This window comes from Corella eumyota, chromosome 7 (assembly GCF_963082875.1).
Source record: "Corella eumyota chromosome 7, kaCorEumy4.1, whole genome shotgun sequence".
Classification (NCBI taxonomy): Eukaryota; Metazoa; Chordata; class Ascidiacea; order Phlebobranchia; family Corellidae; genus Corella; species Corella eumyota.
The window spans coordinates 8807169-8951347 of NC_137496.1; the positions used below are offsets into that span (position 1 = coordinate 8807169).

Here is a 144179-nt window from a genome sequence, read left to right on the forward strand (position 1 = left end):
AAATGGAAAAAAGTTAGAATTTACTAGAACCATAACGACATGCCGTTTATATATTTGCATAATATTGTAATGGAGTGTCAGCATGCAAAAGATCGAAATAAAGCCAAAAATCAAAAAAGATACTTTATCAATCCCCAGGTACTAAAAAAAGTATATATATATTTTATGTATATATATATTTTAGGGCTTTGTGCATTGAAAATTATTATTTTTTAAATCTGATCATTTTTCAGTTGGCTGATCACTTTGTGAAAAAAACCTACATGTGCTTGCAGGGAACCAAAAAAACTAACTGTCCTGCTAAACTCTACATAAGTAAAGTTATGCACTTTCCAGAGTTTAAGGTTAACAGACATAGCGTTAAAAATATTTTTACATATATTAGGTTTTTACTAATTTTAAATACATTTAGATTGGTCCAGATGAAAAGGAAAATGAGCTAAAACTTTCAACGGACCAACTTAAATATAAAAGAAGACTTGCTAGCACAGAAATAAAAAAAAAATTAAACTCACAATCACAAATTAAAAGCATAGTGCTTTTTAAAATAGAGTTTCCCTCAAATGATGAGCACGTTGGGCATCTTGTTGGGAAGGTAGTTTTTCTGGCTATGTTTAGGTTTAGATAATTAAAATAATTTTAAGGATTTTATTTTATATAAATACAATATTTTTGATTGTTTTCAAGGAATCTGGACATCAGCAAATGGTAGATGAATTGTTGCTAAAATTGGCAATCTTGTTGATGACGGTGTCAGTAACATAAAAGAGCAATTCAATTGTATGTAAAGCATGACCTTCATGCAGGAATTGCCAGATTTAACAAATCGAAGGTTTTTCCCAACAACTAAAGATTTAACAAATCATTTTTATAATGCTTTTGTTAACAGAAAACTTTCAAAATTTGACCAAACTAATGTGCAGTGTTTAATTGATAAGTGGAAAAAATCTTATAAGACCAATGACAATATATTTTATCGACCGTATGTTGCCTGTGAAAAGAAATGTCCTAAAGTGCAGGATACCAACTGTGACAAAACCACGCCTTCTATCAGGTGTAGGCAATCTCTTTTGTTTGTGCATCAATTTTCGTGGCAAAAGCGATTGCTTGAACGATATGGTCAGAAAATCTGCCTTCTAGATGCTACCTATAAAACATCAAAATATGCCCTTCCTTTGTTTTTTCTTTGTGTGAAGACTAACGTCAACTACCAGGTTGTTGGGTCATTTATAATCCAAAACGAAGCAGCGGATGACATCGAAGAAGCTTTAAAGGTTTTGCAAAAATGGTGTCCCAATTGGCGGCCTTCATTTTTTATGACAGACAAGTGTGATGCTGAAATCAATGCAATAGAAAATGTCTTTAAAGGTATGTAATGTAAGCATTGCGATTATTGAATAAATTAACAATATTTACAACTAACAATAAGATTGCCGCGTCCTTATTTGTGACTTTCATCGAGAACAAGCCTGGGGACGGTGGGTTAAAAAACATGAAAACAGCGTTGGTGATAAAGAAGGTCAACAAGCTATATTGACTCTCTTACGCTCAATTGCTTCAGCAGATACAGAAATTATGCTTATTGCTGCCATAAACAATTTACATTGTAGTGAAGTATGGGAGAAAAATCAAAGGCTTCAAAATTACTTCAACAATACTTGGGAGCCGGCTAAAGAGGTTTTTATTTTTTATTGTTTATTAAATTTCTCCTGGTAACAAAATTTTGACAGCAATGTATTTTTCTAATTATATATTTTAAAATTAAAAAAGCGGTGGGTAAAGCTATACCGGGTAGGAAAGTTGTATATTCCTCTTAACACGAACAATGGTGTTGAAAGGCAAAATAGAACCTTGAAAGATGGTTATGTACGATTTCGCACAGATAAGTCTTTATCTGGCGTTATTACAATTTTGCATCAATCATTTTTGCCGGCAAACTATGAAAGGTTGGTTACTGTTTTGTGTTGATGTTTTTTACATGTCTACTTAACCTTGTTAGTTGATAAGATTGCAAAGAGTTTTGTTGTCCTATTGGTCACAAAAAATTTTTTGTTTAGGTACAGACATGAAAATCTCACAGCTTCAAATAGTTATAGACAGTACAATGATTTTGTTCCAAACTATTTGCGGAACAGACCACACAAAATTATAAAACAATGTATGCGTAACATAACCTCAGCTGCAGATGTTGTAAAGGAATCAGTTACTAACATAGGAGACACTTATTTTGTTAAAAGCATGTCTTCAAATACTGTCTATGAAATAATATTTCATTCTGTTCCTAGATGTACTTGTATGGACTTTAAAAAACACTTTTTACCATGCAAACATATGTTTGCTGTGTTTAAAAAATAAACAACAGTGTCCTGGGACAGTCTTCCTTTGTGGTATTTGAATTCAGCGTTTATGGTTTTGGATCCTCACATTGTTGATTCTGATACCTCACAAAAGAAAAATGAAGCATTGCCGTGTAAAACAAACTTTGAGAAACCCGATTTAGATTTATCAATTACACAACCACAACAAAATAGCATAATAGAAAACCCAAAACGATCAACTATAACAAGAATTTCTAAAGCATTAACAACTATGCGAGATTTATCGTTTGATGTAAATTCAGAAAAAACGTTGTTACAGGCTGAAAAGACACTGAATGAGGTTATTGAGAATTTAAAAAATAATTGTCAACATGATTGCGGATTGCGATTGTTAGGTGTAGAAAAAAAGGTGCTATCGCAACAAAAAAAAGGGTTAATCAGTTTGAAACTGCGGCTGATGATGAAATTCCCAGAAAGTACCCTAAAACTAACAAATTTCTGTCAAGACATGGCAAACATGCAGATTCAATGCGCAATCTGTACCGAGTAACTTCGTTGTTACCGAAAGGATCCCAGTTTCACGATAATGGAACTGATTTTCAAATTCCGCCTCCTAAAAAACCTTGTTTTAAAAACAAAATAATAAAATGTCATATAAGCAAGTCAGTAGATAAAGAGAATAAAATTACTCCTTCAATCAAAACACTGAAACAATATGGCTTGTTAAAAAACACTTTAAAAAATGGTCCTCATAATATTTCACTAGTAAATATTAAGTCTTTAGAACCCCTTCTTTCTACAGAAGAATTGCATGTTTTAAAGAATTATGACTTGGGCTTTACCTAAGGTTGGCTGTATGATGAAATAATAAATAGTTACCTTTGGTGGTTAAGCAAAGAGTATAGTCACGTATTGTTTGTTGACTCCTCAGTAGCTATGACCTTGGGGAAAAGGCCATCTATAAAAAGGCTGTTGACCGACATACCTTTGGTTGGTAAAAAATACATTTTTATTCCCTGGAATAGATCTGGAGCTCACTGGGTGTTGCTTGCTGTAAACATCGAACAAAAAGTTTTATATTACCTTGATCCTATGCAGAAAACAACAATGGAGGTTACCACTGCTTTAAACATGATAAATTATTTAACTGAACAAAAAATGGGGTTTTCGATTGTAAAAGTAGTGAGTGATATGCCACGAACATTGCAACCAGATAGCACAAGTTGTGGTGTTTTTGTTTGCATGTACAGCAAGTGGCTAACTTTAAATCAAGATCTTGAACAACAACACCAGCAACCATCGTTTAACTACCGCCAGGAAGTTTACAATGCTATTGTTGGCAACTGCCTTAAAGGCAGATATAACAAAGGTAAATGTAGACGGTGTGACAACAGTGATGACAGTAAATGTGACTGGGTTGAGTGTATAAGATGCCAACAATGGTACCACACTCAGTGCGTCGGCTTATCGCCAACAGAAGCGACAGAGAAACATTTTTTGTGCCCTTGAAATACTCGCTTTAGTCGAGTTTTCTTTTAAGTTATTGTGACTCGCTCTAGTCGAGTTTTTTTTTAAGTTATTGTGACTCGCATTAGTCGAGTTTTTTTTTATGTTATTGTGACTCGCCCTAGTCGAGTTTTTCTTAAAGTTATTGTGACTTGCTCTAGTCGAGTTTTTCTTAAAGTTATTGTGACTCGCCTTAGTCGAGTTTTTCTTAAAGTTATTGTGACTCGCCTTAGTCGAGTTTTTCTTAAAGTTATTGTGACTCGCCTTAGTCGAGTTTTTCTTAAAGTTATTGTGACTCGCCCTAGTCGAGTTTTTCTCAAAGTTATTGTGACTCGCCCTAGTCGAGTTTTTCTCAAAGTTATTGTGACTCGCCGTAGTCGAGTTTTTCTTAAAGTTATTGTGACTCGCCTTAGTCGAGTTTTTCTTAAAGTTATTGTGACTCGCCCTAGTCGAGTTTTTTTTTAAGTTATTGTGACTCGCATTAGTCGAGTTTTTTTTTATGTTATTGTGACTCGCCTTAGTCGAGTATTTCCTTTAAAGTTATTATAACTTACTTTTTATTTTGGGCACAAAAATGTTTTTAAAATGTTGATATTATTGGCTGTGTTTTATCATGTTTTTTTTGATTGTCTATCTGTTTTGATATTTATACCATCATTCTTCACATAATTTTTTAGTGTTAAAAGATGTAAACTATGCCGTTTTTTGTTCATAAAGTCAAAGGTTTATTGTTAACTTCGGGTTTTTGTTTTGCAGATTTATTTATTATAATATTAAAAAAAAAATAACAATCAACACAGGTGGGGGGGGGAATCACAAATAGTTACTACAGCGGGTAAGTAAACATTCATATTTACTGAGATGTAAAATTGCTTGCTAAGTTTTATTAACAATGTTAGTATTTAACCTATGTACAATATTTTGTTAATTTATTCACTTTAAATTAAATACAATTTAAGCAGAAACACAAACCCCCCCCAAAAAAACAACAACAACAGCAACAACAAAAAAATAATTAAAGGTGGTGTCCGAAAGGGAAATGGGGCGAAAATAAGAAGGCGCGCCCAAAAAGTGGATGCCCGCAGCATTATCTCTGCCGCAAAGTATATTTTAGGCAATATTATATAAACAACTATGAATAAAGATAATCATGATCATTTTTTTGCTTTACCATTAAAATATAATGCAAGTAATTTGTATATTTTACAGAAAACAAAAAAGTCTAATATAGATATTTTACAGAGAACAAAAAAGTGCTAGCCTGGAGCCACCAAGCAGCTCCATCCTCTCAATGAGATCATAGAGGTTCCAGGCTAGTCAACCTCTTAGGCCAGTCTCAAGGGTCTCTCTTTGTCGTGGTCTTCTTCTGTTCTAGGTAAATTACGTAGTAAAATTTACCAAAATTACGTGTTTATAACGTCATAATAGTAATTAAGGAAAATTACGTGTTTATAACGTCATAATAGTATTTGTAAATTCCTATCGCATAACAGTAACCACCATTGTTGACGTAATTCCAATCAGACCCACGACATTCAGAGTATAGGTCAAAGTATTTACCAATTTTTCGATTTTTAGTTTTGCGAAAAATTTTACGAAATTGCACGAAATAATAAAACCAGTTTAAAAAGTTGTAATTAAGTTATATATTTGGTCGTGGTTGGTGTAGTTGAAAGGTAACCATGTCGTACATGCTTCCCCATTTTACAAACGGCTGGCAAGTCGATCAATCGATCTTAAACGAGCAAGAAAAAGTTGTCGTGATTCAGTTCGGTCACGATTGGGACCCGGCCTGCATGAAAATGGACGAGGTATTTAATGATTTTAAATACAAATAAGTTCAATAATGTTTAAGTTTTGTTACGGCGCCGAATTTTAATATTTTCACGTATTAAGAAACGATATTTTAGACAAAATTTTAGGTAAACTAGGCATAAGTTTAATATTTTTGCTGAAAAAGTGGATTTGTGTTATTTTCTTTACTAGACTTATTTTCTGCGTTTAAAGAAAGTTTAATTAAGTCTTAAATATTAAAGAAAATTAAGTTTCTACTAAATAATATGCTGTGTAGTGTTAAGGTCCCATAATTTTAAAACAAAACTAAAAAAGAAAATGTTTTATTATAAAATTAAGTTTTTTTTGATCATTCTACGAAATATTTAATTTTGACGTTTATACAACACAAATATTTTGCTTTAGAATTCTGTATGTGACATTTTAATAAATCAACAATTTTTAATGTTTAGACCTTGTATAGCATAGCTGACAAAGTGAAGAACTTTGCTGTTGTTTACCTGGTTGACATTACTGAGGTGCCAGACTTCAACAAAATGTACGATTTATACGACCCCTGCACAACTATGTTCTTCTACAGGTTGTTCACATTAAGTTTGTAATTTTGATGTTTTTGTTTCAGTATTAGGTATATTGTTAAGCATTAGTATGACTAACTTCTGGCTTGGGGTTCAATTCCCATTGGTTCTGTGAACCGACAACATGGGTAGTGGTCAAAACACTTGGCTTCCCTACATGAGGTCCTAGGTTCAATTGATACTCACGCTGTAGTGCTCTTGAGTAAGGAGCTATAAATGATATAAACTTCTGCTGAACCAACGAAATTTAATCAAATCACATAAACTTTAATAATTTAACTTTATGCAAAGTATTTATATTCGGTATTTTCTATTAAAATTTGTAATTATCTTTTTTTTTGTATAAATAGTAAAAAATATTTTGTTTATTTTTTTAGATGCCAACATGAAAGTTTAATGGATTAAGTGTGATGTCATAGATCATAGTAGTCTTATGTCAGTCGTACAATGATGTCATGTGGTTTTCCATAAGGCCAGTGTTGTCATTTACAAGGAATTAGTTCCTTGCCAAAAATTATGGAAAATAAATGTTGGAGGTAGGCATTTTGATGTCATAAGTGATGGGATTGTTATATTAAAATTCAACAACATAGTTTTTTTTATTCTAGAACTAAATTGGTGTAAATTACTACAGCCTGTTGTTTAATATATTATGACGTCATATAGGAACAATGAACGTGCTGGAGGCTTGTTGTGCAAATAGTGTCGGTTATTGTCTCTACACGAGCTCAATCGAAGCTTTCGGACCAAATTGAACCATGGAACCACCAGTGGGTGCTAGTGAAGACACTATTTACTGTTACTTTTCTGTGACGTCATACAGAAGTACAAAGAAACCGCGAAGGAGCTTGTGCTGGAGTGGAACGAAAAAAAATATGAAAAATGGAAACATTTTAGATAAAGTCACATTATTTTTATTTTTTTTTATGTTTTTATCCTCGATGCGGGAAAGTCGAACAAGTGTCCCAAACATAGAGTAACAATAGTTAGTTTAACCCAGTCTCAAGTTGCCTGTGGTAGTTTGAGATATTATAAATAATAATTGTCCGATAATTATGCTGCTGATTAAATGCTGGCTCAGCAGAAATTTATATTGTTTATAACACCTTACTCAAGGGCGCTACAGCATGAGAGTAAGGGGGATTGAATCCACGACCTTATGGTGGTGTACCAAGTGTTCTTACTACTACACCACGCTGTCGGTCTACTCGGCATATAATTGTCTGCTTTTGTTCTTTTTATTATTGACAGCATTTTGTAGAAACTGGTCATATGCAAAAACACTATTTTACCATAAACATCGACCTAAATTTTGGTTAAATGTCATGGTCTAAAACTTATCTCTTTGAAATAAACCTCATACCTATTTGAATAATACTTTGGTAACGAGGGTCAGTATGTTGAGTTATTGCAAGTGTTAAACATTTATTTCATGTATAACACTTTTAATGGAAAACCTCTTTGTGATTTTTAGCCCAATATTACACCAAACATGGCCAAGTTGTCCTGCACAAGATTCACCGTCTCCAATCAAAAGTTTGTGGAACATTTTGGCTACAAACCGAAGTATAGTTGGCCTGAATCGTTGAATATAATAAAGGAATATGTGAACAAGATTGTAAATGAAGTAGAATATAATAATTTGAAAAAAATAGATTAAAAAAAACAAAATGTTTTCTTGATAAAATTAAGTTTTTTTTGATCATTCTGAGAAATATTTAATTTGGACATTTATACAACACAAAAATTTTGCTTTAGAATTCTGTATGTGCCATTTTAATAAATCAACAATTTTTAATGTTTAGACCTTGTATAGTATAGCTGACAAAGTGAAGAACTTTGCTGTTGTTTACTTGGTTGACATTACTGAGGTGCCAGACTTCAACAAAATGTACGAATTATACGACCCCTGCACTACTATGTTCTTCTACAGGTTGTTGTTCACATTAAGAATGTAATTTTGTCGGCACAATAATTAAGCATTAGAAAGACTAACCCGCAGTTTGCGGTTTGATTCTTATTGGTTCAGTGAGCTAGCAATAAGGAATAATGGTCAGAACACTTGGCTACACTACATAAGGTTCTGGGTTCAGTCCCCCTTACTCTCATGCTGTAGCGCCCTTGAGTAAGGCGCTATAAACGGTATAAACTCCTGCTGAGCCAGCACTTAATTAGCAGCATAATTATCAGGCAATTATAATCTATAATATCTCAAACTGCCACAGGCAACTCGAGACTAGGTCGGCGTAACTGATGTTACTCTATGTTTAAGTTGTGCTTTAGACTTTCCCACATCGAGAATAAAGATATATACAAAAAAAAATATCTCGAACTACCAAAGGCAACTAAAGACTGGGTCGGGGTAACTGATGTTGCTCATAGTTTAGGTCATAAAGTCAATCTTCCCATATCAAGAACGAATAAATACATGAAAGTTTAACAAATCAAATATTAAAATTAGGTTTAAAATATTTACAAATTATTAACTGAATAAAATTGTTTTCAGGAACAAGCACATAATGATCGATCTTGGGACGGGAAACAACAATTAGATTAACTGGCCGATGGAGGATAAACAAGAAATGATCGACATTCTAGAGACAATATTTAGGGGGCAAGAAAAGGGAAGGGTTGGTGGTTTCCCCGAAGGATTACTCAACAAAATATCAATATTAACGAGGCAAAAATATTTTAAAGAGGTTTGTTTTTAGTTTAAAAAAATAAAGTTTATTTAAAACACATAAACTTTAATAATTTAATTTTATGCTTGGTATTAAGTATTTATATTCGATATTTTTTATAAAATTTTAATTTTTTTTTTCAATTTCTAATTGATTTATTTTTTTAGATGCCAATATGAAAGTTTAATGGATTAAGTGTGACGTCATAGATTGTAGTAGTCTCATGTCAGTCATACAAGGATGTCATGTCGTTTTGCATATGGCCAGTGTCATCGATTACAAGAAATTAGTTCCTTGCCAAATATTATGGAAAATAAATGTTGGAGGTAGGCATTGTGATGTCATAAATTACGTTGTTGTTATATTAGAATTCGACAACATAGTTTATTTATTCTAGAACTTAAATGGTGCAGATTACTACAGCCTATTCTTTAATATATTATGACGTCATATAAGAACAATGAACGTGCTGGAGGCTTGTGCAAACAATGTCGGTTATTGTCTCTACACGAGCTCAATCGAGGCTTTCGAACCAAATTGAACCATGGAACCACTAGTGGGTGCTAGTGAAGACACTATTTACTGTTACTCTTCTGTGACGTCATACAGAAGTACAAAGAAACCGCGAAGGAGCTTGTGCTGGAGTGGAACAAAAAAAAATATGTAAAATGGAAACATTTTAGGTAAAGTCACATTATTTTTTTTGTTTTTTTTATGTCTTTATCCTCAATGCGGAAAAGTCGAACAAGTGTCCCAAACATAGAGTAACAATAGTTAGTTCAACCCAGTCTCAAGTTGCCTGTGGTAGTTTGAGATATTATAAATAATAATTGTTCGATAGTTATGCTGCTGATTAAGTGCTGGCTCAACAGAAATTTATATTGTTTATAACACCTTACTCAGAGGCGCTAAAGCATGAGAGTAAGGGGGATTGAATCCCCAACTTATGGTAATGTAGCAAGTGTTCTTACTACTTTTTTATTATTATTGACATCATAATACTTTGTAGAAACTGGTCACATGTGCACTTAGAGGTTCTCGTATTTATGGTGAAGATGACAACTTTACCAAATCGATTCTTTTGCGCCATCTTGCGACTAAAGTGATCAAGTCTCTTATTCCACCAGAGGCGCTACAAACTCGAATGTACGTTGGAAACGTGGCTTGGTGTCACGTGATCGCAGCCACGAAAATTCAGGTAAACAAAACTTAGTTGTTCACTGCTTTAATATTAAGTTAGTGTGCAAAATTTTTCTGGTTTGAGCACCACCACAGTCATATATAGCTCCGGTTGTAACTAATATGTCTCAGCATGATCTTACTGAAAGATTAGGTTTTAAGTTTAGTGAAAAATATGGTTTATATTTTGGTTATATTAAAAAATTTTAATAAATTAACTTGTACTCTGACTATAACTTATATTGTACAGGAGTCCCCTTCTTTGGTTGGGGGAAACACCTACTTTCTGTGTGACGAAACCCCAGAATTATCTTACCTGAGATTAAACTTGAAATTCTAGAAGTATTTGGGTTTCACCATCCACAAGAGGGAACCATTGTTGCCGTTTTGGTTGTTTATTCTCATTTCAACATTGGTTGTTTGGTATTGTCAGGTGCTGGGTTGGTTTGGGGTAAAAAAAGAGTTGTTTCCCATCCCAAGATCGTGTGACGTCATACACTCTTCTGTGACGTCATACAGAAGTACAAAGAAACCGCAAAGGAGCTCGTTCTGGAGTAGAACGGGAAAAGATGAAAAATGGAAACATTTTAGGTGAAGTCACGTTATTTTCATTTATTTTTTTTATTATATTTTTTTAAATATATCTTTATCTTTGATGCGGGAAAGTCGAAAAAGTGTCTCAAACATAGAGTAACAATACGTACTCCAACCAGTCTCAAGTTGCCTGTGGCAGTTTGAGCTATTATAAATAATTGTCTGATAATTATGCTGCCGATTAAGTGCTGGCTTGGCAGAAATTTATATTGTTTATAACACCTTACTCAAGAGCTTTACAGCATGAGAGTAGTGGGGATCAAACTCACGTCCTTATGGTGGTGTACCAAGTGTTCTTACTACTACACCGCTGCCGGTCTACTCAGCATATAATTGTTTGCTTTTGTTCTTTTTTATTATTGACGTCATTATATTTTGTAGAAAGTGGTCATGTGTGTACTTAAGAGGTTCTAGTATTTATGGCAAAAATGACAACAGCACCAAATCGATTCTTTTGCCCCACCTTGCGACTAAAGTGATCTAGTCTTCAATTCTACCAGAGGCGCTACAAACTCGATTGTATGTTGAAAACGTGGCTTGGTGTCACGTGATCGCGGCCACGAAAATGCAGGTAAACAAAACTTAGTTGTTTACTGCTTTAATATTGGGTTGGTGTGCAAAAGGTTCCTGGTTTGAGCACCACCACAGTCATATATAGCTCCGGTTGTAACTAATATGTCTCAGCATGTTTTTACTGAAAAATTAGCTTTAAAGTTTATGGAAAAATATTGGTTTATGTTTAATTTAGTTTTATTAATTTTAAAGAAATAAACTTGTACACTGACTATAACTTATATTGTACAGGAGTCTTCTTTTTTGGTTGGGGGAAACACCTACTTTCTGTGTGATGAAACCCCAGAATTATCCTACCTGAGATTAAACTTGAAATTTTTCAAACATTCGGGGTTTATTATCCACAAGAGGGAGCCAGTGTTGCTGTTTTGATTGTTTATCCTCGTTTCAACGTTGGTTGTTTGGTGTTGTCAGGTGCTAGGTTGGTTTGGGGTCAAAAAAGAGGTAATTATTTAGTTTATTGAGTAGATTTTAGCTGGGTTACTGTCATAAAGGTTTTACTTAAAAACATATTTGCAAAAACGCCATTTTACCATAAACTTCGACCTAAATTTTGGTTAAATGTCGTGGTCTAAAACTTATTCCTTTGAAATAAACCTTATACCTATTTGAATAATACTTTGGTAACGAGGGTCAGTATGTTAAGTTATTGCAAGGGTTAAACATTTATTTCATGTATAATACTTTTAATGACAACTATTTTGTGATTTTCAGTCCAATATTACACCAAACATGGCCAAGTTGTCCTGCACAAGATTCACCGTCTTCAATCGAAAGTTTGTGAAACATTTTGGCTACAAACCAAAGTATAGTTGGCCTGAATCGTTGAATATAATGAAGGAATATGTGAACAAGATTGTAAATTAAGTAGAAAATAATAACTTGAATAAAATAGATTAATTTATATTTTTGTGATTCAATTTTGTTGGAATGTTTGTATTAGAATTTTTATTGTGAATTAAAATAAAGACAACGTGCAATAAACTTGAAGTTTTAAGTCGAGGATAAATTATAAAAATATGTTTTGCCAGTTATGACGTCGGAAGATTGTTTGTGTGTAAGTTCGTGGCTAGTGACTTTAAATTGGTAAATTGAAATTTAATTTTAAAAGACAGCTTTTTTTAATAGGGGATTAGCGTATGGCTGTTATATTTATTAAACGAATTAGCTTCAATTTTTTTGCATGCACGAGTTCTTGTCACAAATTAGCGTCAATTTGTTTGCATGCACTGGTTCTTGTCAAAAACTGCCCTATTTTGCACTGGTTCTTGTCAAAACTAATGACAAAATTGTTATTTAATATTCCATTGGGTAAAGTTGGTTAATATTTCATTTTGTCAAAAAAGATACAACTTAGTATTATAACTATGCTGGCAGAGCAGTGGTTAAGTGAGGTGCTTTAAATAATATGAACTTATCATGAGCCAAAACCAATGAGCGGTTTAATAACCCAGCATTTTTATCAATAATATTTTAAACTATCAAAGTTAACTTGAGACTGGGTCAGGGTAAATAATGTTACTCTATGTTTAGGCTATAAATCGTTCTTTCTATAGCCAAATTAAATAAATAATAAAAAAATATTTTTGTGAACAAAAAAAATTTAATCTATATAATTTTAAACTTGTGTATTCCAAATACTTTTTGTTTACCTTTTAGGTGATCTACTTTAAATTCTCTTTAAGCATCTGCTTGTTTTAGTAAAATGATTTTCTGTGTTTTCAAACTTTTATCATGGAAAAAACAGATGAATCAAAATATCCAGGGTTGCTAGGCAATAGTAATTCAGAGGTTTTAAACATTGACGAAACACCAAATCTAAGTGATCCATTGCCAATCAATATTGATCCAGAGTTGCCAATCGATAATGATCCAGTGTTGCCAATCAATAATGATCCAGAGTTGCCAGATGTAAATGTTCCAGAGTTGCCAGATGTTAATGATCCAGATTAAGGTTTCAATTCCCAGGTATTTTAGAGCATCTTAAAAAAAAATATTTTTTAGTTTAAAACTTGAAATTTAGTAAGTGGGTTTAAAACTTAAATACCTCTTAAAAATGTTTGACCTTTGTACATAAAACTTTTAAATAAACATTGATCTTGTGGTGATCACTATGTGCCAGAAGTTTTGGCCTGTGAATCTCATGGAAAGTTTGCGTCGTAAAGTCCAAGTGTAATGTCGGCATTTGTCTAAGTTATATTTTGATCTATATATGCTGGTTTTAGGAATATATATATTTAGTTTGATTTTGCCACAAAAAATAATTTAAAATAAATTAAAAAAGAATGCTTTTGGCATGCAATAATTTTTGACTATTCCTTTTGTGTGTCAGTATAAACTGTATTTTATTTTTTTACCATAAAGTGCTTGTTTTTAATTCTTTTTAAGTTTGGATTTCAAGGCATAAATAAAACTTAGTCTCTCTTTATCTTACCAAAGGATTAAACTTTTTAAAATTTTATATTCTTTGCAAATTATATTTTTGTTAGGTGAAAAAACTTGCAAGCTTAAAATGTCGGACTTTATGTTGTTCTAAATTTTCTCACATTTTTTATGACCGAAACTTATGGCCTTTTAAACTTAAATAATACTATTGCATAAATAACTAACACACTGTTTGTAAAACCTATCTTATACGTTTTTATTCGTGAGCGGTTATCTAAAAATAACTAAAATTTAGTTGGTTTACTTTAAGTTACGTATGACTGATTTTACAGTTGTCAAACATCTTTTATTATAGTATTATTTTGGTATGGTTTTTAGTTTATAATTAATTGGTCGTTTTAATCTAAATATTAAAGACACAAACTAGATTGTTCTGTAATGGTGGGCATTTCTTATGTTTTGTGTTTTAATTAAAACATTAACAGTAATTCCCTGTAAATTAATATTTTTTTTTATTTAGTTTTTTTCACAGAGTAAATAAAAAGATAAAGAATTTATAATATATTGATGCGATGGGATAAAATGACAAAATCATTTAATAATTTAGAACATGCCATAATTATTAATGTTAACATAAGAATTTTGAAAATGTTATTGCATGGTCACCAAACCCGATACAGAATAAATTAATATTAATTACAATGGAATAAAATACATTTTAAAGAAATACACTCAAGAAAACTAAAATAATATAAATTCAAGAAGTAAATGAAATAACACAACAAAATCAACGGCGTGAAGTTGAACTCGAGTTCCCGGTTTATTATTCAGCACCAGATTTAAAATCCAGTTTATTATTCAGCACCATCTTTTAAATAAACATTGAACTTGTGGTGATCACTATGTGCCAGAAGTTTTGGCCTGTAAAACTCATGGAAAGTTTGCGTTGTAAAGTCCAAGTGTAATGTCGGCATTTGTATGTCTGACTTATATTTTGATCTATATATGCTGGTTTTAGAAATATATAAATTTAGTTTGATTTTGCCACAAAAAATAATTTAAAATAAATTAAAGAGGAATGCTTTTGGCCTGCAATAATTTTCGACTATTTCTTTTGTGTGTCAGTGTAAACTGTATTTTATTTTTTTTACCATAAAGTGCTTATTTTTTAATTCTTTCTAAGTTTGGATTTTAAGGCATAAATAAAACTTAGTCTCTCTTTATCTTACCGAAGGATTAAACTTTTTTAAATTTTGTATTCTTTGCAAATTATATTTTTACAAAAAATCATTGCTATACAAAAAATCATTGCTTTAAAAGAGGTGTATATATAAATATGAAAAGTATCATCTTTTTATTATAAAATTAAAAGATTGTAAAAAATGTTGTTTAATTTATATTGTTATATCAGTGAGAATACTTGCTTCCTTGAGTTTGTTATTTTTACATGAGATATTTGGGGTATTTTTTCAAAAAAAAATGGAAAGAACCTGTTAAGATAGAACCGCGCTTAATTGAATTAACATTTTTTTTGTAGTTATTAACCCACCTGCTGAATTATATTCTTTTTAACTGGTCTATGTGATCATAAATACAGTAAATTTTAGTGCAAAAAAAAAATTACTGATTTACTTATTTTTAAACGTTATATTTATTAAATGTTCTCCTTATATTTATTTTACAGCACTTGCAAGCAGGACCAGTTAGTTTAAATATTTCTGGCGGCGATTTTGCTGAAATTTCAAGAAATTTGCCTCCAAGTAAGTTGTTTTTAATTTCATATGACTGGGGTTGGCTAAATTTGTTAAGCAACTGAACTTTTTTTATTATAGACGCTGTGGTACATATACATAACCCACAAGTAAACATAATTCGTGATTTTCATCAAAACGAGGTCACTCAAAACATCACTCACCATAAGCAATATGGCGGAGCATTCATGCCTGGGGCTTCAATATACGATTCTACATTTCCACAAACAGGTTTATTTATTTTATCATAAATTTTATTTTTATTTGTTAAGTGTTATGGCTAGGGTACCTGAATGTTATGTATATTACCTAATCTGTGGTATTTTTTGTTTATGTTTATTTTGATGTTTTATAATAATAAATGTTAAGAATATATTTTGTATGTTTATTTTGTGTTATCTTTTGTAGATTGAAAGTTTTTCTTGTAGTAACTTAATGTTAAGTTATGCTTTTGTTTATGTATGCTATTGTAGTTCTCTTCTATTTGGTTCAGTGATTTTTTCCCTTTCTCTATTAGGTTCTCTTTTGTGTTTTGTGTTTAACAATTAGTTGATTATAGTTTGTGCTTGCTAGGGGTTAGACCTATTTTTATTAGTGCATGCAACCTTATATGTTTTGTTATTTAATTAATGCATGTTATTTATATTTTATTTGAATAAGTAATAAGAAATAAATAATCTGGTTTTTCAATGGTAGCAGAGGATAGTTACTGAAATATAGAAATGTCATCAGTATCCAGAAAATCTCCTCCCAAGTTTGGGGAGGAAACCAGCTATAGTGCATGGAGGAAAAAGATTGACATGTGGCAGCTAATTACTCCAGTAGATAAAAAAGAACAAGGAATAGTAGTTCTTTTGGAAGCCTTAGAGGGTAATCAAAAGGCTGAAAAAGCTGTGGAAGAACTTAGTACTATACAGTTACATGCAACCGATGGTCTAGAAAAAATTCTTGTTAAATTAGATTCTGCTTTCAAAAGTGAAAAAGTAGATGATGCGGTTCTTATCGGGCATTTAATGATTACGTAAAACCTGAACATTTATCTATGAGTGATTACATTTTGGAATTCGAACATTTGTACCATAAAATGTCTTCAAATGAAATGGTTTTACCTGATTCTGTATTAGGATTTAAATTAATTGATGGAGCCAATTTAAATGACAATGAACGAAGGTTGGTTCTAACAATGGCTAGCGATCTCAAATTTGTTAGTATTAAGTCTGCACTAAAACGAATATTTGAAAATTCATATCAATCTACTTCTACTATGACAATAAAGCAAGAAGCCTTTTACTCTAAAGAAAGATTTCGAAATCGAGATTATAAAAAGTCGAAATATTTTGATCCAAAAAAGAATTTTAATAAATTAGATAAATTTGGAAACATAACAAGGTGTGTTATCTGCGATTCTATTATGCATTGGGCAGCCAAGTGTCCTCATAACACAAGACCTTATAAAGAAAAATTTCCTGCTTCAATTAAGGAAGTTGAAGATGTCAGTGTTGTCCTCTTCAGTAAAATTTCGAGTGCAAGCGAAATATTTATGTGTGAAACAATGGGATCTGCTGCCCTAGATACAGCATGTACTAAAACAGTTTGTGGTATCAAGTGGTACACAAATTATATTGATCACTTAAGTAAAGAGATGAGAAACAAGATTTTAAGTGCTGCAAGTTGTACTAGTTTTCGTTTTGGTGATGGAAGACAAGTAGTTTCATTTAAAAAATCATGCATTCCTGCAAGTATTGGTGAAAAATTTTGCTTCATTGATGTAGAAATTATAAAAGAAGATTTGCCTCTACTTCTCAGCAAATCCTCTTTAAAGAAAGCTAATTCAAAGATTGACCTTAAAAATGATAAAATAGAGATGTTCGGTAAAAATATTAATGTGTTTTTTTCCACCAATGGCCATTATTGTATAGATATTACTCCTAAGAACAAGGTATTGACAAAACCAAGAGAAGAAATTCTGTTGTCCAAAGATATGTCGCCTCCTGAACAAAAGAAAGTTGTTCAAAAGCTTCACAAACAATTTGGCCATGCTTCAGCCACAAACTTGGAACGACTACTTGAAAATGCAAATGCATTAACCAAAGAGCTTTCGATTGTTATTACAGAAGAAATTTCAAAATGTGATATTTGTTTAAGACACAAGAAAAATGTTCCGAGACCTGTTGTGGGGTTACCATGAGCTCAACAGTTTAACGAAACAGTAGCAATGGACTTACATGAGCTAGAACCAAATTTATGGTTTTTCCATATGATAGATATGTTTACACGTTATAGTAATGCTGTAATTATACGCAACAAGACTTCCACTGTTATTGCTAACAACTTTCTGAAACATTGGATTAGTTTGTTTGGTGCTCCCCGTAATGTTTTAAGTGATAATGGAAGAGAATTTAATAATGAAGAGTTTCATGATTTGTGTGGAAATTTTAATATTTCTGTTCTTACAACCCTGTCTTATTCTCCTTGGAGTAATGGACTTTGTGAAAGACACAATGCAGTTTTGACTGAAACCTTACTAAAGACCAAAAGTGATGTTAAATGTAATTGGGATATAGCTTTGGCGTGGTCATTAAGCGCTAAAAATGCAATGATTAATAGTTATGGATTTAGTGCGAATCAATTGGTTTTTGGACAAAATAGTAATTTACCCTCCACTATTGACGACAAGCTTCCAGCTTTAGAGGGTAAAACACAAAGTATGACAGTAGGTGCACACATATCAGCGTTACATAGTGCCAGAAGGGCATTTATTGAAACAGAATCTTCAGAGAAGATTAGAAGGGCATTAAGAAAACAAACAAGAAGAAATGGAGAAACTTTTCTTATTGGAGAGAAAGTGTACTACAAGCGGGAGGATGTTAATGTTTGGAAAGGTCCTGCAAATGTTTTGGGTCAAGATGGCCCTATTGTTTTCATAAGACATGGTGGGCAATACATAAAAGCACACACCTGTAGGGTTCAGCGCGTAAATGAAAATCAAAGTGATTTAGATGATCAAGAAGAAATAACTCCTTTAAGAATTCAACCCAAGACTCAAAATGATAATGATATTATTACAAAGCCTTGTTCTAAAAAACAAATTCCAATCGAGGAATCGTCATCCGAAAAATAATTAGAAAAGCCTAACCAAGTAGAATTCCTTCTCATTTAGCAATTCAACCTCTAAAATTAAAGCTATTTACCGGCCAAACAGTTCAATTTAATAATGAACATGGAATAGAATGTACAGCTTTAATTCTAAATAGAGCAGGAAAAGCAACTGGACGATACAAAAATGCCTATTATGTAAAATTTATTGAACCTGAAGATCTAAGAAACACAAATACATGGATAAATTTTGACAAGGTCCAAAATTTTAAAGAAATGAGGTCTGAAACACAAACTGAAGAGATCCAAGAAGTATCCAGTGACTTATTTTATGATGCAAAAATAGCTGAATTGAATAGCTGGAAAGCAAATGGTGTTTATAAAGAAGTAAAACAGGCCAACACTGTATATCAGTGCGTTGGATTTGTTTAATAAAAGAAAAAGACGATCAAAAGATTGCAAAAGCTCGCCTTGTGGCTAGAGGCTTTGAAGAATTAAATAAGGAAAAACTAATAAAGGAATCTCCTACTTGCTCTAAAGATGCTCTAAGAATGATTATTTTCCTGTCATTACAAAAGAATTGGCAAGTAAAAAGCATTGATATAAAAACAGCATTTTTACAAGGTGATTTAGTTGAACGAGAGATTTTACTGAAACCACCGATAGAGTCAAACTGTCCCAAAGACATTGTTTGGAAGCTTCAAAAATGTGTTTACGGTTTAGCTGATGCATCGAAGGCTTGGTACAATAAGGTCCGTAACTTTTTGTTTGAAGCAGGTGCCAAAATATCGAAAATGGATTCTGCTTTATTTTATTGGCACAATGGAGAACAGTTATATGGAATGATTTCTGTTTATGTTGATGATTTTCTGTGGTCAGGAACAGAAAATTTTGAAAAAACTGTAATAAAAAATTTACGACAAACTGTACGCGAATTTGTTAGCTATACGTTATGATGCGGTCATAAACTGTTAGTAAGTCGTACCAGTTTTGTATAAAAATTAAATTATTATTGAAACGTTTATAAGCCTACCCAAAAATAGATTTGCATTGCAAAAGTGTTTTTATTTGTTTAGATGCGGCAGTTTAAAAAAACTTTTTTTTTTTGTTTGGTCAATAATTTATTTTTATAAATATGTTTCGATGTGTTCATATTTAAGTTACGTCCGTTATCTCAATCATGCGTTCGAATTACTGCGAGACCAATTAAAGTCGGCGTTTTTTTCCAAAACAAAAAGACCTAGCAGCTTTTTAAAGTCAAGTGGTAATTTTATATTTTTTGTGCAATTTTTGCTTCTCGTTAAAAAAACACGGTTAAATTAGGATTAATTTTAATTTTTTTCTGTTAATTTGTCACCTTTTAAAGTATAGGGAATTTAGTTCAGTTGCCAATGTAGTTGATTTTGTATGTAGCTTATTTTAAATAAATCCACATAAGCTTACTTTAATTTTTATAAAAAAATGATGTTGATTTTATATAGAATTGTTTTTTATTTTATACGGAATTGCTGACAAGCTTAAAGGTAGTTTGTCTATATTAAAAGTAAATCGATTGCTTTTAACTATAACTTGTTTAATAAATTTGCGGTTTATATTGAACAACTCTTATAGCGTGGAAACTATACCTCGTTTTTTGTTGGTATTAATTTTATTTAATCTATTTATTTCCGCTGCATAGCTGTATACATTCAGTTACACCATACATGTGCTTTCAGGCCGCAATCTAATGGTATGGTTGAGCGATTACATCGCCACCTTGAAAGTTCGTTGATGGCGCGGTTGACTGGACCTAACTGGGTCCCAACTTCCGTGGGTGCTTCTAGGTATAAGAACCGTTCCTAAAGAAGATTTAAAGGTGTCGTCGGCGAAGCTAGTATACGGCGCTCCAATTACTGTCCCAGGGGATTTTATTTTTAATGACCCTGACAAAACAAACAGCGAACAAAAATTAAAGCTTATACGCGAAAAAATCAGCCAGGATTATGCCACAACCCATGTCACGCTACGCAAATCAAACTACATATGCCCCTTAAACTTTACAAACTTGTTAATATGTTTTTATTCGAAAAGATGCTCATCGCCCTCCACTGACAGCACCTTATGAAGGACCATATTATGTAATAAAACGTGAAATAAAAACTTTTATTTTGGATATTGGTGGTACCAAACAAACTTTGTCCGCTTATCGTTTAAAACCAGCCAACGTTGATTTGACGCAGCCTGTTTAAGTGGCAATACCAAATAAACGTGGAAGATCAAAAACGAAACAAAATTAACTGTTAATTTTTAATTTTCTTGTAATCTTTACTACGCTTCTGGGGGGGAATTGTGTAGCCCACTACTTTATTTACATACGAAGCGTAGTATGTGTGTGTACATTATATGCATGTTGTTATTACCTTTTTCCAAATTACTTTAGCGTCCGGCTGTTATCTTTTTTTCATTCATTCTGTAATTTACAGTTAAACTAGTAAGACGCTTGCTCACTTCTATTTAACTGCTATAGTGCAAATATTTAATTTAAAGCTGGCAATTTCGTTTTGCTGAATGGACGCCACCAAACAAACATGGATTTACTCGAAAAACTATTGAAATCCCGTTGACTTTACATTCCGCTTTTAAAGAACGAACTTGTTCGTATCCGATAATGCTCAAAGTTTTGTTGGAAATTGCTACCATTTTAGAATATAATTTGAAATCATTTTTAAAGTTTTTTTTATGTATGATATTGTCAGGAAAGGATAACGGTATACTTCTTTGACCTGCCCCAAAAATATAACATTGCATTCATTGTGTTCTATTATGATTTTAAAATAGTGGTTTAGATTTACAGTTTAAGAAGTAAAGAACTATAGATAAATATTGTAGTATTCTGCTGCTTATGCCTTTACCTATTTTGTAAACTACTGATCTCGCAACAAATTTAGTATATCACAGATTATTTACACGACTATTATTAACACAATCGAGCAACCAAACACAGCTATTCACCAGGCCGTTCACTATGCGACTCCTTAAACAATTCATTTCTCACAAGTGTCTTAGGTCAGATAACAAGTTACAGTAAACATGAAAATGGCAGATTTGTTGCGGTATTCCATTGATAAATCAAAAAGGCATTGTTGCTGTCAGAAATTGAAATTTTGAAAAAAAAGTTGAGAACTTTAGGCGGAAAGTGGGGGAATTACTATAACCACAATTTAGGAGGTCGAACAAAATTTAGCTGTTGCGTAACATTGGCAACTGTTTTGTAAACAAGAAAATGGGGTTATTGTGGCCGAAATAATTTTAAAGGATTTTTCAGGTGGTGTCCGAATGGGCCTTGGGGTGGAAGTGGAAGTGCCTTTCTGGTGAATGCCCGCCTCTCCGGCCAGAGGCTCCTCTTCGTCACGGGTAAATGTTATTTGGGATCCGCCGCGACAAGGGGAAACCCTTGATACTGACCAAAGAAGTTGGCTAGCCTGGAACCTCTCTCATCTCATAGAGGGGATGGAGCTGTTTGGTGGCTCCAGGCTAGCACTTTTTTGTTCTCTGTAAAATATCTACATTAGAAGTTCAAATTACTTGCATTAGATTTTAACGGTAAAGCAAAAAATGATCGTGATTATCTTTAGTCATAGTTAATTGTATAATATTGACTAAATTATACTTGCGGCAGAGATAATGCTGCGGGCATCCACTTTTTGGGCGTGCATTCTACTTTTCGCCCCATTTCCCTTTCGGACACCACCTTTAAATGTTTTTTGTTGCTGTTGGCATTTTTTTTCGGGGGGGTTGTGTTTTTGCATAAATTGTTTTTAATTTAATGAAAGAAATATATTATGCACCATATACTGCTATTTATTAAATTCGAAATTTTTTTAAGAAGGAAGACGCCGAAAAAAGTTAAAAAACGATTCAATTTTATGCAAGATATAGGCTACAATAGAAGATAATAAAATAATATACAAGATCGTGTTTTTTTAAAAGTGTTATTTAAAATTGTTGTATGCTCTTAGGCCCCGTTGACTAATAATGTAACAGGTTTTGCTATATAATTACTCAGTTTTATAATGTAATCCTAGACACAGTTTTATTAAGTCCTTATTTAAATAGAATCAGATTAAATACTTATAAATATATACAATAAAATAATGCAATATGAAATAATACTTGTTACTCCAAAATTAACCAAAATATTACATAAAACTATCAGATTAAAAGTACCATACACTAAAAGTACCAACATTTAATAATAAGAAAACAAAATAATAAGAAAAGTTGCTCTGGTCATAGTTAAAAAAGGTAAGTTAGAGCCCACGAGGAAGTTGTTAGCGTCAAAACTAGCACAAAGTTCGCTACAATAACTCACAACACGTAAAAATTTTCTTTTCTTAGGTAATATAAAAAAGACCGTTTTGTATCTAAAATAGCCGATTAACGGCCATCAATATCAAAACAATTTTTGGGACCCCCCTAGTCGTGCTGTGATTTTCTAAAATTAGCCCCCAATTCTAGTTTGCCCACGAGCCGCTACTTCCTTTAATTTTTTACTTCTTCAATTGTAAAACTAAACCACTATTTTAAAATTAAAATAAAACACATTGAATGCAATGTTATATGTTTGAGGCAGGTCAAAAAAATATTTGTTCTTTAAAAGCGCTAAAAAGGAAATATCAAATTTGCACAAGTTGATTAGTTTTTAACCTATCAAACTGTCGACGAAAAAAAATAAAACATATTTAATTTAAAAAATGTTGATATTACTTTCTATATTTTATTGTGCATCTAATACACTTTTTTTTCGCAAAAAAAATGTTGATCTTCTTTTTTATGTTTTATTGCACATCTAATACACTTCTTTTCGCGAAAGGCGTTATGGCTTAGTGGAAAAGCGCCTGTTTTGTAAACAGGAGATCCTGGATTCGATCCCCAGTAACCTCTATTCACATTTTAAACTACGCAAAAATTTTATTAAAAAGGTAAAATTAAGACACGCGTCATCCCGTTAAAAAAGTTTTGCAAACATAATAACTAAGTTTATATTGATTTTATTTATGCATGCTAACTTGCTAATACGGCTTAAACCAGGACAGGTAAAGTTTTTCAATTAACTCTCCAACAAAAATCAACTGCCAGAATTAAGTCACCCAAGTGGAGGTTGTTTATTCCTAAGTATTATAAACCGCTTTTTCACAAGCGACAATCCGAATATTTTTTGCGCGTTCTACCACGTGAGTTAGTGCCCTCTTTAGACATTTACAGTTATGATTCCGATAAATTTTCTATTGATTTAGTGTAGAATATCGTTATTAAATACAGTTGTTTACGTTTGTTTTGTTCAATTTTTCAATTTTCATGTAATGATTCATATTTGTTGCCCCCCTTCCCCCTTACTAATAACGTCATAATTGCTTTTTTATCTCATTACTTATTAGCGTGTCCATTTGATAACAGTTGTCGCTAGTTCGACTTTATTAACTTATATATTAAACTTGAATTTATAGCTCCAGTGTCATTTTCTTTAGGTTTAAATTCCCTATCCTTCTCATTTTCTTTGTGCATTTTTCTTTTTTATGTTTCGCTTCTAAAACAGTTTTTATTTAACATTGATAATATATATTTGGCTATTATATTTGCAATTACTATCCACCCGACCTTCTCCTTTTCTCCCAGCACTTAAACCCCTATTCCCTCTCCTCCGCCATACCCATTTTCCCCTCACACTACCTCTGCCCCTATTTTCACCTCTGCCACTTTTTCCCATACTTTGACCAATTTAATTTTTAGTGAAACACAAAACTTATATGTTTTTTTATAAATTTTATATTCTTTTTTAACCTAAAAATACATTCCAGTTACTATTTGTAATTGAGGATAAAGTTCTTCGATTTACCGCTGTTGCCAGGCGCTACTTTTGCCTCGACAAAAACATCATAGGGAATAACTTGCGAATCAGTAAAAACCTGGTGATCTTTAGTTTCAAACCAGTTTTTTCTACTTCGGTTATATTATGAAACTTTATAATGTTTCTAATTCAGTTTTCTCGGACTTTAAATGAGAATTTGAAATTTAATTGACTAAGTAATATTATTTTATCAACTTATTTAAAGTTTCATAAAAAAATATAAAATATTAACAAATCTTTGTGTTTAACTATTTTTAAATAGTTTAAAAAAAAGAATGTAAAAATTTGATTGCTATATTCGTCAGATAAGCTACACAAATATTAACTATATTCATGTAACAAAGCACACATTTATTAAAGCGTGCCCTGTTAGCTCAGTCGTTAGAGCGTTGGAGTTTTAATCAAACGGTCGAGAGTTCAAATCCCTTATTGCGCGATTTTGTTTCTTAGCGTGGTTTAGAATTTTTCTCTCAAAATTTAAAAATCAATGCAAAATTTCACGTCAAGTTTTTTCTATTTAACCCTTTAGTGCCCCTTGATTCATATATGATCTCAATTTTGTTTCTATTCTAGAATTTACTTAAGTAGAGTTTTTCAACAATTTTGTAATTAAAGAATATATTTATACAATATACTTCCACCTAGTGGCTAAAAAAAATTTGGAAACACTTTATAACCGGGAATTCCCCCTTGAAATTTTCAATTTTTTTAAAAAAATTGTACAAATTTTGTCAGAGTTGTTTTTAGGTTTTAAACACTCATTTTTTTAAGGTTTTCGAATAAAATAGGTAGCAAGATGCTAAAAATGTGTGTTCAATTCATTTTTGTCATATTTTTCGAAAACGTTATTGCAGAATCTGACCTTTAACCTGTTTGTGCATATATGCACCTGTGGGCATTTAGGAGATTTTTTGTTTATTTGAATAAAATTTGAGTAAGTAATAAAATATACTAAATACTTTAAATTGTACAGCTAGAAATAATAATGAAAATTTTGGTAATGATGAAGACTGTGTATTTAGTAATAATGATGATGAAAACAACGAAATTGTGGGAACATTTGTTCAACCTGTACTTATATGCAATTGGATAAAATGTTTATTTGATAAACCTAATGTATTCTTTCAATTTCCAGTGTTATCCGATACTTTAAAAGATATAACTCCCTATCGATATTTTAAAAAATTTGTCACCAATGAAATGCTAGAAATGGTAAGTTACCAATCTAATTTGTATAGTGTACAAAATAACGGAAAGTCAATAGAAACAGATCTCAATGAAATAAAAAAATTTGTTGGTGTTTACTTCAGGATGGGTCTTGTAAAAATGCCGAATATTCGAATGTATTGGGAAAGGGAAATGAGATACCCACCAGTTTGTATTGATACCCACCAGTTTGTATTGGGAAAGGGAAATGAGATACCCACCAAATTTTTCTAGAAATCGATTTGAAATATGGATGAGAAATATTCACTTTTGTGATAATTATTCTATAACAGATGAATTGAAAAAAGATCGCATATGGAAAATTAGACCCTGGATGAAAAAATTAAGACTTCAATTTTTAACAGTTCCTCCGGAAAAATTCAACTCAATAGACGAAATAATGGTGCCATTCAAAGGACGTTCATTGTTGCGGCAATACATGCCTGGAAAACCACATAAATGGGGCTTTAAAATGTGGGGGTGTTGTGGCATATCTGGGTTTTTGTACGACTTCGATGTTTACCAGGGGGGAAAATACATGTGTAATCTGCTTTGGGTGTTGGGGGTGATGTTGTTATGCAACTTGTATCTTTATTGCCTCAAGACTTGAATTTTAAAATTGTTTCCAATAATTTTTTCACAAGTATTTCACTTATTAATGAAATAAAAAAAACTAGGATTTGAATATACTGGGACAATTAGAAGCAATAGAATGAAGGGATGTCCACTTTTATCTGAAAAAGAATTAAAGAAAAAAGGCCGCGGCTCTTATGATGAAAGAATCAAAAAAAATTTAAACATAATAGCTGTAAGATGGTATGATAATAAAGCCGTAAATCTTGTATCCTCCTATGCTGGAATTGAGCCAATTGAAAGTGTTCAACGGTATGACAGAAGTAAAAAAAAATTATGTTTCAGTACAAAGACCTAACATAGTATAAGTATTCAATAAGTTGATGGGTGGAGTCTTTAGCCATTTCACTGGTAAATTCATAGTTGCATTATAAAAGGGAACAAAAGGAACTAGGCAACAAAAAAATTTTGCAGCTAAGAGATTTCCAGGCTGAAGTTGCATCTGGATTAATAAATGCAAACCAGAGACTCACTTCTCGTCGTTCGTATGTGTCGTCATTAACACCAAGCAAACGATTACGACTTAGTCTGTCAGATGTTAGATATGACGGGTTAGACCATATTCCGGAATGGATGTCAAATTGAGTACGATGTGAGCTTTGTAAGCAATCATTAAAATCTATAATGTCTTTTTGTAAATGCAAAACATGCAAAGTTGCTCTTTGCTTCAACAAGACAAGAGATTGTTTTGAGGATTTTCACACAAATTAAGAAACAAAACTGTGTTTTTGTCGTGATGTTGTATCAAAAAAATTTTGTTTTGTTAAAAGTCCAGATTTTTTGGAGATGTTGTTTCAAAATATTTATTTTTTTTGAAACAGAATTTTTTATGTGTGTTTATTTGGTATGCCTAATCTAACTGTGGTCCTGTATCAAAATATTTTTTTTATAACAGATATTTTATGTGTGTTTTTAATTGGTATGCAAAATCTAACTGTGGTCCTGTATCAAAATGTTTATTCTTTTATAGTGTTTAACCTAACTCTAATTAAATAAGAACGATGAAGGTAAAACTGTGATTGCAACATAAAACTAGGTAAAAAACTTTCCCTGTTTTGGATGACGTTTTTTTGCTCAAGGTTATTTTTTTTTCATAAAATATATCTATTTTTTTTATGAATGTTTTTTCAATGTTAAAAAAAATTGCAATAGGTAAATGAAAAAATGAAGAATTACGCCTTTCTCTTCTTCAAAAGAAAAAGATAAATTTAGAAAAAAACAACAAAAATGGAAAGAAAGAGAAGAAGGGTGGAAAGAAAGGAAACAAAAGTGGAAAGAAAGGAACATTAATGGAAAAAAGTTGATCATCAAATGAAAAACTACGCCTTAAAGACGAAATTATTTGTTATATATACACAAAAATTATTTGTTATATATACACAAATATATGTAAAAAAGGAAACACAAAAAAAGTTCTTGAAGTAAAAAATTGTGATATAATGTGTTGTCGAAAATAATTGTCACCACGAGCAGCTGAAATAGATTCAATAGAAGGTTCTTCAAAATAAGGAACAGAAGTTAATATGATGTCGTTAAGTTTGATTGCAAAATTATGGATAGAAGCAACAGCAAAGACAAGAAAATTTTGCATTTTAGTTTGAAGCGGGATTCGAAGGCAGCGAAATCTTTGTTTTATTACAACAAAACATCGCTCTATTGAGCTTCGAGTTTTGATGTGAGAGCGGTTGTATTTTTGCTCAGCTGCTGTGATTGAGTTAGCAAGTGAAGTTAAAAGATATTTTCGGCATAGATATCCCCCATTACCAAGTGAAATTTCTTCTATCATATTGGTGTCAAACATTACAGAAAGTCTGCTATTATGGGTTGAACCAGGCCAATTTTCTACAATGTTAGTTAGGGGGAACTGCATATGCTCCGACTTGCACCATCAAAAAAAAATGATAGAAAAAAGATTATGTACTTCTACTTTCGAAAATCGATATCTTGCTTTAAATTGAGCTCTATCTAAAACAGTAAACAGGTTATTTTTAATTGGAATTGGACACATTATCGAAATATAAATACACCCATCACTCATACTTCAGTCACCACGAAAGGTAAGTTACAGTCAAATTTTCAATTCGTAAAGCTGGTAATTCACTTATAATTAAATACTGGTTTCTTTATGACGGTTAAGTTTAAAATAAAAAGTAAAATTTTTTTTCGAATAAATTTAGTTACGTGTTATATCCGATCTTAATTTTTAACCTGACGTTATGCCAACACTAGTGAAATCGAAAAGTTGTTTATTTAATTCAAAAATCGTGTTTTAATCATATAAAAATATTGTCAGAAGTGGGATTCGAACCCACGCCTCCATTCGGAGACCAGAACACCCATCGCCGCACAACGGCGAAGATTTTATCTTGAGTCTGGCGCCTTAGACCACTCGGCCATCCTGACACATTTTGCATTACGAAACTCATTAAATTAAAGATATCGTGTGGCGAAATTTCTAATTATAATTGGTATTATGGGTTAGTTGATACAAAACCTTAACTTACTCCTCCTTAAAAAAACGCTAAGCTTACATTATGTAAAAATTTATTTTTTAACTAACATTTGCACATCACAAAGGAAACATAATTTTTCTAGAATATATAGATATACCTTAAAAACAAAGTTAAAGCACCATTATAAAAATATTTGCAAATATATTTCATTTAAAATTTAAAAAAATATGGCATTAAATGGGTATTTCCGTTCAACCAGGTGCTGCATTACGAAACTCAATAAACTAAAAATATCGTGTTGTGAAATTTCTAATTATAATTGCTATTATGGGATAGTTGATACAAAACTTTGACTTACTTTTTTCAAAAATAAACGCTTAATTTACATTATGTCAAAATTCATTTTTACTAACCAACATATGCACATCACAAGAGGAAAATAATTTTTTGGAATATATAGATTTACCGAGAAAACAAATTTAAAGTTTCATTAAAAAGATTTGCAAATATAAACCGCAAATTTTATTTATTTTTAAATCAGAAAAGGTAGAATACTTTTTAGAAATTAATAAATTTCACAACAATAGTTTAAAAACATGAATAGGCGTTACTAGGGATCAAACCCAGGATCTCCTGTTTACAAGACAGGCGCTTTACCACTAAGCCATAACGCCCTTGCTGCTTATTAACGTACTAAATTAATATCAAAGTAAAATGTAATAAGGAAAATCAAAATTTTTATTGTTTATATATTTTCGCTTATTCTCGTTTACTCTTTTATAGGTTAAAAGCTAAACAACTTATAAAAAATATAAATTTTATTTTTTTGCACTTTAAATGACTTAACTTTTTCGTAATAAATAAAACTCAAACTTTTGTTAGAGAGTCCCAAATTAAGTTCACTTATTCCCATTTTTGCAACCAATTTTATGTATTATGTTAGCTTATCTGGACATTGTTAATTATATAATTTATTATATTTTAACTATTTTCATTTTAAAGCACAAAATTTTATTTTAAAAGAAAATGTTGTCTTTAATTTTTTTTAATGTTTAATAACACATTAAATTATTTTTTAATTGTTCACGTTTAATTAACGAATTTTGAAAAACAGAGTCGGGTAAAATTACCAGTCGGATAATGTGGGGTTGTATACATTAAATTTTAGCTTTATTGCTACATAAGTTAAAAAAATTATTTAATATCAAACTATGTATATTTTATTATATAATTTTAACACTATTTTTGTATTAAAAAACATGCGTCGACCGGTAGTCGAACCCGGAACTAGTGCTTGGAAGGCACCAATGCTAACCGTTACACCATCGACGCGTACAAAAACAGTTATTTAATGAAGCTCTTTAATATAACATAGGATCAATAAAGATAATTCATGGCCTTATAAACTAATCAACTTACGCAAATTTGGAATTTCCATTTTAGCGCATTTAAAGAACGAACTTATTCGGATTCGATAATGTTCAAAGTTTTGTTGGAAATTGCTACCATTTTAGAGTATAAATTAATATCATTTTTAAAGTTTTTTTTATGTACGATACTGTCAGGAAAGGACAACGGTATACTTCTTTGACCTGCCTCAAAAATATAACATTGCATTTATTGTGTTTCATTATGTTCATAAAATAGTAGTTTAAATTCACAATTTATGAAGTAAAGAATTTTAGATAAATATTGTAAAATATTCTGCCGCTTATGCGTTTACCTATTTTGTTAACTACTGATCTCGCACCAAATTCTGTATATCACAGATTTATTTACAAGATGATTATCAACACAATCGAGCAACCAAACACAACCATTTTTCAGGCTGTTCACTATGTACCTCCTTAAACAACTCATTTCTTACAGTTTAACTTACAAGTCACGTAATACAGCCCACAGCGGATAAAGTGGGCCCAAGTGACTAATGGGATGGGGCAAGTGACTTAGGACAGATAACACGTTACAATAAACATGAAAATGGCAGATTTGTTATGGTATTCCATTGATAAATGTTTGCTACGTTACATTTATTGTTTGGTATTGGCTAATTACTTTACCACTAATACATAATTTGGATTCAGACTTGACCTATATTGGTAAGAAGAATATTAGCAATAAATACTTATTTTATTAAATTAGTTAACTAGTACATACCTGTTACATAAAAGTTTTTTTAAATAATCGGACGGGGGAACTTATTTTTACTCTTTAACTTGGTTACTTTGAAAAGGTAAGTTACAGTTAAATTTGCAATTCGTAAAGCTGGTAATTCACTTATAATTAAATACTGGTTTCTTTATGACGGTTAAGTTTAAAATAAAAAGTAAAATTTTTTTTGAATAAATTTAGTTACGTGTTATATCCGTGAACTTCTGAATAAACCTATCTTTATTTTTAACCTGACGTTATGCCAACACTAGTGAAATTAAAAAGTTGTTTATTTAATTCAAAAATCGTGTTTTAATCATATAAAAATATTGTCAGAAGTGGGATTCGAACCCACGCCTCCATTCGGAGACCAGAACACCCATTGCCGTACAACGGCGAAGATTGTATCTTGAGTCTGGCGCCTTAGACCACTCGGTCATCCTGACACATTTTGCATTACGAAACTCATTAAATTAAAGATATCGTGTGGCGAAATTTCTAATTATAATTGCTATTATGGGTTAGTTGATACAAAACCTTAACTTACTTCCTCCTTAAAAAAACGCTAAGCTTACATTATGTAAATATTTATTTTTTAACTAACATTTGCACATCACAAAGGAAACATAATTTTTCTAGAATATATAGATATACCATAAAAACAAAGTTAAAGCACCATTATAAAAATATTTGCAAATATATTTCATTTAAAATTTACAAAAAATATTGCATTAAATGGGCATTTCCGTTCAACCAGGTGCTGCATTACGAAACTCAATAAACTAAAAATATCGTGTTGTGAAATTTCTAATTATAATTGCTATTATGGGATAGTTGATACAAAACTTTGACTTACTTTTTTCAAAAATAAACGCTTAATTTACATTATGTCAAAATTCATTTTTACTAACCAACATATGCACATAACAAGAGGAAAATAATTTTTGTAGAATATATAGATTTACCGAAAAAACAAATTTAAAGTTTCATTAAAAAGATTTACAAATATAAACCGCAAATTTCATTTATTTTTAAATCAGAAAAGGTAGAATACTTTTTAGAAAATAATAAATTTCTCAACAATAGTTTAAAAACATGAATAGGCGTTACTGGGGATCGAAGCCAGGATCTCCTGTTTACAAGACAGGCGCTTTACCACTAAGCCATAACGCCCTTTCTGCTTATTAACGTACTAAATTAATATCAAAGTAAAATGTAATAAGGAAAATCAAAATTTTTATTGTTTATATATTTTCGCTTATTCTCCTTTACTCTTTTATAGGTTAAAAGCTAAACAACTTATAAAAAATATAAATTTTATTTTTTTGCACTTTAAATGACTAAATTTATTCGTAATAAATAAAGCTCAAATTTTTGTTAGAGAGTCCCAAATTAAGTTAACTTATTCCCATTTTTGCAACCAATTTTATGTATTATGTTGGCTTATCTAGACATTGTTAATTATATAATTTATTATATTTTAACTATTTTCATTTTAAAGCACAAAATTTTGTTCTATAAGAAAATGTTGTCTTTAATTTTTTTTAATGTTTAATAACACATATTAAATTATTTTTTAATTGTTCACGTTTAATTAACGAATTTTGAAAAACAGAGTCGGGTAAAATTACCAGTCGAATAATGTGGGGTTATATACATTAAATTTTAGCTTTATTGCTACATAAGTTAAAAAAAATATTTAATATCAAACAATGTATATTTTATTATATAATTTTAACACTATTTTTGTATTAAAAATCTTGCGTCGACCGGGAGTCGAACCCGGAACTAGTTCTTGGAAGGCACCAATGCTAACCGTTACACCATCGAGGCGTACAATAACAGTTATCTAATGAAGCTCTTTAATATGACATAGGATCAATAAAGATAATTCATGGCCTTATAAACTAATCAACTTACGCAAATTTGGAATTTCCATTTTAGCGCATTTAAAGAACGAACTTATTCGGATCCGATAATATTCAAAGTTTTGTTGGAAATTGCTACCATTTTAGAGTATGAATTAATATCATTTTTAAAATTTTTTTTATGTACGATATTGTCAGGAAAGGACAACGGTATACTTCTTTGACCTGCCTCAAATATATAACATTGCATTTATTGTGTTTCATTATGATCATAAAATAGTAGTTTAAATTCACAATTTATGAAGTAAAGAATTATAGATAAATATTGTAAAATATTCTGCCGCTTATGCGTTTACCTATTTTGTTAACTACTGATCTCGCACCAAATTCTGTATATCACAGATTTATTTACAAAATGATTATCAACACAATCGAGCAACCAAACACAACCATTTTTCAGGGTGTTCACTATGTACCTCCTTAAACAACTCATTTCTTACAGTTTAACTTACAAGTCACGTAATACAGCCCACAGCGGATAAAGTGGGCCCAAGTGACTAATGGGAGGGAGCAAGTGACTTAGGACAGATAACACGTTACAATAAACATGAAAATGGCAGATTTGTTATGGTATTCCATTGATAAATGTTTGCTACGTTACATTTATTGTTTGCTATTGGCTAATGACTTTACCACTAATACATAATTTGGATTCAGATTTGACCTATATTGGTGAGAAGAATATTAGCAATAAATACTTATTTTATTAAATTAGTTTACTAGTACATACCTGTTACATAAATTTTTTTTTTTTAAATCGGACGAGGGAACTTATTTTTACCCTTTAACTTGGTTACTTTGGAAAGGTAAGTTACAGTCAAATTTGCAATTCGTAAAGCTGGTAATTCACTTATAATTAAATACTGATTTCTTTATGACGGTTAAGTTTAAAATAAAAAGTTAAATTTTTTTTCGAATAAATTTAGTTACGTGTTATATCTGTGAACTTCTAAATAAACCTATCTTTATTTTTAACCTGACATTATGCCAACACTAGTGAAATTAAAAAGTTGTTTATTTAATTCAAAAATCGTGTTTTAATCATATAAAAATATTGTCAGAAGTGGGATTCGAACCCACGCCTCCATTCGGAGACCAGAACACCCATTGCCGTACAACGGCGAAGATTGTATCTTGAGTCTGGCGCCTTAGACCACTCGGCCATCCTGACACATTTTGCATTACGAAACTCATTAAATTAAAGATATCGTGTGGCGAAATTTCTAATTATAATTGCTATTATGGGTTAGTTGATACAAAACCTTAACTTACTTCCTCCTTAAAAAAACGCTAAGCTTACATTATGTAAATATTTATTTTTTAACTAACATTTGCACATCACAAAGGAAACATAATTTTTCTAGAATATATAGATATACCATAAAAACAAAGTTAAAGCACCATTATAAAAATATTTGCAAATATATTTCATTTAAAATTTACAAAAAATATTGCATTAAATGGGTATTTCCGTTCAACCAGGTGCTGCATTACGAAACTCAATAAACTAAAAATATCGTGTTGTGAAATTTCTAATTATAATTGCTATTATGGGATAGTTGATACAAAACTTTGACTTACTTTTTTCAAAAATAAACGCTTAATTTACATTATGTCAAAATTCATTTTTACTAACCAACATATGCACATCACAAGAGGAAAATAATTTTTGTAGAATATATAGATTTACCGAAAAAACAAATTTAAAGTTTCATTAAAAAGATTTACAAATATAAACCGCAAATTTTATTTATTTTTAAATCAGAAAAGGTAGAATACTTTTTAGAAAATAATAAATTTCTCAACAATAGTTTAAAAACATGAATAGGCGTTACTGGGGATCGAACCCAGGATCTCCTGTTTACAAGACAGGCGCTTTACCACTAAGCCATAACGCCCTTTCTGCTTATTAACGTACTAAATTAATATCAAAGTAAAATGTAATAAGGAAAATCAAAATTTTTATTGTTTATATATATTTTCGCTTATTCTCCTTTACTCTTTTATAGGTTAAAAGCTAAACAACTTATAAAAAATATAAATTTTATTTTTTTGCACTTTAAATGACTAAATTTATTCGTAATAAATAAAGCTCAAACTTTTGTTAGAGAGTCCCAAATTAAGTTAACTTATTCCCATTTTTGCAACCAATTTTATGTATTATGTTGGCTTATCTAGACATTGTTAATTATATAATTTATTATATTTTAACTATTTTCATTTTAAAGCACAAAATTTTGTTCTATAAGAAAATGTTGTCTTTAATTTTTTTTAATGTTTAATAACACATATTAAATTATTTTTTAATTGTTCACGTTTAATTAACGAATTTTGAAAAACAGAGTCGGGTAAAATTACCAGTCGAATAATGTGGGGTTATATACATTAAATTTTAGCTTTATTGCTACATAAGTTAAAAAAAATATTTAATATCAAGCAATGTATATTTTATTATATAATTTTAACACTATTTTTGTATTAAAAATCTTGCGTCGACCGGGAGTCGAACCCGGAACTAGTGCTTGGAAGGCACCAATGCTAACCGTTACACCATCGACGCGTACAATAACAGTTATCTAATGAAGCTCTTTAATATGACATAGGATCAATAAAGATAATTCATGGCCTTATAAACTAATCAACTTACGCAAATTTGGAATTTCCATTTTAGCGCATTTAAAGAACGAACTTATTCGGATCCGATAATATTCAAAGTTTTGTTGGAAATTGCTACCATTTTAGAGTATGAATTAATATCATTTTTAAAATTTTTTTTATGTACGATATTGTCAGGAAAGGACAACGGTATATTTCTTTGACCTGCCTCAAATATATAACATTGCATTTATTGTGTTTCATTATGATCATAAAATAGTAGTTTAAATTCACAATTTATGAAGTAAAGAATTATAGATAAATATTGTAAAATATTCTGCCGCTTATGCGTTTACCTATTTTGTTAACTACTGATCTCGCACCAAATTCTGTATATCACAGATTTATTTACAAAATGATTATCAACACAATCGAGCAACCAAACACAACCATTTTTCAGGGTGTTCACTATGTACCCCCTTAAACAACTCATTTCTTACAGTTTAACTTACAAGTCACGTAATGCAGCCCACAGCGGATAAAGTGGGCCCAAGTGACTAATGGGAGGGGGCAAGTGACTTAGGACAGATAACACGTTACAATAGACATGAAAATGGCAGATTTGTTATGATATTTTATTGATAAATGTTTGCTACGTTACATTTATTGTTTGCTATTGGCTAATGACTTTACTACTAATACATAATTTGGATTCAGATTTGACCTATATTGGTGAGAAGAATATTAGCAATAAATACTTATTTTATTAAATTAGTTAACTAATACATACCTGTTACATAAATTTTTTTTTTTAAATCGGACGAGGGAACTTATTTTTACCCTTTAACTTGGTTACTTTGGAAAGGTAAGTTACAGTCAAATTTGCAATTCGTAAAGCTGGTAATTCACTTATAATTAAATACTGGTTTCTTTATGACGGTTAAGTTTAAAATAAAAAGTTAAATTTTTTTTCGAATAAATTTAGTTACGTGTTATATCTGTGAACTTCTAAATAAACCTATCTTTATTTTTAACCTGACATTATGCCAACACTAGTGAAATTAAAAAGTTGTTTATTTAATTCAAAAATCGTGTTTTAATCATATAAAAATATTGTCAGAAGTGGGATTCGAACCCACGCCTCCATTCGGAGACCAGAACACCCATTGCCGTACAACGGCGAAGATTGTATCTTGAGTCTGGCGCCTTAGACCACTCGGCCATCCTGACACATTTTGCATTACGAAACTCATTAAATTAAAGATATCGTGTGGCGAAATTTCTAATTATAATTGCTATTATGGGTTAGTTGATACAAAACCTTAACTTACTTCCTCCTTAAAAAAACGCTAAGCTTACATTATGTAAATATTTATTTTTTAACTAACATTTGCACATCACAAAGGAAACATAATTTTTCTAGAATATATAGATATACCATAAAAACAAAGTTAAAGCACCATTATAAAAATATTTGCAAATATATTTCATTTAAAATTTACAAAAAATATTGCATTAAATGGGTATTTCCGTTCAACCAGGTGCTGCATTACGAAACTCAATAAACTAAAAATATCGTGTTGTGAAATTTCTAATTATAATTGCTATTATGGGATAGTTGATACAAAACTTTGACTTACTTTTTTCAAAAATAAACGCTTAATTTACATTATGTCAAAATTCATTTTTACTAACCAACATATGCACATCACAAGAGGAAAATAATTTTTGTAGAATATATAGATTTACCGAAAAAACAAATTTAAAGTTTCATTAAAAAGATTTACAAATATAAACCGCAAATTTTATTTATTTTTAAATCAGAAAAGGTAGAATACTTTTTAGAAAATAATAAATTTCTCAACAATAGTTTAAAAACATGAATAGGCGTTACTGGGGATCGAACCCAGGATCTCCTGTTTACAAGACAGGCGCTTTACCACTAAGTCATAACCCCTTTCTGCTTATTAACGTACTAAATTAATATCAAAGTAAAATGTAATAAGAAAAATCAAAATTTTTATTGTTTATATATTTTCGCTTATTCTCCTTTACTCTTTTATAGGTTAAAAGCTAAACAACTTATAAAAAATATAAATTTTATTTTTTTGCACTTTAAATGACTAAATTTATTCGTAATAAATAAAGCTCAAACTTTTGTTAGAGAGTCCCAAATTAAGTTAACTTATTCCCATTTTTGCAACCAATTTTATGTATTATGTTGGCTTATCTAGACATTGTTAATTATATAATTTATTATATTTTAACTATTTTCATTTTAAAGCACAAAATTTTGTTCTATAAGAAAATGTTGTCTTTAATTTTTTTTAATGTTTAATAACACATATTAAATTATTTTTTAATTGTTCACGTTTAATTAACGAATTTTGAAAAACAGAGTCGGGTAAAATTACCAGTCGAATAATGTGGGGTTATATACATTAAATTTTAGCTTTATTGCTACATAAGTTAAAAAAAATATTTAATATCAAACAATGTATATTTTATTATATAATTTTAACACTATTTTTGTATTAAAAATCTTGCGTCGACCGGGAGTCGAACCCGGAACTAGTGCTTGGAAGGCACCAATGCTAACCGTTACACCATCGACGCGTACAATAACAGTTATCTAATGAAGCTCTTTAATATGACATAGGATCAATAAAGATAATTCATGGCCTTATAAACTAATCAACTTACGCAAATTTGGAATTTCCATTTTAGCGCATTTAAAGAACGAACTTATTCGGATCCGATAATATTCAAAGTTTTGTTGGAAATTGCTACCATTTTAGAGTATGAATTAATATCATTTTTAAAATTTTTTTTATGTACGATATTGTCAGGAAAGGACAACGGTATACTTCTTTGACCTGCCTCAAATATATAACATTGCATTTATTGTGTTTCATTATGATCATAAAATAGTAGTTTAAATTCACAATTTATGAAGTAAAGAATTATAGATAAATATTGTAAAATATTCTGCCGCTTATGCGTTTACCTATTTTGTTAACTACTGATCTCGCACCAAATTCTGTATATCACAGATTTATTTACAAAATGATTATCAACACAATCGAGCAACCAAACACAACCATTTTTCAGGGTGTTCACTATGTACCCCCTTAAACAACTCATTTCTTACAGTTTAACTTACAAGTCACGTAATACAGCCCACAGCGGATAAAGTGGGCCCAAGTGACTAATGGGAGGGGGCAAGTGACTTAGGACAGATAACACGTTACAATAGACATGAAAATGGCAGATTTGTTATGATATTTCATTGATAAATGTTTGCTACGTTACATTTATTGTTTGCTATTGGCTAATGACTTTACCACTAATACATAATTTGGATTCAGATTTGACCTATATTGGTGAGAAGAATATTAGCAATAAATACTTATTTTATTAAATTAGTTAACTAGTACATACCTGTTACATAAATTTTTTTTTTTTAAATCGGACGAGGGAACTTATTTTTACCCTTTAACTTGGTTACTTTGGAAAGGTAAGTTACAGTCAAATTTGCAATTCGTAAAGCTGGTAATTCACTTATAATTAAATACTGGTTTCTTTATGACGGTTAAGTTTAAAATAAAAAGTTAAATTTTTTTTCGAATAAATTTAGTTACGTGTTATATCTGTGAACTTCTAAATAAACCTATCTTTATTTTTAACCTGACATTATGCCAACACTAGTGAAATTAAAAAGTTGTTTATTTAATTCAAAAATCGTGTTTTAATCATATAAAAATATTGTCAGAAGTGGGATTCGAACCCACGCCTCCATTCGGAGACCAGAACACCCATTGCCGTACAACGGCGAAGATTGTATCTTGAGTCTGGCGCCTTAGACCACTCGGCCATCCTGACACATTTTGCATTACGAAACTCATTAAATTAAAGATATCGTGTGGCGAAATTTCTAATTATAATTGCTATTATGGGTTAGTTGATACAAAACCTTAACTTACTTCCTCCTTAAAAAAACGCTAAGCTTACATTATGTAAATATTTATTTTTTAACTAACATTTGCACATCACAAAGGAAACATAATTTTTCTAGAATATATAGATATACCATAAAAACAAAGTTAAAGCACCATTATAAAAATATTTGCAAATATATTTCATTTAAAATTTACAAAAAATATTGCATTAAATGGGTATTTCCGTTCAACCAGGTGCTGCATTACGAAACTCAATAAACTAAAAATATCGTGTTGTGAAATTTCTAATTATAATTGCTATTATGGGATAGTTGATACAAAACTTTGACTTACTTTTTTCAAAAATAAACGCTTAATTTACATTATGTCAAAATTCATTTTTACTAACCAACATATGCACATCACAAGAGGAAAATAATTTTTGTAGAATATATAGATTTACCGAAAAAACAAATTTAAAGTTTCATTAAAAAGATTTACAAATATAAACCGCAAATTTTATTTATTTTTAAATCAGAAAAGGTAGAATACTTTTTAGAAAATAATAAATTTCTCAACAATAGTTTAAAAACATGAATAGGCGTTACTGGGGATCGAACCCAGGATCTCCTGTTTACAAGACAGGCGCTTTACCACTAAGTCATAACCCCTTTCTGCTTATTAACGTACTAAATTAATATCAAAGTAAAATGTAATAAGGAAAATCAAAATTTTTATTGTTTATATATTTTCGCTTATTCTCGTTTACTCTTTTATAGGTTAAAAGCTAAACAACTTATAAAAAATATAAATTTTATTTTTTTGCACTTTAAATGACTTAATTTATTCGTAATAAATAAAGCTCAAACTTTTGTTAGAGAGTCCCAAATTAAGTTAACTTATTCCCATTTTTGCAACCAATTTTATGTATTATGTTGGCTTATCTAGACATTGTTAATTATATAATTTATTATATTTTAACTATTTTCATTTTAAAGCACAAAATTTTGTTCTATAAGAAAATGTTGTCTTTAATTTTTTTTAATGTTTAATAACACATATTAAATTATTTTTTAATTGTTCACGTTTAATTAACGAATTTTGAAAAACAGAGTCGGGTAAAATTACCAGTCGAATAATGTGGGGTTATATACATTAAATTTTAGCTTTATTGCTACATAAGTTAAAAAAAATATTTAATATCAAACAATGTATATTTTATTATATAATTTTAACACTATTTTTGTATTAAAAATCTTGCGTCGACCGGGAGTCGAACCCGGAACTAGTGCTTGGAAGGCACCAATGCTAACCGTTACACCATCGACGCGTACAATAACAGTTATCTAATGAAGCTCTTTAATATGACATAGGATCAATAAAGATAATTCATGGCCTTATAAACTAATCAACTTACGCAAATTTGGAATTTCCATTTTAGCGCATTTAAAGAACGAACTTATTCGGATCCGATAATATTCAAAGTTTTGTTGGAAATTGCTACCATTTTAGAGTATGAATTAATATCATTTTTAAAATTTTTTTTATGTACGATATTGTCAGGAAAGGACAACGGTATACTTCTTTGACCTGCCTCAAATATATAACATTGCATTTATTGTGTTTCATTATGATCATAAAATAGTAGTTTAAATTCACAATTTATGAAGTAAAGAATTATAGATAAATATTGTAAAATATTCTGCCGCTTATGCGTTTACCTATTTTGTTAACTACTGATCTCGCACCAAATTCTGTATATCACAGATTTATTTACAAAATGATTATCAACACAATCGAGCAACCAAACACAACCATTTTTCAGGGTGTTCACTATGTACCCCCTTAAACAACTCATTTCTTACAGTTTAACTTACAAGTCACGTAATACAGCCCACAGCGAATAAAGTGGGCCCAAGTGACTAATGGGAGGGGGCAAGTGACTTAGGACAGATAACACGTTACAATAGACATGAAAATGGCAGATTTGTTATGATATTTCATTGATAAATGTTTGCTACGTTACATTTATTGTTTGCTATTGGCTAATGACTTTACCACTAATACATAATTTGGATTCAGATTTGACCTATATTGGTGAGAAGAATATTAGCAATAAATACTTATTTTATTAAATTAGTTAACTAATACATACCTGTTACATAAATTTTTTTTTTTAAATCGGACGAGGGAACTTATTTTTACCCTTTAACTTGGTTACTTTGGAAAGGTAAGTTACAGTCAAATTTGCAATTCGTAAAGCTGGTAATTCACTTATAATTAAATACTGGTTTCTTTATGACGGTTAAGTTTAAAATAAAAAGTTAAATTTTTTTTCGAATAAATTTAGTTACGTGTTATATCTGTGAACTTCTAAATAAACCTATCTTTATTTTTAACCTGACATTATGCCAACACTAGTGAAATTAAAAAGTTGTTTATTTAATTCAAAAATCGTGTTTTAATCATATAAAAATATTGTCAGAAGTGGGATTCGAACCCACGCCTCCATTCGGAGACCAGAACACCCATTGCCGTACAACGGCGAAGATTGTATCTTGAGTCTGGCGCCTTAGACCACTCGGCCATCCTGACACATTTTGCATTACGAAACTCATTAAATTAAAGATATCGTGTGGCGAAATTTCTAATTATAATTGCTATTATGGGTTAGTTGATACAAAACCTTAACTTACTTCCTCCTTAAAAAAACGCTAAGCTTACATTATGTAAATATTTATTTTTTAACTAACATTTGCACATCACAAAGGAAACATAATTTTTCTAGAATATATAGATATACCATAAAAACAAAGTTAAAGCACCATTATAAAAATATTTGCAAATATATTTCATTTAAAATTTACAAAAAATATTGCATTAAATGGGTATTTCCGTTCAACCAGGTGCTGCATTACGAAACTCAATAAACTAAAAATATCGTGTTGTGAAATTTCTAATTATAATTGCTATTATGGGATAGTTGATACAAAACTTTGACTTACTTTTTTCAAAAATAAACGCTTAATTTACATTATGTCAAAATTCATTTTTACTAACCAACATATGCACATCACAAGAGGAAAATAATTTTTGTAGAATATATAGATTTACCGAAAAAACAAATTTAAAGTTTCATTAAAAAGATTTACAAATATAAACCGCAAATTTTATTTATTTTTAAATCAGAAAAGGTAGAATACTTTTTAGAAAATAATAAATTTCTCAACAATAGTTTAAAAACATGAATAGGCGTTACTGGGGATCGAACCCAGGATCTCCTGTTTACAAGACAGGCGCTTTACCACTAAGTCATAACCCCTTTCTGCTTATTAACGTACTAAATTAATATCAAAGTAAAATGTAATAAGGAAAATCAAAATTTTTATTGTTTATATATTTTCGCTTATTCTCGTTTACTCTTTTATAGGTTAAAAGCTAAACAACTTATAAAAAATATAAATTTTATTTTTTTGCACTTTAAATGACTTAATTTATTCGTAATAAATAAAGCTCAAACTTTTGTTAGAGAGTCCCAAATTAAGTTAACTTATTCCCATTTTTGCAACCAATTTTATGTATTATGTTGGCTTATCTAGACATTGTTAATTATATAATTTATTATATTTTAACTATTTTCATTTTAAAGCACAAAATTTTGTTCTATAAGAAAATGTTGTCTTTAATTTTTTTTAATGTTTAATAACACATATTAAATTATTTTTTAATTGTTCACGTTTAATTAACGAATTTTGAAAAACAGAGTCGGGTAAAATTACCAGTCGAATAATGTGGGGTTATATACATTAAATTTTAGCTTTATTGCTACATAAGTTAAAAAAAATATTTAATATCAAACAATGTATATTTTATTATATAATTTTAACACTATTTTTGTATTAAAAATCTTGCGTCGACCGGGAGTCGAACCCGGAACTAGTGCTTGGAAGGCACCAATGCTAACCGTTACACCATCGACGCGTACAATAACAGTTATCTAATGAAGCTCTTTAATATGACATAGGATCAATAAAGATAATTCATGGCCTTATAAACTAATCAACTTACGCAAATTTGGAATTTCCATTTTAGCGCATTTAAAGAACGAACTTATTCGGATCCGATAATATTCAAAGTTTTGTTGGAAATTGCTACCATTTTAGAGTATGAATTAATATCATTTTTAAAATTTTTTTTATGTACGATATTGTCAGGAAAGGACAACGGTATACTTCTTTGACCTGCCTCAAATATATAACATTGCATTTATTGTGTTTCATTATGATCATAAAATAGTAGTTTAAATTCACAATTTATGAAGTAAAGAATTATAGATAAATATTGTAAAATATTCTGCCGCTTATGCGTTTACCTATTTTGTTAACTACTGATCTCGCACCAAATTCTGTATATCACAGATTTATTTACAAAATGATTATCAACACAATCGAGCAACCAAACACAACCATTTTTCAGGGTGTTCACTATGTACCCCCTTAAACAACTCATTTCTTACAGTTTAACTTACAAGTCACGTAATACAGCCCACAGCGGATAAAGTGGGCCCAAGTGACTAATGGGAGGAGGCAAGTGACTTAGGACAGATAACACGTTACAATAGACATGAAAATGGCAGATTTGTTATGATATTTCATTGATAAATGTTTGCTACGTTACATTTATTGTTTGCTATTGGCTAATGACTTTACCACTAATACATAATTTGGATTCAGATTTGACCTATATTGGTGAGAAGAATATTAGCAATAAATACTTATTTTATTAAATTAGTTAACTAGTACATACCTGTTACATAAATTTTTTTTTTTTAAATCGGACGAGGGAACTTATTTTTACCCTTTAACTTGGTTACTTTGGAAAGGTAAGTTACAGTCAAATTTGCAATTCGTAAAGCTGGTAATTCACTTATAATTAAATACTGGTTTCTTTATGACGGTTAGGTTTAAAATAAAAAGTTAAATTTTTTTTCGAATAAATTTAGTTACGTGTTATATCCGTGAACTTCTAAATAAACCTATCTTTATTTTTAACCTGACATTATGCCAACACTAGTGAAATTAAAAAGTTGTTTATTTAATTCAAAAATCGTGTTTTAATCATATAAAAATACTGTCAGAAGTGGGATTCGAACCCACGCCTCCATTCGGAGACCAGAACACCCATCGCCGCACAACGGCGAAGATTTTATCTTGAGTCTGGGGCCTTAGTCCACTCGGCCATCCTGACACATTTTGCATTACGAAACTCATTAAATTAAAGATATCGTGTGGCAAAATTTCTAATTATAATTGCTATTATGGGTTAGTTGATACAAAACCTTAACTTACTTCCTCCTTAAAAAAACGCTAAGCTTACATTATGTAAATATTTATTTTTTAACTAACATTTGCACATCACAAAGGAAACATAATTTTTCTAGAATATATAGATATACCATAAAAACAAAGTTAAAGCACCATTATAAAAATATTTGCAAATATATTTCATTTAAAATTTACAAAAAATATTGCATTAAATGGGTATTTCCGTTCAACCAGGTGCTGCATTACGAAACTCAATAAACTAAAAATATCGTGTTGTGAAATTTCTAATTATAATTGCTATTATAGGATAGTTGATACAAAACTTTGACTTACTTTTTTCAAAAATAAACGCTTAATTTACATTATGTCAAAATTCATTTTTACTAACCAACATATGCACATCACAAGAGGAAAATAATTTTTGTAGAATATATAGATTTACCGAAAAAACAAATTTAAAGTTTCATTAAAAAGATTTACCAATATAAACCCCAAATTTTATTTATTTTTAAATCAGAAAAGGTAGAAAACTTTTTAGAAAATAATAAATTTCTCAACAATAGTTTAAAAACATGAATAGGCGTTACTGGTGATAGAACACAGGATCTCCTGTTTACAAGACAGGCGCTTTACCACTAAGTCATAACGCCCTTTCTGCTTATTAACGTACTAAATTAATATCAAAGTAAAATGTAATAAGGAAAATCAAAATTTTTATTGTTTATATATTTTCGCTTATTCTCCTTTACTCTTTTATAGGTTAAAAGCTAAACAACTTATAAAAAATATAAATTTTATTTTTTTGCACTTTAAATGACTTAATTTATTCGTAATAAATAAAGCTCAAACTTTTGTTAGAGAGTCCCAAATTAAGTTAACTTATTCCCATTTTTGCAACCAATTTTATGTACTATGTTGGCTTATCTAGACATTGTTAGTTATATAATTTATTATATTTTAACTATTTTCATTTTAAAGCACAAAATTTTGTTCTATAAGAAAATGTTGTCTTTAATTTTTTTTAATGTTTAATAACACATATTAAATTATTTTTTAATTGTTCACGTTTAATTAACGAATTTTGAAAAACAGAGTCGGGTAAAATTACCAGTCGGATAATGTGGGGTTATATACATTAAATTTTAGCTTTATTGCTACATAAGTTAAAAAAAATATTTAATATCAAACAATGTATATTTTATTATATAATTTTAACACTATTTTTGTATTAAAAATCTTGCGTCGACCGGGAGTCGAACCCGGAACTAGTGCTTGGAAGGCACCAATGCTAACCGTTACACCATTGACGCGTACAATAACAGTTATCTAATGAAGCTCTTTAATATGACATAGGATCAATAAAGATAATTCATGGCCTTATAAACTAATCAACTTACGCAAATTTGGAATTTCCATTTTAGCGCATTTAAAGAACGAACTTATTCGGATCCGATAATATTCAAAGTTTTGTTGGAAATTGCTACCATTTTAGAGTATAAATTAATATCATTTTTAAAGTTTTTTTTATGTACGATATTGTCAGGAAAGGACAACGGTATACTTCTTTGACCTGCCTCAAATATATAACATTGCATTTATTGTGTTTCATTATGATCATAAAATAGTAGTTTAAATTCACAATTTATGAAGTAAAGAATTATAGATAAATATTGTAAAATATTCTGCCGCTTATGCGTTTACCTATTTTGTTAACTACTGATCTCGCACCAAATTCTGTATATCACAGATTTATTTACAAAATGATTATCAACACAATCGAGCAACCAAACACAACCATTTTTCAGGGTGTTCACTATGTACCTCCTTAAACAACTCATTTCTTACAGTTTAACTTACAAGTCACGTAATACAGCCCACAGCGGATAAAGTGGGCCCAAGTGACTAATGGGAGGGAGCAAGTGACTTAGGACAGATAACACGTTACAATAAACATGAAAATGGCAGATTTGTTATGGTATTCCATTGATAAATGTTTGCTACGTTACATTTATTGTTTGCTATTGGCTAATGACTTTACCACTAATACATAATTTGGATTCAGATTTGACCTATATTGGTGAGAAGAATATTAGCAATAAATACTTATTTTATTAAATTAGTTTACTAGTACATACCTGTTACATAAATTTTTTTTTTTTAAATCGGACGAGGGAACTTATTTTTACCCTTTAACTTGGTTACTTTGGAAAGGTAAGTTACAGTCAAATTTGCAATTCGTAAAGCTGGTAATTCACTTATAATTAAATACTGATTTCTTTATGACGGTTAAGTTTAAAATAAAAAGTTAAATTTTTTTTCGAATAAATTTAGTTACGTGTTATATCTGTGAACTTCTAAATAAACCTATCTTTATTTTTAACCTGACATTATGCCAACACTAGTGAAATTAAAAAGTTGTTTATTTAATTCAAAAATCGTGTTTTAATCATATAAAAATATTGTCAGAAGTGGGATTCGAACCCACGCCTCCATTCGGAGACCAGAACACCCATTGCCGTACAACGGCGAAGATTGTATCTTGAGTCTGGCGCCTTAGACCACTCGGCCATCCTGACACATTTTGCATTACGAAACTCATTAAATTAAAGATATCGTGTGGCGAAATTTCTAATTATAATTGCTATTATGGGTTAGTTGATACAAAACCTTAACTTACTTCCTCCTTAAAAAAACGCTAAGCTTACATTATGTAAATATTTATTTTTTAACTAACATTTGCACATCACAAAGGAAACATAATTTTTCTAGAATATATAGATATACCATAAAAACAAAGTTAAAGCACCATTATAAAAATATTTGCAAATATATTTCATTTAAAATTTACAAAAAATATTGCATTAAATGGGTATTTCCGTTCAACCAGGTGCTGCATTACGAAACTCAATAAACTAAAAATATCGTGTTGTGAAATTTCTAATTATAATTGCTATTATGGGATAGTTGATACAAAACTTTGACTTACTTTTTTCAAAAATAAACGCTTAATTTACATTATGTCAAAATTCATTTTTACTAACCAACATATGCACATCACAAGAGGAAAATAATTTTTGTAGAATATATAGATTTACCGAAAAAACAAATTTAAAGTTTCATTAAAAAGATTTACAAATATAAACCGCAAATTTTATTTATTTTTAAATCAGAAAAGGTAGAATACTTTTTAGAAAATAATAAATTTCTCAACAATAGTTTAAAAACATGAATAGGCGTTACTGGGGATCGAACCCAGGATCTCCTGTTTACAAGACAGGCGCTTTACCACTAAGCCATAACGCCCTTTCTGCTTATTAACGTACTAAATTAATATCAAAGTAAAATGTAATAAGGAAAATCAAAATTTTTATTGTTTATATATATTTTCGCTTATTCTCCTTTACTCTTTTATAGGTTAAAAGCTAAACAACTTATAAAAAATATAAATTTTATTTTTTTGCACTTTAAATGACTAAATTTATTCGTAATAAATAAAGCTCAAACTTTTGTTAGAGAGTCCCAAATTAAGTTAACTTATTCCCATTTTTGCAACCAATTTTATGTATTATGTTGGCTTATCTAGACATTGTTAATTATATAATTTATTATATTTTAACTATTTTCATTTTAAAGCACAAAATTTTGTTCTATAAGAAAATGTTGTCTTTAATTTTTTTTAATGTTTAATAACACATATTAAATTATTTTTTAATTGTTCACGTTTAATTAACGAATTTTGAAAAACAGAGTCGGGTAAAATTACCAGTCGAATAATGTGGGGTTATATACATTAAATTTTAGCTTTATTGCTACATAAGTTAAAAAAAATATTTAATATCAAACAATGTATATTTTATTATATAATTTTAACACTATTTTTGTATTAAAAATCTTGCGTCGACCGGGAGTCGAACCCGGAACTAGTGCTTGGAAGGCACCAATGCTAACCGTTACACCATCGACGCGTACAATAACAGTTATCTAATGAAGCTCTTTAATATGACATAGGATCAATAAAGATAATTCATGGCCTTATAAACTAATCAACTTACGCAAATTTGGAATTTCCATTTTAGCGCATTTAAAGAACGAACTTATTCGGATCCGATAATATTCAAAGTTTTGTTGGAAATTGCTACCATTTTAGAGTATGAATTAATATCATTTTTAAAATTTTTTTTATGTACGATATTGTCAGGAAAGGACAACGGTATACTTCTTTGACCTGCCTCAAATATATAACATTGCATTTATTGTGTTTCATTATGATCATAAAATAGTAGTTTAAATTCACAATTTATGAAGTAAAGAATTATAGATAAATATTGTAAAATATTCTGCCGCTTATGCGTTTACCTATTTTGTTAACTACTGATCTCGCACCAAATTCTGTATATCACAGATTTATTTACAAAATGATTATCAACACAATCGAGCAACCAAACACAACCATTTTTCAGGGTGTTCACTATGTACCCCCTTAAACAACTCATTTCTTACAGTTTAACTTACAAGTCACGTAATACAGCCCACAGCGGATAAAGTGGGCCCAAGTGACTAATGGGAGGGGGCAAGTGACTTAGGACAGATAACACGTTACAATAGACATGAAAATGGCAGATTTGTTATGATATTTCATTGATAAATGTTTGCTACGTTACATTTATTGTTTGCTATTGGCTAATGACTTTACCACTAATACATAATTTGGATTCAGATTTGACCTATATTGGTGAGAAGAATATTAGCAATAAATACTTATTTTATTAAATTAGTTAACTAGTACATACCTGTTACATAATTTTTTTTTTTTAAATCGGACGAGGGAACTTATTTTTACCCTTTAACTTGGTTACTTTGGAAAGGTAAGTTACAGTCAAATTTGCAATTCGTAAAGCTGGTAATTCACTTATAATTAAATACTGGTTTCTTTATGACGGTTAAGTTTAAAATAAAAAGTTAAATTTTTTTTCGAATAAATTTAGTTACGTGTTATATCCGTGAACTTCTAAATAAACCTATCTTTATTTTTAACCTGACATTATGCCAACACTAGTGAAATTAAAAAGTTGTTTATTTAATTCAAAAATCGTGTTTTAATCATATAAAAATACTGTCAGAAGTGGGATTCGAACCCACGCCTCCATTCGGAGACCAGAACACCCATCGCCGCACAACGGCGAAGATTTTATCTTGAGTCTGGGGCCTTAGTCCACTCGGCTATCCTGACACATTTTGCATTACGAAACTCATTAAATTAAAGATATCGTGTGGCAAAATTTCTAATTATAATTGCTATTATGGGTTAGTTGATACAAAACCTTAACTTACTTCCTCCTTAAAAAAACGCTAAGCTTACATTATGTAAATATTTATTTTTTAACTAACATTTGCACATCACAAAGGAAACATAATTTTTCTAGAATATATAGATATACCATAAAAACAAAGTTAAAGCACCATTATAAAAATATTTGCAAATATATTTCATTTAAAATTTACAAAAAATATTGCATTAAATGGGTATTTCCGTTCAACCAGGTGCTGCATTACGAAACTCAATAAACTAAAAATATCGTGTTGTGAAATTTCTAATTATAATTGCTATTATAGGATAGTTGATACAAAACTTTGACTTACTTTTTTCAAAAATAAACGCTTAATTTACATTATGTCAAAATTCATTTTTACTAACCAACATATGCACATCACAAGAGGAAAATAATTTTTGTAGAATATATAGATTTACCGAAAAAACAAATTTAAAGTTTCATTAAAAAGATTTACCAATATAAACCCCAAATTTTATTTATTTTTAAATCAGAAAAGGTAGAAAACTTTTTAGAAAATAATAAATTTCTCAACAATAGTTTAAAAACATGAATAGGCGTTACTGGTGATAGAACACAGGATCTCCTGTTTACAAGACAGGCGCTTTACCACTAAGTCATAACGCCCTTTCTGCTTATTAACGTACTAAATTAATATCAAAGTAAAATGTAATAAGGAAAATCAAAATTTTTATTGTTTATATATTTTCGCTTATTCTCCTTTACTCTTTTATAGGTTAAAAGCTAAACAACTTATAAAAAATATAAATTTTATTTTTTTGCACTTTAAATGACTTAATTTATTCGTAATAAATAAAGCTCAAACTTTTGTTAGAGAGTCCCAAATTAAGTTAACTTATTCCCATTTTTGCAACCAATTTTATGTACTATGTTGGCTTATCTAGACATTGTTAGTTATATAATTTATTATATTTTAACTATTTTCATTTTAAAGCACAAAATTTTGTTCTATAAGAAAATGTTGTCTTTAATTTTTTTTAATGTTTAATAACACATATTAAATTATTTTTTAATTGTTCACGTTTAATTAACGAATTTTGAAAAACAGAGTCGGGTAAAATTACCAGTCGGATAATGTGGGGTTATATACATTAAATTTTAGCTTTATTGCTACATAAGTTAAAAAAAATATTTAATATCAAACAATGTATATTTTATTATATAATTTTAACACTATTTTTGTATTAAAAATCTTGCGTCGACCGGGAGTCGAACCCGGAACTAGTGCTTGGAAGGCACCAATGCTAACCGTTACACCATTGACGCGTACAATAACAGTTGTCTAATGAAGCTCTTTAATATGACATAAGATCAATAAAGATAATTCATGGCCTTATAAACTAATCAACTTACGCAAATTTGGAATTTCCATTTTAGCGCATTTAAAGAACGAACTTATTCGGATCCGATAATATTCAAAGTTTTGTTGGAAATTGCTACCATTTTAGAGTATAAATTAATATCATTTTTAAAGTTTTTTTTATGTACGATATTGTCAGGAAAGGACAACGGTATACTTCTTTGACCTGCCTCAAATATATAACATTGCATTTATTGTGTTTCATTATGATCATAAAATAGTAGTTTAAATTCACAATTTATGAAGTAAAGAATTATAGATAAATATTGTAAAATATTCTGCCGCTTATGCGTTTACCTATTTTGTTAACTACTGATCTCGCACCAAATTCTGTATATCACAGATTTATTTACAAAATGATTATCAACACAATCGAGCAACCAAACACAACCATTTTTCAGGGTGTTCACTATGTACCTCCTTAAACAACTCATTTTTTACAGTTTAACTTACAAGTCACGTAATACAGCCCACAGCGGATAAAGTGGGCCCAAGTGACTAATGGGAGGGGACAAGTGACTTAGGACAGATAACACGTTACAATAAACATGAAAATGGCAGATTTGTTATGATATTTCATTGATAAATGTTTGCTACGTTACATTTATTGTTTGCTATTGGCTAATGACTTTACCACTAATACATAATTTGGATTCAGATTTGACCTATATTGGTGAGAAGAATATTAGCAATAAATACTTATTTTATTAAATTAGTTAACTAGTACATACCTGTTACATAAATTTTTTTTTTTTAAATCGGACGAGGGAACTTATTTTTACCCTTTAACTTGGTTACTTTGGAAAGGTAAGTTACAGTCAAATTTGCAATTCGTAAAGCTGGTAATTCACTTATAATTAAATACTGGTTTCTTTATGACGGTTAGGTTTAAAATAAAAAGTTAAATTTTTTTTCGAATAAATTTAGTTACGTGTTATATCCGTGAACTTCTAAATAAACCTATCTTTATTTTTAACCTGACATTATGCCAACACTAGTGAAATTAAAATGTTGTTTATTTAATTCAAAAATCGTGTTTTAATCATATAAAAAGAACACCCATCGCCGCACAACGGCGAAGATTTTATCTGGAGTCTGGCGCCTTAGTCCACTCGGCTATCCTGACACATTTTGCATTACGAAACTCATTAAATTAAAGATATCGTGTGGCGAAATTTCTAATTATAATTGCTATTATGGGTTAGTTGATACAAAACCTTAACTTACTTCCTCCTTAAAAAAACGCTAAGCTTACATTATGTAAATATTTATTTTTGAACTAACATTTGCACATCACAAAGGAAACATAATTTTTCTAGAATATATAGATATACCATAAAAACAAAGTTAAAGCACCATTATAAAAATATTTGCAAATATATTTCATTTAAAATTTACAAAAAATATTGCATTAAATGGGTATTTCCGTTCAACCAGGTGCTGCATTACGAAACTCAATAAACTAAAAATATCGTGTTGTGAAATTTCTAATTATAATTGCTATTATGGGATAGTTGATACAAAACTTTGACTTACTTTTTTCAAAAATAAACGCTTAATTTACATTATGTCAAAATTCATTTTTACTAACCAACATATGCACATCACAAGAGGAAAATAATTTTTGTAGAATATATAGATTTACCGAAAAAACAAATTTAAAGTTTCATTAAAAAGATTTACAAATATAAACCGCAAATTTTATTTATTTTTAAATCAGAAAAGGTAGAATACTTTTTAGAAAATAATAAATTTCTCAACAATAGTTTAAAAACATGAATAGGCGTTACTGGGGATCGAACCCAGGATCTCCTGTTTACAAGACAGGCGCTTTACCACTAAGCCATAACGCCCTTTCTGCTTATTAACGTACTAAATTAATATCAAAGTAAAATGTAATAAGGAAAATCAAAATTTTTATTGTTTATATATATTTTCGCTTATTCTCCTTTACTCTTTTATAGGTTAAAAGCTAAACAACTTATAAAAAATATAAATTTTATTTTTTTGCACTTTAAATGACTAAATTTATTCGTAATAAATAAAGCTCAAACTTTTGTTAGAGAGTCCCAAATTAAGTTAACTTATTCCCATTTTTGCAACCAATTTTATGTATTATGTTGGTTTATCTAGACATTGTTAATTATATAATTTATTATATTTTAACTATTTTCATTTTAAAGCACAAAATTTTGTTCTATAAGAAAATGTTGTCTTTAATTTTTTTTAATGTTTAATAACACATATTAAATTATTTTTTAATTGTTCACGTTTAATTAACGAATTTTGAAAAACAGAGTCGGGTAAAATTACCAGTCGAATAATGTGGGGTTATATACATTAAATTTTAGCTTTATTGCTACATAAGTTAAAAAAAATATTTAATATCAAACAATGTATATTTTATTATATAATTTTAACACTATTTTTGTATTAAAAATCTTGCGTCGACCGGGAGTCGAACCCGGAACTAGTGCTTGGAAGGCACCAATGCTAACCGTTACACCATCGACGCGTACAATAACAGTTATCTAATGAAGCTCTTTAATATGACATAGGATCAATAAAGATAATTCATGGCCTTATAAACTAATCAACTTACGCAAATTTGGAATTTCCATTTTAGCGCATTTAAAGAACGAACTTATTCGGATCCGATAATATTCAAAGTTTTGTTGGAAATTGCTACCATTTTAGAGTATGAATTAATATCATTTTTAAAATTTTTTTTATGTACGATATTGTCAGGAAAGGACAACGGTATACTTCTTTGACCTGCCTCAAATATATAACATTGCATTTATTGTGTTTCATTATGATCATAAAATAGTAGTTTAAATTCACAATTTATGAAGTAAAGAATTATAGATAAATATTGTAAAATATTCTGCCGCTTATGCGTTTACCTATTTTGTTAACTACTGATCTCGCACCAAATTCTGTATATCACAGATTTATTTACAAAATGATTATCAACACAATCGAGCAACCAAACACAACCATTTTTCAGGGTGTTCACTATGTACCCCCTTAAACAACTCATTTCTTACAGTTTAACTTACAAGTCACGTAATACAGCCCACAGCGGATAAAGTGGGCCCAAGTGACTAATGGGAGGGGGCAAGTGACTTAGGACAGATAACACGTTACAATAGACATGAAAATGGCAGATTTGTTATGATATTTCATTGATAAATGTTTGCTACGTTACATTTATTGTTTGCTATTGGCTAATGACTTTACCACTAATACATAATTTGGATTCAGATTTGACCTATATTGGTGAGAAGAATATTAGCAATAAATACTTATTTTATTAAATTAGTTAACTAGTACATACCTGTTACATAATTTTTTTTTTTTAAATCGGACGAGGGAACTTATTTTTACCCTTTAACTTGGTTACTTTGGAAAGGTAAGTTACAGTCAAATTTGCAATTCGTAAAGCTGGTAATTCACTTATAATTAAATACTGGTTTCTTTATGACGGTTAAGTTTAAAATAAAAAGTTAAATTTTTTTTCGAATAAATTTAGTTACGTGTTATATCCGTGAACTTCTAAATAAACCTATCTTTATTTTTAACCTGACATTATGCCAACACTAGTGAAATTAAAAAGTTGTTTATTTAATTCAAAAATCGTGTTTTAATCATATAAAAATACTGTCAGAAGTGGGATTCGAACCCACGCCTCCATTCGGAGACCAGAACACCCATCGCCGCACAACGGCGAAGATTTTATCTTGAGTCTGGGGCCTTAGTCCACTCGGCTATCCTGACACATTTTGCATTACGAAACTCATTAAATTAAAGATATCGTGTGGCAAAATTTCTAATTATAATTGCTATTATGGGTTAGTTGATACAAAACCTTAACTTACTTCCTCCTTAAAAAAACGCTAAGCTTACATTATGTAAATATTTATTTTTTAACTAACATTTGCACATCACAAAGGAAACATAATTTTTCTAGAATATATAGATATACCATAAAAACAAAGTTAAAGCACCATTATAAAAATATTTGCAAATATATTTCATTTAAAATTTACAAAAAATATTGCATTAAATGGGTATTTCCGTTCAACCAGGTGCTGCATTACGAAACTCAATAAACTAAAAATATCGTGTTGTGAAATTTCTAATTATAATTGCTATTATAGGATAGTTGATACAAAACTTTGACTTACTTTTTTCAAAAATAAACGCTTAATTTACATTATGTCAAAATTCATTTTTACTAACCAACATATGCACATCACAAGAGGAAAATAATTTTTGTAGAATATATAGATTTACCGAAAAAACAAATTTAAAGTTTCATTAAAAAGATTTACCAATATAAACCCCAAATTTTATTTATTTTTAAATCAGAAAAGGTAGAAAACTTTTTAGAAAATAATAAATTTCTCAACAATAGTTTAAAAACATGAATAGGCGTTACTGGTGATAGAACACAGGATCTCCTGTTTACAAGACAGGCGCTTTACCACTAAGTCATAACGCCCTTTCTGCTTATTAACGTACTAAATTAATATCAAAGTAAAATGTAATAAGGAAAATCAAAATTTTTATTGTTTATATATTTTCGCTTATTCTCCTTTACTCTTTTATAGGTTAAAAGCTAAACAACTTATAAAAAATATAAATTTTATTTTTTTGCACTTTAAATGACTTAATTTATTCGTAATAAATAAAGCTCAAACTTTTGTTAGAGAGTCCCAAATTAAGTTAACTTATTCCCATTTTTGCAACCAATTTTATGTACTATGTTGGCTTATCTAGACATTGTTAGTTATATAATTTATTATATTTTAACTATTTTCATTTTAAAGCACAAAATTTTGTTCTATAAGAAAATGTTGTCTTTAATTTTTTTTAATGTTTAATAACACATATTAAATTATTTTTTAATTGTTCACGTTTAATTAACGAATTTTGAAAAACAGAGTCGGGTAAAATTACCAGTCGGATAATGTGGGGTTATATACATTAAATTTTAGCTTTATTGCTACATAAGTTAAAAAAAATATTTAATATCAAACAATGTATATTTTATTATATAATTTTAACACTATTTTGGTATTAAAAATCTTGCGTCGACCGGGAGTCGAACCCGGAACTAGTGCTTGGAAGGCACCAATGCTAACCGTTACACCATTGACGCGTACAATAACAGTTGTCTAATGAAGCTCTTTAATATGACATAAGATCAATAAAGATAATTCATGGCCTTATAAACTAATCAACTTACGCAAATTTGGAATTTCCATTTTAGCGCATTTAAAGAACGAACTTATTCGGATCCGATAATATTCAAAGTTTTGTTGGAAATTGCTACCATTTTAGAGTATAAATTAATATCATTTTTAAAGTTTTTTTTATGTACGATATTGTCAGGAAAGGACAACGGTATACTTCTTTGACCTGCCTCAAATATATAACATTGCATTTATTGTGTTTCATTATGATCATAAAATAGTAGTTTAAATTCACAATTTATGAAGTAAAGAATTATAGATAAATATTGTAAAATATTCTGCCGCTTATGCGTTTACCTATTTTGTTAACTACTGATCTCGCACCAAATTCTGTATATCACAGATTTATTTACAAAATGATTATCAACACAATCGAGCAACCAAACACAACCATTTTTCAGGGTGTTCACTATGTACCTCCTTAAACAACTCATTTTTTACAGTTTAACTTACAAGTCACGTAATACAGCCCACAGCGGATAAAGTGGGCCCAAGTGACTAATGGGAGGGGACAAGTGACTTAGGACAGATAACACGTTACAATAAACATGAAAATGGCAGATTTGTTATGATATTTCATTGATAAATGTTTGCTACGTTACATTTATTGTTTGCTATTGGCTAATGACTTTACCACTAATACATAATTTGGATTCAGATTTGACCTATATTGGTGAGAAGAATATTAGCAATAAATACTTATTTTATTAAATTAGTTAACTAGTACATACCTGTTACATAAATTTTTTTTTTTTAAATCGGACGAGGGAACTTATTTTTACCCTTTAACTTGGTTACTTTGGAAAGGTAAGTTACAGTCAAATTTGCAATTCGTAAAGCTGGTAATTCACTTATAATTAAATACTGGTTTCTTTATGACGGTTAGGTTTAAAATAAAAAGTTAAATTTTTTTTCGAATAAATTTAGTTACGTGTTATATCCGTGAACTTCTAAATAAACCTATCTTTATTTTTAACCTGACATTATGCCAACACTAGTGAAATTAAAATGTTGTTTATTTAATTCAAAAATCGTGTTTTAATCATATAAAAATACTGTCAGAAGTGGGATTCGAACCCACGCCTCCATTCGGAGACCAGAACACCCATCGCCGCACAACGGCGAAGATTTTATCTGGAGTCTGGCGCCTTAGTCCACTCGGCTATCCTGACACATTTTGCATTACGAAACTCATTAAATTAAAGATATCGTGTGGCGAAATTTCTAATTATAATTGCTATTATGGGTTAGTTGATACAAAACCTTAACTTACTTCCTCCTTAAAAAAACGCTAAGCTTACATTATGTAAATATTTATTTTTGAACTAACATTTGCACATCACAAAGGAAACATAATTTTTCTAGAATATATAGATATACCATAAAAACAAAGTTAAAGCACCATTATAAAAATATTTGCAAATATATTTCATTTAAAATTTACAAAAAATATTGCATTAAATGGGTATTTCCGTTCAACCAGGTGCTGCATTACGAAACTCAATAAACTAAAAATATCGTGTTGTGAAATTTCTAATTATAATTGCTATTATGGGATAGTTGATACAAAACTTTGACTTACTTTTTTCAAAAATAAACGCTTAATTTACATTATGTCAAAATTCATTTTTACTAACCAACATATGCACATCACAAGAGGAAAATTATTTTTGTAGAATATATAGATTTACCGAAAAAACAAATTTAAAGTTTCATTAAAAAGATTTACAAATATAAACCCCAAATTTTATTTATTTTTAAATCAGAAAAGGTAGAAAACTTTTTAGAAAATAATAAATTTCTCACCAATAGTTTAAAAACATGAATAGGCGTTACTGGGGATCGAACCCAGGATCTCCTGTTTACAAGACAGGCGCTTTACCACTAAGTCATAACACCCTTTCTGCTTATTAACGTACTAAATTAATATCAAAGTAAAATGTAATAAGGAAAATCAAAATTTTTATTGTTTATATATTTTCGCTTATTCTCGTTTACTCTTTTATAGGTTAAAAGCTAAACAACTTATAAAAAATATAAATTTTATTTTTTTGCACTTTAAATTACTTAACTTTTTCGTAATAAATAAAACTCAAACTTTTGTTAGAGAGTCCCAAATTAAGTTCACTTATTCCCATTTTTGCAACCAATTTTATGTATTATGTTAGCTTATCTGGACATTGTTAATTATATAATTTATTATATTTTAACTATTTTCATTTTAAAGCACAAAATTTTATTTTAAAAGAAAATGTTGTCTTTAATTTTTTTTAATGTTTAATAACACATTAAATTATTTTTTAATTGTTCACGTTTAATTAACGAATTTTGAAAAACAGAGTCGGGTAAAATTACCAGTCGGATAATGTGGGGTAGTATACATTAAATTTTAGCTTTATTGCTACATAAGTTAAAAAAATTATTTAATATCAAACTATGTATATTTTATTATATAATTTTAACACTATTTTTGTATTAAAAATCATGCGTCGACCGGTAGTCGAACCCGGAACTAGTGCTTGGAAGGCACCAATGCTAACCGTTACACCATCGACGCGTACAAAAACAGTTATTTAATGAAGCTCTTTAATATGACATAGGATCAATAAAGATAATTCATGGCCTTATAAACTAATCAACTTACGCAAATTTGGAATTTCCATTTTAGCGCATTTAAAGAACGAACTTATTCGGATTCGATAATGTTCAAAGTTTTGTTGGAAATTGCTACCATTTTAGAGTATAAATTAATATCATTTTTAAAGTTTTTTTTATGTACGATACTGTCAGGAAAGGACAACGGTATACTTCTTTGACCTGCCTCAAAAATATAACATTGCATTTATTGTGTTTCATTATGTTCATAAAATAGTAGTTTAAATTCACAATTTATGAAGTAAAGAATTTTAGATAAATATTGTAAAATATTCTGCCGCTTATGCGTTTACCTATTTTGTTAACTACTGATCTCGCACCAAATTCTGTATATCACAGATTTATTTACAAGATGATTATCAACACAATCGAGCAACCAAACACAACCATTTTTCAGGCTGTTCACTATGTACCTCCTTAAACAACTCATTTCTTACAGTTTAACTTACAAGTCACGTAATACAGCCCACAGCGGATAAAGTGGGCCCAAGTGACTAATGGGATGGGGCAAGTGACTTAGGACAGATAACACGTTACAATAAACATGAAAATGGCAGATTTGTTATGGTATTCCATTGATAAATGTTTGCTACGTTACATTTATTGTTTGGTATTGGCTAATTACTTTACCACTAATACATAATTTGGATTCAGACTTGACCTATATTGGTAAGAAGAATATTAGCAATAAATACTTATTTTATTAAATTAGTTAACTAGTACATACCTGTTACATAAAAGTTTTTTTAAATAATCGGACGGGGGAACTTATTTTTACCCTTTAACTTGGTTACTTTGAAAAGGTAAGTTACAGTTAAATTTGCAATTCGTAAAGCTGGTAATTCACTTATAATTAAATACTGGTTTCTTTATGACGGTTAAGTTTAAAATAAAAAGTAAAATTTTTTTTGAATAAATTTAGTTACGTGTTATATCCGTGAACTTCTGAATAAACCTATCTTTATTTTTAACCTGACGTTATGCCAACACTAGTGAAATTAAAAAGTTGTTTATTTAATTCAAAAATCGTGTTTTAATCATATAAAAATATTGTCAGAAGTGGGATTCGAACCAACGCCTCCATTCGGAGACCAGAACACCCATCGCCGCACAACGGCGAAGATTTTATCTTGAGTCTGGCGCCTTAGACCACTCGGCCATCCTGACACATTTTGCATTACGAAACTCATTAAATTGAAGATATCGTGTGGCGAAATTTCTAATTATAATTGGTATTATGGGTTAGTTGATACAAAACCTTAACTTACTTCCTCCTTAAAAAAACGCTAAGCTTACATTATGTAAAAATTTATTTTTTAACTAACATTTGCACATCACAAAGGAAACATAATTTTACTAGAATATATAGATATACCATAAAAAACAAAGTTAAAGCACCATTATAAAAATATTTGCAAATATATTTTATTTAAAATTTACAAAAAATATTGCATTAAATGGGTATTTCCGTTCAACCAGGTGCTGCATTACGAAACTCAATAAACTAAAAATATCGTGTTGTGAAATTTCTAATTATAATTGCTATTATGGGATAGTTGATACAAAACTTTGACATACTTTTTTCAAAAGTAAACGCTTAATTTACATTATGTCAAAATTCATTTTTACTAACCAACATATGCACATCACAAGAGAAAAATAATTTTTTTAGAATATATAGATTTACCGAGAAAACAAATTTAAAGTTTCATTAAAAAGATTTGCAAATATAAACCGCAAATTTTATTTATTTTTAAATCAGAAAAGGTAGAATACTTTTTAGAAATTAATAAATTTCACAACAATAGTTTAAAAACATGAATGGGCGTTACTGGTGATCGAACCCAGGATCTCCTTTTTACAATACAGGCGCTTTACCACTAAGCCATAACGCCCTTTCTGCTTATTAACGTACTAAATTAATATCAAAGTAAAATAATAAGGAAAATCAAAATTTTTATTGTTTATATATTTTTGCTTATTCTCGTTTACTCTTTTATAGGTTAAAAGCTAAACAACTTATAAAAAATATAAATTTTATTTTTTTGCACTTTAAATGACTTAAATTATTCGTAATAAATAAAGCTCAAACTTTTGTTAGAGAGTCCCAAATTAAGTTAACTTATTCCCATTTTTGCAACCAATTTTATGTACTATGTTGGCTTATCTAGACATTGTTAGTTATATAATTTATTATATTTTAACTATTTTCATTTTAAAGCACAAAATTTTGTTCTATAAGAAAATGTTGCCTTTAATTTTTTTTAATGTTTATTAACACATATTAAATTATTTTTTAATTGTTCACGTTTAATTAACGAATTTTGAAAAACAGAGTCGGGTAAAATTACCAGTCGGATAATGTGGGGTTATATACATTAAATTTTAGCTTTATTGCTACATAAGTTAAAAAAAATATTTAATATCAAACAATGTATATTTTATTATATAATTTTAACACTATTTTTGTATTAAAAATCTTGCGTCGACCGGGAGTCGAACCCGGAACTAGTGCTTGGAAGGCACCAATGCTAACCATTACACCATCGACGCGTACAAAAATAGTTATTTAATGAAGCTCTTTAATATGACATAGGATCAATAAACATAATTCATGGCCTTATAAACTAATCAACTTACGCAAATTTGGAATTTCCATTTTAGCGCATTTAAAGAACGAACTTATTCGGATTCGATAATGTTCAAAGTTTTGTTGGAAATTGCTACCATTTTAGAGTATAAATTAATATCATTTTTAAAGTTTTTTTTATGTACGATACTGTCAGGAAAGGACAACGGTATACTTCTTTGACCTGCCTCAAAAATATAACATTGCATTTATTGTGTTTCATTATGTTCATAAAATAGTAGTTTAAATTCACAATTTATGAAGTAAAGAATTTTAGATAAATATTGTAAAATATTCTGCCGCTTATGCGTTTACCTATTTTGTTAACTACTGATCTCGCACCAAATTCTGTATATCACAGATTTATTTACAAGATGATTATCAACACAATCGAGCAACCAAACACAACCATTTTTCAGGCTGTTCACTATGTACCTCCTTAAACAACTCATTTCTTACAGTTTAACTTACAAGTCACGTAATACAGCCCACAGCGGATAAAGTGGGCCCAAGTGACTAATGGGATGGGGCAAGTGACTTAGGACAGATAACACGTTACAATAAACATGAAAATGGCAGATTTGTTATGGTATTCCATTGATAAATGTTTGCTACGTTACATTTATTGTTTGGTATTGGCTAATTACTTTACCACTAATACATAATTTGGATTCAGACTTGACCTATATTGGTAAGAAGAATATTAGCAATAAATACTTATTTTATTAAATTAGTTAACTAGTACATACCTGTTACATAAAAGTTTTTTTAAATAATCGGACGGGGGAACTTATTTTTACCCTTTAACTTGGTTACTTTGAAAAGGTAAGTTACAGTTAAATTTGCAATTCGTAAAGCTGGTAATTCACTTATAATTAAATACTGGTTTCTTTATGACGGTTAAGTTTAAAATAAAAAGTAAAATTTTTTTTGAATAAATTTAGTTACGTGTTATATCCGTGAACTTCTGAATAAACCTTTCTTTATTTTTAACCTGACGTTATGCCAACACTAGTGAAATTAAAAAGTTGTTTATTTAATTCAAAAATCGTGTTTTAATCATATAAAAATATTGTCAGAAGTGGGATTCGAACCCACGCCTCCATTCGGAGACCAGAACACCCATCGCCGCACAACGGCGAAGATTTTATCTTGAGTCTGGCGCCTTAGACCACTCGGTCATCCTGACACATTTTGCATTACGAAACTCATTAAATTGAAGATATCGTGTGGCGAAATTTCTAATTATAATTGGTATTATGGGTTAGTTGATACAAAACCTTAACTTACTTCCTCCTTAAAAAAACGCTAAGCTTACATTATGTAAAAATTTATTTTTTAACTAACATTTGCACATCACAAAGGAAACATAATTTTACTAGAATATATAGATATACCATAAAAAACAAAGTTAAAGCACCATTATAAAAATATTTGCAAATATATTTTATTTAAAATTTACAAAAAATATTGCATTAAATGGGTATTTCCGTTCAACCAGGTGCTGCATTACGAAACTCAATAAACTAAAAATATCGTGTTGTGAAATTTCTAATTATAATTGCTATTATGGGATAGTTGATACAAAACTTTGACATACTTTTTTCAAAAATAAACGCTTAATTTACATTATGTCAAAATTCATTTTTACTAACCAACATATGCACATCACAAGAGAAAAATAATTTTTTTAGAATATATAGATTTACCGAGAAAACAAATTTAAAGTTTCATTAAAAAGATTTGCAAATATAAACCGCAAATTTTATTTATTTTTAAATCAGAAAAGGTAGAATACTTTTTAGAAATTAATAAATTTCACAACAATAGTTTAAAAACATGAATGGGCGTTACTGGTGATCGAACCCAGGATCTCCTTTTTACAATACAGGCGCTTTACCACTAAGCCATAACGCCCTTTCTGCTTATTAACGTACTAAATTAATATCAAAGTAAAATAATAAGAAAAATTGTAGCGGTCTCGGTCGACCCAATCGGAAGGTTTTATTTTTAAGATACTGACAGTTAATTGTTTTTCTTAACTAGCTAATTGCTCGTCTGCTGGTTAGGAATTCTTAAATTAACCACGCAGGTGAATTCACTGTATAATTATATTATACGGCAATTTCTTATAAAGTCGAATTCAAATTTTCATTAACGGTAAATCAAAAACGTAAAATTCCAAAATCCAAAATACAACTACTTTGTAGAAAGGCATAAGATAACTCGTTTGAAAAAGAATAACAAAGAATCGAATTCCATGTCAAAAGCAAACCACAGATTTTAAAAACAAGTTTAAGATTAAAAGACATATCAAAATAGGAGTTAATATAAGGTTTTGATGAAATCAAGAAACGATAACAAAAATAATTCCCACCAAATGTGAAATAGTTAAATTTAATTGTTATTAATGTGAATAAAAGGTTAGCTTATGCACAATAAGCTACATCATCCCAGCTAAAGGAGAGCCCGGGGTAACAAAAATGAAAAAAAAATACACACGATATAAGCATAAAGAAAAATACAATCTACTAATTATTTTTTAAAAGTGAAGAAAAATATACAGTGTCATATTTTTTATTTGATTTTTAACATTTTTATTTAATTTTTTTGGTAGTAGAAAACATTACAATAGCAATAACACATACGAATACGAGCGACACAATATAATACGAAGTAAAGCTTAAGCGGTAATGGCAAAAAATATAATGTTCCTTACATACTCTTAGATAATTTTAAGCGAATTACCTGATCCCTAACATGTTTTGCCCCCCTTTCTGACCGCTCGCGCCTATGGTGTTTGCGGTGTTGAGTGTTAAGATTGGGGTTTGGTCGAAAATGTGGGTAAATTTTTCCTTTAAGTAAGGTAAAGAAGGCCCTCAAATACACAAATCTGCCTATTACAGTATCAATGTAATGTTTAATATCGTGTAATAAACGTCGTTTCCGAAAATTTGGGTTCGGCAGTCCAACATTTTTTTTAGTTTTTTTTTTATAACGATTAAAATCATTAGAAGGCACTGAAAGTTGACAATGGGACGACCCGTCGTCGATAGAGGGTTGGTTCATGTTTGTAGTCGACATAGCTTGAACATTGTTATCGTCGTTAACGGGTGATTTCTCTTCGCTGTTAGACACGTCAGATGGGCAATTAACATAAACTGCATTTGTGGACAAATCAGGATTTGTGTTCTTTGTGAAAGGTTCTTCATTAGAGCTCTCTTCCATAGGAGAGGTAAGACTCTTGACCTGACTAGAACTAGTAATTTCATATGTATTGTCATTCGCCAATGACATAATTTCTTCATTAGGATATTTTGTTATTTGCATCCTCGGTACTTTGCCGGTGCTTCGTAATTCATCTTCGGTCTCTGCCGGTATATTATTTATTTCTTTTTTATTTTTCTTGTGCATTCTCGGTACTTTGCCAGTGCTTATTAATGTAACTTCGGCCTTTGCCGGTTTAATAGTTATTTTCTCCTCACTTAACTCTTGCATTCTCGGTACTTTGCCGGTGCATAAATTTTTCACGTCTGTTTCGGTAAGTTTTTCTTCATCATTAGAAACATTGATCATCTGTATGCATCCAGAATGATCAGAACATGATGGGTCATTTGATGACGAGATGTTGGACAAAGGTAAATCAACGCAATGGGGTGTATAGTCCTGACAGTGTTTGCCCAAGTTTTTAAAAGGTCTTATTTTTCTCGACATACGCGGAATAAAACAGGAATCAGTTACAGGTATGTTTGACAATTCCACACACTCTTTTGTAGGTTCGTGACATAGCAGGTTTCTAGCAAAATCAATAGAAAGTGAGTTCTTTTTAAGAAAAGAGGCTCCCAAAATATACTTATTAACAGCAGCACATTTACATTCCTCTCTAAAAGGTATAGAAAATCCAAGGTCAAGTTCAACAACTTTGTCCCCGTAGACTGGTATTGGACTGGAATTTGCCGCAGATAAAAACTGAGTAATGCGAGAACGATTAATCTTATTAACGGGCCAAATGCTATTTACAGATCCCGTGTCAATAAGAAAAGAATTGCGTGAGCGATAATCAAATACATAAAACAAGTGGTGAGAAATTGAATAAACTGGTTCATTATCAACGTTTTCCCCACGATTCACTGGCGAACCGCGGGTGATGGTCCGTTTTTTGAAGGAAAACTACATGGAGGGTCGCATCTATAACTATTTTTTCCCCAATTATTGTGGCTTCGGCACCATCGCGGGTTGTATTCACGTTTTGGTCCTTGAAAGTTTCCGCGATCATTGCGATCAGAGTAGCGAGGCCGGAAATAGTCATTAGGTCTGCGATTTGTGCTTACGTCGCCAGAAAAGCGCTGATTCTTTAAAATTCCGCATTCGACCCTTAGATTTTGAATTTCGTCCTTAACCGCAGCCATTTGCTCAGATAGAATGCCCATGCCTAATAACTGCTCATTTGGTTGTGAAGGGCCTGGCGTCATCGATGCTGGCAGTCTACTAGATTTTGCTAAATTGCAACGAGCGGTCATAAGATTGTCAGCAGTAATAGCTATTTGCTCCAAGGTTTCGTTGCATTTTGACTCCATAATCATATACACATCAGGAGGCAATTTTTCAATAAAAAGGGAACGCACCATGTCCATCATTCCTTCGCTTCGGTCGTATGATATACATTCCATCATATCGCTTAACAACTCCGTAGGCTTCTTATTGCCAAGCTCCATATCCTTTAACATCGACATACACCTTGCACGGGGTACAGAAAAATGGTTAATTGCTTGCATCTTGAGATTTTCATACGGGTTAACAAAATTTTTGTTCTGAATAATGCTTGTTAACTTGCTCCAAATTGTCTCATCTAAATTTTGAATTACCAAATTATATCTCAAATTTTCATTTGTAATTTGATATTGATCAAAAATGGACTCCACCATCATAAACCATGTAGCCGGACTAGTAGTCGAAAACTTCGGTAAATAAAAACGATTGTTCGGTAGGTTTTCCGCGGCAACAGAGGATTCGCTTCGAGATTGTTGAACTCGATCGTAAATTGGAAATTTCTGATTAAAGGGATTACTAGCACTAAAATTTGGAAAACTCGGTCGTATTTCTGATGCGGGCATAACTCGTGGGGTGGAAAAAATAGAGCTGGGGTAGGAATAACTTAAAGATCCAGGGGTTTGAGGTAAATTTGATGAAAAGTTAGCAAAATTAGAGTTAACAACGTGAGTAGACTGGTCTAAGTTAGATAGGGAAAAGGTAGATGCCATAGTGGGGTTATGAGGCTGGTCAGCGGTCAAAAATAAATTACCCTGCGATAACGCGTTGCCCCACCTAACATTCTTATTGCCATTACCACCTAAGTCAATATCATTACCAGAAGAATCAGAATCAACATTATCACACACAGACACAACCCTCTTATCAGACCGATTACGTTTAGAAAATAACGAGGGTAACATATTCGTTAAAAACAATAAAATTATACACTAAATAAAACACCAAAATGTATCTTAATAAAAACACAAAAAAAGGGTACTTATTGTTCGTTGACGAAGGTCTTCTTGTTGGTATGGTCAACACGGGTTTGCTGGTATAAGACAGTAAATCCAAACAGTATTGCGTCCAAAATTTTGCGATGTTCACAGCGTGAGTCAGGTGCTACAAGTCCTGATTGTTAGAATTCTCACACTTTAATCACAGAGGGCAGTCACCAATTTGTAGCGGTCTCGGTCGACCCAATCGGAAGGTTTTATTTTTAAGATACTGACAGTTAATTGTTTTTCTTAACTAGCTAATTGCTCGTCTGCTGGTTAGGAATTCTTAAATTAACCACGCAGGTGAATTCACTGTATAATTATATTATACGGCAATTTCTTATAAAGTCGAATTCAAATTTTCATTAACGGTAAATCAAAAACGTAAAATTCCAAAATCCAAAATACAACTACTTTGTAGAAAGGCATAAGATAACTCGTTTGAAAAAGAATAACAAAGAATCGAATTCCATGTCAAAAGCAAACCACAGATTTTAAAAACAAGTTTAAGATTAAAAGACATATCAAAATAGGAGTTAATATAAGGTTTTGATGAAATCAAGAAACGATAACAAAAATAATTCCCACCAAATGTGAAATAGTTAAATTTAATTGTTATTAATGTGAATAAAAGGTTAGCTTATGCACAATAAGCTACAAAATCAAAATTTTTATTGTTTATATATTTTTGCTTATTCTCGTTTACTCTTTTATAGGTTAAAAGCTAAACAACTTATAAAAAATATAAATTTTATTTTTTTGCACTTTAAATGACTTAAATTATTCGTAATAAATAAAGCTCAAACTTTTGTTAGAGAGTCCCAAATTAAGTTAACTTATTCCCATTTTTGCAACCAATTTTATGTATTATGTTGGCTTATCTGGACATTGTTAATTATATAATTTATTATATTTTAACTGTTTTCATTTTAAAGCACAAAATTTTATTCTATAAGAAAATGTTGTCTTTAATTTTTTTTAATGTTTAATAACACATATTTAATTATTTTTTAATTGTTCACGTTTAATTAACGAATTTTGAAAAACAGAGTCGGGTAAAATTACCAGTCGGATAATGTGGGGTTATATACATTTAATTTTAGCTTTAGTGCTACATAAGTTAAAAAAATTATTTAATATCAAACTATGTATATTTTATTATATAATTTTAACACTATTTTTTGATTAATAATCTTGCGTCGACCGGGAGTCGAACCCGGAACTAGTGCTTGGAAGGCACCAATGCTAACCGTTACACCATCGACGCGTACAAAAACAGTTATTTAATGAAGCTCTTTAATATGACATAGGATCAATAAAGATAATTCATGGCCTTATAAACTAATCAACTTACGCAAATTTGAAATTTCCATTTTAGCGCATTTAAAGAACGAACTTATTCGGATTCGATAATGTTCAAAGTTTTGTTGGAAATTGCTACCATTTTAGAGTATAAATTAATATCATTTTTAAAGTTTTTTTTATGTACGATACTGTCAGGAAAGGACAACGGTATACTTCTTTGACCTGCCTCAAAAATATAACATTGCATTTATTGTGTTTCATTATGTTCATAAAATAGTAGTTTAAATTCACAATTTATGAAGTAAAGAATTTTAGATAAATATTGTAAAATATTCTGCCGCTTATGCGTTTACCTATTTTGTTAACTACTGATCTCGCACCAAATTCTGTATATCACAGATTTATTTACAAGATGATTATCAACACAATCGAGCAACCAAACACAACCATTTTTCAGGCTGTTCACTATGTACCTCCTTAAACAACTCATTTCTTACAGTTTAACTTACAAGTCACGTAATACAGCCCACAGCGGATAAAGTGGGCCCAAGTGACTAATGGGATGGGGCAAGTGACTTAGGACAGATAACACGTTACAATAAACATGAAAATGGCAGATTTGTTATGATATTTCATTGATAAATGTTTGCTACGTTACATTTATTGTTTGCTATTGGCTAATGACTTTACCACTAATACATAATTTGGATTCAGATTTGACCTATATTGGTGAGAAGAATATTAGCAATAAATACTTATTTTATTAAATTATTTAACTAGTACATACCTGTTACATAAATTTTTTTTTTTTAAATCGGACGAGGGAACTTATTTTTACCCTTTAACTTGGTTACTTTGGAAAGGTAAGTTACAGTCAAATTTGCAATTCGTAAAGCTGGTAATTCACTTATAATTAAATACTGGTTTCTTTATGACGGTTAAGTTTAAAATAAAAAGTTAAATTTTTTTTCGAATAAATTTAGTTACGTGTTATATCCGTGAACTTCTAAATAAACCTATCTTTATTTTTAACCTGACATTATGCCAACACTAGTGAAATTAAAAAGTTGTTTATTTAATTCAAAAATCGTGTTTTAATCATATAAAAATACTGTCAGAAGTGGGATTCGAACCCACGCCTCCATTCGGAGACCAGAACACCCATCGCCGCACAACGGCGAAGATTTTATCTTGAGTCTGGGGCCTTAGTCCACTCGGCTATCCTGACACATTTTGCATTACGAAACTCATTAAATTAAAGATATCGTGTGGCAAAATTTCTAATTATAATTGCTATTATGGGTTAGTTGATACAAAACCTTAACTTACTTCCTCCTTAAAAAAACGCTAAGCTTACATTATGTAAATATTTATTTTTTAACTAACATTTGCACATCACAAAGGAAACATAATTTTTCTAGAATATATAGATATACCATAAAAACAAAGTTAAAGCACCATTATAAAAATATTTGCAAATATATTTCATTTAAAATTTACAAAAAATATTGCATTAAATGGGTATTTCCGTTCAACCAGGTGCTGCATTACGAAACTCAATAAACTAAAAATATCGTGTTGTGAAATTTCTAATTATAATTGCTATTATAGGATAGTTGATACAAAACTTTGACTTACTTTTTTCAAAAATAAACGCTTAATTTACATTATGTCAAAATTCATTTTTACTAACCAACATATGCACATCACAAGAGGAAAATAATTTTTGTAGAATATATAGATTTACCGAAAAAACAAATTTAAAGTTTCATTAAAAAGATTTACCAATATAAACCCCAAATTTTATTTATTTTTAAATCAGAAAAGGTAGAAAACTTTTTAGAAAATAATAAATTTCTCAACAATAGTTTAAAAACATGAATAGGCGTTACTGGTGATAGAACACAGGATCTCCTGTTTACAAGACAGGCGCTTTACCACTAAGTCATAACGCCCTTTCTGCTTATTAACGTACTAAATTAATATCAAAGTAAAATGTAATAAGGAAAATCAAAATTTTTATTGTTTATATATTTTCGCTTATTCTCCTTTACTCTTTTATAGGTTAAAAGCTAAACAACTTATAAAAAATATAAATTTTATTTTTTTGCACTTTAAATGACTTAATTTATTCGTAATAAATAAAGCTCAAACTTTTGTTAGAGAGTCCCAAATTAAGTTAACTTATTCCCATTTTTGCAACCAATTTTATGTACTATGTTGGCTTATCTAGACATTGTTAGTTATATAATTTATTATATTTTAACTATTTTCATTTTAAAGCACAAAATTTTGTTCTATAAGAAAATGTTGTCTTTAATTTTTTTTAATGTTTAATAACACATATTAAATTATTTTTTAATTGTTCACGTTTAATTAACGAATTTTGAAAAACAGAGTCGGGTAAAATTACCAGTCGGATAATGTGGGGTTATATACATTAAATTTTAGCTTTATTGCTACATAAGTTAAAAAAAATATTTAATATCAAACAATGTATATTTTATTATATAATTTTAACACTATTTTTGTATTAAAAATCTTGCGTCGACCGGGAGTCGAACCCGGAACTAGTGCTTGGAAGGCACCAATGCTAACCGTTACACCATTGACGCGTACAATAACAGTTGTCTAATGAAGCTCTTTAATATGACATAAGATCAATAAAGATAATTCATGGCCTTATAAACTAATCAACTTACGCAAATTTGGAATTTCCATTTTAGCGCATTTAAAGAACGAACTTATTCGGATCCGATAATATTCAAAGTTTTGTTGGAAATTGCTACCATTTTAGAGTATAAATTAATATCATTTTTAAAGTTTTTTTTATGTACGATATTGTCAGGAAAGGACAACGGTATACTTCTTTGACCTGCCTCAAATATATAACATTGCATTTATTGTGTTTCATTATGATCATAAAATAGTAGTTTAAATTCACAATTTATGAAGTAAAGAATTATAGATAAATATTGTAAAATATTCTGCCGCTTATGCGTTTACCTATTTTGTTAACTACTGATCTCGCACCAAATTCTGTATATCACAGATTTATTTACAAAATGATTATCAACACAATCGAGCAACCAAACACAACCATTTTTCAGGGTGTTCACTATGTACCTCCTTAAACAACTCATTTTTTACAGTTTAACTTACAAGTCACGTAATACAGCCCACAGCGGATAAAGTGGGCCCAAGTGACTAATGGGAGGGGACAAGTGACTTAGGACAGATAACACGTTACAATAAACATGAAAATGGCAGATTTGTTATGATATTTCATTGATAAATGTTTGCTACGTTACATTTATTGTTTGCTATTGGCTAATGACTTTACCACTAATACATAATTTGGATTCAGATTTGACCTATATTGGTGAGAAGAATATTAGCAATAAATACTTATTTTATTAAATTAGTTAACTAGTACATACCTGTTACATAAATTTTTTTTTTTTAAATCGGACGAGGGAACTTATTTTTACCCTTTAACTTGGTTACTTTGGAAAGGTAAGTTACAGTCAAATTTGCAATTCGTAAAGCTGGTAATTCACTTATAATTAAATACTGGTTTCTTTATGACGGTTAGGTTTAAAATAAAAAGTTAAATTTTTTTTCGAATAAATTTAGTTACGTGTTATATCCGTGAACTTCTAAATAAACCTATCTTTATTTTTAACCTGACATTATGCCAACACTAGTGAAATTAAAATGTTGTTTATTTAATTCAAAAATCGTGTTTTAATCATATAAAAATACTGTCAGAAGTGGGATTCGAACCCACGCCTCCATTCGGAGACCAGAACACCCATCGCCGCACAACGGCGAAGATTTTATCTGGAGTCTGGCGCCTTAGTCCACTCGGCTATCCTGACACATTTTGCATTACGAAACTCATTAAATTAAAGATATCGTGTGGCGAAATTTCTAATTATAATTGCTATTATGGGTTAGTTGATACAAAACCTTAACTTACTTCCTCCTTAAAAAAACGCTAAGCTTACATTATGTAAATATTTATTTTTGAACTAACATTTGCACATCACAAAGGAAACATAATTTTTCTAGAATATATAGATATACCATAAAAACAAAGTTAAAGCACCATTATAAAAATATTTGCAAATATATTTCATTTAAAATTTACAAAAAATATTGCATTAAATGGGTATTTCCGTTCAACCAGGTGCTGCATTACGAAACTCAATAAACTAAAAATATCGTGTTGTGAAATTTCTAATTATAATTGCTATTATGGGATAGTTGATACAAAACTTTGACTTACTTTTTTCAAAAATAAACGCTTAATTTACATTATGTCAAAATTCATTTTTACTAACCAACATATGCACATCACAAGAGGAAAATAATTTTTGTAGAATATATAGATTTACCGAAAAAACAAATTTAAAGTTTCATTAAAAAGATTTACAAATATAAACCGCAAATTTTATTTATTTTTAAATCAGAAAAGGTAGAATACTTTTTAGAAAATAATAAATTTCTCAACAATAGTTTAAAAACATGAATAGGCGTTACTGGGGATCGAACCCAGGATCTCCTGTTTACAAGACAGGCGCTTTACCACTAAGCCATAACGCCCTTTCTGCTTATTAACGTACTAAATTAATATCAAAGTAAAATGTAATAAGGAAAATCAAAATTTTTATTGTTTATATATATTTTCGCTTATTCTCCTTTACTCTTTTATAGGTTAAAAGCTAAACAACTTATAAAAAATATAAATTTTATTTTTTTGCACTTTAAATGACTAAATTTATTCGTAATAAATAAAGCTCAAACTTTTGTTAGAGAGTCCCAAATTAAGTTAACTTATTCCCATTTTTGCAACCAATTTTATGTATTATGTTGGTTTATCTAGACATTGTTAATTATATAATTTATTATATTTTAACTATTTTCATTTTAAAGCACAAAATTTTGTTCTATAAGAAAATGTTGTCTTTAATTTTTTTTAATGTTTAATAACACATATTAAATTATTTTTTAATTGTTCACGTTTAATTAACGAATTTTGAAAAACAGAGTCGGGTAAAATTACCAGTCGAATAATGTGGGGTTATATACATTAAATTTTAGCTTTATTGCTACATAAGTTAAAAAAAATATTTAATATCAAACAATGTATATTTTATTATATAATTTTAACACTATTTTTGTATTAAAAATCTTGCGTCGACCGGGAGTCGAACCCGGAACTAGTGCTTGGAAGGCACCAATGCTAACCGTTACACCATCGACGCGTACAATAACAGTTATCTAATGAAGCTCTTTAATATGACATAGGATCAATAAAGATAATTCATGGCCTTATAAACTAATCAACTTACGCAAATTTGGAATTTCCATTTTAGCGCATTTAAAGAACGAACTTATTCGGATCCGATAATATTCAAAGTTTTGTTGGAAATTGCTACCATTTTAGAGTATGAATTAATATCATTTTTAAAATTTTTTTTATGTACGATATTGTCAGGAAAGGACAACGGTATACTTCTTTGACCTGCCTCAAATATATAACATTGCATTTATTGTGTTTCATTATGATCATAAAATAGTAGTTTAAATTCACAATTTATGAAGTAAAGAATTATAGATAAATATTGTAAAATATTCTGCCGCTTATGCGTTTACCTATTTTGTTAACTACTGATCTCGCACCAAATTCTGTATATCACAGATTTATTTACAAAATGATTATCAACACAATCGAGCAACCAAACACAACCATTTTTCAGGGTGTTCACTATGTACCCCCTTAAACAACTCATTTCTTACAGTTTAACTTACAAGTCACGTAATACAGCCCACAGCGGATAAAGTGGGCCCAAGTGACTAATGGGAGGGGGCAAGTGACTTAGGACAGATAACACGTTACAATAGACATGAAAATGGCAGATTTGTTATGATATTTCATTGATAAATGTTTGCTACGTTACATTTATTGTTTGCTATTGGCTAATGACTTTACCACTAATACATAATTTGGATTCAGATTTGACCTATATTGGTGAGAAGAATATTAGCAATAAATACTTATTTTATTAAATTAGTTAACTAGTACATACCTGTTACATAATTTTTTTTTTTTAAATCGGACGAGGGAACTTATTTTTACCCTTTAACTTGGTTACTTTGGAAAGGTAAGTTACAGTCAAATTTGCAATTCGTAAAGCTGGTAATTCACTTATAATTAAATACTGGTTTCTTTATGACGGTTAAGTTTAAAATAAAAAGTTAAATTTTTTTTCGAATAAATTTAGTTACGTGTTATATCCGTGAACTTCTAAATAAACCTATCTTTATTTTTAACCTGACATTATGCCAACACTAGTGAAATTAAAAAGTTGTTTATTTAATTCAAAAATCGTGTTTTAATCATATAAAAATACTGTCAGAAGTGGGATTCGAACCCACGCCTCCATTCGGAGACCAGAACACCCATCGCCGCACAACGGCGAAGATTTTATCTTGAGTCTGGGGCCTTAGTCCACTCGGCTATCCTGACACATTTTGCATTACGAAACTCATTAAATTAAAGATATCGTGTGGCAAAATTTCTAATTATAATTGCTATTATGGGTTAGTTGATACAAAACCTTAACTTACTTCCTCCTTAAAAAAACGCTAAGCTTACATTATGTAAATATTTATTTTTTAACTAACATTTGCACATCACAAAGGAAACATAATTTTTCTAGAATATATAGATATACCATAAAAACAAAGTTAAAGCACCATTATAAAAATATTTGCAAATATATTTCATTTAAAATTTACAAAAAATATTGCATTAAATGGGTATTTCCGTTCAACCAGGTGCTGCATTACGAAACTCAATAAACTAAAAATATCGTGTTGTGAAATTTCTAATTATAATTGCTATTATAGGATAGTTGATACAAAACTTTGACTTACTTTTTTCAAAAATAAACGCTTAATTTACATTATGTCAAAATTCATTTTTACTAACCAACATATGCACATCACAAGAGGAAAATAATTTTTGTAGAATATATAGATTTACCGAAAAAACAAATTTAAAGTTTCATTAAAAAGATTTACCAATATAAACCCCAAATTTTATTTATTTTTAAATCAGAAAAGGTAGAAAACTTTTTAGAAAATAATAAATTTCTCAACAATAGTTTAAAAACATGAATAGGCGTTACTGGTGATAGAACACAGGATCTCCTGTTTACAAGACAGGCGCTTTACCACTAAGTCATAACGCCCTTTCTGCTTATTAACGTACTAAATTAATATCAAAGTAAAATGTAATAAGGAAAATCAAAATTTTTATTGTTTATATATTTTCGCTTATTCTCCTTTACTCTTTTATAGGTTAAAAGCTAAACAACTTATAAAAAATATAAATTTTATTTTTTTGCACTTTAAATGACTTAATTTATTCGTAATAAATAAAGCTCAAACTTTTGTTAGAGAGTCCCAAATTAAGTTAACTTATTCCCATTTTTGCAACCAATTTTATGTACTATGTTGGCTTATCTAGACATTGTTAGTTATATAATTTATTATATTTTAACTATTTTCATTTTAAAGCACAAAATTTTGTTCTATAAGAAAATGTTGTCTTTAATTTTTTTTAATGTTTAATAACACATATTAAATTATTTTTTAATTGTTCACGTTTAATTAACGAATTTTGAAAAACAGAGTCGGGTAAAATTACCAGTCGGATAATGTGGGGTTATATACATTAAATTTTAGCTTTATTGCTACATAAGTTAAAAAAAATATTTAATATCAAACAATGTATATTTTATTATATAATTTTAACACTATTTTGGTATTAAAAATCTTGCGTCGACCGGGAGTCGAACCCGGAACTAGTGCTTGGAAGGCACCAATGCTAACCGTTACACCATTGACGCGTACAATAACAGTTGTCTAATGAAGCTCTTTAATATGACATAAGATCAATAAAGATAATTCATGGCCTTATAAACTAATCAACTTACGCAAATTTGGAATTTCCATTTTAGCGCATTTAAAGAACGAACTTATTCGGATCCGATAATATTCAAAGTTTTGTTGGAAATTGCTACCATTTTAGAGTATAAATTAATATCATTTTTAAAGTTTTTTTTATGTACGATATTGTCAGGAAAGGACAACGGTATACTTCTTTGACCTGCCTCAAATATATAACATTGCATTTATTGTGTTTCATTATGATCATAAAATAGTAGTTTAAATTCACAATTTATGAAGTAAAGAATTATAGATAAATATTGTAAAATATTCTGCCGCTTATGCGTTTACCTATTTTGTTAACTACTGATCTCGCACCAAATTCTGTATATCACAGATTTATTTACAAAATGATTATCAACACAATCGAGCAACCAAACACAACCATTTTTCAGGGTGTTCACTATGTACCTCCTTAAACAACTCATTTTTTACAGTTTAACTTACAAGTCACGTAATACAGCCCACAGCGGATAAAGTGGGCCCAAGTGACTAATGGGAGGGGACAAGTGACTTAGGACAGATAACACGTTACAATAAACATGAAAATGGCAGATTTGTTATGATATTTCATTGATAAATGTTTGCTACGTTACATTTATTGTTTGCTATTGGCTAATGACTTTACCACTAATACATAATTTGGATTCAGATTTGACCTATATTGGTGAGAAGAATATTAGCAATAAATACTTATTTTATTAAATTAGTTAACTAGTACATACCTGTTACATAAATTTTTTTTTTTTAAATCGGACGAGGGAACTTATTTTTACCCTTTAACTTGGTTACTTTGGAAAGGTAAGTTACAGTCAAATTTGCAATTCGTAAAGCTGGTAATTCACTTATAATTAAATACTGGTTTCTTTATGACGGTTAGGTTTAAAATAAAAAGTTAAATTTTTTTTCGAATAAATTTAGTTACGTGTTATATCCGTGAACTTCTAAATAAACCTATCTTTATTTTTAACCTGACATTATGCCAACACTAGTGAAATTAAAATGTTGTTTATTTAATTCAAAAATCGTGTTTTAATCATATAAAAATACTGTCAGAAGTGGGATTCGAACCCACGCCTCCATTCGGAGACCAGAACACCCATCGCCGCACAACGGCGAAGATTTTATCTGGAGTCTGGCGCCTTAGTCCACTCGGCTATCCTGACACATTTTGCATTACGAAACTCATTAAATTAAAGATATCGTGTGGCGAAATTTCTAATTATAATTGCTATTATGGGTTAGTTGATACAAAACCTTAACTTACTTCCTCCTTAAAAAAACGCTAAGCTTACATTATGTAAATATTTATTTTTGAACTAACATTTGCACATCACAAAGGAAACATAATTTTTCTAGAATATATAGATATACCATAAAAACAAAGTTAAAGCACCATTATAAAAATATTTGCAAATATATTTCATTTAAAATTTACAAAAAATATTGCATTAAATGGGTATTTCCGTTCAACCAGGTGCTGCATTACGAAACTCAATAAACTAAAAATATCGTGTTGTGAAATTTCTAATTATAATTGCTATTATGGGATAGTTGATACAAAACTTTGACTTACTTTTTTCAAAAATAAACGCTTAATTTACATTATGTCAAAATTCATTTTTACTAACCAACATATGCACATCACAAGAGGAAAATAATTTTTGTAGAATATATAGATTTACCGAAAAAACAAATTTAAAGTTTCATTAAAAAGATTTACAAATATAAACCGCAAATTTTATTTATTTTTAAATCAGAAAAGGTAGAATACTTTTTAGAAAATAATAAATTTCTCAACAATAGTTTAAAAACATGAATAGGCGTTACTGGGGATCGAACCCAGGATCTCCTGTTTACAAGACAGGCGCTTTACCACTAAGCCATAACGCCCTTTCTGCTTATTAACGTACTAAATTAATATCAAAGTAAAATGTAATAAGGAAAATCAAAATTTTTATTGTTTATATATATTTTCGCTTATTCTCCTTTACTCTTTTATAGGTTAAAAGCTAAACAACTTATAAAAAATATAAATTTTATTTTTTTGCACTTTAAATGACTAAATTTATTCGTAATAAATAAAGCTCAAACTTTTGTTAGAGAGTCCCAAATTAAGTTAACTTATTCCCATTTTTGCAACCAATTTTATGTATTATGTTGGTTTATCTAGACATTGTTAATTATATAATTTATTATATTTTAACTATTTTCATTTTAAAGCACAAAATTTTGTTCTATAAGAAAATGTTGTCTTTAATTTTTTTTAATGTTTAATAACACATATTAAATTATTTTTTAATTGTTCACGTTTAATTAACGAATTTTGAAAAACAGAGTCGGGTAAAATTACCAGTCGAATAATGTGGGGTTATATACATTAAATTTTAGCTTTATTGCTACATAAGTTAAAAAAAATATTTAATATCAAACAATGTATATTTTATTATATAATTTTAACACTATTTTTGTATTAAAAATCTTGCGTCGACCGGGAGTCGAACCCGGAACTAGTGCTTGGAAGGCACCAATGCTAACCGTTACACCATCGACGCGTACAATAACAGTTATCTAATGAAGCTCTTTAATATGACATAGGATCAATAAAGATAATTCATGGCCTTATAAACTAATCAACTTACGCAAATTTGGAATTTCCATTTTAGCGCATTTAAAGAACGAACTTATTCGGATCCGATAATATTCAAAGTTTTGTTGGAAATTGCTACCATTTTAGAGTATGAATTAATATCATTTTTAAAATTTTTTTTATGTACGATATTGTCAGGAAAGGACAACGGTATACTTCTTTGACCTGCCTCAAATATATAACATTGCATTTATTGTGTTTCATTATGATCATAAAATAGTAGTTTAAATTCACAATTTATGAAGTAAAGAATTATAGATAAATATTGTAAAATATTCTGCCGCTTATGCGTTTACCTATTTTGTTAACTACTGATCTCGCACCAAATTCTGTATATCACAGATTTATTTACAAAATGATTATCAACACAATCGAGCAACCAAACACAACCATTTTTCAGGGTGTTCACTATGTACCCCCTTAAACAACTCATTTCTTACAGTTTAACTTACAAGTCACGTAATACAGCCCACAGCGGATAAAGTGGGCCCAAGTGACTAATGGGAGGGGGCAAGTGACTTAGGACAGATAACACGTTACAATAGACATGAAAATGGCAGATTTGTTATGATATTTCATTGATAAATGTTTGCTACGTTACATTTATTGTTTGCTATTGGCTAATGACTTTACCACTAATACATAATTTGGATTCAGATTTGACCTATATTGGTGAGAAGAATATTAGCAATAAATACTTATTTTATTAAATTAGTTAACTAGTACATACCTGTTACATAATTTTTTTTTTTTAAATCGGACGAGGGAACTTATTTTTACCCTTTAACTTGGTTACTTTGGAAAGGTAAGTTACAGTCAAATTTGCAATTCGTAAAGCTGGTAATTCACTTATAATTAAATACTGGTTTCTTTATGACGGTTAAGTTTAAAATAAAAAGTTAAATTTTTTTTCGAATAAATTTAGTTACGTGTTATATCCGTGAACTTCTAAATAAACCTATCTTTATTTTTAACCTGACATTATGCCAACACTAGTGAAATTAAAAAGTTGTTTATTTAATTCAAAAATCGTGTTTTAATCATATAAAAATACTGTCAGAAGTGGGATTCGAACCCACGCCTCCATTCGGAGACCAGAACACCCATCGCCGCACAACGGCGAAGATTTTATCTTGAGTCTGGGGCCTTAGTCCACTCGGCTATCCTGACACATTTTGCATTACGAAACTCATTAAATTAAAGATATCGTGTGGCAAAATTTCTAATTATAATTGCTATTATGGGTTAGTTGATACAAAACCTTAACTTACTTCCTCCTTAAAAAAACGCTAAGCTTACATTATGTAAATATTTATTTTTTAACTAACATTTGCACATCACAAAGGAAACATAATTTTTCTAGAATATATAGATATACCATAAAAACAAAGTTAAAGCACCATTATAAAAATATTTGCAAATATATTTCATTTAAAATTTACAAAAAATATTGCATTAAATGGGTATTTCCGTTCAACCAGGTGCTGCATTACGAAACTCAATAAACTAAAAATATCGTGTTGTGAAATTTCTAATTATAATTGCTATTATAGGATAGTTGATACAAAACTTTGACTTACTTTTTTCAAAAATAAACGCTTAATTTACATTATGTCAAAATTCATTTTTACTAACCAACATATGCACATCACAAGAGGAAAATAATTTTTGTAGAATATATAGATTTACCGAAAAAACAAATTTAAAGTTTCATTAAAAAGATTTACCAATATAAACCCCAAATTTTATTTATTTTTAAATCAGAAAAGGTAGAAAACTTTTTAGAAAATAATAAATTTCTCAACAATAGTTTAAAAACATGAATAGGCGTTACTGGTGATAGAACACAGGATCTCCTGTTTACAAGACAGGCGCTTTACCACTAAGTCATAACGCCCTTTCTGCTTATTAACGTACTAAATTAATATCAAAGTAAAATGTAATAAGGAAAATCAAAATTTTTATTGTTTATATATTTTCGCTTATTCTCCTTTACTCTTTTATAGGTTAAAAGCTAAACAACTTATAAAAAATATAAATTTTATTTTTTTGCACTTTAAATGACTTAATTTATTCGTAATAAATAAAGCTCAAACTTTTGTTAGAGAGTCCCAAATTAAGTTAACTTATTCCCATTTTTGCAACCAATTTTATGTACTATGTTGGCTTATCTAGACATTGTTAGTTATATAATTTATTATATTTTAACTATTTTCATTTTAAAGCACAAAATTTTGTTCTATAAGAAAATGTTGTCTTTAATTTTTTTTAATGTTTAATAACACATATTAAATTATTTTTTAATTGTTCACGTTTAATTAACGAATTTTGAAAAACAGAGTCGGGTAAAATTACCAGTCGGATAATGTGGGGTTATATACATTAAATTTTAGCTTTATTGCTACATAAGTTAAAAAAAATATTTAATATCAAACAATGTATATTTTATTATATAATTTTAACACTATTTTGGTATTAAAAATCTTGCGTCGACCGGGAGTCGAACCCGGAACTAGTGCTTGGAAGGCACCAATGCTAACCGTTACACCATTGACGCGTACAATAACAGTTGTCTAATGAAGCTCTTTAATATGACATAAGATCAATAAAGATAATTCATGGCCTTATAAACTAATCAACTTACGCAAATTTGGAATTTCCATTTTAGCGCATTTAAAGAACGAACTTATTCGGATCCGATAATATTCAAAGTTTTGTTGGAAATTGCTACCATTTTAGAGTATAAATTAATATCATTTTTAAAGTTTTTTTTATGTACGATATTGTCAGGAAAGGACAACGGTATACTTCTTTGACCTGCCTCAAATATATAACATTGCATTTATTGTGTTTCATTATGATCATAAAATAGTAGTTTAAATTCACAATTTATGAAGTAAAGAATTATAGATAAATATTGTAAAATATTCTGCCGCTTATGCGTTTACCTATTTTGTTAACTACTGATCTCGCACCAAATTCTGTATATCACAGATTTATTTACAAAATGATTATCAACACAATCGAGCAACCAAACACAACCATTTTTCAGGGTGTTCACTATGTACCTCCTTAAACAACTCATTTTTTACAGTTTAACTTACAAGTCACGTAATACAGCCCACAGCGGATAAAGTGGGCCCAAGTGACTAATGGGAGGGGACAAGTGACTTAGGACAGATAACACGTTACAATAAACATGAAAATGGCAGATTTGTTATGATATTTCATTGATAAATGTTTGCTACGTTACATTTATTGTTTGCTATTGGCTAATGACTTTACCACTAATACATAATTTGGATTCAGATTTGACCTATATTGGTGAGAAGAATATTAGCAATAAATACTTATTTTATTAAATTAGTTAACTAGTACATACCTGTTACATAAATTTTTTTTTTTTAAATCGGACGAGGGAACTTATTTTTACCCTTTAACTTGGTTACTTTGGAAAGGTAAGTTACAGTCAAATTTGCAATTCGTAAAGCTGGTAATTCACTTATAATTAAATACTGGTTTCTTTATGACGGTTAGGTTTAAAATAAAAAGTTAAATTTTTTTTCGAATAAATTTAGTTACGTGTTATATCCGTGAACTTCTAAATAAACCTATCTTTATTTTTAACCTGACATTATGCCAACACTAGTGAAATTAAAATGTTGTTTATTTAATTCAAAAATCGTGTTTTAATCATATAAAAATACTGTCAGAAGTGGGATTCGAACCCACGCCTCCATTCGGAGACCAGAACACCCATCGCCGCACAACGGCGAAGATTTTATCTGGAGTCTGGCGCCTTAGTCCACTCGGCTATCCTGACACATTTTGCATTACGAAACTCATTAAATTAAAGATATCGTGTGGCGAAATTTCTAATTATAATTGCTATTATGGGTTAGTTGATACAAAACCTTAACTTACTTCCTCCTTAAAAAAACGCTAAGCTTACATTATGTAAATATTTATTTTTGAACTAACATTTGCACATCACAAAGGAAACATAATTTTTCTAGAATATATAGATATACCATAAAAACAAAGTTAAAGCACCATTATAAAAATATTTGCAAATATATTTCATTTAAAATTTACAAAAAATATTGCATTAAATGGGTATTTCCGTTCAACCAGGTGCTGCATTACGAAACTCAATAAACTAAAAATATCGTGTTGTGAAATTTCTAATTATAATTGCTATTATGGGATAGTTGATACAAAACTTTGACTTACTTTTTTCAAAAATAAACGCTTAATTTACATTATGTCAAAATTCATTTTTACTAACCAACATATGCACATCACAAGAGGAAAATTATTTTTGTAGAATATATAGATTTACCGAAAAAACAAATTTAAAGTTTCATTAAAAAGATTTACAAATATAAACCCCAAATTTTATTTATTTTTAAATCAGAAAAGGTAGAAAACTTTTTAGAAAATAATAAATTTCTCAACAATAGTTTAAAAACATGAATAGGCGTTACTGGGGATCGAACCCAGGATCTCCTGTTTACAAGACAGGCGCTTTACCACTAAGTCATAACACCCTTTCTGCTTATTAACGTACTAAATTAATATCAAAGTAAAATGTAATAAGGAAAATCAAAATTTTTATTGTTTATATATTTTCGCTTATTCTCGTTTACTCTTTTATAGGTTAAAAGCTAAACAACTTATAAAAAATATAAATTTTATTTTTTTGCACTTTAAATTACTTAACTTTTTCGTAATAAATAAAACTCAAACTTTTGTTAGAGAGTCCCAAATTAAGTTCACTTATTCCCATTTTTGCAACCAATTTTATGTATTATGTTAGCTTATCTGGACATTGTTAATTATATAATTTATTATATTTTAACTATTTTCATTTTAAAGCACAAAATTTTATTTTAAAAGAAAATGTTGTCTTTAATTTTTTTTAATGTTTAATAACACATTAAATTATTTTTTAATTGTTCACGTTTAATTAACGAATTTTGAAAAACAGAGTCGGGTAAAATTACCAGTCGGATAATGTGGGGTTGTATACATTAAATTTTAGCTTTATTGCTACATAAGTTAAAAAAATTATTTAATATCAAACTATGTATATTTTATTATATAATTTTAACACTATTTTTGTATTAAAAATCATGCGTCGACCGGTAGTCGAACCCGGAACTAGTGCTTGGAAGGCACCAATGCTAACCGTTACACCATCGACGCGTACAAAAACAGTTATTTAATGAAGCTCTTTAATATGACATAGGATCAATAAAGATAATTCATGGCCTTATAAACTAATCAACTTACGCAAATTTGGAATTTCCATTTTAGCGCATTTAAAGAACGAACTTATTCGGATTCGATAATGTTCAAAGTTTTGTTGGAAATTGCTACCATTTTAGAGTATAAATTAATATCATTTTTAAAGTTTTTTTTATGTACGATACTGTCAGGAAAGGACAACGGTATACTTCTTTGACCTGCCTCAAAAATATAACATTGCATTTATTGTGTTTCATTATGTTCATAAAATAGTAGTTTAAATTCACAATTTATGAAGTAAAGAATTTTAGATAAATATTGTAAAATATTCTGCCGCTTATGCGTTTACCTATTTTGTTAACTACTGATCTCGCACCAAATTCTGTATATCACAGATTTATTTACAAGATGATTATCAACACAATCGAGCAACCAAACACAACCATTTTTCAGGCTGTTCACTATGTACCTCCTTAAACAACTCATTTCTTACAGTTTAACTTACAAGTCACGTAATACAGCCCACAGCGGATAAAGTGGGCCCAAGTGACTAATGGGATGGGGCAAGTGACTTAGGACAGATAACACGTTACAATAAACATGAAAATGGCAGATTTGTTATGGTATTCCATTGATAAATGTTTGCTACGTTACATTTATTGTTTGGTATTGGCTAATTACTTTACCACTAATACATAATTTGGATTCAGACTTGACCTATATTGGTAAGAAGAATATTAGCAATAAATACTTATTTTATTAAATTAGTTAACTAGTACATACCTGTTACATAAAAGTTTTTTTAAATAATCGGACGGGGGAACTTATTTTTACCCTTTAACTTGGTTACTTTGAAAAGGTAAGTTACAGTTAAATTTGCAATTCGTAAAGCTGGTAATTCACTTATAATTAAATACTGGTTTCTTTATGACGGTTAAGTTTAAAATAAAAAGTAAAATTTTTTTTGAATAAATTTAGTTACGTGTTATATCCGTGAACTTCTGAATAAACCTATCTTTATTTTTAACCTGACGTTATGCCAACACTAGTGAAATTAAAAAGTTGTTTATTTAATTCAAAAATCGTGTTTTAATCATATAAAAATATTGTCAGAAGTGGGATTCGAACCAACGCCTCCATTCGGAGACCAGAACACCCATCGCCGCACAACGGCGAAGATTTTATCTTGAGTCTGGCGCCTTAGACCACTCGGCCATCCTGACACATTTTGCATTACGAAACTCATTAAATTGAAGATATCGTGTGGCGAAATTTCTAATTATAATTGGTATTATGGGTTAGTTGATACAAAACCTTAACTTACTTCCTCCTTAAAAAAACGCTAAGCTTACATTATGTAAAAATTTATTTTTTAACTAACATTTGCACATCACAAAGGAAACATAATTTTACTAGAATATATAGATATACCATAAAAAACAAAGTTAAAGCACCATTATAAAAATATTTGCAAATATATTTTATTTAAAATTTACAAAAAATATTGCATTAAATGGGTATTTCCGTTCAACCAGGTGCTGCATTACGAAACTCAATAAACTAAAAATATCGTGTTGTGAAATTTCTAATTATAATTGCTATTATGGGATAGTTGATACAAAACTTTGACATACTTTTTTCAAAAGTAAACGCTTAATTTACATTATGTCAAAATTCATTTTTACTAACCAACATATGCACATCACAAGAGAAAAATAATTTTTTTAGAATATATAGATTTACCGAGAAAACAAATTTAAAGTTTCATTAAAAAGATTTGCAAATATAAACCGCAAATTTTATTTATTTTTAAATCAGAAAAGGTAGAATACTTTTTAGAAATTAATAAATTTCACAACAATAGTTTAAAAACATGAATGGGCGTTACTGGTGATCGAACCCAGGATCTCCTTTTTACAATACAGGCGCTTTACCACTAAGCCATAACGCCCTTTCTGCTTATTAACGTACTAAATTAATATCAAAGTAAAATAATAAGGAAAATCAAAATTTTTATTGTTTATATATTTTTGCTTATTCTCGTTTACTCTTTTATAGGTTAAAAGCTAAACAACTTATAAAAAATATAAATTTTATTTTTTTGCACTTTAAATGACTTAAATTATTCGTAATAAATAAAGCTCAAACTTTTGTTAGAGAGTCCCAAATTAAGTTAACTTATTCCCATTTTTGCAACCAATTTTATGTACTATGTTGGCTTATCTAGACATTGTTAGTTATATAATTTATTATATTTTAACTATTTTCATTTTAAAGCACAAAATTTTGTTCTATAAGAAAATGTTGCCTTTAATTTTTTTTAATGTTTATTAACACATATTAAATTATTTTTTAATTGTTCACGTTTAATTAACGAATTTTGAAAAACAGAGTCGGGTAAAATTACCAGTCGGATAATGTGGGGTTATATACATTAAATTTTAGCTTTATTGCTACATAAGTTAAAAAAAATATTTAATATCAAACAATGTATATTTTATTATATAATTTTAACACTATTTTTGTATTAAAAATCTTGCGTCGACCGGGAGTCGAACCCGGAACTAGTGCTTGGAAGGCACCAATGCTAACCATTACACCATCGACGCGTACAAAAATAGTTATTTAATGAAGCTCTTTAATATGACATAGGATCAATAAACATAATTCATGGCCTTATAAACTAATCAACTTACGCAAATTTGGAATTTCCATTTTAGCGCATTTAAAGAACGAACTTATTCGGATTCGATAATGTTCAAAGTTTTGTTGGAAATTGCTACCATTTTAGAGTATAAATTAATATCATTTTTAAAGTTTTTTTTATGTACGATACTGTCAGGAAAGGACAACGGTATACTTCTTTGACCTGCCTCAAAAATATAACATTGCATTTATTGTGTTTCATTATGTTCATAAAATAGTAGTTTAAATTCACAATTTATGAAGTAAAGAATTTTAGATAAATATTGTAAAATATTCTGCCGCTTATGCGTTTACCTATTTTGTTAACTACTGATCTCGCACCAAATTCTGTATATCACAGATTTATTTACAAGATGATTATCAACACAATCGAGCAACCAAACACAACCATTTTTCAGGCTGTTCACTATGTACCTCCTTAAACAACTCATTTCTTACAGTTTAACTTACAAGTCACGTAATACAGCCCACAGCGGATAAAGTGGGCCCAAGTGACTAATGGGATGGGGCAAGTGACTTAGGACAGATAACACGTTACAATAAACATGAAAATGGCAGATTTGTTATGGTATTCCATTGATAAATGTTTGCTACGTTACATTTATTGTTTGGTATTGGCTAATTACTTTACCACTAATACATAATTTGGATTCAGACTTGACCTATATTGGTAAGAAGAATATTAGCAATAAATACTTATTTTATTAAATTAGTTAACTAGTACATACCTGTTACATAAAAGTTTTTTTAAATAATCGGACGGGGGAACTTATTTTTACCCTTTAACTTGGTTACTTTGAAAAGGTAAGTTACAGTTAAATTTGCAATTCGTAAAGCTGGTAATTCACTTATAATTAAATACTGGTTTCTTTATGACGGTTAAGTTTAAAATAAAAAGTAAAATTTTTTTTGAATAAATTTAGTTACGTGTTATATCCGTGAACTTCTGAATAAACCTTTCTTTATTTTTAACCTGACGTTATGCCAACACTAGTGAAATTAAAAAGTTGTTTATTTAATTCAAAAATCGTGTTTTAATCATATAAAAATTTTGTCAGAAGTGGGATTCGAACCCACGCCTCCATTCGGAGACCAGAACACCCATCGCCGCACAACGGCGAAGCTTTTATCTTGAGTCTGGCGCCTTAGACCACTCGGTCATCCTGACACATTTTGCATTACGAAACTCATTAAATTGAAGATATCGTGTGGCGAAATTTCTAATTATAATTGGTATTATGGGTTAGTTGATACAAAACCTTAACTTACTTCCTCCTTAAAAAAACGCTAAGCTTACATTATGTAAAAATTTATTTTTTAACTAACATTTGCACATCACAAAGGAAACATAATTTTACTAGAATATATAGATATACCATAAAAAACAAAGTTAAAGCACCATTATAAAAATATTTGCAAATATATTTTATTTAAAATTTACAAAAAATATTGCATTAAATGGGTATTTCCGTTCAACCAGGTGCTGCATTACGAAACTCAATAAACTAAAAATATCGTGTTGTGAAATTTCTAATTATAATTGCTATTATGGGATAGTTGATACAAAACTTTGACATACTTTTTTCAAAAATAAACGCTTAATTTACATTATGTCAAAATTCATTTTTACTAACCAACATATGCACATCACAAGAGAAAAATAATTTTTTTAGAATATATAGATTTACCGAGAAAACAAATTTAAAGTTTCATTAAAAAGATTTGCAAATATAAACCGCAAATTTTATTTATTTTTAAATCAGAAAAGGTAGAATACTTTTTAGAAATTAATAAATTTCACAACAATAGTTTAAAAACATGAATGGGCGTTACTGGTGATCGAACCCAGGATCTCCTTTTTACAATACAGGCGCTTTACCACTAAGCCATAACGCCTTTCTGCTTATTAACGTACTAAATTAATATCAAAGTAAAATAATAAGAAAAATTGTAGCGGTCTCGGTCGACCCAATCGGAAGGTTTTATTTTTAAGATACTGACAGTTAATTGTTTTTCTTAACTAGCTAATTGCTCGTCTGCTGGTTAGGAATTCTTAAATTAACCACGCAGGTGAATTCACTGTATAATTATATTATACGGCAATTTCTTATAAAGTCGAATTCAAATTTTCATTAACGGTAAATCAAAAACGTAAAATTCCAAAATCCAAAATACAACTACTTTGTAGAAAGGCATAAGATAACTCGTTTGAAAAAGAATAACAAAGAATCGAATTCCATGTCAAAAGCAAACCACAGATTTTAAAAACAAGTTTAAGATTAAAAGACATATCAAAATAGGAGTTAATATAAGGTTTTGATGAAATCAAGAAACGATAACAAAAATAATTCCCACCAAATGTGAAATAGTTAAATTTAATTGTTATTAATGTGAATAAAAGGTTAGCTTATGCACAATAAGCTACATCATCCCAGCTAAAGGAGAGCCCGGGGTAACAAAAATGAAAAAAAAATACACACGATATAAGCATAAAGAAAAATACAATCTACTAATTATTTTTTAAAAGTGAAGAAAAATATACAGTGTCATATTTTTTATTTGATTTTTAACATTTTTATTTAATTTTTTTGGTAGTAGAAAACATTACAATAGCAATAACACATACGAATACGAGCGACACAATATAATACGAAGTAAAGCTTAAGCGGTAATGGCAAAAAATATAATGTTCCTTACATACTCTTAGATAATTTTAAGCGAATTACCTGATCCCTAACATGTTTTGCCCCCCTTTCTGACCGCTCGCGCCTATGGTGTTTGCGGTGTTGAGTGTTAAGATTGGGGTTTGGTCGAAAATGTGGGTAAATTTTTCCTTTAAGTAAGGTAAAGAAGGCCCTCAAATACACAAATCTGCCTATTACAGTATCAATGTAATGTTTAATATCGTGTAATAAACGTCGTTTCCGAAAATTTGGGTTCGGCAGTCCAACATTTTTTTTAGTTTTTTTTTTATAACGATTAAAATCATTAGAAGGCACTGAAAGTTGACAATGGGACGACCCGTCGTCGATAGAGGGTTGGTTCATGTTTGTAGTCGACATAGCTTGAACATTGTTATCGTCGTTAACGGGTGATTTCTCTTCGCTGTTAGACACGTCAGATGGGCAATTAACATAAACTGCATTTGTGGACAAATCAGGATTTGTGTTCTTTGTGAAAGGTTCTTCATTAGAGCTCTCTTCCATAGGAGAGGTAAGACTCTTGACCTGACTAGAACTAGTAATTTCATATGTATTGTCATTCGCCAATGACATAATTTCTTCATTAGGATATTTTGTTATTTGCATCCTCGGTACTTTGCCGGTGCTTCGTAATTCATCTTCGGTCTCTGCCGGTATATTATTTATTTCTTTTTTATTTTTCTTGTGCATTCTCGGTACTTTGCCAGTGCTTATTAATGTAACTTCGGCCTTTGCCGGTTTAATAGTTATTTTCTCCTCACTTAACTCTTGCATTCTCGGTACTTTGCCGGTGCATAAATTTTTCACGTCTGTTTCGGTAAGTTTTTCTTCATCATTAGAAACATTGATCATCTGTATGCATCCAGAATGATCAGAACATGATGGGTCATTTGATGACGAGATGTTGGACAAAGGTAAATCAACGCAATGGGGTGTATAGTCCTGACAGTGTTTGCCCAAGTTTTTAAAAGGTCTTATTTTTCTCGACATACGCGGAATAAAACAGGAATCAGTTACAGGTATGTTTGACAATTCCACACACTCTTTTGTAGGTTCGTGACATAGCAGGTTTCTAGCAAAATCAATAGAAAGTGAGTTCTTTTTAAGAAAAGAGGCTCCCAAAATATACTTATTAACAGCAGCACATTTACATTCCTCTCTAAAAGGTATAGAAAATCCAAGGTCAAGTTCAACAACTTTGTCCCCGTAGACTGGTATTGGACTGGAATTTGCCGCAGATAAAAACTGAGTAATGCGAGAACGATTAATCTTATTAACGGGCCAAATGCTATTTACAGATCCCGTGTCAATAAGAAAAGAATTGCGTGAGCGATAATCAAATACATAAAACAAGTGGTGAGAAATTGAATAAACTGGTTCATTATCAACGTTTTCCCCACGATTCACTGGCGAACCGCGGGTGATGGTCCGTTTTTTGAAGGAAAACTACATGGAGGGTCGCATCTATAACTATTTTTTCCCCAATTATTGTGGCTTCGGCACCATCGCGGGTTGTATTCACGTTTTGGTCCTTGAAAGTTTCCGCGATCATTGCGATCAGAGTAGCGAGGCCGGAAATAGTCATTAGGTCTGCGATTTGTGCTTACGTCGCCAGAAAAGCGCTGATTCTTTAAAATTCCGCATTCGACCCTTAGATTTTGAATTTCGTCCTTAACCGCAGCCATTTGCTCAGATAGAATGCCCATGCCTAATAACTGCTCATTTGGTTGTGAAGGGCCTGGCGTCATCGATGCTGGCAGTCTACTAGATTTTGCTAAATTGCAACGAGCGGTCATAAGATTGTCAGCAGTAATAGCTATTTGCTCCAAGGTTTCGTTGCATTTTGACTCCATAATCATATACACATCAGGAGGCAATTTTTCAATAAAAAGGGAACGCACCATGTCCATCATTCCTTCGCTTCGGTCGTATGATATACATTCCATCATATCGCTTAACAACTCCGTAGGCTTCTTATTGCCAAGCTCCATATCCTTTAACATCGACATACACCTTGCACGGGGTACAGAAAAATGGTTAATTGCTTGCATCTTGAGATTTTCATACGGGTTAACAAAATTTTTGTTCTGAATAATGCTTGTTAACTTGCTCCAAATTGTCTCATCTAAATTTTGAATTACCAAATTATATCTCAAATTTTCATTTGTAATTTGATATTGATCAAAAATGGACTCCACCATCATAAACCATGTAGCCGGACTAGTAGTCGAAAACTTCGGTAAATAAAAACGATTGTTCGGTAGGTTTTCCGCGGCAACAGAGGATTCGCTTCGAGATTGTTGAACTCGATCGTAAATTGGAAATTTCTGATTAAAGGGATTACTAGCACTAAAATTTGGAAAACTCGGTCGTATTTCTGATGCGGGCATAACTCGTGGGGTGGAAAAAATAGAGCTGGGGTAGGAATAACTTAAAGATCCAGGGGTTTGAGGTAAATTTGATGAAAAGTTAGCAAAATTAGAGTTAACAACGTGAGTAGACTGGTCTAAGTTAGATAGGGAAAAGGTAGATGCCATAGTGGGGTTATGAGGCTGGTCAGCGGTCAAAAATAAATTACCCTGCGATAACGCGTTGCCCCACCTAACATTCTTATTGCCATTACCACCTAAGTCAATATCATTACCAGAAGAATCAGAATCAACATTATCACACACAGACACAACCCTCTTATCAGACCGATTACGTTTAGAAAATAACGAGGGTAACATATTCGTTAAAAACAATAAAATTATACACTAAATAAAACACCAAAATGTATCTTAATAAAAACACAAAAAAAGGGTACTTATTGTTCGTTGACGAAGGTCTTCTTGTTGGTATGGTCAACACGGGTTTGCTGGTATAAGACAGTAAATCCAAACAGTATTGCGTCCAAAATTTTGCGATGTTCACAGCGTGAGTCAGGTGCTACAAGTCCTGATTGTTAGAATTCTCACACTTTAATCACAGAGGGCAGTCACCAATTTGTAGCGGTCTCGGTCGACCCAATCGGAAGGTTTTATTTTTAAGATACTGACAGTTAATTGTTTTTCTTAACTAGCTAATTGCTCGTCTGCTGGTTAGGAATTCTTAAATTAACCACGCAGGTGAATTCACTGTATAATTATATTATACGGCAATTTCTTATAAAGTCGAATTCAAATTTTCATTAACGGTAAATCAAAAACGTAAAATTCCAAAATCCAAAATACAACTACTTTGTAGAAAGGCATAAGATAACTCGTTTGAAAAAGAATAACAAAGAATCGAATTCCATGTCAAAAGCAAACCACAGATTTTAAAAACAAGTTTAAGATTAAAAGACATATCAAAATAGGAGTTAATATAAGGTTTTGATGAAATCAAGAAACGATAACAAAAATAATTCCCACCAAATGTGAAATAGTTAAATTTAATTGTTATTAATGTGAATAAAAGGTTAGCTTATGCACAATAAGCTACAAAATCAAAATTTTTATTGTTTATATATTTTTGCTTATTCTCGTTTACTCTTTTATAGGTTAAAAGCTAAACAACTTATAAAAAATATAAATTTTATTTTTTTGCACTTTAAATGACTTAAATTATTCGTAATAAATAAAGCTCAAACTTTTGTTAGAGAGTCCCAAATTAAGTTAACTTATTCCCATTTTTGCAACCAATTTTATGTATTATGTTGGCTTATCTGGACATTGTTAATTATATAATTTATTATATTTTAACTGTTTTCATTTTAAAGCACAAAATTTTATTCTATAAGAAAATGTTGTCTTTAATTTTTTTTAATGTTTAATAACACATATTTAATTATTTTTTAATTGTTCACGTTTAATTAACGAATTTTGAAAAACAGAGTCGGGTAAAATTACCAGTCGGATAATGTGGGGTTATATACATTTAATTTTAGCTTTAGTGCTACATAAGTTAAAAAAATTATTTAATATCAAACTATGTATATTTTATTATATAATTTTAACACTATTTTTTGATTAATAATCTTGCGTCGACCGGGAGTCGAACCCGGAACTAGTGCTTGGAAGGCACCAATGCTAACCGTTACACCATCGACGCGTACAAAAACAGTTATTTAATGAAGCTCTTTAATATGACATAGGATCAATAAAGATAATTCATGGCCTTATAAACTAATCAACTTACGCAAATTTGAAATTTCCATTTTAGCGCATTTAAAGAACGAACTTATTCGGATTCGATAATGTTCAAAGTTTTGTTGGAAATTGCTACCATTTTAGAGTATAAATTAATATCATTTTTAAAGTTTTTTTTATGTACGATACTGTCAGGAAAGGACAACGGTATACTTCTTTGACCTGCCTCAAAAATATAACATTGCATTTATTGTGTTTCATTATGTTCATAAAATAGTAGTTTAAATTCACAATTTATGAAGTAAAGAATTTTAGATAAATATTGTAAAATATTCTGCCGCTTATGCGTTTACCTATTTTGTTAACTACTGATCTCGCACCAAATTCTGTATATCACAGATTTATTTACAAGATGATTATCAACACAATCGAGCAACCAAACACAACCATTTTTCAGGCTGTTCACTATGTACCTCCTTAAACAACTCATTTCTTACAGTTTAACTTACAAGTCACGTAATACAGCCCACAGCGGATAAAGTGGGCCCAAGTGACTAATGGGATGGGGCAAGTGACTTAGGACAGATAACACGTTACAATAAACATGAAAATGGCAGATTTGTTATGATATTTCATTGATAAATGTTTGCTACGTTACATTTATTGTTTGCTATTGGCTAATGACTTTACCACTAATACATAATTTGGATTCAGATTTGACCTATATTGGTGAGAAGAATATTAGCAATAAATACTTATTTTATTAAATTATTTAACTAGTACATACCTGTTACATAAATTTTTTTTTTTTAAATCGGACGAGGGAACTTATTTTTACCCTTTAACTTGGTTACTTTGGAAAGGTAAGTTACAGTCAAATTTGCAATTCGTAAAGCTGGTAATTCACTTATAATTAAATACTGGTTTCTTTATGACGGTTAGGTTTAAAATAAAAAGTTAAATTTTTTTTCGAATAAATTTAGTTACGTGTTATATCCGTGAACTTCTAAATAAACCTATCTTTATTTTTAACCTGACATTATGCCAACACTAGTGAAATTAAAATGTTGTTTATTTAATTCAAAAATCGTGTTTTAATCATATAAAAATACTGTCAGAAGTGGGATTCGAACCCACGCCTCCATTCGGAGACCAGAACACCCATCGCCGCACAACGGCGAAGATTTTATCTTGAGTCTGGCGCCTTAGTCCACTCGGCTATCCTGACACATTTTGCATTACGAAACTCATTAAATTAAAGATATCGTGTGGCGAAATTTCTAATTATAATTGCTATTATGGGTTAGTTGATACAAAACCTTAACTTACTTCCTCCTTAAAAAAACGCTAAGCTTACATTATGTAAATATTTATTTTTGAACTAACATTTGCACATCACAAAGGAAACATAATTTTTCTAGAATATATAGATATACCATAAAAACAAAGTTAAAGCACCATTATAAAAATATTTGCAAATATATTTCATTTAAAATTTACAAAAAATATTGCATTAAATGGGTATTTCCGTTCAACCAGGTGCTGCATTACGAAACTCAATAAACTAAAAATATCGTGTTGTGAAATTTCTAATTATAATTGCTACTATGGGATAGTTGATACAAAACTTTGACTTACTTTTTTCAAAAATAAACGCTTAATTTACATTATGTCAAAATTCATTTTTACTAACCAACATATGCACATCACAAGAGGAAAATAATTTTTGTAGAATATATAGATTTACCGAAAAAACAAATTTAAAGTTTCATTAAAAAGATTTACTAATATAAACCCCAAATTTTATTTATTTTTAAATCAGAAAAGGTAGAAAACTTTTTAGAAAATAATAAATTTCTCAACAATAGTTTAAAAACATGAATAGGCGTTACTGGGGATCGAACCCAGGATCTCCTGTTTACAAGACAGGCGCTTTACCACTAAGTCATAACACCCTTTCTGCTTATTAACGTACTAAATTAATATCAAAGTAAAATGTAATAAGGAAAATCAAAATTTTTATTGTTTATATATTTTCGCTTATTCTCGTTTACTCTTTTATAGGTTAAAAGCTAAACAACTTATAAAAAATATAAATTTTATTTTTTTGCACTTTAAATGACTTAATTTATTCGTAATAAATAAAGCTCAAACTTTTGTTAGAGAGTCCCAAATTAAGTTAACTTATTCCCATTTTTGCAACCAATTTTATGTACTATGTTGGCTTATCTAGACATTGTTAGTTATATAATTTATTATATTTTAACTATTTTCATTTTAAAGCACAAAATTTTGTTCTATAAGAAAATGTTGCCTTTAATTTTTTTTAATGTTTAATAACACATATTAAATTATTTTTTAATTGTTCACGTTTAATTAACGAATTTTGAAAAACAGAGTCGGGTAAAATTACCAGTCGGATAATGTGGGGTTATATACATTAAATTTTAGCTTTATTGCTACATAAGTTAAAAAAAATATTTAATATCAAAAAATGTATATTTTATTATATAATTTTAACACTATTTTTGTATTAAAAATCTTGCGTCGACCGGGAGTCGAACCCGGAACTAGTGCTTGGAAGGCACCAATGCTAACCATTACACCATCGACGCGTACAAAAAAAGTTATTTAATGAAGCTCTTTAATATGACATAGGATCAATAAAGATAATTCATGGCCTTATAAACTAATCAACTTACGCAAATTTGGAATTTCCATTTTAGCGCATTTAAAGAACGAACTTATTCGGATTCGATAATGTTCAAAGTTTTGTTGGAAATTGCTACCATTTTAGAGTATAAATTAATATCATTTTTAAAGTTTTTTTTATGTACGATACTGTCAGGAAAGGACAACGGTATACTTCTTTGACCTGCCTCAAAAATATAACATTGCATTTATTGTGTTTCATTATGTTCATAAAATAGTAGTTTAAATTCACAATTTATGAAGTAAAGAATTTTAGATAAATATTGTAAAATATTCTGCCGCTTATGCGTTTACCTATTTTGTTAACTACTGATCTCGCACCAAATTCTGTATATCACAGATTTATTTACAAGATGATTATCAACACAATCGAGCAACCAAACACAACCATTTTTCAGGCTGTTCACTATGTACCTCCTTAAACAACTCATTTCTTACAGTTTAACTTACAAGTCACGTAATACAGCCCACAGCGGATAAAGTGGGCCCAAGTGACTAATGGGATGGGGCAAGTGACTTAGGACAGATAACACGTTACAATAAACATGAAAATGGCAGATTTGTTATGATATTTCATTGATAAATGTTTGCTACGTTACATTTATTGTTTGCTATTGGCTAATGACTTTACCACTAATACATAATTTGGATTCAGATTTGACCTATATTGGTGAGAAGAATATTAGCAATAAATACTTATTTTATTAAATTATTTAACTAGTACATACCTGTTACATAAATTTTTTTTTTTTAAATCGGACGAGGGAACTTATTTTTACCCTTTAACTTGGTTACTTTGGAAAGGTAAGTTACAGTCAAATTTGCAATTCGTAAAGCTGGTAATTCACTTATAATTAAATACTGGTTTCTTTATGACGGTTAGGTTTAAAATAAAAAGTTAAATTTTTTTTCGAATAAATTTAGTTACGTGTTATATCCGTGAACTTCTAAATAAACCTATCTTTATTTTTAACCTGACATTATGCCAACACTAGTGAAATTAAAATGTTGTTTATTTAATTCAAAAATCGTGTTTTAATCATATAAAAATACTGTCAGAAGTGGGATTCGAACCCACGCCTCCATTCGGAGACCAGAACACCCATCGCCGCACAACGGCGAAGATTTTATCTCGAGTCTGGCGCCTTAGTCCACTCGGCTATCCTGACACATTTTGCATTACGAAACTCATTAAATTAAAGATATCGTGTGGCGAAATTTCTAATTATAATTGCTATTATGGGTTAGTTGATACAAAACCTTAACTTACTTCCTCCTTAAAAAAACGCTAAGCTTACATTATGTAAATATTTATTTTTGAACTAACATTTGCACATCACAAAGGAAACATAATTTTTCTAGAATATATAGATATACCATAAAAACAAAGTTAAAGCACCATTATAAAAATATTTGCAAATATATTTCATTTAAAATTTACAAAAAATATTGCATTAAATGGGTATTTCCGTTCAACCAGGTGCTGCATTACGAAACTCAATAAACTAAAAATATCGTGTTGTGAAATTTCTAATTATAATTGCTACTATGGGATAGTTGATACAAAACTTTGACTTACTTTTTTCAAAAATAAACGCTTAATTTACATTATGTCAAAATTCATTTTTACTAACCAACATATGCACATCACAAGAGGAAAATAATTTTTGTAGAATATATAGATTTACCGAAAAAACAAATTTAAAGTTTCATTAAAAAGATTTACTAATATAAACCCCAAATTTTATTTATTTTTAAATCAGAAAAGGTAGAAAACTTTTTAGAAAATAATAAATTTCTCAACAATAGTTTAAAAACATGAATAGGCGTTACTGGGGATCGAACCCAGGATCTCCTGTTTACAAGGCAGGCGCTTTACCACTAAGTCATAACACCCTTTCTGCTTATTAACGTACTAAATTAATATCAAAGTAAAATGTAATAAGGAAAATCAAAATTTTTATTGTTTATATATTTTCGCTTATTCTCGTTTACTCTTTTATAGGTTAAAAGCTAAACAACTTATAAAAAATATAAATTTTATTTTTTTGCACTTTAAATGACTTAATTTATTCGTAATAAATAAAGCTCAAACTTTTGTTAGAGAGTCCCAAATTAAGTTAACTTATTCCCATTTTTGCAACCAATTTTATGTACTATGTTGGCTTATCTAGACATTGTTAGTTATATAATTTATTATATTTTAACTATTTTCATTTTAAAGCACAAAATTTTGTTCTATAAGAAAATGTTGCCTTTAATTTTTTTTAATGTTTAATAACACATATTAAATTATTTTTTATTGTTCACGTTTAATTAACGAATTTTGAAAAACAGAGTCGGGTAAAATTACCAGTCGGATAATGTGGGGTTATATACATTAAATTTTAGCTTTATTGCTACATAAGTTAAAAAAAATATTTAATATCAAAAAATGTATATTTTATTATATAATTTTAACACTATTTTTGTATTAAAAATCTTGCGTCGACCGGGAGTCGAACCCGGAACTAGTGCTTGGAAGGCACCAATGCTAACCATTACACCATCGACGCGTACAAAAAAAGTTATTTAATGAAGCTCTTTAATATGACATAGGATCAATAAAGATAATTCATGGCCTTATAAACTAATCAACTTACGCAAATTTGGAATTTCCATTTTAGCGCATTTAAAGAACGAACTTATTCGGATTCGATAATGTTCAAAGTTTTGTTGGAAATTGCTACCATTTTAGAGTATAAATTAATATCATTTTTAAAGTTTTTTTTATGTACGATACTGTCAGGAAAGGACAACGGTATACTTCTTTGACCTGCCTCAAAAATATAACATTGCATTTATTGTGTTTCATTATGTTCATAAAATAGTAGTTTAAATTCACAATTTATGAAGTAAAGAATTTTAGATAAATATTGTAAAATATTCTGCCGCTTATGCGTTTACCTATTTTGTTAACTACTGATCTCGCACCAAATTCTGTATATCACAGATTTATTTACAAGATGATTATCAACACAATCGAGCAACCAAACACAACCATTTTTCAGGCTGTTCACTATGTACCTCCTTAAACAACTCATTTCTTACAGTTTAACTTACAAGTCACGTAATACAGCCCACAGCGGATAAAGTGGGCCCAAGTGACTAATGGGATGGGGCAAGTGACTTAGGACAGATAACACGTTACAATAAACATGAAAATGGCAGATTTGTTATGGTATTCCATTGATAAATGTTTGCTACGTTACATTTATTGTTTGGTATTGGCTAATTACTTTACCACTAATACATAATTTGGATTCAGACTTGACCTATATTGGTAAGAAGAATATTAGCAATAAATACTTATTTTATTAAATTAGTTAACTAGTACATACCTGTTACATAAAAGTTTTTTTAAATAATCGGACGGGGGAACTTATTTTTACCCTTTAACTTGGTTACTTTGAAAAGGTAAGTTACAGTTAAATTTGCAATTCGTAAAGCTGGTAATTCACTTATAATTAAATACTGGTTTCTTTATGACGGTTAGGTTTAAAATAAAAAGTTAAATTTTTTTTCGAATAAATTTAGTTACGTGTTATATCCGTGAACTTCTAAATAAACCTATCTTTATTTTTAACCTGACATTATGCCAACACTAGTGAAATTAAAATGTTGTTTATTTAATTCAAAAATCGTGTTTTAATCATATAAAAATACTGTCAGAAGTGGGATTCGAACCCACGCCTCCATTCGGAGACCAGAACACCCATCGCCGCACAACGGCAAAGATTTCATCTTGAGTCTGGCGCCTTAGTCCACTCGGCTATCCTGACACATTTTGCATTACGAAACTCATTAAATTAAAGATATCGTGTGGCGAAATTTCTAATTATAATTGCTATTATGGGTTAGTTGATACAAAACCTTAACTTACTTCCTCCTTAAAAAAACGCTAAGCTTACATTATGTAAATATTTATTTTTGAACTAACATTTGCACATCACAAAGGAAACATAATTTTTCTAGAATATATAGATATACCATAAAAACAAAGTTAAAGCACCATTATAAAAATATTTGCAAATATATTTCATTTAAAATTTACAAAAAATATTGCATTAAATGGGTATTTCCGTTCAACCAGGTGCTGCATTACGAAACTCAATAAACTAAAAATATCGTGTTGTGAAATTTCTAATTATAATTGCTATTATGGGATAGTTGATACAAAACTTTGACTTACTTTTTTCAAAAATAAACGCTTAATTTACATTATGTCAAAATTCATTTTTACTAACCAACATATGCACATCACAAGAGGAAAATAATTTTTGTAGAATATATAGATTTACCGAAAAAACAAATTTAAAGTTTCATTAAAAAGATTTGCAAATATAAACCGCAAATTTTATTTATTTTTAAATCAGAAAAGGTAGAATACTTTTTAGAAATTAATAAATTTCACAACAATACTTTAAAAACATGAATGGGCGTTACTGGTGATCGAACCCAGGATCTCCTTTTTACAATACAGGCGCTTTACCACTAAGCCATAACGCCCTTTCTGCTTATTAACGTACTAAATTAATATCAAAGTAAAATAATAAGGAAAATCAAAATTTTTATTGTTTAAGTGATCATTTTTTAGTATTTAATTCTGGAATTCAAAAAGATTACAAATATAATAAGCTTTTTATGAGATATGCATAATTTTTGTGTAATGTACTTTAAAAATGCAGGTTCCTTAAGAACATATATTTATATTAAATTGGCCTATTTACTTATTTTTGTTAATTTAAAGGTATAAATGTCCTTCATAAAAATATCATGATTCGGCAAAAAAACGGGCTTTTTGGCTCTGCTAAAGGGGTCCCTTTAAATAGGCTGTGTGCAATGAGTGTAATAAAGGTAAAAAAGTACATATTCAAACGGTCACCAGACACTTCAGCCAACGGACACCTCAGCACGAAGATTTTCCTCTAAAACAGCGGGGCATTGGAATTTTAATTACCGCGTTAAATTTTATCTCGTTATCTATGATCAGTTTTCTGGATAGTATTTGAAAGAAAAATAAACAATAAATAGATTTTTATTTTTAAATAATGTGCAAGAATAGGTTGTTTTTCAACTAAAACTTATAAAAAGGTAGTTTAAAAGCGTGCGGTTTAAGGCATCAGAAGCGAATGCGTTGTTAAAACATGACGCACCGTGACAAAACTCGTCGTTTTTCCGGGTCGACTGAAAATAAGGTAATGGAAATTGAAGGAACGGAAAATAAAGAAACCGGAAAATGAAGGAAAGCAAAAAAGGAGAGGGCGGAATCTTAAATACTAAAACGCGGAAATACCGTCGACTGTTTATTAAGGATTACTGTCATTTATTCGAGAACTGATAAGCGATAATGAGTTAATTTTTATTATCTCAACATACCCTAACTCTTTTCTATAAAATGCCCGTTTATTTCTAAAATAATTTCGACTTAAATACAAATAAACAGTCGACGGAATTTCCGCGTTTTATTTTTTTAAGATTCCGCCTCTCCTTTTTTCAATTTCCGTTCCTTCATTTTCCGTTCCCTCAATTTCCGCGTCCCCGTTTTTCCAACATTATATAAAGAAAATTAGTCGTCATATTATAAATTTTTTACTGAACAATTAGCAAAACAATGTTATCAGGCATTTAAACTATACTCGATGGATTAATAATCTGTGTGCACAATCTGACAATTACACACATTGTCAGTTACTGACAAAATACACAGTATGTGTCTGCACACGTTTTTGATTGGGCAACTACTGACAGAGTCGAAAACATACAGCAAATAGTCTGTTTGCAGAGTTGTCGCAACGTCAGACAAAAAATAAAAAGTAAATTTTATCCAACCTGACTTCTTTAAATGCCAACACTTAATCAGCAGCGAAATTACTAGGCAATTAAAAATCTATAATATCTCCAACTTTCACAGGCAACTTGAGACCTAGGTGCGGTAACTGTTGTTACCCCCTGCCAGTTTGACCAAACCAGAACAAAAATAACTTTGTCTGCGCAAACTTTAATTTGAATATTTAAACATTGACGAATTGCTCAGTCTTGCTTTGGTTATTAGCTTATTTTAACGGTTTTCAGTAATTTAAATAAAGTCAGCTTGAATAAAATTAACTTTCTATTTGTATAGTCTGACGGTATAATCAGTATTTTGTCAACAGCCAGTGTGTAATTGTACACACTGGCCATTCACCTATATAGTATTGTTATCAATAAAACAATATGTCCATTTTTACCTTCATTACACTGATTACACTCATTGCACCCAGCCTATTTAGAGGCACCCCTGCTAAAGAGGTGGTCTAAATCCGGATATATCCGACAAAACCTATTAGAGCTGCAGTTATACGAAAAATTTTCTATTTAAAAGAAAAAAAAATTCGTATTCTTTTAAGGGAAAAGGTTTTTAATATTGTTATCAGAAAAGGGTGTGGTTTGAGCTATCGTAAACGCGGGGCTCAAGAGCTAATAGCGTGACTTTCGAACGGCTCAAATCCGAAACTTTTCAGCTTGTATGCCAATACCGTCACTGGTTCACCATGGGCTACATTACATGAAATTATTTCAAGCACATACAATAAAAAATTAACAATTTCAATGCATCACATATATAACATATATGCAGTGATACTTGTTAATTTCTTAAATATTTTTATTAGGGAAATGCAGGGAAGTATTTGTAGTTCTTTAAACAATTAATGGTGTGATCAGGATATCATATTACTTAAAAATTTTCATTTAACGCCATCAAAACGCAATTACTTTAAATTCTAGAGCAGAATTTAAAGCAAGCAGGGTCGCGTTAAAAAGACATTTTTTGTAACCAAGATTATGCCCTGCCACTTTTGGAACAACTGTGATGTGCAATCGTTGGTAAAAAATGACAGTTGGAGTTTGATAACATGGAATGCCTAAGTACCCTCATCAGCAGCTGCCTTAATATTGTTGTAGGGGCAGATCGACTCGTGAAAAATACTTAAAACACCGAGACATCCAAAGGTTGCAAAAGATCGGTCGTGTGCCCTGGCAATTTTAAAAGCGTGACATTATGCTTTCTTGCATGTTTCAGAGTGCTATACCAAACATCGGAAAGGTGGCCATCATAAATAAGCAATCGAGGTTCAGGTTCTGTAACACAAGTGTTTTTAAATGATCTTGTTTTATCTTAAATTGCTCAAACCACTTTTATTAGCATGAAGCCATGGATAATTTGGATATTTCTTTGAAAAATATGGGTTTCATATTGTTTAAACATGCTTTTCTTGAAAAATAAATAGTGGGGGTAGTTTTTTCCCACTAGTGGAAGCAGCCATAACAGTGGTGTTTTTACGACCACAACCAGCAATTCGTAAAGTTTTTTGGCCTCGAGCTAAAACAACATTACAAAAGGATTTAAATTTGGAATGGAACATGAGGTAGAACACGAACCCGAATCGGATTTGCACAGTTGATAAAAAAGATACTTAAACATTAGACTCCTAACATATGACCAGCTATATACAAAAAAGTAAGAAAGGTTTTCGTCAACAATCGACTAAAATGATTTTATTTAAAAATGTCTAATTTTATAGTTTAGTAAGCAAAAATATGGCTGTAAAATTTTCTTTTTCCATACCATTTTTGATTGCTTTCACTTAATTACCCTAATAAATATATAAGTCGCACTTTTAAGTCTTTTTAAACACTTTGGTGCTATCAATTACAATAAAAAGGTTAACTAACGTGACTTTGTGGGCGTTTAAACTGCCGTTTGCCGAGATATGTCAGCCTACAAATTTCAAGCCTAAACAAATTAAAAAAGATTACTGAATCATAAATCATTGCCAATTTGATATTATTAATTTATTAATAAATAAAATAGACTAATAATTGCAAAAAAAACTTAAAATTGCCTAATTTGCTATACACCGTAATGGTTTTTTGGGCTTAACCTCCCGATCTCCATGGTTGGCTTCACTTGTTTACATTATATTTTTAAGAGTCGGCCATCTACTGTTTATTATATATCATTGGCATCAACATTCGTACAAATACTAAGCTTGCCAAAAGTAAATATAACTTTTGTTTACAAATCTAATTGGTAAATAATTCGTTTTATAAAAAAATAAAGTATTTGTATATATATTTTTAGTGTTCTGTTAAGATCAAGGGGGTTAGCGTTCCCCCTTTAGTTTTGGGAGATCCAGCCAATCCCCTTCCTTGGCTAATTAAACCTTTTATTGGCCATAATCTTTTTGAGTCACAGAAGTCTTTTAACTGCTACCATAGCTCAGTAAAAATTGCAGTTGAAAATAGTTTTGGAAGGCTAAAATCAAGGTGGGGAAAAAATTAATGTGAATATTGACTTTGCAAAGGCGATCATTTGTACCTGCTGCATTTTGCACAATATTAGTTATTAGGAAAACAGTCCTATGCCGACAGAGACTCCATCCACCGCTCATTACTTCCAGCCTTCAACAAGAACTTGCTATGCAACAAACACTGGTGCATTATCCCGTAATGGGTTGTTAAGTTATGTATTTTTGCGCCAATTAAGTTTTCGGTAAATAACGTTTTTTTTTAATACAGCAAGTCCTTGGATTGGTCAATCTTTTTCCCAATTCTTTGTAAATATCATATATATTGTTTGGTAAATTTAATTATCTTCTTTTTGCATTTTACAAATATAAAACACTAAGGCTTGTAAAACTTACATAAAAAAGAAAACCACGTGGAATGTGCATTTTGTAAATCTATACCAAAAATTCTGTATTTTTAATTTGTGTACCCTTTTGCATTTGTGAAATAGTAATGATAAAATTAAACAAGAAATTAGGTGTTAAGTCAAACTTTCTATGTAAAGAATAAATAAAAAATATTTGTGTGCTCACTCAACCGATTTCACGTGGTTCGAGCAGCTCGCTTTGGTGACTTGCCCGACTTAATCTTTTGAACAAAGTGTCTATTCAGTTGTTTTTGCAACGTCTACTTAGTATTTTATCATAAGAAGAAAAGGTTTTAAAAATGTCGCTTTGCAAGAAACACATCTACAAATAACTTAGAACAACTGTTAAGGAAAAAAAAACTTCCGATTGCAACAGAAATCGATTTCAACAACTTTTAATTGTCGAAGAAAATAGCACAAGGAATATAGAACATGTGACCTTTAATGCCTGTTTAAATGGTAAGAATGGTAAAAAGTTTTGTTGCAGCATTGAAATAGTCCAGTCGCCATATGGATTTTATTTAGGATTAGGGTCGTGGTGACTGAAGTATGAGTGATGGGTGTATTTATATTTCGATAATGTGTCCAATTCCAATTAAAAATAACCTGTTTACTGTTTTAGATAGAGCTCAATTTAAAGCAAGATATCGATTTTCGAAAGTAGAAGTACATAATCTTTTTTCTATCATTTTTTTTGATGGTGCAAGTCGGAGCATATGTAGTTCCCCCTATTACACAACTTTTAATAACCCTTCGCTTTTATGCAACCAGGCATTTTCAAAGAGATGATGGGGATATTCTTAAATACCACCAGTCCACTGCCTGCAGAATAATTTACAGAATAAGCAAAATCATAGCTGCAAAAAATAAATATTTTATAAAGTTTCTTTCAAACTTAACTGAAGTTAAACAAAATTTTCACTCAATTGCTGGTATTGTTGGTGCAAATGACTGCACACACATTTCCATAGTTTCACCTGATCAGGACCAAGCTGAACTTTCTTGAAATAGAAAAGGTTATTTTTCTGTTAATGTCTAGCGTGTGTGTGATACTGAACCATTAATAACTAACTAACATTGTAGAAAATTGGCCTGGTTCAACCCATAATAGCAGACTTTCTGTAATGTTTGACACCAATATGATAGAAGGAATTTCACTTGGTAATGGGGGATATCTATGCCGAAAATATCTTTTAACTTCACTTGCTAACTCAATCACAGCAGCTGAGCAAAAATACAACCGCTCTCGCATCAAAACTCGAAGCTCAATAGAGCGATGTTTTGTTGTAATAAAACAAAGATTTCGCTGCCTCCGAATCCCGCTTCAAACTAAAATGCAAAATTGTCTTTGCTGTTGCTTCTATCCATAATTTTGCAATCAAACATAACGACATCATATTACCTTCTGTTCCTTATTTCAAAGAACCTTCTATTGAATCTATTGCAGCTGCTCGTGGTGACAATTATTTTCGACAACACATTATATCACAATTTTTTACTTCAAGAACTTTTTTTGTGTTTCCTTTTTTACATATATTTGTGTATATATAACAAATAATTTTGTTAAAGTTTAATTTTAAAATTTTTTTAAAAATATTATAACTGTATTTATAATTTTTAATAAAACTATATGTACTGTGTATATCTATATTTATTTTTTCTTTGTAGTAATTTGTTATAATTTATTATAGTGCTTTATTTATATACTTATGTATTGTTTTCATCTTTAAATAAAACAAGTTTAAATTTGTGGTAAAATAATATATTAAGAAAAAACATGAAATAATAATTAAAAGGTGAAAAAAAAGAATAAAATTAAAATAATATTTACTTATTTAACAATTTCGTCTTTAAGGCGTAGTTTTTCATTTGATGATCAACTTTTTTCCATTGATGTTCCTTTCTTTCCACTTTTGTTTCCTTTCTTTCCACCCTTGTTCTCTTTCTTTCCATTTTTGTTGTTTTTTTCTAAATTTATCTTTTTCTTTTGAAGAAGAGAAAGGCGTAATTCTTCATTTTTCCATTTACCTATTGCAATTTTTTTAACATTGAAAAAACATTCATAAAAAAAATAGATATATTTTATGAAAAAAAAATAACCTTGAGCAAAAAAACGTCATCCAAAACAGGGAAAGTTTTTTACCTAGTTTTATGTTGCAATCACAGTTTTACCTTCATCGTTCAGATCGTTCTTATTTAATTAGAATTAGGTTAAACACTATAAAAGAATAAACATTTTGATACAGGACCACAGTTAGATTTTGCATACCAATTAAAAACACACATAAAAAATCTGTTATAAAAAAATAAATATTTTGATACAGGACCACAGTTAGGATTAGGCATACCAAATAAACACACATAAAAAATTCTGTTTCAAAAAAAATAAATATTTTGAAACAACATCTCCAAAAAATCTGGACCAAAGCTAAAAACACATAAAATAAAATTCTTTTAACAAAACAAAATTTTTTTGATACAACATCACGACAAAAACACAGTTTTGTTTCTTAATTTGTGTGAAAATCCTCAAAACAATTTGTTGTCTTGTTGAAGCAAAGAGCAACTTTGCATGTTTTGCATTTACAAAAAGACATTATAGATTTTAATGATTGCTTACAGAGCTACAGACTAAGTCGTAATCGTTTGCTTGGTGTTAATGACGACACATACGAACGACGAGAAGTGAGTCTCTGGTTTGCATTTATTAATCCAGATGCAATTTCAGCCTGAAAATCTCTTAGCTGTAAAATTTTTTAGTTGCCTAGTTCCTTTTGTTCCCTTTTATAAAGCAACTATGAATTTACCAGTGAAATGGTTAAAGTATGATACCACAAATACATGTACCAATGCCTGGATTTTATTTTGGCTTTGTACATTGAAGTCAACATGTCGAGTAAATCGACTCCACCCATCAACTTATTGAATACTTTTACTATGTTAGGTCTTTGTACTGAAACATAATTTTTTTTTACTTCTGTCATACCGTTGAACACTTTCAATTGACTCAATTCCAGCATAGGAGGATACAAGATTTACGGCTTTATTATCATACCATCTTACAGCTATTATGTTTAAATTTTTTTCGACTCTTTCATCATAAGAGCCGCGGCCCTTTTTCTTTAATTCTTTTTCAGATAAAAGTGGACATCCCTTCATTCTATTGCTTCTAATTGTCCCAGTATATTCAAATCCTAGTTTTTTTTATTTCATTAATAAGTGAAATAAAATTATTGGCAACAATTTTAAAATTCAAGTCATGAGGCAATAAAGATACAACTCCTTTCTACCATTTTGGATTTCTTCTTACAGCACGAGAGCAATGGGGATTGAACACACGACCCCATGTGTGGTGTAGCAAGTGTTCTTACGACTACAACAAGCCTGGTTAAATTATTCAGAAAAAGGTAATAACAAATTTTAACTTGTTTTAAAAAAACGTTTAAACACAAACCAGTACTTTTTAGTCACGAAGGCGTTGTATCTTAAAGGTAAAGCGTCTGTCTCGTAAACAAGAGATCCTGGGCTCAACTGCCAGTAATGCCTAATATTATTTTACTATAATGAAGTTGGTAGTTTATTTTAAAAACATATTTTTTTAATAAGTTTAAAATAATATGTTAAAATTTAAATACCACGAAGATTTGTAAACTTATTATTTATGTTAAATTAGGCTTGATTATCTTCCGGCTGTAATCAACAGCTTATTCAAAATTCGAACGCGAATGTAAAGTCAACTGGATTTTAATAGTTTTTCGTGCTTTTTGCTTAATATGTCCAAATCCATGTTTGTTAGGTGGCGTCCGTTCAGCAAAACGAAATTGCCAGCTTTAAATTAAATATTTGCACTACTATAGCAGTTAAATAGAAGTGAGCAAGCGTCTTACTAGTTTAACTGTAAATTACAGAATGAATGAAGAAAAGATAACAGCCGGACGCTAAAGTAATTTGGAAAAAGGTAATAACAACATGCATATAATGTACACACACATACTACGCTTCGTATGTAAATAAAGTAGTGGGCTACACAATTCCCCCCCAGAAGCGTAGTAAAAATTACAAGAAAATTAAAAATTAACAGTTAATTTTGTTTTGTTTTTGATCTTCCACGTTTATTGAGTATTGCCACTTGAACAGGCTGCGTCAAATCAACGTTGGCTGGTTTTAAACGATAAGCGGACAAAGTTTGTTTGGTACCACCAATATCCAAAATAAAAGTTTTTATTTCACGTTTTATTACATAATATGGTCCTTCATAAGGTCCCGTCAGTGGAGGGCGATGAGGATCTTTTCGAATAAAAACATATTAACAAGTTTGTAAAGTTTAAGGGGCATATGTAGTTTGATTTGCGTAGCGTGACATGGGTTGTGGCATAATCCTGGCTGATTTTTTCGCGTATAAGCTTTAATTTTTGTTCGCTGTTTGTTTTGTCAGGGTCATTAAAAATAAAATCCCCTGGGACAGTAATTGGAGCGCCGTATACTAGCTCCGCCGACGACACCTTTAAATCTTCTTTAGGAACGGTTCTTATACCTAGAAGCACCCACGGAAGTTGGGACCCAGTTAGGTCCAGTCAACCGCGCCATCAACGAACTTTCAAGGTGGCGATGTAATCGCTCAACCGAAAGCACATGTATGGTGTAACTGAATGTATACAGCTATGCAGCGGAAATAAATAGATTAAATATAAATTAATACCAACAAAAAACGAGGTATAGTTTCCACGCTATAAGAGTTGTTCAATATAAACCGCAAATTTATTAAACAAGTTATAGTTAAAAGCAATCGATTTACTTTTAATATAGACAAACTACTTTTAAGCTTGTCAGCAATTCCGTATAAAATAAAAAACAATTCTATATAAAATCAACATCAATTTTTTTTTATAAAAATTAAAGTAAGCTTATGTGGATTTATTTAAAATAAGCTACATACAAAATCAACTAGATTGGCAACTGAACTAAATTCCCTATACTTTAAAAGGTGACAAATTAACAGAAAAAAATTAAAATTAATCCTAATTTAACCGTGTTTTTTTAACGAGAAGCAAAAATTGCACAAAAAATATAAAATTACCATTTGACTTTAAAAAGCTGCTAGGTCTTTTTGTTTTGGAAAAGAACGCCGACGTTAATTGGTCTCGCAGTAATTCGAACGCATGATTGAGATAACGGACGTAACTTCAATATGAACACATCGAAACATATTTATAAAAATAAATTATTGACCAAACAAAAAAATAAAATCAAAGTTTATTTAAACTGCTGCATCTAAACAAATAAAAACACTTTTGAAATGCAAATCTATTTTTGGGTAGGCTTATAAACGTTTCAATAATAATTTAATTTTTATACAAAACTGGTACGACTTACTAACAGTTTATGACCGCATCATGACGTATAGCTAACAAATTCGCGTACAGTTCGGTGACGTCATAAAGGGTTTGCCTCCGAAGTCGAAAACTTCAAATCAGGCTTATTATAGGCCCAATAATTTTTTTATTAACATATTTAAACTTAGTACAGTATATTAGTTACCCGTATTTTTTCGTATAGTTCCCCTTTAATGTTGGCGTAAGCGGTGGACAAATTCAACTGAAAAACGAGTCATCTCGTAAAAGAATTGTATTAAAACTACATAAACGCTATTCTAAATATAAGAAAAAGGCTAATAACTGCTACTTAAACCCAGTGGAGGCTCGTGGGTCAAATAAATCGGGGGTTAATTTTGGAAGATTACAACACCGCTAGGGGGGGTCTGGGGCATGCTCCCCCAGAAATTTTTTTAATTTATTGGCTGTAAACACGCTATTTTTACATTTAATGGTTAATTGTTTAAAATAAAGGCCCGTTCACACAGCGTACGCAACACAACGTTATGCAAGATTGCAAAGTTTGCGAAAGTTACGTAAGATTTCGTAAAATTTTGTGGCAGGAGCGAAATTTACGCAAGATTTCGTAAGCGGTATACTTTTATTATAGTTCGAAATCTTAGATTTTGAAACATATTGTTATTCTCATTATATTTATTATTATGGTTCAAAATCTTGATTTCGAAACATATTGTTAGTAATAAGCCTTTTTACATGGGCGATTAAGCGAGCTCCGAGCTCACTTAACGAATTCGCTATAGCGATTTTTTTAAAGAACCAATCACGCGTAACGAGTTCGCTTCGCGGTATATTTACATGGGCATTTTTTAGCGCGCTTCATTTAGTGTGTCAGATTTTGAAATTGAGAAGCTTGCAAGATTTACCTTTACATATTTTAGAATAACGTTTTATTATGGTTAGCCGAAAAAGAAGAATTAAGTATGTAGTGTTAGCTGCAATTATTCACAAAAAAAAATAATGCTTAAAAGAAGAAGAGTTGGCCGAATTTGGATGCATAACAGGTATGTTGAAACTAAAAATGTAGCCATGTACAACTAAGTGTATGTTTGTATAGACAAATGCCCAAATGTTGAAACTTATAACATTATTTTGTAAGGTCACAAGATTGGTGTGAGAATATTGTCCCAACTTTTACTGACGGTTAATGGATTTCAAATTTTAGAATGAAACCAGAAACCTTTAAGGAAATATTGGAAAAAATAAAAACAGGTAAAAATTCAATAAAACAAACATGCATTTTTTTGCCTTAGACTATGGATTTAGTATATTAATAGTTAATATATGTTTAACTAGATGACAGAGCAGTGCGCATTCCAATTTCTACTGAGAAGCGCATTGCAATAGCGATTTATAAATTGGCCAGTGCTGCAGAATACCGAACTGTAGGAAATTTGTTTGGTGTAGGTGCTGCTTCGGTTTTCAATTGTTTAAAAAGGTAATATGTTGTTTATTTATTTAAACTAAACACTTAAGGATGCCTATATTCTTAAGTTATTTAATTGTTTAATAATATTTTAGGTTTTGTATGGCTTTTGAACAATTACATTCTGTGGCCTGATGAAACTGAAAAAATGAACAATTACATTCTGTGGCCTGATGAAACTGAAGCAAAAGAGATTGCGATGCGAACACAAAGTCGCAATCATTCTCCACAGGTTGAAATTTATCTTTTAACAATACATTTAAAAACTTTCAAACCATGACTTTTAAGCTTATTTAATAGGTTATGGGATCTATTGACGGTTCTTATATACCAGTTACTGCTCCAGCAGAGGGCCATAAAGATTATAAGAATCGCTAAGGATGGACATCTGTAATTTTGCAGGCAGTGGTTGACGACAAATGCTGGTAAATAAAAAGCGTTTTTTTGTATAAAGATTAATGTCAAACTGCATACATAAAATCAAATAATTTTTTTTAGCTTTCGAGATATATTTGTAAGGATGCCAGGTACATGCCATAATGCCTATACATTTAAACAATCTGGTTTGTTTAGATTGCAACACACTTTACCCAAGGTAAATATTTTGTGTAAACCATAGTATTGTTAACTCAAATCTAATTTGGTGCCATATGGGTAACTGTCAAGTAGTGGTAACTAAAGTACATTTTTAGTGCCTGAAAAACCAGATTATTTATTTCTTATTACTTATTCCTTATTCAAATAGACTTATTCAAATAGAATATAAATAACATGCATTAATTAAATAACAAAACATATAAGGTTGCATGCACTAATAAAAATAGGTCTAACCCCTAGCAAGCACAAACTATAATGATCTAATTGTTAAACACAAAACATAAAAGAGAACCTAATAGAGAAAGGGAAAAAATCACTGAACCAAATAGAAGAGAACCACTATAGCATACATAAACAAAGGCATAACTTTACATTAAGTTACTACAAGAAAAACTTTCAATCCACAAAAGATAACACAAAATAAACATACAAAATATATTCTAAACAGTGCCCTGTGGAAATTGAAGGCTGTAATATACCTCTTCTGGTACTGGGCGATCCAGCTTATCCCCTTCTACCATGGCTAATTAAGCCCTTTATTGGGCATAATCTTACGGAGGCTAAAGAATCCTTCAACTGTTATCACAGCTCCGTAAGAATTGCAATTGAAAACAGTTTTGGCAGACTAAAGGCACGATGGCGAATAATAGGGTAAAAGGTTGATGCCTATATCGATTTTGCCAAGAAAATTATATGTACTTGTTGCATATTACATAACATTTGCGAAAAAGAAAACTGCCCAATGCCTTCCGAAGCAAGGCCTGGTTTGCATTATACGCAACCCTCAACAAGGCCTTGCTTTACAGGAAACCCTGAAGGTTCAGCATTCCGTAATGCACTTCTTCAATACATTACAAAAAGTCTGCCATTACGCCAATCTAATTTTCGCTGAGATAATTCGTATTAAACAGTTCAAATAAATCATTTTTTAAAGAACAGTGTTTTTATTTTTATCATTTTAAAAAATTTAAGTGAAGAAAAATATACAAAATAACACAAACAAAGCAACAAAAAAGTTAAAAAAATGAATTAATAAAGAAAATAATACAAAAAATCAAAAAGCAGCTATTGTCTAAAATATCTTTGTAATGTTCCAAGAATGTTATTTAAAACTTCGCGATTCATTCTTGCTTCATCCCTGTTCATTCTTCCCTCCTCCCTGGTGAGCTCCCGGTCATTCGCTCCCTCCTCCTGTAATACCCTTACAAGCTCTGCAATATCAGGGTCTGCAGTAGCTTCTGTAAATAAATGAAGTTTTAAAATTTTACATATGCTGTAGTTTTAATAGGGCACATAAGTGTACACAAAAACATTTAAAAAAAAATTTAAATCAAATTTGACTTACTTCTTTTATGACTTCTTCTTCGTTCTGGTGCACCAGAAGTTAAGGGACCTGCCATTCTAGAGCTTGAGGGCCTTGGCATGCCAGAAGTCGAGGGCCCTGCCATTTCAGGGGTTGAGGGCCCCGGAAAGCCAGAAGTCGAAGGCCCTGCTCTTTCAGAGGTTGGGGGCCCTGGCATGGCAGAACTTGAGGGCTCTGGCACATCCAAAGTTTGTTCAGCAAACAATTCTTAAAGTAAACAAAATTAGTAATTAATGGTATGTGAAGTGATTTTACCATAAAATTAAACTGTTTAAATATTTGCTATACCTCCATGTTGTAGTTCGTCAGCTTCAGTTGTGAAATCCAACAAAAGTGGTTCAAAAAATACTTGGGGTGGGCCTTCTCTAGATGGTTCAAATACATTACCCTCGACGCAGGTATCCATGATTGCCTATAAAACATTAAAGTTTCAATTTTATACATATTTAACTAAAAACTACAACAAATCAGATAAAAAACAACACATAACTATTTTTATAAATAGCTTACCATTGCTCTTGGCCTTGATTTTAACAAATTGTCCATTTTATCGAAATGAACCCAGCTTCGGTTTTTGCCAGCAGCCCCTGATTTGCTTAGCTCGGTCTTATTTTTGTAATATTGCCTATTTAAGTTCTTCCACTTATCACGGCAATCATTACTAAATGTGTTATTTTACACTAGTTAGAATTTTATCAATAAAAATCTTAGTACTTGTAACTTTAAACACATGATTAGACATAAGGTGATTACCTACCTTGAATGTACAAAGGATGGAAAGTTGGAATATCCCTAAAAATCTGATCATTTCTCTTTCCTCTTCCATCTATCACCGACAAAACATTTTGTTCAATCATGATGTCGAGCATATTATCAACCATTCCAAAACTCCACTGAGCAGGAGCTTTTCGTTTCCTTTGGTTTTTCATTATTAAGATAAATAAGAAAAAGTAAACAAATAATAATAATGTGTAATAACACTAACTTTCTGCACTGTCTAAAAACTTGATAACTACAAACTGCAGTGTTTTATAAGCTTTATAATTACACCCTGTAATTATAAACAGCTGGCCTCATAAAGTTTAATGGTAGGCAACTGCCTGTCTGTCGTCTAAAATATATAAAATCAGCAGGATCCCACCAGGGGGGCCATTAAAATAAAAACTGAACTAATGAATCGAAAACTGTCGTAAAAATAACTTATTTTTGCTTCACCACTAAATCGGCCTTACAAAGTAGCTCGTTTCGTGGTCGTTTACCTAGCCGTTACGAGCGGACTAGCTTAGCCCGCTTTAAGCGCGCTAAATTTATGCCTGGTTCTCTCAAAATATGAGTCAGCAAAAATTGGAGAAGCAACATTTCCTGTCTTGTAAACAGGCGTTAAGTTAAAAATTTTTTCTACCCAGTGTTTAAAAGAATTAAAAAAATTACTAATAAATATTGAGTGAGCAAGATTTTTATCTTAGTTTTTTAACTAAATTTTTATTTATTATTGTATATCCGCCTTTAAACTGTAGCTTATTTTGGATAAATCCACATAAGCTAACTTTTAATTTTATAAACAAACAGTTTTTGATGTTGATTTGAAATGGAATTGTTATTTATTTGCTGACAAGCTTTGGCGTATTTTTCCTCCCTATTTTAATGATAAGTTCCAATGCTTTTAATTATAACTTGTTTATTGAATTTGCGGGTTATTTAACAACTCTTTTCACATGGAAACTCTAACGTCGTTTTTCTGGTATTGAATCATTTTTTTAACGACTCATTTCCTCTTTTTATTAAGTGCAAATGTTCGTTTTAAAAAACAGTTAGGCAATTTCGTTCTGCTGAACGGACGCCAGTCAATAAACATGGATTATTTCCGTAAGATTTAGCCAGTATTTTATATTCTTGTAATCAACCAACAACTAAGGACATTTCTTAAAAATTAAAACCAATAATTTGCTACAAAACCCAACCCCGCAACATCCCTTGCCTTAAAAGTGGTTATTTTTACATACTTTACTTTAATTTTGAAAGCAATTTTTCCATCCATTGCACATGTTTTATCATTGGGATATAACAAAAACTGTTTAACAGACTAACCATTTACAATAAATATAAAATGAATTGCAAATTGTATTAATATTAATCGATTTATCTGCTTGAGCTGCAAAATCAACCTTACTTTTGTTAGTGTATTCCACCAACACAGATTTAATATTAAAAATTTAATGACTATTACACTTACCAAATGCTCCAGTAAAATGATGTCGAACTGAGCTATTAGCTGCAAACACCCAAAATATTCATCGATTACAAAAGTTTACTATTTAATTAACTTCTTACATACCAAAATATGCACATCTTAAAATGTCAGCGGTTTGATAAAGTTACTTAGAATGTGCCCTTTTTCTTTCAACTTTTTTATTGTGAGTTTCAACAGTTATCTGGCATCCTAATCTATGACTGAATATTTACAGTCACTAGTAATCTATGTACATTGCATTTTTTTTATTGGCAAACTTTATTTATGCTCTTTTGACAGGCAAGCTTATTCAGCATCAGATTCAAAATCCAGTTTATTATTTAGCACCAGATTCAAAGTACAGTTAATTATTCAGCACCAGATTCTAAAGCCAGTTTATTATTCAGCACCAAATCAAAATCCAATTTATTATTTAGCACCAGATTTAAAATCCAGTTTATTATTCAGCACCAGATTCTAAATCCAGTTTATTATTCAGCACCAAATCAAAATCCAATTTATTATTCAGCATCAGATTCAAAATCCAGTTTATTATTTAGCACCAGATTCAAAGTACAGTTAATTTTTCAGCACCAGATTCTAAATCCAGTTTATTATTCAGCACCAAATCAAAATCCAATTTATTATTTAGCACCAGATTTAAAATCCAATTCATTATTTAGCACCAGATTCAAAGTACAGTTTATTATTTAGCACCATATTCAAAATCCAATTTATTATTCAGCATCAGATTCAAAATCCAGTTTATTATTCAGCACCATATTCAAAATCCAGTTTATTATTCAGCAACAGATTCAAAATCCAGTATATTATTAAGCACCAGATTCAAAATCCAGTTTATTTTTTAGCACCATATTTAAAATCCAGGTCATTATTCAGCACCATATTCAAAATCCAGCACAAGATTCAAAATCCAGTTTATTATTCAGCACCAGATTTAAAATCCAGTTTAAATTCAACATCAGATTCAAAAAAAAGTTAACCTGCACACGGATCGCGAAGCAACAAAAAAATGAATAAGGCCTTAGTGGTCGCAAATAGAATGACAGGCGTCACGCATTTGATTGGTTTCCGCCATTTTTGGTCATCGTTCCTCGGCCCCAAGGGCTAAGAACAAGTGTATTTATTTAAAGGAAATCCAAACCAACACCAGATTTTTTTTACAACTGCCACGTGGACGAAGAAGACATACCATAACATCGTAAAAAGTGAGTGGTGTTGCTAATTTACATTGAGAGAGTTGTCTTGGGGTCGTGTTTGGCGAAATTTTAAAATTTTATCTTCCATTTTAACTTTTTAATTAAACGACAAATTCAAAACCGGGTTGCGGACTGGCCGCATCACATTTTTTATGAGTCTCTATATAATCTTAGTGTTTTTATTCGATTTTGGAGTGTTGGGGCCGTGTTTGTTTTTTTTTTGATACTTGATTTGTTATAAATTGTATTCGCTTGATCCGTCCAATTTCGTACAACGTGAAATTTTTCAGTAAATTTCCACTGTGACGTAGCGTCAGTGAAGCACGCAACAGTTCTCTTTTACAACGTAATACGTGAGCGTCGCCTTTTTTTGCACCGTGCTCCCTTTTGGCAGTCTTATTTTAATTAAAATCTGTCTTGACTTTTTTTTGTGCCTGTTTAGCTTTTGACAATACTAGTGTCTTGTATTTTCGCTTCGCACAATTAACAATAGTTCTGTTCCGCTTCGTTCACTCACAGTTTGGGCGTGTAACTTTAAGTCCTAATTGTGACGCAGAGCTTTCTTATAACAGCGCGAGCGTTGCATTGTATTCTTAAAGGTCTATTTTAAAATTTTAGATTTAGTGGCTTAAAATATTTTTCTTTGATTTTACAACAACGTTGCCTTAATATATCTTAAACAATAGTATATTGTTTTTATTTGTTTTTTTAAAGTAATAATTCGAACCTTTGTGTATAAAGTACAAAAGACCACAAACAGGAGTTTTTTACTTTTATTGACCATTTTATACTGTTACTGTTTTACTACTAATATTACCTATTGTTTGCCAACAATTACTGCCTCTATTTTATTCTATTTTTAGATATGGCTTTGCCGAAACCTGCTGGAGATGCCAACGACAGAATTACTGTCTGGTATAGTGGCTTTGGGGCGACTAGGTTTGTTTGTCCAGTGTGGAGTTGTACTGCACCACAGACTACGTTGCAGTCCTTAAAAAGACATCTTACCAGCTGTAATGTCTGGAAGGTCTGTAACGAACCCGTGCATGCCGTTTGCAATAAATGCAAATTGACATTCACAGGGCCCACGCTTAGATCGGTGCAGGTGGAACTAATAGATAAACCATTTACCAGAAGAGGATTGCTTTCTTCAGTAAGTTCGTTATATGACCCGCTTGGCTTTGTCGCTCCAGTAACAATTCGAGACAAAATATTACTGCAACGTTTATGTAAAAATGGGTTAGATTGGGATGATACCATTTCTGGGGAAGATCAAAGTCTATGGAAGAAGTGGTTAGCCGATCTTTCGAATTTGACTAGTGTTACAATTACACGTTGTATTCTGCCATTCAAGTTTGATAAAATATGAAAGTATGAATTGCACCATTTTTCAGACGCTTCGTCCTCGGCTTATGGTGCAGTTTCGTACCTACGAAAAAATCGTATGAGTTTGATATTCATTGCTCCTTTTTAATCGGTAAGGCAAGACTAGCCCCAATTAAAACCATATCGATTCCAAGATTAGAACTGACTGCTGCTGTACTATCAATAAAATTAAACAAATTGATTGTAAGAGAATTAAACCTTTCGAATTGCCGTTCGACCTTTTGGACCGATTCTACAGCAGTTTTACAAAGCATTCAAAATTCTTCAAAACGCTTTTCAACTTTCGTATCGAATAGGCTGTCCAAAATCGACGAAGGAAGCACAGCTTCTCAATGGAGATACGTACCATCCAAAGAAAATCCGGCCGATGATGCATCTAGGGGAGTTGACGTTTTATCAATAGCTAAACGAAATCGATGGCTTGCAGGTCCGAGATATTTATACGAAACAGAGGAAAATTGGCCAATGATTTTTGAAGTAAAAAATTTAATTTCTGAGGAACCGATGGAGTTTAGGCCAGCGGAAGAAAGAATAAATATCAACTTTGCCTCCAAAATTCATTTAAATTTGCTTCACAAACCTCCAGCGACAACCCGTTTGATAACACGCTACTCAACATTAAACAAGCTTAAACGAGTAACAGCATGGCTTTTGCGCTATCGAGAGTATTTACGAAGCCGTGTTAGGCCTCAAGTTAATTGTAAAATTTCAACAATGCTATTGACACTTCTAGAACTACAACAAGCCGAAAATAAACTTATAAAGTATATACAAATGGAAAGCATGAGCCACCTGCTTAAAGCGGGTTTTTGTTATTGTTTTGTTTGACGTAATTTGCCCGAAACGTATTCATTGATTGCCCAGTTCTTACGTCCACTGATAACGTTTCTATGTTTCTTTTATTCCTATTGAGAACTGTTTGTGATAGTGTATATATGTTTTGTATTATTTGAGACTTTAACTTTCTTTTCTATTTGAATAAGGATACTTATAAGGTATTTAATTGATAAAAAGTGATTAGGGATTGTATTGGATATATTTACTAAATTGTCTTTACACCAGTGGGTTATCTTTACACCTGTAACACCAATGTTGAAAATGTGAAAAAGGGAATTCATGAAAATAAAAATAGCCAACCATTATTAAACTCGCTGAAAACGAAAAAGAGAGATGCGACAGACTAACAAAAAACTAGCATTTAAAACACAAGAGCTTTATATGTCCATTTTCTGGATTTTGGTGTGTATGTGTAGCTTTGCTTAAAAGTAATCTAATCAGGTTATAGAGGGTCTCAATTAGTGACATTTTTTGTTTTAATTTATTGTTTTGGTTCATTTAGCATTTTTACCGTGCTTTGTGTAAATCAAAAAAATACCAAAAACTTGACGTAAAATATAAAAATGATTTTTTAATTTTAAATATTGACAGTATATCATGAACTGCGCTAAGAAACAAAAACGCCCGATAAGGGATTTGAACCCTTGACCGTTGGATTAAAAGTCCAACGATCTACTTTTTTTTCGATAAAAATACGAATTTCGATAATTTTAATACGCGTGTATCAATTAGTTGGTATATTTGAGTCGGTAGCATAAACATTGGCAAACAGTCTTTTTTTATTTTATCTAAAAGAATGAAATTCGTATTTTTTTGAGCAATTGTGAGAATATTGTTTTGGGTAAGCGGAACAAGCCACCAAAATATTTGAAATTAATATTTGGCGAACAGTTTTTGATTTTTTTATGTTTTGTTAGTGAATAAGTTGTGTTCCATACTTTTAAACGCTTGCGACACACGAAGCCTTTACAGAATTTAACACGAGTTTTAATCAGACTGAAATGATTTTCATATAAGTTCAAGTACATAATATCTTTTTTTTTACGAAACATTGCACGTCTGCTACGATAAATAAGTTTAGTATTTAAATTTGAGAGCTAAGAATAAACCTAAATATTAATCTTGAAAATTTTTTCGATTTGTTGTAAATGAATTATTTGAACACCAGGGAAATCGAATTTAATTTTTTTTTCCATGTCACCTTAAGGTGATAAGTTTTATATTTTTTATGAGGAATAGTGTGCTGTTATGACGTGTTTTGAGCTATCCGTAAACGCCGGGCTCAAGGGCGAATAGTGTGACTTTGGTGCGGCTCGAACCCGAAACCTATCGGCTCGTAGTCCGACGCCATGACCGGTTCGCCATACTACCGAATCTTATCTCAAGTATTTTTGCAAAAGTTGTTTAACTTTTATCTCTGACGCCCACTTGTGGTTGGATAAAAAACAATCAATATCACGAAATAAACAAGGGTTAACCTCATAAGGTTTTTGACCGTTAGTTGGTAAACAAAGTAAAATTCAATTGCTTGATAAATAGCTAGGAAGTTTAATCGCGAGACCGATAAACTAATTTCGATTTGGGTTAGGTCTTTGAAGTATAACATGATGTAGTTTGTGCAAATAATAATACTTATTCTTGATAAAACTTTAAAAGTCAGAAGATTAAAACTAACAAAAAAAACAAATTAACAAAGTCAAGTAATAAAATAGCTTTAACAGAGTCGCAACAATAGTCTTACCATATATAAAGTAAAAATAACAAAAACAAACTAGAGCACATTAAAAATAAATTTGTTTGTAAATTACTTAAACTTACCCTTATTTTGACTTTTAACTGGTCCTGGAAATTCTTTTTTGTAAATTTTTGCTGGAATTTGCGATACCTCAAAATGTTCCTTTAAAACAAACAATTATTAAATGTTAAAATAATCAATAAACAAATATTAAAACTTCTATTATTTTACAAAAATATTAAATTCAGGTATTTTAGTAAAAACACGCCTCTATTAATACATTTAAACTTAAAACCTGATTTAAAGCAAAGGACTTGACTGTACATTTTTATTTGAAGTGAAACCATCAATGCAAATTAAACTGGGTTAAAGTTCTGTGTTTATATTTACTACTGATATTATAAAGCAATAATATAAAGAATGGACAAAACCTAGAAATCTCTAACAGTTAACAGATGTTTTTTCCATTTGCGTCACAGGTATTATCAAAATAAAAACCATTTTTAAAATTTTATAATTTACTGGGAAATATAATAATAGAAAAATCATTTATTTAATATTCTATTATTTACAACATAATTCAATTTTGACCTAAATATGTTTTATTTCAACAAGCAATCACAGTTTTAGAATTGATTTCCACGTAAATAACTTAGGTATGGGTAGACAACAGAATTAGATATAGTATTTTTAATAGTGTTTGATAATTAAACAGCTGATTAGTTTTAGGTTGAGCAAAAGTGAGTCTTGTTTGTAGCATCTTATTTAAGAACACCTTAAGACTTAATTAAAAAAATACTTCAATTAAAATAACTAAGATAAACAATAGTTTAACAAAATATTTATAAAAATAATAATAACTAAAATTTTAAAATAATATGAAAATGACCAACATTTAACTTTTACTATTTTGATTCTTATTTGGAATATTTAAACTTTAAATAAAATTTACTTATTATCACACTTATTGTTTTAATAAAATTTTATTGTTAATTTATAAATCGTTTTTGGTAAATGAGCCAAAATATTAAAATGTTTAAAATTAATCTGTTTACTGTCACTGAAAAATGCATTGTTTGTTAAACTTAATTATTTTGTTCTTTTTAAATCTAAATTGCTCTTAAAATTAAGAAATTTTTTTTTTAATATTTCTTTAAAACTTTTAATTAATAAATTATCTAATCCTAAAAAAATATTAAAAATCATTTTATTAAAATATATATAAATTAAATGAAAAAGTTTTGTTCTCATATAAAGTAATTGTAATAATAAATGTTGTTTAAATCTAATGCTAGATTAAATAAATAAATTCAAAAATACCAAGCAATAAAGTAATATACTTACAGAAGTTTTTAATTTTAAACAACCTCTAGCAACGGCCAATCCACCAACTTTTGTGATGTGACAATGACTAATATCAAGTTTCTTAAACTTGTCAATAATCTTACCCAGTAATGTTGCAGTTTCATACCCTATTTTATTATATAATAAGTTCAACTCTATCTAAAACAAAATTTATATTTCACTTAATTTAAAGATTACTCTAATTTAAATTACGGAAAAAAGTTTTAATTCTTTTTTTTACAAAATTATTAGCATTTTGAATTAAAATAATAATAGCAAACATTTTAGTTCTTTTTTAAAGCTAGTTCAAATAAATTTAAAATTTAGTTTTAATAACTTTAATGTAAATAAGTTCAGATATTTATATAACAATACTTTGCAATTGTCCCAGCGAGTGCAAAAATATTTAGGAGTAATAATAAAAAAAAACAGCAATAATATAGCGGTTAATAATATTTCAAACCATATTTTTTAGTTTATAAAACAAATTATTTTAGAATTTATTGGAAAAAATATTTTTTAACAGTTTTCAATGTAAAAAAAATTTAAAGTTTTAAGAAAATTTAAAGAACATCGACCTCAAACTAAGATAAAAACATGTTTTCTTGAGTTAAACAAACAAAATATTAAATTAAAAATTATGCTTTAGCTTTTATGTAACTGATCGTTGTGAATAAAACAACATTGCATAGATTATTAATAGTTGGTTTTATTATATTTTAATAATTTTTTTTGGTTATAAGTCAAGGTTATATGTATATTTAAATTGTGTAAATAATTGTTAGTAAAAAGCGTAGTTACAAAAACCTGTAATATTTGTTGCTATCGACTATCGGTGTTAATTAACACATAAGAATTTAAATACATTTTTCAAAAAAAACAATGTAAGACACCTTAACATCTATAACAGAGTTCAGGGTAAAATAACATAAAACTTTACAGAAAGCATGCCCCCTAGTGAAGCTATATCTTTATACATTTAACCCCTCTTGCTAATTTTACCCCAATAGTTTTGTAACCTACCTTTATAGTATTATAAATTACTAGGCAGTTTTTGTATTCGTTTGATATGACATCAGCCAATACATAACCACTTATTGGTAAAGTTTTTTTACCGGCGCCCAACTTTTATTTTTTCATTTTGTGTGTGTATACATTTATATATTTTTTATTATAAAATTTTAATATAGTCTTTCACAAATTTTTTTAAATTTAATGAGTAATTAATAAAATTTAACTATATATTTGGATAAAGTTTAAAACGAAATAGTAAACTAACACCACCCCTAAAATTGATAAAATTTTATCTTAGAATAACAAACATGTTAATATGCAACCAAGTTGTATGACCCTGAGCCCCACTGTTTAAATAAGATAAATAAGGAATTGAGTGAAATTCACCAAACACTTGCGGTGCACCAAAACAAGCGCTGCGCTTTAATGTTTTTTTTTATTTCTTTAAGTAAGCATAATAAATGTTTTTTGTTTTTACTTGTTAAACTTAAAGTTTGATTTTGTTACAGCTATTTTCAGAAATAATTTCCTGTATCAGTATTTTAATAAACGTTGATTTGCCAATCCCTGCTTGACCTACCAGAGCCACGAGTTTAGAATGTTTTCTAATAAAGTTATCCTTTTATTTTTGTCGAATTTTTGTTCAGCTGCTTCTTCAGCATTTTTTGATGCTAATTTAAATATTTCATTCACCTTAATCTTTGTACCAGCGTAATAGTGAGACCAAGTTAACTTTTGCATAAAAATTTTTTAAAAAAGTATAACAAACGGCTTAGAGAGGACAAAATAAGGTCATTTTCTTATGTCTGCCAGCATATGATCTTACGACGATGACGTCGTGCATCACGTGACTCGCGAGCGTTGGGACTTTCGCTATTTACAACACTTACCTTTAAATCCCGATATCTCAAAAACTACTTAATCAATTTTTAAAATAATGGAATTCTCGTGCAAGTTGCAAAAATATCAACATAATTAAAAAAGAAACTCTGCGACCGAACCATTTCTTTAAGCTTCCGTTGAATTACAACATAAAAAAATTTAAAAACAACAAAGCGGTTTAAAAACAAGTAGCATTTCGTTCTACACCCACTACAAACTATTTTGTCAAATTAAATTTACAAAAAATAACCAATTAATTTAAATCAGTTAACAAAAACCTTATTTATACATAGCACTAGACGTCAACAACTGGCTCTTGGCTTAACTAACATGCATTAAAATTAAAATATCATTTACCAAAATATTAAAAAAATATCTATATGTTTTATATTCAATTAAATTAACCCTCATTTTGTCTTTTTCTTAGTTCTAAAAATTCCTTTTAAATCTTTTTCCTGGAGTTGGTAAGTCTTCAGAATGTTCCTTTAAAAAAATGTTATTTGGCTCTCCGAAAAATTAATATTAATTATTTCAAAAATTATTTTTTATCAAGTTTTTAAACTACATTAACTACCATAGACGTAATTTAAACTTTATCCCTTAGTATAAGTATAACAACATTTTATTGACAACTTTAAAGGTAAAACCTGATTTAAAGCTGGAAATCTCGTTCGATTATTTTCATTTAAAGTGAAACCTTAAATGTAAATAACATTGAGTCAAAAAAGTGTTTATATATACTGCTGGTATCACAAAAAAATAATATAAAAAAACTGCACAAAACCAAAAATTACTGCCAACTGTTTGTTATTCAGTTAACAGATATTTATTTAACTTTGTGTAACAATCGAAATAAAACAATTTTTAAATAAATATTTTACATTATTAAAACAGTCATCGATTAATAATTTAATTTTACAACTTAAAACATTTAATAAATCAGGTTTCACTTAAACGTATTTTATTTTAATAAAGAATCACATTTAAGAATTGATCCCCACTTTTAACCTAAGTATGAAAAGACAGCATGGCTTGCTACAATGTTTTAAATAGTGTTTAATAGTTAACCTGTTAATAGAAAAAGTATTGTTGGTAGCATCTTTTTATAAAAATTTGACATAGAAGCAGTAGATATCAGGCAGAAGGTCTTGTGTGATGATTCCCAGTGCCTTAACTACTGCACCAACTAGCTTTACTTGCTCTAAATGTCTACTAAAGCTATCCACATATATAGGAAAGGTAACAGACATTATAAAACTTTTAAAAAATTAGCGGATTAAATGGAAAAGTTAATTAAACTGGAGTCAAGTAACAAAAGTTGCTTTAGCAAATACGCAAAAACAGCCTTACTATATTTACGCTAAAAAATAACCAGCACCTGCACATTGAAGTAATTTAGTTTGTGTACAAGTTACTTAAACTCACTATCTTTTTGCCTTCTTTTTGGTTCTGGAAATTCTTTTTTGTAAGTTTTTGCTGGAGTTTACGATACCTTAAAATGTTCCTTAAAAACAAACAATTATTAAACATTAAAATTGTTATTAAACAAATATTAAAATTTTTTGAACAAATTCTATTTTACAAATACCCAAACTGTGTTCTTTAGTGTAAACATGCTTATATTTTTATTGATAACTTTAAAGCTAAAACCTGATTTGAAGCAGAGGATTTTGGATGTACATTTGCACTGGAAGCGAACCCTTAATGTAAATAATATTAGGTTAAAGAGTTTTTATATATACTTCTGGTAACACAAAAAAATAATATAAAGAAAATTGAACTGTAACTATAAGATATCTCTAACAGTATAACTGTTTGTTATTCGGGTTACCAGTTTAAAACAATGTTTAAATTTTATTATTAACTGGTAATACCAATAACGAAAACAACATTTCATAAATATTATATTTATTAAGAACTAATCACTACCTCATTAACTTGAATATTGGTAGACAACAGCAGTAGTTATAATATTTTAATGGTGTTTGATAATTAACTTGCTGATTGGTTTTAAGTTTAGCTGAAGTAATTATTGTTTTATCAGAAGTAATTATTGTTTTATCATATTTTTTTAAAACGTTCTGCCATAGAAGCATGGGACTGAGGCAAAAAGTACCATGTGGTAATGCAAAGTGCCTTAGCTACTACACAAACTGGTTTACCATGCTTCGTCTACTAAAACCAGCAACATTTTGCAGTAGAGGTGCTATTGGGCTTTGTTGCATAATGTCTTTGATTTAATCCAAACTGCCTTATACTTAAAAGTAAAATCAAGTTTGTGCGAATAACAATACTTATTCTTGATAAAACTTTAAAATTCAGAAGATTAAAACTAACTAAAAAAAGCAAATTTATAAAGTCAAGTAATAAAGTAGCTTTAACAGAGTCGCAACAATAGTCTTACGATATTTAAAGTAAAAATAACAAAAAAAAAAACAAGAGCACATTAAATATGAATTTTTTTGTAAAAATTACTTAAACTTACCCTCATTTGACTTCCAGTAATCACATGTTAAGACTTTTATTAAAGAATTTTATTTTACAAAATATAAATTAAGGAATTTTAGTAAAAACCGGTGGCGGCTCGTGGGGAAAATAAAAGGTGGGGCTAATTTTAGAAAATCACAGCACCACTAATGGGTTTGGGAGCATGATCCCCCGGACATTTTTTTGGTATTGATCGGCTATTTTAGTTACAAAACGATCTTTTTTATATCACCTAAGAAGATAAAATTTTTATTTTATCGGATAATGGTTAACAATTTAAACGTGTGCAAGCTATTAGTAACTGGCGCTTAACGACCTACAACAATTTTATTTTACCTTTTTAAATAAACACCTTGCATGTTATTCAATTATCTACTTTTGTAGCCTATATCTTGCATAAAGTAAAAATGTTTTTTTATTTATTTTTGATGTCTTTATTCTAAAAAAAAATTCAAATTCAATAAAAAGCAGTATAGTGCATAATGTAACGTATTAAGTTTCTGGTAACAAACTTATTTATACTTATTCAAATAGAGTCAAAATAAATATACAAAATATTAGAATATGCATTCAACTCTAAAAAAGAATTAGTCCAAAAAATTTTACATACAAAAACACAACTTACAAACAATAAAGATAACAGTAGGTGTAAACAGGTGACTAGAAGAAATAAAAGGTGTAAACACGTGACTAAGAAGTAGATAACGACAGTCCAATATTGTTACAATACACCTTTCCCCCAAAAGCATATACCCCGAATATACAAAGGTAAAACAACACACAACAAAAACATTAACGAAATCTTAATGGTTTATTAATTTTTCGGCCTGTTCGAGAGGATAACAAAGGTTCTGAAAACGAGTTAACTAAATTTTCATTATTATTATGGCTTAATACATCACAAGATTCGGTTACATTATTTAATTTTGCTCCATTTTTACCACTATAGTACCACAGTCCGTTACGATGTACAATTTTTGGCTTGTGGCGTATTGATAAACGAATGCGATATACCAAAGCATTTAGGCGGTTTATGACAATATAAGGAGCAGAAGATAACTTCGGAGAAACGCCCTTTTTACGCTGAGGGCAATGTAACCATACTTTATCACCTTCCTTTAAGGGGTTACTTAATGTTGTTCTGTCGTAATAACGTTTTATTCTTACTCCAGAAAAGTTCAGTTTTCCTTCAGTCTGTGGCCAATAGGATGTTGTCCGCGTTTTAATAATGTTAAACGACCTGAGCATTTCTTTGAATAAATTTGACTCAAAATTCGAGCCCTGGTTGGTTAAAATTACTGAGGGAACCCCTAATCGTGTAAAAAATTGATTAATTAGGATTGATGGTACGGTCTCTACTTCTTGGTTTGCGATCAGATAATGATAATGTATTTATTCCCTTTTGTTAAGGTCGGTAAGGGGCCAAGTACATCCAATGCCACCCTTTTTAGTGGAAAACCAACCAAATAGTTTCATTGGAGACTCCGCTTTTTTTTCATTGGACCCCAAGGGACAGGCATTTGCAATAAACCAAACAAATTTTCTTACTAACCGTTCATGCGTTTTTTTAATTCCGAAGTGGCCAGAAGTGGGATGTCCATGCATAGATGCTAACACCGATTGTTGATAAGATCTTTAACAATTGCAACATTTGTGTTTTACCGTCGTTACTTTCCCATAAAAATATGATTTTGCAGCAGTGCTAAATAATGGCGAAATATCTTGCCATTTTGGGCGCATGGCGTTTTTCTCTTTGCAAGTTAATATTTGTTTTATATCGGGATCTTAAAGTTGGGCATCTCTCATGTCAATTTCGTCGACTTGTTCCACAAAATTCGACAATTTTGCATTTATTACGTTGACGGACGCATGCTGTTTTTCAACTCGAATACAGTGGTGACAGTTTAAATTACAAAGGCAACGAGATAGCGCATCGGCATTATTACGCTCAAGACCTGGCCAGTAGCAGATATCTATTTGATATTGTTCGATCCTTTTTAACCACCGTGCAAGCTGGCCTTTTAAATTTTTGAAGTTCATCAACCAACGTAAAGAACAGTGATCAGTACGAACCTTGACCTTCCTTCCACAAACATGAAAATGTTCTAATGCTCTTACAATGGCGAGAATTTCTTTCGAGTTGTGCAATAATTTAATTAAGCTTTGGTAAATGTTTAGCAAGGTACTCGATTACTGATTTTGTCCCGTCTTCTTTGACTTGGATTAGAACAGCTCCTATGCCATTGTTACTAGCATCAGCATCGATGATGAAATCGGTATTTTCTACAGCAAACTGCAATATAAGTGGTGTAGTCAAATTTTACTTGAGGCATTTAAATGCCCCTCACAATTTTCGCACCATTTAAAACGGGCTCCTTTGTTAAGTGGTTCATACAAGGGCTTGGCAATATCAGCAAAACGTTTTACGAATTTTCGATAGTAGGAACATAATCCTAGAAAACTTTAAATATCTTTAACACTTTTTGGAGTTGGCCAACTTTCCACTGCTTGTGACTTGTACGGTGAAGCTGAGATTCCATTTTTTGAAATAACATGCCCTAAGTACTCCCACCTCGCGGGAGAACAATTTGCATTTCTTAGGGTTTAATGTTAAATTTGCTGCCAAAAGACGATTAAAAACTTGTATAAGGTTTTTACCAAAAATATCATCCAAGTAAACCAAACATGTAGAAGTAGGCAAACCACCTAAAACATGGTCCACAAATCGTCCAAACGTGCTGGGGCTACCACATAGTCCTAACGGCATCATATTAAAATCAAATAAACCTTTGCCGGTTAAAAACGCAGATTTTTTCCTGTCTTTTGGATTTACTAAAACCTGCCAAAACCAGCTTTTACGTCAAGCGTAGCAAACCAAGATGAGCCACGTACAGAATCCAAATTTGTGTCAATGCGTGGTAAAGGATATGAATTCTTTTTTGTTACGTAATTCAATTTTTGGTAGTCCACGAAAAATCGTGTAATTCCGTCTTTCTTTGACACTAAAAACGCGGGAGAACACCATGCACTAGATGAATGGCGTATAACATTTTCTTTTAACATTTCCTTTATTAATTTATTGGCTTCCTCCTGCTTTGACCATGGCAATCTACGCGGTCTTTGTTTTATTGGTGAAGCGTCTCCCGTATTAGTATTGTGGTAACCCTGTTACTTCGATACTTGATTCTGAACTTCGTATATATTTTTTATTATATTTTCCATTTCTTGAGCTTCTTTCTATGATAGTCTGGTTGTTGTGTTAATTATCATTTTTGCATTGTTGTCATTATCCGGAAATATGCCTCATCTTTTACTTCGATTAAATTCGAACTGGCAAAATTACTTGAAACTAAATTTAGTTTTATTTCCTCAATGTTATTGTTAAGAAATTGATCAATAACGAATCCATAGCAGCCCAAAAAATCCAAACCAAGTATACTATCTTCTGTTATTTCAGACACTAGCATTTCATGAGTATAGTTAGCTGTTGAAATCACTAAATGTGCTTTAAAACTTCCGGCTATCGGAACATTATTTTCTCAACTTCAGTTAATATAGTTGAAAGGTTTTGCCGTTACGTTGTGTAGAAAGTTGTTGGGACGGGCTAGCACTGCATTTTCAGATCTTCGATGGCCTTATGCATATTCCGTATTTCAGCACTTGTGCCTGTGTCGTTTGTTTGTAAGGTTGATTTCCATCTACAAATTGGTCTTCCTTTTCAAGTTCAATTCTTAAGGCAAGTTGTAAAGCTTCATCTACTGTTTTGGGGTTTTGGCAGTTAATCGTCGAAAACATATCCCAGTTAGGCTTAAGAAAGTTAACAAAACAATTGGTTTTTAATTTTTTAGGGTCAATGTTATCGTACACTCTACATTTTCGCACCATGTTTTCGATATCTTCAGCCACATCAATCAACTTTTCATTTTTTGTCGCACCCTTGTATGCAGAAATAAAACAGGGTCGATCAGTTTCTTTTTAAATTTCTGTTGTAATTTTTGTTAATGGTTAGCAAACTAGAATAAAGTTCAGTTGACCATTTACTCATAACCATTTTTTAGACTTAAAAGTAATAAGATAGTTTGTGTGGAAATAATGATATAATTTTTGTAAAAATTAAAATTACATATCAACAAAAAATCAATATATAAAATGAACTTATAAAAAAAATTAAAACTTTGATTACTTTTTTTATTTCTTCAGCATTTCTTAAAAGTAAACGTAACAAACTATGAAGGTTCATTGAACTATTTACCTCTTCTCTCTTCTTGCTCTCTATTTTTCTTCTCTTTGACTTCACATTTCTTTTTTAATAAATTTTTTATCAAAATTTTTAATAAACCGGTGAAAAATCTATCAGCTTCGTTAAAGTTAAATTTCTGGATTTTATCATATAAAACCTAAATTCTCATTTAATAATATAATACTAAACTATAAATTCTTAAAAAATAAACTTGTTAATTTAGGCTTAAAAAGATAGTTCGGTCGTAGAGTTTCTTTTTTAATTATGTTAGAATTTTTTCAACTTGCACGAGGATACCATTATTTTAAAAATTGGTCAAGTAGTTTTTAAGATATCGGGATTGGAAGGTAAATATTCTAAATAGGGCCCAACGCTCGTGAGTCACGTGACGCACGACGTCATCGTCGTAAGATCATATGCTGGCAGACATAGGAAAATGACCCTCTGACCCGTTTGTTGTGCTTTTTTATTAATTTTTTTTGCAGAAAACAAACTTAACATAAAAAGCAATGTTGAGCCATATTATATAAGACATTTTTTACTTTTAAAATATTTTTGATTAAGTAGGCCGTATTTAAAAAAAATTAATAAAAAAACAGGTCAACTAAGTCTTATTAAGCAAAGTTTACCGTTAACACAGTCTCGTTTTAAATAAAATAAAATCACATTGTTGTTAACTAATATAATATCAAATTGTTTAAATTAGCGTATATATATATAGACGCCTATATAGACGATATGTACTTTTATTTTGGTTATACTATAACAATTATTTTAGTTATATTTTTACAAGTATAAAGCACAAACTAAAGTTAAGAAGGGCAGCAAACACTAATATTTGTTGCCAGGGGTACAAGTACTTACGTATATTGTACGTTATATTAAAATGTGTTTGAAATTATTAATTAAAAAATCCATAAAAGATATTAACCAGAATATTTAGTTTATAGTTTATTGATGTATTATATACTTTATGTGTCTTAACCCATGTGACGTTTAGCGATTAGAACTAAACAAAATTTTCGGACATATTAAGTTTTAAGCAAAACTTACTGTTCTAACAAGTAAACTTTACTTTAGTAACACTCAGTTGACCTGTCTGTTTCTTGTAAGTGTTTGTCAGCCAATATTGGCCGTTTCTAGGTTGTGAATTCCAAAATTAACAACATAACCTAAATTTGTTAGAATTTTTCAAATACAGCCTACCTAATTAAAAATACTTTAAAAAGTAAAAAATGCCTTATATAATATGGCCAAATATTGCTTTTTATGTTAAGTTTGTTTTTTGCAAAAAAATTAAAAAAAGAAGTACAACAAACAGGTCAGAGAGGACAAAATAAGGTCATTTTCCTTTGTCTGCCAGTATATGATCTTACGACGATGACGTCACGTGACTAGCAAGCGTTGAGACGTTCCCTATTTACAATATTTACCTTCAAATCCCGATATCTCAAAAACTACTTGACCAATTTTTAAAATAATGTTATCCTCGTGCAAGTTGGAAAAATTCCAACATAATTAAAAAAGAAACTCTACGACTGAACCAACTCTTTAAGTAACCTCTCCTACTCACTCTCTTCTTTTCTTTGTATGTTTGCTTTTCTATATTTTTTTATTTAATTGTTATATTAATAAAACATTTGAATGTAAAATTTGCAGTTACCCTAATTTTTCATCTCCTCTTTCCTTTCACCCACCCGACCTTCTTTCTCTTTTCCCCCAGTTTTTATCCTCCCATTCCCCCTCCTCCTCTTGCCAAACCCAATTTTCCCTTGCTTTACCTCTGCCCCCTTCCCCACTACGACCCATTTCTGCAACTCAGCCCCTTCTTTTATTATCTTGACCACTTTAATTTTACAAAATGTGAAACAAAAATAAATACTATTCTTTTTTTAATATACAGTGGAGGGTGGGCATAATCCGTATCCAAGAAAATATCAACATTACAACACTCATCATCAAAAACACTTTATTTATAATTTAAAAAAGTTCTTCTAATTTTTAACTCGGAAAAACAAACCTATGACACTTTTATTAAAATCAGCTGTGGCTGAAATCACATCTTTGTGAATGGATAAAACTGCTAAAGCATTTAATCCATCCTGGGTCATGGTGTTTCTTGAAAATGTTTTAAATTGTTTTCAAGTACTAAAACATCTTTCAGATTCTGCAGTTGCAATTGGAGTCGTTAAAACTATTTCTAAGACCATACCAACTTCAGAAAAAGTTTTTCAAAGTGAACCTTTTATCAGAAATGAATTTAAACCCACAAATGATTTCATGTTTTAAAGCTGTTGTTAGTATACAACACCTTAAGTTTAACAATTTCATTGTGCCTTTCAACAGATAAGCTGTGTCTTTCACTAATTTGTGACTGAATATCCACTGTTCCTAGTAAGCTATATGAAAGTGCATTGTTAATGTGCATTTTTGAACTCTCATGTCGTTTTATTCTTTCTGAGAAATGATTTATATCTTTAAAACCTTCCTTTGACCAAGTAACCTCCGTTTCTTCACCTTTTCGAAACAAAAGACAAAAATTTTTTTCCTCGCTTACAGTAAGCAATTCCTTTCTCGAAAACCACTGAACATTGAATTTTCTGTTTTGCTTGGGCCCTGAACTTTTTATATCAATAGTTTTTGGCTAATGAGGTTTAAGCCGCTTTATGTCTAACTTTGCCTCAAAACTCAAGCAAAAACTTTTCAAAATACAATTAACCTGGTTCATGGTTTATACTTTATAGTATCCACAAAAATATTGAAAATACTAGTAATAAATAACAAACTTGTTTTTGTAATAACTTAAAACTAGGTAAAATACTTGCTTTTTTCTTTTTAAATAATGCTTGCTAAAATAAAAAAAATAGTCAACAAACTTTTTTAGTATGCAGTTTAGTTTCATTAAGTTAACATTACACTTTTTTAACTTATTTTAAAACTCTAATTTGCTAATCATAGCGTTTTTTTCCACCAGACATGTGCTCGACTTTTCTAAACTATTCGTGACGACCCTTCTCATAAAAATCTAACTGTTTATTTTTATTTGTTGAGGTAAAAATATTATTTAAAGACATACCACCTCCCCAAAAAATTATTAATTACCATAATTATGTTTTAAATATTTTATATTTAGTAAGTAAATTAAACGTCAGATTTGAAAAAATCACTAACTTAAAAAAACAAAATATTCAGCAACTCTATGGCGGTCTTAGCCCCACATTTTGATAAAAATTCTCAACTTTTTTTTCAAATTTTTCAATTCTGACGGCAAAAATAGCGTTAAAATATTTTTTTATTTGGCAGCCCGTGGGGTAATTTTGGATTAGCCCTCACATGTTTACACTAAGTTTTTTGAATATTTTTGCATGTTTTGTGGGCAAAATAGGCGCTATTTTAATTAACTTGTTAAACAATTTTGCCGAAAAATTAATATTTATTACAAGTTTTATTTAATAACAAAAAAATATTAATTGTTAAAAATTCGGTGTTTTTAGCCCCATTGACGAGCCGCCAATAGTAAAAACACACTTTTATTTATTAATATTTAAACTTAAAACCTGATTTAAAGCAGAGGTTCTTGACTGTACATTTTCATTTGAAGTAGAACCTTTAATGCAAATTAAACTGGGTTAAAGGTGTGTGTTTATATTTACTACTGATATAATAAAGCAATAATATAAAAAAGACTGGACAAAACCTAAAAATCTCTAACAGTTTACTAACTGTTTGTTATTTAATAAATCAGGTAACAGAATTTTTTTTAATTCGCGTCACAGGTATTATAAAAAAAAAACATTTTCAAAATTTTATAATTTACTAGAAAAAATAATAATAAAAATATAATTTTTTTTATATTTTATTATTTACAACATTAAACATCTTATAATTCAGTTTTGACCCAAATATGTTTTATTTTAACAAGCAATCACATTTTTAGAATTGATCGCCACCTAATCAACTTAAGTATGGGTAGACAACGAATTTAGATATAGTAAAAGCAATAGAAATCGGATATGAAGCATCATATAGTGATGCTCAGTGGCTTAAGTAACTATTTTAACATGCTTTACTACCAAGCCTAGCAACATTGTGCAGTGGGTATTGTATTGAGCATTTACACAGAAGGTCCTGGTAATAATCATTAATGCATAAATCTTAAAAGTGTAGTTAACGCCAATGTAACTAACTGTTGCCAAAACTAAAATAAATCAGCATTGTAAAAATTTTTTGATAAAAAAGCATCACCATTTCATCTTAGGTTTTTTTAGAACAAAGTTGTAAAGTCAGCCTTTTTATATCGAGAGTAAATAAATATTAAAAAAACTCCCACATAAGAAACAATAAATTTACCCTTACATTAAAATTACACCACATTTTTTGTTAAATTTACCCTCATGTTGTCTTTTTGGTTCTGGATCAACCTCGTGTAGAAGTTTTACTGAAGTTTGTGATTCTTCGAGTTGTTCCTTTAAACAAAATATATTACAAAATAGAAAATTAGTATTACGAATTACCATACACAAAATTTATTCTTTGTTTTTATATTGATAAATATAGTATTTTTTATTGATAAAAATAGTATTAAAACCTACAAAAAAAAATTTCAAAATTTTTATTGAGAACTTTAATGTTAAAACCTGATTTGAAACAGATAATCTCAGCTGTTCATTTTCATTTAACGTAGAGCCTTTAATGTAAAAAATATTACAATAAAATACAAAGTTTCTATATAAACCCCGATACTGCTGGTATTACAAAACAATATTACAAAAAAAATTAGACTTTGGGTTTAGTAAGTATTGTTTCAAGCATCTTTAATCGGCAGTGTTGTGTAGTGGTACGAACACTTGCTACACCACCATAATGTCGTGGGTTCAATCCCCACTGCTCTCATGCAAAATGGCCCTTGAGTATGGTGCTTAAAATATATTGAAATGTTATGTGTAGATTTTCGTGATACGAGTTAGTGGACGATTGTGTGTTAATATTAAATTGATTGGTTAAAATACTATAAAATGTTAGTAAGGCGCTCATACAAAAGACTACAGGCAAAATTACATTACATTGGAGGTCTTGTCGAGACCTAGTCTTTTGAAGCAATAATGAATTTTTAAATATAATGCAGAAAGAAATTACAATTGTTTATACCTCCATTGTCGAATATAAATATATCTACCACCACTATATAACGACGTTAACATCGATGAAAATTAAGCGCGTTGTTAAACATTAACTAAACAAAATTTAAAAAAAATTGCCTGCCTAAAAAAAGAGTTAGGCTCAAAAACGGTGTGCCAATTAATTCAACTCGACAAAGTTTAGAACTAGAAAAATACACCGGTGTCGTGAAATATTTTTTAAAGTTTTTAACTAATATTGCTTTAATGTTTTTTTGTATATCCGATATAAAGTGATATTTTATGTATACATGATTTATTTAATAAAATTTTGTTAAGCTTCCGTTAAATTACAACTTAAAAAAATTTAAAAAAGAAAAACAACAAAGCGGTTTAAAAACAAGAAGCATTTTATTCTACACCAACTAGCAAATATTTTGTCAAATTAAATTTACAAAAAATAACCAATCAATTTAAATTAGCTAACAAAAACCTTATGTATTGTACATAGCACTAGAGGTCAACAACTGGCCATTGGCTTAACTAACGTGCATTAAAATTAAAATGTCATTTACCACAGCCAGTTACCCAAATATTAAAAAAATATATATATTTATTATATTCAATTAAATTTACCGTCATTTTGTCCTCCTTTCAGTTCTGAAAAATTTCTTTTTAAACTTTTTCCTGGAGTTGGTAAGTCAAATTGTTCCTTTAAAAAAAATTATTTGGCTCTCCGTAAAATTATTTTTTATCAAGTTTTCAAACTACATTAACTACTATAAACGGTAAGTTTATTAAAAGTTTAACAACATTTTATTGATAACTTTAAAGTTAAAACCTGATTTGAAGCAGAGGATTTTGGATGTACATTTGCACTGGAAGCGAACCCTTAATGTAAATAATATCGAGTTAAAATAAAGAGTTTTTATATACTTCTGGTAACACAAAACAATAATATAAAGAAAATTGAACTGTAACTAAGATATCTCTAACAGTATAACTGTCTGTTATTCGGGTTACCAGTTTTATCGAAATAAAACAATGTTTAAATTTTAGTTTTTACTGGTAATACCAATAACAAAAACAACATTTCATAAATATTATATTTATCAAGAACTAATCACTTCTTAATTAACATGAATATTGGTAGACAACTGCAGTAGTTATAATATTTTAATGGTGTTCAATAATTAACTTGCTGATTGGTTTTAAATTTAGCAGAGGTAATTATTGTTTTATCATGTTATTTGAAAACGTTCTGCCATAGAAGCATGGGAAACTACAGGAATAAGGAAAAAATCTCATGTGGTGATGCAAAGTGCCTTAACTAATACACAAACTGGTTTACCATGCTTTGTCTACTAAAATTAGCAACGTTTTGCAGTAGGGATGCTATTGGGCATTGTTGCATAATGTCTTTGGTTTAAAAAAGCAAATTAATAAAGTCAAGTAATAAAGTAGCTTTAACAGAGTCGCAACAATAGTCTTACGATATTTAAAGTAAAAATAACAAAAACAAACAAGAGCACATTAAATATGAATTTGTTTGTAAAAATTACTTAAAATTACCCTCATTTCGACTTCTTCCTGGGATTATAAAAATGATTTGTTAAATCTTTAGTTGTTGGGAAAAACCTTCGATTTGTTAAATCTGGCAATTCTACGCCTGCATGAAGGTCATGCTTTACATACAATTGAATTGCTCTTTTAAGCTCTTTTATGTTACTGACACCGTCATCAACAAGATTGCCAATTTTAGCAACAATTCGTTTATCTACCATTTGCTGATGTCCAGATTCCTTGAAAACAATCAAAAATATTGTATTTATATAAAATAAAATCCTTAAAATTATTTTAATTATCTAAACCTAAACATAGCCAGAAAAACTACCTTCCCAACAAGATGCCCAACGTGCTCATCATTTGAGGGAACTCTATTTTAAAAAGCACTATGCTTTTAATTTGTGATTGTAAGTTTAATTTTTTTTTTATTTCTGTGCTAGCAAGTCTTCTTTTATATTTAAGTTGGTCCGTTGAAAGTTTTAGCTCATTTTCCTTTTCATCTGGACCAATCTAAATGTATTTAAAATTAGTAAAAACATAATATATGTAAAAATATTTTTAACGCTATGTCTGTTAACCTTAAACTCTGGAAAGTGCATAACTTTACTTATGTAGAGTTTAGCAGGACAGTTAGTTTTTTTGGTTCCCTGCAAGCACATGTAGGTTTTTTTCACAAAGTGATCAGCCAACTGAAAAATGATCAGATTTAAAAAATAATAATTTTCAATGCACAAAGCCCTAAAATATATATATACATAAAATATATATATACTTTTTTTAGTACCTGGGGATTGATAAAGTATCTTTTTTGATTTTTGGCTTTATTTCGATCTTTTGCATGCTGACACTCCATTACAATATTATGCAAATATATAAACGGCATGTCGTTATGGTTCCAGTAAATTCTAACTTTTTTTCATTTACTTTCATGTTGTACGCTTGCAGCACATTTACGATCACTTAATTTAATAAATTTTGAGGTGGTAGAAATTTCAAAGCGTGAAACTTCGTTATTTGCCTCCTCTAAAGTTTCTACAAACTGTTGAAATAAAATAAATACATATTTAACTTTAACAAAACTTAAGAAATTTAAGTTGTTTGTAAATAAGTAAACAGCATCTAACACTAGGAACACAATCATAAAAACCTGATGTTAGCAATAAGGATTTTTAACAGTTAATTTCTAAAAAATTACAAAACTAAATTTTGGTGTAATAACACAGCAAAGTTAAAAAATTTTAGGTCTAAAATAGTTTTAAAATATTAAACTGTTAAAAAATAACATCGTTTTTAAATAACTAAACAAAGTTATTGTTTATATGTTGTTAACATTAGGTTTGTTTTAACAAAATAAAATTTTAGTGAACCATGTTGACATTATGTTAAAGATTAAGTTTTAAAAAAACTATTATAATAAAAGTCTAAACTTACGATTGTAGGTACCCCAATAGTTGGTTTTACATTACAGGCAATCTCAGACATCCTCGTAGTAGCTTCTGTATTCTCTTTAAAATTCTAAAAAAAAACTTTATGAAATGATAATGAAATTTTAAAATAACGACAAAACAGTTCTAATTCAACCTTTTCAAACTTTTAAAATACAGTAAAAAGTCTAATTTTTTAAATTTAAAACCAAACTCTACAGATTATTAGCTTAGATTTATAAAAATAAAACGGTACAACCAAATAAAATTATTGGAACTTAAATAATAGGTGTTTTATTCGTTTTTATAGGCTAAAACTGCTGATTAGTAAAAAAACGTAAATTTAGTCCTAAAAAGGACTGTTTGTTAAAACAAGTTTTAAAACAAAATGCAAGGATGGTGGTTTCTCGTTTCTAATAACTAAATAAAGATTAAACAATCTGCAAAACAAGATACCAAATAATTTAATTTGCCCATAGTTTTAATTTTAAATATAACAATCAAGCCTACATTAACCAGCTTTCTTATGCCAAAAGACAAAGACGATTTTTTTAAATTTTTTGAAAAATTATTGGCGGTAAAAATTATCACGTGAGAAAAAGGTGCTGTTACGTAACACTACCGCTTATCGCATAACAGTAACCACCACGTAATTCCAATCAGACCCACGACATTCAGAGTATAGGTCAAAGTATTTACCGCAAAATTGTTCGGAAGAAATTTTTGAAATACGAGAAGCTGTAGCAGGCAATCCTCCTCCTTATTATCACCTCAAAGATTTCAACGATGCATTTGTGGCCGGGACTTTTTATGAGGAGGTTCTACCAATTATTAAGGAGGATAGCGTTTTTCTTGTAAAGAAAATTATTTTATCTCGAAAACGTAACGATAAAAATAATAGCCATGAAATTACGGTAAGTATTAAAAAACCTTTCAATCAAGTGAAACGCACGGCTGATTATAAAACCTCAGGGTTGCCAAATGTAACAAATATAAAACGCATATTTAACATCATTTTTATTGAAAAAAGTCTTAAAATCAAAACTCGCACGAAAAATCTGAAACTGCAGTTCTTTTTTAACTTTAATTCCAAATTTAAGTAATTGTGAGAATATCGTTTTGAGTAAGCAAAACAAGCCACCAGGGTATTTAAAATTAATTTTTATCGAACAGTTTTTAATTTTTTTATGCATCGCTAGTGAATGTGCTGTGTTCCATACTTTTAAACACTTACGACACACAAAGCCTTTACAGAATTTAACATGATTTTTAATAAGACTGAAATGAATTTTATATAAGTTCAAGTACATAATATCTTATTATGAAACATTGCACGTCTGTTGCGATAGATCAATTCTGTGTTTGCTAGCTTTGAATATACTTGAATATTAAGCTTACAAAGTTTTTCGATTTGTGGTAAACCGTTTATTTGAATACCAGGAAAATCAGCTTTGGATTTTTTTAAGTACTTCTGCAAAAGTTGTTTAACTTTTATCTCTGACGCCCGCTTGCGGTTGGATAAAAAACAATCAATATCACGAAATAAACAAAGGTTATCCTCATAAGGGGTTTGACCATTAGTTGTTAAAGAAAGTAAAAATTGACTGCTTGATAAATAACTAGGAAGTTCAATCGCGTGACCGATAAACAAATTTCAAATTGGAAAATTTCCTTAACAAAACGTTCCTTAACAAAATTTCCTTAACAAAGCCTTAAAAATTTCCTTAACAAAACGTTGAAACCATAATTAACGCCAGTCTTCATCTGCGTAAATAAACAGATATTAGAACTTTTATTTAAAAATTTTTTTATTCGATTATCTGTTTTGAATCTTGTTCAGTTAGCGACTTTACCTACCTGATATGTTACAAAGGTGATAGTTGTAAAACTGTAATATTCGTCCTAGCCTCGTATGTGTTCGAATGGAATTTCGATTACTTTCAATTGAGTCAGGCTCAACGTTTATTTGATTATTACCACCAAATTGAATGTCATAAACAGAATCTGATCAAACATAAATTTATTATAAAGCTTTTATTTTTCAATTACGGTTTTAATTCACTTTTTTTACGATTATGACATTTTAAAAGTTTTTTTTAATGAAAATACAAACAAAATCAACCCAATTAACTGAACAACGAAAAGATTGTAAGCAAGAAAGAATGTACGTAAAGAAATTAGTTAAAGTGTGAAATAGATATGAAAAAGTTTTAAGAACCAAGAAAGAAAGTATTATAAAGAAATTAGTTAAAGTGTGAAGAAAGAAGTGAAAAAGTTTTAAGAACCAAGAATGAAGGTATTATTAAGAAATTAGTTAAAGTGTAAGGATAGATATGAAAAAGTTTTAAGAACCAAAAAAGAAAGTATTATAAAGAAATTAGTTAAAGTGTAAGGATAGAAATGTAAAGTTTTAAGCCAAAGAATGTATTATAAAGAAATTAGTTAAAGTGTGGGATAGAAGTGAAAAGTTTTAAGAACCAAAGAATGTGTTACAAAGAAATCAGGGAAAGCTAGAAGGATTTTTGTAAATATTATAAAGTTAAATTTTTGCACCGTCAGAATCGCTGTCAGAAGTTTCAATAACTGGATTGAAAGCAATCTCAGTTTCTAAAAAAAAAGTTATTGTTATAATTAGTAAATAAATTTATTTAACTTTTCTTATAAACAAAACAAACGTTACATTTTTTTATACGAAAATTTAAAAAATTTCGTAAAAAAAAATATGTATATATATTCACCTTTTAGAGTTTTTTAGAGAGAAGTCTGTTAGTTTTGTAGAATAAAAAAAATAATTTAAAAATTAGATAAGAATTTTAAAATTTTCTTTTTTTTATTTATTCGAACTAGATTCATATTTAGTTTATTTTAATATTAAGTATAGAAATCTAAAAAAGTAAATTTAAAAAAATAGTTTTTAATATTACCTCCTAAACTGCAAGGTGACGAGGAGTAGAAAGAAATCTCCACTCCATCAATAGAATTTTCATTCAACAGATGCGCTGTAAATAAAAAAAATTATAATAAATTTTATTATAAAAGTGTAAGTTCATCATAAAGTTGATTACGTACCAAAATAAGGATGATAGTATGCCCCGTGCGGGGAGAGAAATTCAAAAGGCTTATCTTTTAAAAATAAAAAATAATGTTTAATTACTTAAAATGCTTTATTTCAAAACAAATTTCAACATTTGTTTATAAAAGTGTCTTATTTATTACAAGTCTACATTTTTTCTTTTTACCTGGTATCTCTTCTTCATCTTCCTCCTCATCATCCTTCCCCTTTTTTTCTTCATGAAGAGAAGACTCTGAACTATTACATTCTTCTCTCCATTTTACCAAATCAGCATCTTTGCAAAAATAATGTTTTATTTAAAAACAAATTATATACTGGTTATGTTATCCTATGTTTCTAGATTTGATTAGATGGTAACAAACTCAAAACAATTACTTAGGACAGTTTAAAAAAAACGACAAAAATTAAAAACAACAAAATTTTATGTTAATTTTTATAAAATTTCATAGTTTTTATCTTCTGGACAAACGTATTCATTTTAAACAAATCTAAAAGGCATTGATTTTAAAATCGATCGCATTCCAACTTTAAAAAATAAAAATAAGCTTATTACATTATTTATATCATTTAAAATAAACGAATTAACATCTGATTTATTAAAAAAATATTTAAAGCTTTGAAATAAATGTTTACATTTTTTAAAATAAATCGTAGAGGCAACACGAACTTAGATTATCCGTAGGACCGTTCAAAGCGCCACTATGTCTGGAGTATCTTACGAAAATTGCAAAAACAAAATGCAATCTGGGACAACACGAACTTAGATTATCCGTAGGACCTTTCAAAGCGCCACTATGTCTAAAATATCTTACAAAAATTGCAAAAACAAAATGCAATCTGGAGCAACACGAACTTAGATTATCCGTAGGACCTTTCAAAGCGCCACTATGTCTAAAATATCTTACAAAAATTGCAAAAACAAAATGCAATCTGGAGCAACACGAACTTAGATTATCCGTAGGACATTTTAAAGCGCCACTATGTCAAGCACTAAACCTTACAACTTTGAACCAGAATATACTGAAGAGGAGTTGGTTTTAAGAAGATATGTTACAGAAACCCCAATACTAGCAAGTCGGCTAACTTCTACAACATGGTAATTAATTTCCTGTTTTTGTTTGTGTTGACTGATAATTTTGTTTTAAAAAAAGGTTTTTAACATTTAGGTGCAAGTGTAATAAATGCCATGGTATGGAAATAGAAAAATCTTGCAAGTGCTGTTTGGAAATAGAAAAAGTAAAGACTATGCTGACTGGAGACAGGCTTGCGGGTTTTTTTGACACATTGTGTCAAAATTTTGT

At 29.9% G+C, this 144179-nt stretch overlaps 1 protein-coding gene, 2 long non-coding RNA genes, 45 other non-coding genes and 1 pseudogene across 48 annotated transcripts; 5 read left to right on the plus strand and 44 right to left on the minus strand.

The window, feature by feature from the left end:
• Positions 1-5506: 5506 nt before the first annotated feature.
• LOC145759199 (thioredoxin-like protein 4A) lies at positions 5507-8872 on the plus strand (annotated as a pseudogene).
• Positions 8873-17574: 8702 nt separating this feature from the next.
• On the plus strand, positions 17575-18480 carry LOC145760296 (uncharacterized). The gene has a single exon (XM_082574165.1). The coding sequence runs from the start codon at positions 17575-17577 to the stop codon at positions 18478-18480; it is 906 nt and encodes a 301-aa protein (XP_082430291.1).
• A 4826-nt stretch (positions 18481-23306) lies between these two features.
• Positions 23307-23378, plus strand: Trnat-ugu (transfer RNA threonine (anticodon UGU)). The gene has a single exon. It is a non-coding gene; the product is annotated as a tRNA-Thr (tRNA).
• Positions 23379-28468: 5090 nt separating this feature from the next.
• Positions 28469-28584, minus strand: Trnal-caa (transfer RNA leucine (anticodon CAA)). Its single transcript has 2 exons — positions 28547-28584; positions 28469-28514 (listed from the first exon to the last, which is right to left on the minus strand). It is a non-coding gene; the product is annotated as a tRNA-Leu (tRNA).
• Positions 28585-29236: 652 nt separating this feature from the next.
• On the minus strand, positions 29237-29308 carry Trnat-ugu (transfer RNA threonine (anticodon UGU)). Its single transcript has one exon. It is a non-coding gene; the product is annotated as a tRNA-Thr (tRNA).
• Positions 29309-31886: 2578 nt separating this feature from the next.
• On the minus strand, positions 31887-31958 carry Trnat-ugu (transfer RNA threonine (anticodon UGU)). The gene has a single exon. It is a non-coding gene; the product is annotated as a tRNA-Thr (tRNA).
• A 1810-nt stretch (positions 31959-33768) lies between these two features.
• On the minus strand, positions 33769-33884 carry Trnal-caa (transfer RNA leucine (anticodon CAA)). The gene is made up of 2 exons: positions 33847-33884; positions 33769-33814 (listed from the first exon to the last, which is right to left on the minus strand). It is a non-coding gene; the product is annotated as a tRNA-Leu (tRNA).
• A 655-nt stretch (positions 33885-34539) lies between these two features.
• Trnat-ugu (transfer RNA threonine (anticodon UGU)) lies at positions 34540-34611 on the minus strand. The gene has a single exon. It is a non-coding gene; the product is annotated as a tRNA-Thr (tRNA).
• A 590-nt stretch (positions 34612-35201) lies between these two features.
• Positions 35202-35273, minus strand: Trnag-ucc (transfer RNA glycine (anticodon UCC)). Its single transcript has one exon. It is a non-coding gene; the product is annotated as a tRNA-Gly (tRNA).
• Positions 35274-36422: 1149 nt separating this feature from the next.
• Positions 36423-36538, minus strand: Trnal-caa (transfer RNA leucine (anticodon CAA)). Its single transcript has 2 exons — positions 36501-36538; positions 36423-36468 (listed from the first exon to the last, which is right to left on the minus strand). It is a non-coding gene; the product is annotated as a tRNA-Leu (tRNA).
• Positions 36539-37193: 655 nt separating this feature from the next.
• Trnat-ugu (transfer RNA threonine (anticodon UGU)) lies at positions 37194-37265 on the minus strand. Its single transcript has one exon. It is a non-coding gene; the product is annotated as a tRNA-Thr (tRNA).
• Positions 37266-37852: 587 nt separating this feature from the next.
• Positions 37853-37924, minus strand: Trnag-ucc (transfer RNA glycine (anticodon UCC)). The gene has a single exon. It is a non-coding gene; the product is annotated as a tRNA-Gly (tRNA).
• Positions 37925-39074: 1150 nt separating this feature from the next.
• Positions 39075-39190, minus strand: Trnal-caa (transfer RNA leucine (anticodon CAA)). Its single transcript has 2 exons — positions 39153-39190; positions 39075-39120 (listed from the first exon to the last, which is right to left on the minus strand). It is a non-coding gene; the product is annotated as a tRNA-Leu (tRNA).
• Positions 39191-39845: 655 nt separating this feature from the next.
• Positions 39846-39917, minus strand: Trnat-ugu (transfer RNA threonine (anticodon UGU)). The gene has a single exon. It is a non-coding gene; the product is annotated as a tRNA-Thr (tRNA).
• A 587-nt stretch (positions 39918-40504) lies between these two features.
• Trnag-ucc (transfer RNA glycine (anticodon UCC)) lies at positions 40505-40576 on the minus strand. Its single transcript has one exon. It is a non-coding gene; the product is annotated as a tRNA-Gly (tRNA).
• A 1149-nt stretch (positions 40577-41725) lies between these two features.
• On the minus strand, positions 41726-41841 carry Trnal-caa (transfer RNA leucine (anticodon CAA)). Its single transcript has 2 exons — positions 41804-41841; positions 41726-41771 (listed from the first exon to the last, which is right to left on the minus strand). It is a non-coding gene; the product is annotated as a tRNA-Leu (tRNA).
• Positions 41842-42496: 655 nt separating this feature from the next.
• Trnat-ugu (transfer RNA threonine (anticodon UGU)) lies at positions 42497-42568 on the minus strand. The gene has a single exon. It is a non-coding gene; the product is annotated as a tRNA-Thr (tRNA).
• A 587-nt stretch (positions 42569-43155) lies between these two features.
• Positions 43156-43227, minus strand: Trnag-ucc (transfer RNA glycine (anticodon UCC)). The gene has a single exon. It is a non-coding gene; the product is annotated as a tRNA-Gly (tRNA).
• A 2581-nt stretch (positions 43228-45808) lies between these two features.
• Positions 45809-45880, minus strand: Trnag-ucc (transfer RNA glycine (anticodon UCC)). Its single transcript has one exon. It is a non-coding gene; the product is annotated as a tRNA-Gly (tRNA).
• Positions 45881-47030: 1150 nt separating this feature from the next.
• On the minus strand, positions 47031-47146 carry Trnal-caa (transfer RNA leucine (anticodon CAA)). The gene is made up of 2 exons: positions 47109-47146; positions 47031-47076 (listed from the first exon to the last, which is right to left on the minus strand). It is a non-coding gene; the product is annotated as a tRNA-Leu (tRNA).
• A 655-nt stretch (positions 47147-47801) lies between these two features.
• Positions 47802-47873, minus strand: Trnat-ugu (transfer RNA threonine (anticodon UGU)). The gene has a single exon. It is a non-coding gene; the product is annotated as a tRNA-Thr (tRNA).
• A 590-nt stretch (positions 47874-48463) lies between these two features.
• Positions 48464-48535, minus strand: Trnag-ucc (transfer RNA glycine (anticodon UCC)). The gene has a single exon. It is a non-coding gene; the product is annotated as a tRNA-Gly (tRNA).
• A 2580-nt stretch (positions 48536-51115) lies between these two features.
• Positions 51116-51187, minus strand: Trnag-ucc (transfer RNA glycine (anticodon UCC)). The gene has a single exon. It is a non-coding gene; the product is annotated as a tRNA-Gly (tRNA).
• A 1875-nt stretch (positions 51188-53062) lies between these two features.
• Positions 53063-53134, minus strand: Trnat-ugu (transfer RNA threonine (anticodon UGU)). The gene has a single exon. It is a non-coding gene; the product is annotated as a tRNA-Thr (tRNA).
• A 590-nt stretch (positions 53135-53724) lies between these two features.
• Trnag-ucc (transfer RNA glycine (anticodon UCC)) lies at positions 53725-53796 on the minus strand. Its single transcript has one exon. It is a non-coding gene; the product is annotated as a tRNA-Gly (tRNA).
• A 2580-nt stretch (positions 53797-56376) lies between these two features.
• Trnag-ucc (transfer RNA glycine (anticodon UCC)) lies at positions 56377-56448 on the minus strand. The gene has a single exon. It is a non-coding gene; the product is annotated as a tRNA-Gly (tRNA).
• A 1150-nt stretch (positions 56449-57598) lies between these two features.
• On the minus strand, positions 57599-57714 carry Trnaw-cca (transfer RNA tryptophan (anticodon CCA)). Its single transcript has 2 exons — positions 57677-57714; positions 57599-57644 (listed from the first exon to the last, which is right to left on the minus strand). It is a non-coding gene; the product is annotated as a tRNA-Trp (tRNA).
• Positions 57715-58369: 655 nt separating this feature from the next.
• Trnat-ugu (transfer RNA threonine (anticodon UGU)) lies at positions 58370-58441 on the minus strand. The gene has a single exon. It is a non-coding gene; the product is annotated as a tRNA-Thr (tRNA).
• Positions 58442-61678: 3237 nt separating this feature from the next.
• Positions 61679-61750, minus strand: Trnag-ucc (transfer RNA glycine (anticodon UCC)). Its single transcript has one exon. It is a non-coding gene; the product is annotated as a tRNA-Gly (tRNA).
• A 6799-nt stretch (positions 61751-68549) lies between these two features.
• Positions 68550-68621, minus strand: Trnag-ucc (transfer RNA glycine (anticodon UCC)). The gene has a single exon. It is a non-coding gene; the product is annotated as a tRNA-Gly (tRNA).
• Positions 68622-72424: 3803 nt separating this feature from the next.
• On the minus strand, positions 72425-72540 carry Trnaw-cca (transfer RNA tryptophan (anticodon CCA)). The gene is made up of 2 exons: positions 72503-72540; positions 72425-72470 (listed from the first exon to the last, which is right to left on the minus strand). It is a non-coding gene; the product is annotated as a tRNA-Trp (tRNA).
• A 655-nt stretch (positions 72541-73195) lies between these two features.
• On the minus strand, positions 73196-73267 carry Trnat-ugu (transfer RNA threonine (anticodon UGU)). The gene has a single exon. It is a non-coding gene; the product is annotated as a tRNA-Thr (tRNA).
• Positions 73268-73857: 590 nt separating this feature from the next.
• On the minus strand, positions 73858-73929 carry Trnag-ucc (transfer RNA glycine (anticodon UCC)). Its single transcript has one exon. It is a non-coding gene; the product is annotated as a tRNA-Gly (tRNA).
• Positions 73930-77731: 3802 nt separating this feature from the next.
• Positions 77732-77847, minus strand: Trnaw-cca (transfer RNA tryptophan (anticodon CCA)). The gene is made up of 2 exons: positions 77810-77847; positions 77732-77777 (listed from the first exon to the last, which is right to left on the minus strand). It is a non-coding gene; the product is annotated as a tRNA-Trp (tRNA).
• A 655-nt stretch (positions 77848-78502) lies between these two features.
• On the minus strand, positions 78503-78574 carry Trnat-ugu (transfer RNA threonine (anticodon UGU)). The gene has a single exon. It is a non-coding gene; the product is annotated as a tRNA-Thr (tRNA).
• Positions 78575-79164: 590 nt separating this feature from the next.
• Trnag-ucc (transfer RNA glycine (anticodon UCC)) lies at positions 79165-79236 on the minus strand. The gene has a single exon. It is a non-coding gene; the product is annotated as a tRNA-Gly (tRNA).
• Positions 79237-83038: 3802 nt separating this feature from the next.
• Positions 83039-83154, minus strand: Trnaw-cca (transfer RNA tryptophan (anticodon CCA)). Its single transcript has 2 exons — positions 83117-83154; positions 83039-83084 (listed from the first exon to the last, which is right to left on the minus strand). It is a non-coding gene; the product is annotated as a tRNA-Trp (tRNA).
• A 655-nt stretch (positions 83155-83809) lies between these two features.
• Positions 83810-83881, minus strand: Trnat-ugu (transfer RNA threonine (anticodon UGU)). Its single transcript has one exon. It is a non-coding gene; the product is annotated as a tRNA-Thr (tRNA).
• Positions 83882-87118: 3237 nt separating this feature from the next.
• Positions 87119-87190, minus strand: Trnag-ucc (transfer RNA glycine (anticodon UCC)). Its single transcript has one exon. It is a non-coding gene; the product is annotated as a tRNA-Gly (tRNA).
• Positions 87191-93988: 6798 nt separating this feature from the next.
• Positions 93989-94060, minus strand: Trnag-ucc (transfer RNA glycine (anticodon UCC)). Its single transcript has one exon. It is a non-coding gene; the product is annotated as a tRNA-Gly (tRNA).
• A 1150-nt stretch (positions 94061-95210) lies between these two features.
• Trnal-caa (transfer RNA leucine (anticodon CAA)) lies at positions 95211-95326 on the minus strand. The gene is made up of 2 exons: positions 95289-95326; positions 95211-95256 (listed from the first exon to the last, which is right to left on the minus strand). It is a non-coding gene; the product is annotated as a tRNA-Leu (tRNA).
• Positions 95327-95981: 655 nt separating this feature from the next.
• On the minus strand, positions 95982-96053 carry Trnat-ugu (transfer RNA threonine (anticodon UGU)). The gene has a single exon. It is a non-coding gene; the product is annotated as a tRNA-Thr (tRNA).
• Positions 96054-96641: 588 nt separating this feature from the next.
• Trnag-ucc (transfer RNA glycine (anticodon UCC)) lies at positions 96642-96713 on the minus strand. The gene has a single exon. It is a non-coding gene; the product is annotated as a tRNA-Gly (tRNA).
• Positions 96714-97863: 1150 nt separating this feature from the next.
• On the minus strand, positions 97864-97979 carry Trnas-cga (transfer RNA serine (anticodon CGA)). Its single transcript has 2 exons — positions 97942-97979; positions 97864-97909 (listed from the first exon to the last, which is right to left on the minus strand). It is a non-coding gene; the product is annotated as a tRNA-Ser (tRNA).
• Positions 97980-98634: 655 nt separating this feature from the next.
• Trnat-ugu (transfer RNA threonine (anticodon UGU)) lies at positions 98635-98706 on the minus strand. The gene has a single exon. It is a non-coding gene; the product is annotated as a tRNA-Thr (tRNA).
• Positions 98707-99293: 587 nt separating this feature from the next.
• On the minus strand, positions 99294-99365 carry Trnag-ucc (transfer RNA glycine (anticodon UCC)). The gene has a single exon. It is a non-coding gene; the product is annotated as a tRNA-Gly (tRNA).
• Positions 99366-100515: 1150 nt separating this feature from the next.
• Positions 100516-100631, minus strand: Trnal-caa (transfer RNA leucine (anticodon CAA)). Its single transcript has 2 exons — positions 100594-100631; positions 100516-100561 (listed from the first exon to the last, which is right to left on the minus strand). It is a non-coding gene; the product is annotated as a tRNA-Leu (tRNA).
• Positions 100632-111796: 11165 nt separating this feature from the next.
• On the plus strand, positions 111797-112580 carry LOC145759929 (uncharacterized). The gene is made up of 4 exons (XR_014286556.1): positions 111797-111941; positions 112037-112149; positions 112234-112375; positions 112459-112580. It is a non-coding gene; the product is annotated as an uncharacterized LOC145759929 (long non-coding RNA).
• An 84-nt stretch (positions 112581-112664) lies between these two features.
• Positions 112665-113844, plus strand: LOC145759930 (uncharacterized). The gene is made up of 3 exons (XR_014286557.1): positions 112665-112788; positions 112862-112958; positions 113409-113844. It is a non-coding gene; the product is annotated as an uncharacterized LOC145759930 (long non-coding RNA).
• The last annotated feature ends 30335 nt before the right edge of the window (positions 113845-144179 follow it).

Excerpts from the sequence above, each read along its gene's own strand:
- LOC145760296 (XM_082574165.1), top strand. The coding sequence starts at position 17,575 with ATGGACTTACATGAGCTAGAACCAAATTTATGGTTTTTCCATATGATA.